Here is a 138,292-nt window from a genome sequence, read left to right on the forward strand (position 1 = left end):
CCTCTGTATCCAAGACGCACATTAAGTCAGGACTTTGGGAAGAACAATTTTGGGGATCCTTATTCCCTATGGTGGGTGTGGGTCTATTATATGATAAAGTTAATGCTTTAGCTGATGTACTTGATGATATGCTTAATCATACTACTGCTGCGATAAGGAAACTAAATGATGAACAAAGACAAATAAGAATGCTTGCCTTGCAGAATAGAATGGCATTAGATTATATATTAGCTTCAAAGGGAGGGGTTTGTGCGCTTCTAAAAGATAAATGTTGTGTTTACATTGCAGACAATAGTGTATCCATAGAAGATGATATGGAAAAGGTGAGCGAACTTCAGGAAAGACTTAGATCTAGGGAGACTACTTGGGATCCTTTTGGTCTGGGCGGACTATTTGGTTCACTTGGAGCAAAGCTGATGTCTGGTATGTTTTTGTTGCTTGTGGCTTTTGTATGTATCTATGTAATTGTTGTTTGTTGCAAAACACTAATACAAAAATGTCTCGGACCAACAAGAGCAATGCCACAGATACAGGAGGAGAAATATGATGATGACTTCCCACTTGATGAGTTTCCCCTAGAGACTTTGTACAGTGACATGTTTGAAGATCAATATGAGAAGGAGCAAGGTTCATGGAATTGGCCAATTTATAACTCCACTGGACTCTGAAGAAATTGATTCTTACAGTGAGTCCGTAAGAATAAAAAGGGGGGACTGTGGAAGTTGAAGAATTTTGCTGATTCTGGATGTCAGCACAATGATCTTTACCTCATTGCTTATTCTGCTGATAGCAGATAAGATAACACTACAATCACCTGTCTACCTCATTTCTTAGTTTACTTATGTCTTGTTTGTGTCTCGGAAGAATGTGTACATATGGTATGTTTTCGTATGTTTTCTTTGCTCTAAGTGCCTTGTTGCGAAAGAATCAGAGTCCGCCACGACAAAGGACAAGTTGTCCCTTTCTTGACCTTCTGTAAGTAAAGATTGCACATGTCTGGGGGGGGGGCTATTTTTTCTTCACCTCTTTAAACCGTGTGTGTCAGCAAATCAAAGTAAATATACCAACAGATGGCTAGACAATATGCTAATAACTGTTTGCGCTTCTTTGCCTATATATTGTTAGAAAATTAAGGAGGGGGAGAGAAGTCTGCGAACTGGACTCTCCCCTGTGCGCACTTGAATAAAGAAGCTCTTGCTTACTCAACTCATTGAACTGGTGTCGTCAGATTTCTTGCCGACATTCACACCTTGTTAAGATTTTCTTGGTTAAGGGAGACTAACATTTGTCTGCTGAGAGTAGATCCCGATAAAGCCACCAGTGAAGGGACAAACTGACACGGGCAGGTAACATAGTAACATAGTAACATAGTTCATAAGGTTGAAAAAAGACCAAAGTCCATCAAGTTCAACCTATATACATATTGTGTCCCTACTGTGTTGATCCAGAGGAAGGCAAAAAACCCTTATGAAGCAGATGCCAATTGCCCCATACCAGGGGGAAAATTCCTTCCCGACTCCAAATATGGCAATCAGAATAAATCCCTGGATCAACGTTCTGTCCCTATTAATCTAATATCCATAACTTGTAATATTATTGCTTTCAAGAAACACGTCCAGGCTCCTTTTGAACTCTTTTATTGAGTTTACCATCACCACTTCCTCTGGCAGAGAGTTCCATAATCTCACCGCTCTTACTGTAAAGAACACCCGTCTGTGCTGGTGTAGAAACCTTCTTTCCTCCAGCCGTAGAGGATTTCCCCTTGTTATAGATACAGTCCTGGGTATAAATAGGTCCTGGGAGTGATCTCTGTACTGTCCCCTTATATATTTATACATAGTTATTAAATCCCCCCTAAACCGTCTTTTTTCCAAACTAAATAACCCTAATTCTGATAATCTTTCTGGGTACTGTAGTCCTCCCATTCCCCTTATTACTCTGGTTGCCCGTCTTTGAACCCTCTCCAGCTCCACTATATCTTTCTTGTACACTGGTGCCCAGTACTGTACACAGTATTCCATGTGTGGTCTGACTAGTGACTTGTACAGGGATAGAATTATTTCCTTGTCGTGGGCATCTATGCCCCTTTTGATGCACCCCATGATTTTATTTGCCTTAGCAGCAGCTGCCTGACACTGGTCGCTACAGGTAAATTTACTGTTAACTAAAACTCCTAAGTCCTTTTCCATGTCAGTCGTCCCCAGTGTTTTCCCATTTAATACATATTCCCAGCCTGGATTTTTCTTCCCCATGTGCATAACCTTACATTTATCTGTGTTGAACCTCATCTGCCACATCCCAGCCCAAGCCTCCAACCTATGCAGATCCATTTGTAATCGTGCGCTGTCCTCTATTGTGTTAACCACGTTACAGAGCTTAGTATCGTCTGCAAAGATTGATACTTTACTATGCAATCCCTCTACAAGGTCATTAATAAATATATTAAAAAGAATAGGACCCAAAACTGACCCCTGTGGTACCCCACTAGCAACAGTCACCCACTCAGAGTATGTACCATTAATAACCACCCTCTGTTTCCTATCACTGAGCCAGTTACTTACCCACATACACACATTCTCCCTCAGCCCAAGCATTCTCATTTTATGTACGAGCCTTTTATGTGGCACCGTATCAAATGCTTTGGAAAAATCAAGATATACGACATCCAGCGATTCACCCCGATCCAGTCTTGAGCTCACCTCCTCATAAAAGCTGATCAGGTTAGTTTGACAGGACCGATCCCTTGTAAACCCATGCTGATATGGAGTCATACACTTATTTTCATTGAGATACTCCAAAATAGCATCTCTTAGGAAACCCTCAAACAGTTTACACACAACAGAAGTTAAACTAACAGGCCTATAATTCACTTTTTGTCCCCTTTTTGAATGTTGGCACAACATTTGCTATGCGCCAGTCCTGGGGAACAGACCCTGTCACTATAGAGTCCTTGAATATTAGAAATAGGGGTCTGTCTATTACATTACTTAACTCCCTTAGAACGCGGGGGTGAATGCCATCTGGACCTGGTGATTTGTCTATTTTGATTTTTTTTTTAGGCGGCACTGCACTTCTTCCTGCGTTAGACAGGCGACGTACTGGGGCATTTATCTCATCCTGCTGTATATTACCTGGCATTTCATTTTCCTCTGTGAATACAGCAGAGAAGAATCTATTTAATAGATTAGCTTTTTCCTGATCCCCGTCTATAACTTCTCCCTCATTACTTTTTAAGGGGCCAACGCTTTCATTGTTAACCTTTTTACTATTTATATAGTTAAAGAACATTTTGGGGTTTGTTTTACTCTCTTTGGCAATGAGTCTTTCTGTCTCCAATTTTGCTGCTTTTATCTGATTTTTACATATTTTATTTTTTTCCCGATAGCTTTTTAGTGCTTCCTCACTGCCTTCCTGTTTTAGTAGCTTAAATGCCTTTTTTTGCCATTTATTGCCCCCTTTACATTTTTATTTATCCACATTGGTTTTCTCTTGTTCCTGACTCTTTTATTCCCATACGGTATGTACCTTTCACAGTGAGAATTTAAGATATTCTTAAAAATCTCCCATTGAGCGTCTGTACTCTTGTTTTTGAGGACATTTTCCCAATTTACAGTGTTAAGGGCTTCTCTTAGTTGATCAAACTTTGCCCTCCTAAAGTGCATAGTTCTTGTGGCTCCTCTAAGAGTTCCCTTATTGAAGGACAAGTTATAATGCATCATATTGTGATCACTATTTCCTAGATGTCCCCTGACCTGCACATTAGTTACTCTGTCAGGTCTGTTGGTTAATATTAAGTCCAGTAGGGCGCCCCCTCTGGTCGGGTCCTGTACCATTTGGGACAGATAATTATCCTTACTTATAGTCAGAAACCGGTTTCCTTTATGAGATTCACAGGTCTCGGTTTCCCAGTTTATGTCGGGATAGTTAAAGTCCCCCATAATAACCACCTCGTTGTGATTTGCTGCCTTGTTTATTTGCTTTAATAATTGATCTTCTGCTGCTTCCATTATATTTGGTGGCTTATAGCAAACCCCGATCAGTATTTTATTATTTTTCTTTCCATATATTTCTACCCATAATGACTCCACATTATCATTTCCCTCACATATATTCTCCCGCAGTGTGGCCTTTAGGCTGGACTTTACATAAAGGCAAACTCCTCCCCCTTTTCGTTTTTTCCGATCCTTCCTGAATAGACTATACCCCTGTATGTTAACCGCCCAGTCATAGCTATCATCCAACCATGTCTCTGTTATACCCACTATGTCATAATTTTCTTCAGACATTATTAACTCCAGTTCGTCAGTTTTATTGGTCAGACTTCTGGCATTAGTAAGCATACAATTTAGAGGTGTATGGTTTTTTTCCCTATGAAGCCTATTCCTATTAACTATTCTAACCCCTCCCTCTGCTCCACCCCCAGGTACATTTATAAGCCCCAGCTCTCTATCTACACTATCTTCCCCTTCTATATTGTAGTTTCCCCCCCCCCTTTCCCTAGTTTAAACACTCCTCCACCCTTCTGACCATCTTCTCCCCAAGCACAGCTGCACCCTCCCCATTGAGGTGCAGCCCGTCCCTACCGTAGAGCCTGTATCCGACAGAGAAGTCGGCCCAGTTCTCCATGAACCCAAACCCCTCCTTCCTACACCAGCTTCTGAGCCACTTGTTTAGCTCCCTAATCTCCCGCTGCCTCTCTGGTGTGGCACGTGGTACAGGTAATATTTCAGAAAATACTACCTTGGAGGTCCTTGCCTTAAGCTTGCTACCTAAGTCCCTGAAATCATTTTTAAGGACACTCCGCCTCCCTCTCACTTTGTCATTGGTGCCAATGTGCACCATGACTGCTGGGTCTTCTCCAGCCCCTCCCAGTAATCTGTCAACCTGATCCGCGATGTGCCGAACTCGAGCGCCAGGCAGACAACACACTGTTCGGCGATCCCGGTCTTTGTGACAGATCGCCCTGTCTGTCCCCCTAATAATTGAGTCCCCCACTACCAGCACCTGTCTGGCCTGCCCTGCGCTCCTCCTTCCCTCCTTACTGGAGCAGACACCCCTCTGGTGGTCAGAGGCAGTGACTTGCTGCAGTACTGCTAACTCTGAACTAACATCCCCCTCATCTGCCAACCGGGCAAACTTGTTGGGGTGTGCTAGATCAGGACTAGCCTCCCTGGCGCTTTTCCCCCTACCCCGCCTTCTAACTGTAACCCAGCTAGCTGCCTGACTGTCCTGTACCTCCATCCCACTATCCTCCCCCACCTCTACCTGCGAGAGAGCTTGCTCAGTGAGCAGCAGACTCCTCTCCAAGTTGTCAATAGATCTCAGTGTTGCCAGTTGCTCCTCTAGACTCAGGATTTGTGCTTCCAAATGAGCAACCCGCACACATCTCGCACAGCAATATGCACCCTCGAAGCGCTGCTCAAGGATTGCATACATTGAGCAAGATGTACACCTGACCGCATTGTCAAACATGGAGGACATCTTGGCAATGGGGATAGCTCCAATAACTGGCAAAAACAGACAGTAAGGCGCAAAATATATATAAATATATTATATGCAATCACAAGGATTTATACTTTACCCTCCTTTTTGCTTTTTAACTCCTTCTTTGCTTGTAACTCCTCACTTAGAGATGTCACTTAGGAGATTCGCCCCAGCTCAGGATTCGCTTGTGTGTCCAAGCTAAATGCAACTGCAAAAGCCAAGCAGAACTCACAGAGAAGATGGACATCATGGTCTACAGAAGAACAAAACTTTTGTATCTTGACACCACCATACCCCTATGTGGAACCTACACCGTCTTATAAAACTATTTCATGAGAAAATTCAAAATCTAGACTAAGTATTAAAGTGTGTCTGTAAATATAGAGTCTCCAGTGCAGATGCTGACTGTCAGATTGGCCTTGAAGTCTAAGACAAGCTGTGATGAAAGCAAGCAACTTGGTGGATACTCTGGTTAATGTGAGACCAAAAGGAAAAACCTGAAACAGTGGATGATAAACCTCCTACTTCCATTGAATGGCCATCCTGATGGGCATGCAAAAATAATCATCCTTCAAAGCTGTAGATGCCATGAAGTCAAAAGTGCACACTGTCACTAGTGGATTTTACAATCTACATATTGAAACTGATATATACACTGATTAGTCATAACATTATGACTGCCTGCCTTATATTGTGAAGGCCCCCTTTTGCCACCAAAACAGCCCTGACCCTTCGGTGCATGGACTCCATTAGACTTCTGAAGGTGTGTTATGGTATCTGGCACCAGGAGGTTAGCAGATCCTTTAAGTTGCGAGGTGGGGCTTCCTGGTTCCATGTGTTTTCCAGGTAAGGGATGCACACACACCCACCCATCCACTTGATGTAAAAGAAAAATGTGATTCATCAAACCAGGCCACCTTCTTCCATTGCTCAGTGCTCCAGTTCTTATGCTCACATGCCCATTAGTAGGCACTTTCAGGAGCAGACAGCATGGCCTCCCTGACTGGTCTGTGGCTACACAGCCCCATACGCAACAAACTGCCATACACTGTTCTGACACCTTTCTATCAGAACCAGCAACTTTTTTCAGCAATTTGATCACACGGGCCAGCCTTTGGCCCCCATGTACATCAATGAGCTTTGGCCATCCATGGCCCTCTCGTCAGTTCACTGCTTTTCCTTCCTTGGACCAGGTTTCCTTCCTTAGACTACTTTTCCTTCCTTGACCACTGCAGACCAGGAAAACCCCACAAGAGCTGCAGTTTTGGAGATGCTCTTATATTAGACTAGTCAGGAACAAGCCAGGAGTGAGGAGCAAGGAGGGACATCAGGAAAAGCCGGATCATGCACAGGTAATCAGGAACACAGGATAATAAACAACAGAAACAACACAAGGGCAAGGAGGAAGTGAACCTTTGCTGTTTAAATAGCAAGAAGGGGCTGGCTGAGGACTGGATAATGGGCTAGTCGAAAGGAAAGTAGCCATGGTAACTAAGGAGGAGAAGTTACCAGACAGGTGATTAACCTTGACATGCTGTTAATTAGCCTTTGTAACTCTGGCAGTGAGCAGAAAAGCAGCCACACCAAAAGAGCGAGAAACCCATCCTGTCTGAGCCTACCGCTTTGTAGTGAAATGCCGAAACCTTAGGGCCTTGCTGTGTGTTTGGGAAGGAGAAGGGCTTAATTCTTCTTCTACCTCTGAAAGTTTACCCTCTGAAACCTATGTTTCAAGAGAACTGGAATATCTTGACTCAGAACCTCTAAGCAATAGGCTAAGAACCTCAATGGAAAAAAGGATATCTCATCCATACCCCTGATTTCTTCTGAGGCACCCAGTTCTGATCTCCTGTGGTTCATTCAGGCAGATCATCTAATTCTTCACCAGGCAAAAGGTGTTATAAAATGGAGTATTGAGAAGTCTGTTCTAAGATGCATTGTCAGTTGCCCAAGTTTTTAGCCACAGGGCTCTCCAGGCTGCGACATAGAGAACAAAGGCACTCGCAGACATACAAATAGATTCAGCTGAGGCCCCAAATGTCTGAACCTACATTTTCTCTCACACTCAGCAGGATTACTATAGCGACATCATCAGTAGGCAAAACTGACCTTGACACTTCTGTATCTTCATGTTTAGAGGGGATTCTGACTTAGAGGGGTTCTGGTGAAATCCCACAGATGGTAGCTTTGCCCTATTGGTCTACTGTCTGTTTTACTGTTGCGATAGTATAAAAATCTTCCCCCTTGAGGCTTTGGGAGCTAAATCCACTTCAATTTGATACAGCCAAGCCTTCATTGCTCTCCGAAAGTCTAAGGTTGAGGTCTTCAAGCTTTCTCTGTCAGCAGCTTCCGCTACATACATGGCTTACTGTAGAAATCAAGTTATCTACCTCTTCAACTGAAGAAAGGGGTAGTATATGTCAGGATCACCAACTTTACCCTCATCAGATGAGACCTCACTTATATCAGCATAATCAAAATTCAGAAACAGAGGAGAAAATGGGCCTAATGTCCAGCTTTACCTAACTGAGGCAGAAGAGAGTGTATAATCCTCAGAAGCAAGGACAGCCTGTTGCATAAACAAATCAAATGCAGACTACATCTTGTTCTTTAATCAGGAGAGGAATACTCTTCCACAGTGTTCTGAATCTGCAGCTTCCTGTAGGCATAAAAAACATAAACATTATAAATACATGGTTATAAAAACAGCTTATTAGGCACATCCTCAACAGAAGGTGCCTTAGCATAGTCAAGGGATGACATGCCTGCATAAAACCTAGAAATGTCATACAAAATGTAGCATAGATAAAATAGTGACAAGGAGATACCACTTACTTGATTAGGATGCAACAGCATCAAAAATACCACAGAAATCAGAAAAAAGCTTACTATTGCTAGAGCTGACCATCTAACCAGCATGCCAAACAAAAGCTGAAAGGAAACTCCAGACCTCCAGAACATCTAAGTCTACTTCTATGTACACAAAACAAGGCCTGGAAAGCACTTTACATCAGTATTGGTCACCAAATAAGGCCTCCAAAAGTGGGCTCAATGCTGCCAAAACCACCAAGATCAGAAAAAAAACAGGCGAAACCAGGCAGGCAAGTTCCCTGCTGAGAGACTAGGCAATGCCCCTGCTGACAAACCTGAGAATGGACTGCCGGGGAAGGGAAGTCACCGGCCTAACCAGGCCTTTAAGATGAGAGATCACCCCCCGCCTGGGGGCTTGGCCCATGGATCAAGCCTCACCCTAGAGCCGAAAGAAAAATAATGAACAGGCGATCTTCATGACAGAGACGCTCAACAACGTTGGCCTTCATTGTGCGTAGTGCCACCAGGGAGTTTAAATGTTTCTGTCCCACAAACTCCACCTATGATGAATGAACCCCACTGTTAACCTTTATCTAAGCAAATTGTCATCAACGTAAATCATGGAATAAGAAAACTCTAAACAAATGACTAATGCATGCCCTAGAAAACCCCAAACTGAATGAATATGTATTTACCAAAGGATGGAATGAAATGAGCAAAGTAAGTTCATATTTAACAATGATAAGCACAGATATCACGTAACAGTAATACAAATATTAGAATTCATCAAACTAAAGGTGAGGCTTTATTTATCAGCTACAGTAGATTACAGAAAGGAAGTGATTAAGCGAAGATTTCGCAGAGCCATGTATACAAATTGTTACTGGTATATAATGAATGTATGGACTGACAAAACCCTTAAAGAAGCTGGCAATGATATTTGCATCGTTGATTCCCTTCTTTTACTGAATTGCATCTTCTTTAGAGATGACACTTATTAAATTTTCCACCTTCCCCTGCCCATCAATTTGGAGTATTCTGTACATGGGTACACATTGCCTACCAGTGTTCTGTCCCTCTGCATCAGGGGTTCAGAACTTAAGCCTGCACATCAAGTGCAACAAACAGAATAGTTAGAAACCCTGTCTGGCTACGACTAGCTAAGTAACCTTTTCCCAATAAGGCTGAAGTGAAAAGGTAGCTTGTCAAACAGAAACCAGTATTATCGCTGGTCCATGTGCAGGTTATTGCTTTTTTTAAAAAAAAACCCTCCTGATCCACCCAGCACATTACATGATAAATCTCACTTTGAAAGGTGTGAAAGCTTTTACCAGGCAGAAGGCTGGAAGGGAGAAGGGAACTGGGCGAGCAGTGGGCATGGCTAAACACCACACACACCTGCCCCAGAGAAAGAGCAGCTTGAAGCAGCACTTTACCTGGAGAGTTTATAGGTATGCATTTATACCAATAAACAACAATATAGTCAACAGTCACAAATTGTAAAAAAAAAAAAAAGTTGTTTAGTTTTAGTATAGGCTTTTACATATTAACACCAAAAAATATTTTTTATGTGTGTTTCTATGGTTTCAAAAGAGAGCCCCAATTGTCCCCCAAAAATATATAATTTGTGTGGAGACACCAAAAATGGAATCTTGATTAAATCAACATATGGTAAAAATGCCAAAAATACAGTACTTAAGGTACTAAACACCCTCATTACTAAAGGGATTAATTCACTTTAGTGTTCCCTTTTACCAATTTAGGATTCAGGTTTTTAACCAATCACATGCATGGAAACCTTCCATAGACAGTCAATACTAAGCAGTGTTGCAGTTGTCTCTCTTCTCTGCCCCTTACTATTGTGAGCTGGAGAGGGACTGGAGAACATTATAGTGTTTAAACTTACTATTATATTTTTTCACAAAATGATGCTAATCATAGTGACCTCCTAACGGTTACATTTTGTACGCTTAAAGGTGAACATTTTTTATTTAATTTTATTTATTGCCATTAGAGTTATTTTGTGGGTAATTTTAGTGTTGGTTACTTTGTAAAAAGACCCCAAATTCAGGTTGACAGTAAAAAATCCCGTTTTGAGATTTAGAAACCATCCATTGTCATAACTGGTATTACGTCAGTAAAATTTTGGATAATGTACACCAAGTGTCTCAATAACAGCAACTAACGGTCTTCTGCACAACTGACACATTTTGTCTAAAGAGAGTTTAATGTTATGAGCAAGTCATAAAACTGGCGCTGTATCTTCCCAAAAAACTGTTATGAAAAGAGTTTAAAAGACGGTGTCCTAGTTGTGACATCTTTTAAGCTGGTCAGTTCAATTTATCCTTTATCAGACCATATCTGTCTGAAAATTAGACACCAAAGGGTATTGAAATATTCACGGGGCTTCTAGTTTTCAAAAATATATGGTTTGATGGCGTCAATTGAATTGGCCAGCTTCAAAATCAGCAGAGGGGACAGCGCTCCCATGTACTGCTCCAGCGCCGCCTTCCTCGGCGTGTTCAATCATGGGAAGCACGGAGGCGGGTCTGCAGGCACAAGGCATGACGTCACGCCTGAGATCCGTTCATGTCGGCGCTCAGATATTCTGAGACACTCTGTGTGGTACAGTGTGTTTCCAGCTCTGTGCTCCTGTTGCTTTGCTGACCCTTTTGTTCATTACCTGCCTACTGGCCCGGATTGCCTCTTAACCCTGCCTTTTGCTCGCTGCCTGCCTACTGGCCCGGATTGCCTCTTGACCCTGCCTTTTCCTCACTGCCTGCCTACTGACTCGGATTGCCTCTTGACCCTGCCTTTCGCTTGCTGCCTGCCTACTGACCCAGATTACCTCTTGACCCTGCCTTTTGCTCTGCCTACCTACTGACCCGGATTGCCTGCCTGTGGCCCTGGACTTCCTTTTCACCCCTGCATATAGGGCTCCTCTTCCTACTCTAGCTAACAGGTACCTTACCGTGCCTGACAATGCGTGGTATCACTGTACTCAGGAGATGTTGCTGAACACATATTGGAGGTTGTTCAGTAGTGACATATACCAGGACCGGTAAATTCATACCTGAAGCACCATGTGTGTAAGAAAAAAAAATGACTACCACAAAGTTCAACAAAGGCTGATAGTAGAATTAATGCATGGAAAGAGTTAAAATACTTGAATCTGAAATACCCTGGGGCGTCTAGTTTTCAAACATATATGGTGTGATGCGGCAAATTTAACTGACGGGCTTCAAAGATGTCAGAAATAGGACCTGGGCGCAGGATGACAAGATTTGAAAATATGTTTTTAAAATAGCATTTGCCCAAAAGGTTGAAAAAAATGCAAGAAAACATAAACTCATTGGGTATTTCTAAACTCAGGACAAATAATAGAATCCATTTAGCAGGTTTTTTATTAGCTTTTGTAAATGAGTTAGTTTTTTTTCCATTGTGTTTTCCAATTTTGACCATAATTTATTATTTTTTATAGTCACTTAGATGATATTGTCAAAATAATGGTATCTAAAGGAAGCCATTATTGTCCTGAAAAAAAATTCCAGCACTACAGAATTTGATGGCGCTATATAAAACAATAAATAATAATATTAAAATTAGCGCCATAAAAAGACAGCCATTGTCACAAAGAGGTTAATTAAAATCTTCTGTATATTAGTGCATTTGGATTTGTAGGAATTGCAAATTTAACAAAATTTGCTGATTTAGTGAATTTGTATGAATCTCCAAAGGCCTCCATCATCCCACAAAAGATGAAAAAGAAGAAAAAACCTAATAATTTTGCTCTGCAATCCGCAGGCTCTTTCACTTACACTCTCTTACACTTGCTGAATGTTTCCCTAGTTTCTCTGCCGACCATTTCCATGTCTCACAGATCCATTTCCGTGTCTCGCATCTTCTGGAGGATCAGGGTAGAGGACTTTACCAGAAGCTCCGCTATTTTGCCCTGAGATACCCCTTTTTAAACTTCTGCCTAAATGGCGGCGCTTCCCGGGATGTCCTGTTCCCCTGATTGACAATCGGGAGAGGATCTTACCGGAAGCTTTTCCTTTTTGCCCTCAGGTAACCTAGTCTGAATATGATGGAACCCTCCATCACTGGCGCCCCTGGAGGGGCCTGAGAGCCAGCCTCCTCCCTAGCGACTATGTTGTACTACATTTCCCATTCAGGGTCTCAAAACTGTAAATTTCAGCTGGACAGTCTGTTTTAGGAAGGATAATTATATTTCTGCTTCCCTAATTATGCTATGTTACAGTGCCAAAGAGAGGCCTGTATTTCCTGCTGTTGCCAACGCTATTTCCACCTGATGAAGTCTTGTATTCCTGGTGACTATGGGCAGAAGGTAGCAATGTCTGGTGGGTGTACCCCGTCGGGGCACAGGTCTTTTCCGTCACAGTGAACTTGCAGAGCTTCCAGTAAAGCCCTCTCCCTGATTTGAGAATCAGGGAGAAGACGTCAGTGTAAGCTCCACCATTGTTGCGGAAGTTTGCCAGGAAGTTATGTCCTGAATAATCACATAAACAAATAAATAAAGTATAACATTTGATAAACTCCAGGTGTTTAATTATTTGCTGCCATGCAGGGTTTCACTTGCTGGATACACTAACCAGTAATACATTATACAGGATCTTTTTTTGTTTGTTTGTTTTTTATGTGCATACCAGAGGTGGGAGCAACATCATTGAAAGCCCATTTATGCATGCCTTTTATATATAGCCTAATGTTTCAGCCCTTCTAGGAATATACTGTATGCTATAAAGGGGGTCCAGTTGCAACATTGGTATATGTTTTTGATAATTATAGATATAGTAACAAAGTCGATATCAAGAGGTCCTCCAGTTTTTGGTGTTTTTATAATCCTATAACCTTTTTCAGTCATACCAGGAGGATAAGCTCTACTAACCAAACATTCCTTAAGTTCACAAGCATATTTCTCATACAGGACCAAAGTTGCACAATTCCTTCAAAGTCTGATGAATTTGCTTACTTTAGCACCAAAGTTTGAGGGCTATGGGCCAGTTTGAGAAATCTGATCTCCCTCTAACCAGCCCCAAACAGAGGGAGCGCAACATCTGCTCCCTCCCACTATTGCTGAGTGCCAAAGTAACAAAAATATATCCCAACACAGATGTGTACGTGTGAGCATGGATGGGTATGTGTGTAAGTGCATGTGAGCATGGGTGTGTGTGTGTGTAAGCACAAATGGGCATGTATGTGTGTGTGAGCATAAATGTGTATTTGCAAGCTTGTTTAGGTGTAAGTGTGTGTGAGCAAGGGTGTGTGTGTATATAAATTTTAGATATTATGTGGGCATTGTAAGAGTTGTGTTTTGAAAGTGTATTTTAGTGCAAGTAAGTGTGAGCCATTGAGAGCAGAAAAGAACCAGGTCAAAAAAACTACCTAACAAGGTAATGGAATTTTATAAAGATGGAAAAGGATATAAAAAAGTATCCAAAGCCTTGAAAATGCCAGTCAGTACTGTTCATTCACTTATTAAGAATTGGAAATTCAAAAGACAAGGTCAGGTAGACCAAGAAAGATTTCAGCAACTACCTCCAGAAGAATTGTTCGGGATACAAAGGAAAACCTGAAGATACCCTCAGGAGAAATACCAGCTGTTCTGAAAACAGACGGTGTAGTTGTTTTCAAGTGCGAGTGTCCGGGTTTGTGTTAGTGGTAGTGCGCCTCCCGTGGTTGGGCTCTGGATCCGCCATTGCAGTATTATTACTTTGATCCACTAATAAATAATCCTTTGGATTTGGTCATTTATATATGTTGAATCACCATCAGTAGTATAAACCTTGGGAATCACCCATTCCCTTACTAATGGGGAGGCAGGAGGCCCCTGTGTGGTTAAAACATTCTCCTCCAGATCTTTCAGGGCCCCTTTAAAACTTTTACAAGAACCAACATTCACTGGCATAATAGGAACAACAGGATATAATATTCGTTCAGATTAAATTATCCCATCAGAGAACCTTCTCATCATTCTGATGGATACTAACATCTATAACTATACTCCACACCGTTAGACTCATCAGCTTATTAACATCAACTTACAGGTGAAAATGACAATCCTCTTCAATTTTAAGGTATTGAGAAAGTGAAAACTTTATTGAGATGTGGTGATTATCAAGCCCTCCTCAATAAGAGAGAGGCATATTGGATCTTTGAACGTGACGCCCGTCGGCCTAATGGTATCAATTCACAACAGGACTCTCAATACTATTTTTAGGTATCACTAGTTGATTTTTGACAGAATTCATAACAATGTTATATATTTAACATTTGCACAACTTGGCAACAGTGTACCTGTATCTATATTGGTACTTTATTAACCCTTTGGCAACAACTGACTTGCCAGGTACCTCACGAAAAAAAGACAATTGATGTGCCTGGCACGTCATGACTTTAGGGAAAAGAAAAAATGTTGGTGCGCTAAGCTAGTCACAGGCTCAAATAATACAAATGTATAATACGAGGCCTACCAAACAGGTGTAAGCATATACATATATAATATACTATATATATATATATATATATATATATATATATCCTATCCTCTGGAATGCCCTCCCCCGGCCTATCCGTCTTTCTCCCTTCCTTTATTCCTTCAAAAAATCCCTCAAGACCCACTTGCCTACCACATAGCACATTAACGCCCCTCATATTCCTTTAGCTCACCTTTCCTAGTCCCTCCCCCGCAATACTTACACTAGTGTGGCTGGTCCATCCCTAATATCGGCACTTTTACCTTTTACCTATTGTGTTATACACCCTAAATCCCTCTAGATTGTAAGCTCGTTTGAGCAGGGCCCTCCTCACCTGTTGTCTCTGTAAGTCAAATTGTTATGTCCTGTCCACCCATTGTACAGCACTTCGGAATTTTATGGTGCTATATAAAACAATAAATAATAATAATAATTGATATTATTTTTCACTTAAAAAAAAACCAACAAAACTTTCTTGGAACTGGATGGTGACATCGCTGGAGTCTATTATCAAATTTTACCAAGGCGAAGGGAGCAAGCTGTTTCCAGTAGCAGGGGGGCCGCCGTATCCAATTGATGATCACTTTCTAAGTTAATTTAACCCCACGTCAATGGTCACTAACTGCATGTTTTTCAATGACGTATCTGGCACATCAATTGCTAAGCACCGCTAAGCGAATAACACGCCTGAAGTTTCAATTCCCTATCTTGGGGGGTTTTCTGTCTCTCCTCTTTTGGATGTCATGTATGTATGCTATGTTGATTGAAGGATGGATCAATAGATAATTTATGCAGAAGTTATTTTTCTCCAAGTGTTTCCTGTGGTAAGGAGTTCAACTCATCTCCTACATATTTTTAACGCTTATGCATGGCTGGGATGCTGAGGGTTACTCCTGTTTCGGACTCGGAGTGCTGAGATATTGCAGTTTGGATGTTACATCTACTTTCTATTTGTCAGTGTCATGCTTCTTTAGGACTAACGAAGAGCAATGAACACGTGAAGCTATCTTAAACACTGTAATGTCATGAACATATAATAAACATGCTTTTTCGTTAACCTGTTCAGTTTTCATCTGTTCACATACTCTTCTAGTTTATTTACATTAACTTGGAAAATAAACTGATTTCTAGCCTTTGCTAAGTGAGTTCCCTTTAGTTTTTTTTTTCTTGTGTCTTACTATACAACTTACCTTTTGCAGTTTGAAGGTTAGGGTTTATGCAAGCTATGACTTTTAATGTGTTTGAATCTCAAATGTCAATGCTTTCAATTAATTATTTCTGGCTTAGTGTTTTTTATTCATGCTCAAAACTAGTATAGGATGCCAAGATGAACCAAGGTTAGATTACTTAAGTCTTTACAACACCCATGTTTCTCAGCCAACTGTTCACAATCAACATTGCTTGGGATTAAGAGAGCTATAGTTCAATGGAAGCAGACAAATCAGTCCAACTTACTATATAGATAATTATGGTTTAAGTACCAAGCTAACATTGATTGATATTATGATATTAATAATATTGGCAGAAAGGCACCACAGTTCTCTTGTAACGATTAACGATACAAGGCAAATGTTTTTAAAGCATGGGGTTTTTTTTTTTTTCTGAGAGATTTTGGTCCATAAGGACAAGATGGCATCACGTAGTTGCTGCAGATTTGTCGGCTGCACATCCATGATGTTCCACCATATCACAAAGGTGTTATATTGGATTGAGATCTGATGACTGTGGAGGCCATTGGAGTACAGTGAACTCATTGTCATGTTCAAGAAACTGGTTTTAGATGATGATGAACTTTGTGACATGCTGCATTATCCTGCTGGATGTAGCCGCCAGATGTACATTGTGGTCATAAATGGATGGACATGGTAAGCAACGATACTCAAGTTACTAAGAGGCCCAAAGTGTGCCAAGAAAATATCCCCTACACCATTACACCACCAGCAGCCTAAACCATTGATACAAGGCAGGATGGATCCATGCTTTCATGCTGCTTACGCCAAAGTCTGCTGTTTGAATGCCGCAGCTGGAATAGAGACTCATCAGACCAGGCAACGTTCTTCGCGTTCAGAGATGGCATTCTGCGTACCTTGGTAACGAGTGGTTATTTGAGTTACTGTTGTCATCTCGAACCAGTCTGCTTATTCTCCTCAGCCTGACCTCTGACATCAACAAGGCATTTTCGTCCAAATGACTGCTGCTTCACTACATATTCTCTCTTTTTCGGACCATTATCTGTAAACCCTAGAGATGGTTGTGCGTGAAAACCCCAGTAGATCAGCAGTTATTCAAATACTCAGACCAGCGTGTCTGGCACCAACAACCATGCCACATTCAAAGTCACTTAAATCCCCTTTCCGATGCTCTGTTTGAACTTCAGCAAGCTGTGTTGACCAGTCATGCATTGAGTTGCTGCCATGTGATTGGCTGATTGAACAGGTGTACCTAATAAAGTGGCCAGTGAATGTACAGTATATACTCGTATATTGCCAAGCCACTTTTCAAATGTTTGATTTGTCCAGTAAGAATGGCATTCTAGCATAGACTGGTTGCAGTGGCTCTAGTAACCTCATTTATTTCACAGGAGAGAGAACATTCAAATTTAGTTTAGTAGATTTAGTTTGCAGCAGTATTTTGTGTGTGTGTAGATTTTGCACCTCAAAAATAAATGTTCTGGACAGGCACCAACAATTATGTTACATCCAATCCCCAAGCAACCACCCAGAGCTCTGAATATTGGGGTTTCCTTCACTTCTGGTTTCCTAATAAAAGGGTTACTGTTACTGGACACAGAGGAAGGTGACCAGATGAGTTTCAGCTGGGTTTTAAACAATGCTAAATCTATGTGAGTGAAACATGTCGGGCTACGACACTGATAAAGAATGTATTATAATATATCCAGTTGCATCTTAAATATTCTTTATTTTTTCAGTTCTGCACATTGCGCTTTTACATATTACATCCAAACATTTAGCAAATGGATGTCTAATTGTTGTAAAATTCTATATTATTTTCATTGTCATTTTGTACAAAATTACAACATTAATTTTGATGCCAACGGGTGTGCGCATTAATGTGTATAAACATTAACCAAAGGTAAAATGGAAAGAGAAAAATTTGGTGGAGTCTTGAAAGAAAAACATTACAAGCCCAAAAGTTAAATCAACAAGTTGTGTAGTTAATCCTCTTCCCATAAGAAAACCGAATTAAGTAGGTGAAGTAGAGAAAGCAGGAAAATGATGGTCAATTTTAAATAAAGGGCCCAAATCAAGATATTTCAAAGACAGAAAAGGCGCAGTAGTCATTTTGATTGTTTCAGTGAAAGACAGAACTAGTTTATTTTAATTTGCCCCCGCTGTTGCCAACCAGGTGCTACAAAGAGGATTCCTGTGATCATGTAAGAGGCAGTATTTGTTAAATTTCTCTTTTAGATACTGTCTGAATTGTTGTCGGTTGCTGTAAAAAGACTTGTTGCTTGCCAGAAATGCCTGTATTTCATCTTGAGAAAGCCCATCTTCCTCTTCTGATGTACATTCTGATTCATCCTGCAAAGTAGCAAAGACATTTTAGTTTGTCTTGTGTACATAAACCTTTAAAACATAGTTGTGGCCAACCTTAAGTCTTCCCCTGTTTTAGGATAGTCCAGATTCCAGTGCAGGTTCGGAAACTTTCTTTAACCCCTTCGTGACAAAGGCTGATTTTACTTTTTGTACCCTTCGTGACAATGGCTGTTTTATCGTTTCTGCGGTGTTTGTGTTTAGCTGTAATTTTCTCTTAACCCATTTACTAAACCCACACAAGTTATATATTGTTTTTTTCAGGACAAGAAGGGCTTTCTTCAGACACAAATTTTTTTCATATGATGTAATTTCCTATAATAAAAATAATAAAATATGACGAAAAATTGAAAAAAAAACACATTTTCTCACTTTTATTTGAAAATTTTTTTATTCATCATAAAAAACTACTGAAAAAACCTGCTAAATAGATTCTACTATTTGTCCCGAGTTTAGAAATACCCAATGTTTTTATGTTTTTTTGCTTTCTTCTACACGTTATGGGGCAATAAGTACAAGTAGCGTTTTGCTAATTCAAAACCATTTTTCTCTGAATCTGGTAATTCTGTCTCTATGTGGTATTTGGGGCATCTTTGAAGCCAGCAAATTAAATTTACCCCACCAAACCATATATTTTTGAAAACTAGACACCCCAGGGTATTTTAGATGCTGATAGTTTAACCCTTTCCATGCACTAATCCTACCACCAACCCTTGTCAAAGTTTGGGATAGTAATTGTTTTTGGTGTTTTTTTCACATACTTTGTACTTCAGGTGTGAAATTACAGCTCCTGGTATATGTTGCTGTCACACAACACCCAGATATGTGTCCAGCAACATCTCCTGAGTACATTGATACCCCACATGCATGGGTTTGTCAGATTGTTTGGGGGCAAAAGGGCCACATTTGGAACATGAGCAATTCAAATTCAGTAGGAATTTTACATCTGGGTAAAGAAAAATGCTTGTACCCAACTATCAGTAGGGACAGGTTACAAGAAAGCCTGGCCTATCTCCAAGAAGGGATTTGATCTAGCACCTTAAGTGGTCCCTCATGCCACGGAATGGACACAGGGTTCACTTGACAGTGCAAATAAAAACGCTTAAAAATGGTGGAGCAAATAAAAGCTAAAAAACAGTAAATGTAACAAAAAATAAAAAAAAAAATACAAAAATGGAGCAGGAACAAAAAAAAAATTAAAAATGGGAAACTGTGTGATACAGCTTGAAGCAGTCACCGACACAGAGTGCAGGTTTTCCAGGGCAATCTGGACAGTAAAATGTGGTGTCCTTTCTTTGCCCCCTGCTGTAGCATACCCTGCATCTCTTTTGGGGATTCTGCTTCTTTGCTGTAGGGGGGATTTTAAAAATAAAATGGGTAGCCCCAATTCTGTTGGTTCCCATCACTACTTGGGGACCAGGTGCATCACGGTACAAGATACCTGAAATTACTTCGAGCTGAAACTGCAAAAAAGACAGCTTCAGCCCAGTGTCTGCTTTTTTGTGCAGCAAAAAAGCGTTATAGGTTGCAATTTGCATTAGATAAATTGCAACCTTCTTGTACCAGGCCTTTGTCTTCCTCATAATGAGGTAGGGCTGTAGGAGTTGATCTGACAGATCAACTCCACCCATGTGCTTGTTATAGGCCCTGATGCACACTGGCTTTGTAGTGACCCCAGCTCTGCCACGGACAGAAACCTCCACGGTTCTCTCATCGTGGATGGTGCTCAGCATGCACACCTCTTTTCTGTCCTTGAACTTCAATGCCAAAAGCTCCTCTTGGCGTAGAGCTGAGGTCTCCCCCTTTCCTAGCCGGGTTCGTACCAGGCGTTGTGGGAAACCCAAGCGGTTCTTTTTTATAGAACCGCAAGCTACCGTATCGAAACAATACAGCAGCTTGAACAAAGGGACGCTTGTATAGAAGTTATCTACATACAAGTGGTAGCCTTTGTTCATAAGGGGGAATATTAGGTCCCAAACAATCTTGGCACTGGTGCCCAGATGATCTGGGCAACCTGGAGGGTCAAGGTAGCTATCCTTACCCTCGTATACCCGGAAGGCATGAGTATATGCTGTCTCGCTCTCGCAGAGCTTATTCACCTTCACTCCATACCTGGAGCGCTTGGAAGGAATATACTGCTTGAATCCCAACCTTCCTTTATATTTCATTAGGGATTCATCCACGCAGATATTCTTTCCAGGTGTATAAACCTCTGGAAACCTGGCAGCGAGATGGGTAATCAGGGGGCGGATTTTGTACAGCCTATCAAACTGGGGGTCCTCCTTAGGGGGGCACAGGCTGTTGTCGCTAAAATGCATGAAACGAAGAATCATTTCATACCTTTGCCTAGTTATAGTTTGGGCAAAAATGGGGGTACTAAAGATGGGGCTGGTGCTCCAGTAGGAGCGGATGGAGGGCTTTTTTATAATGCCCATTAACATTGTGAGTGCCCAGAATTTAAGAAATTCTGGCACGTCAATGGGAGTCCATGGCTGTTTTGCCCAAAAAGAATTAGAGCTAGCAGCACGGTGCTGCTGGGCATAAATGTTTGTTTGTGTGACAATGTCTCCCAAGACATCGTCTCCCAAAAAAACCTGCACAAATTGCAGTGGAGTGAATCCTGTAACATCAATATTGATGCCAGGAATTCCAGAAAAAGGAGGGATAGCTGGCTTGTACCTATTAGGCGCTACCCATGCCTCTGGTGCACTGCCACGACTACGTGTGGTAGGCGTCCTAACAGCCACAGATACATCACTAGATGTATCTGTGAACTGACCAACGTCAAAATCTGACGCTGTATCAGTGGCCTCAGAATCTGTGGCCAAAAAGGCATACGCCTCCTCAGCCGTATACCGCTGCATGGTAAGAATTGCAGCAAAAATAGTGGGGAAGGAAAGGGTTAATGGCTATAATAAAAAATAAAAAAAACCTAAAAAAAAGTAAAAAAAACTAAAAAAAGATCACTATGCAAGATCACTGTTTATGCAGTGATCAATGGCAATGAAGGGGTTAATATTATATGGGTGGCTCTTATAAGAGCCTTTGGATCAATATATATATATTTTTATTAGGGAATACCTGAAATACCAGAACACACCGATCTGTCTCTCTTCCTCACTAGAAGCAAGTGAAGGAGGGGGGCAGATCCAATACTGATCAAAGGCAATGTTTAGAAAACATTGCCTTTGATTTATCAAATCATGATCACTCTTATGAGTGATCTGACCACTAGGGGTGTTATTCACTGGATGTCCATGACATCCAGCAACACCCTCCCGATGATGTCAGCAGGCTCCGCCCCCCGGCTTGATGGGCGCCGCCATCTTGAAACACCGCGTGTGTTTCGAAGACACCGGCACCGGGAAGGTAAGTTGAGCATTTAGGAAGCGATCGCGAGTCGCTTCCTTTGCTAAACAGGTGTTGCAAAGATGCCTCGATACTGAGGCATCTTAGCAACACCAGCTAAGCAAAGGAAGCGACTCGCGATCGCTTCCTAAACCCGTTTTTCGGCGGCGGGCGCCGCCATGTTTGAAAGACGTGCAGTCTTTCAAACATGTTTTTTTTTTGCTCCTAGGAGCGATCGGGGGGGGGGGGGGGGCGGGAATGTTTTTTTTGGTGTTGCTCAATGCCTCGATGTCGAGGCATTAGAGCAACACCGTTTGAGTGATAAAAATCGATCACGGATCGATTTTTTTCACCCGTTTAAAGACGTGCCGGTCCTGGCACGTCAATTGTCATAATCGTCACGATTTTCAGTGACGTGCCCGGACCGGCAATTGTCACGAAGGGGTTAAAAAAAAATAATTGTACAACTACTATAGGACAAGAAATACAAATCATCAAGGCTGATGCCGTGTACGCTTATAATAGTCATCTTTACATCTTTTATAACAAACACACTGTTTAAAAGCTACCTTTAGCTTGTACAATTCTGTTTTCTATAAATTAAATTGTTTTTCAGATATTTGCTTTAAAGATAACAACAAATGGTGAGAATAAACCATGCATCATGAAAACAGGCAGTTAAATTTGGCTGCTCCCATAGTATACATATGGAAAGGTGTTAATTAAACTAGAAAATCGAGACAAAAACTTACCAGAAGCTCTTTTAAACTCTTGGTTTCTTTTCTTCCATCAAATGTATATAAGAGTTCTACTGAGCCTGTGCACTTTAGCAATTCATTTCTGTGATCTACCCATTTCTGTCCAGTGCTTTCTGTGGCAGTACAGCAGCTATCGACCTTGCCATCTTTGGTCTGTTCACTGTGTGCAATGCCTGAGGTCTCTCTGTTACACGTTGGTTGCTTTGAAATCTATATACCAAAATAAATAAATAAAATAAAACATTAAGCATGAAACCAGAAAACAAACAGCTACACATTTTATTCATATCAAAAGAACATAACTGCTTGAGATTAGAAGGTGTATTCACCAGCCAGCATTATTTTGAAGTAGTATGAACACCATATGGTGTATGGGATTTATTACAGCATATAGGATTACAATTTTACATTTTATGGGTCCAAGTAAAAAAGATAATATGGAATAGTGTTTATCAAGACTGAGGGATGTCCCCTCAGTAGTACCTTCAATACTACATGGCTCTCAAGACATGAGGATTGCAGATTCAAAACAGATGGAGAGCTACTAGTTGGCTCACTCGAGTTTAGTACTGTATTTGTTTGATTAAAAAGACTACCCTTGGAAATTTGAATATTCATTTAGAAAAAAGAAAAACCCTGAATATAAGACTACCCTATAGGAAAAAAAGTTTTACTAGTAAATATCAATTCACATGTAAACCATTTTTTCCATATTTAATAAAAACTATGATTGAGAAAAAAGGCATTTCTTGTTTTTATTTGCCATCCTGAACTCCAGTTATGCACATCTGCTCCCCAGCTTGCCTTGCCACTCTGCACCCCAGATAAGCCTTATACCCCCCACCCCATATACGCCAGTCTGCCCCACAGAAATGTCTTATGCTCTCCCCCCCTATATGCCACTCTGCACTGCCCCCCAGGGCTTCCAATGCATGCCTAGACTTGCCCCCGTGCTCCAGACTCCTGGTGTATAGTCGGGCAGTGGGTGGTCGTCTGTGCAATGCACGTCCACAACCTCCGCTTCTGCTTGGCACTTCTGCCGGGGCTTCTATTAACCGAGCACAGGAAGGCCCTGTCACGCCAGCCCTCCATCATAGAAGCCCCGGGCAGAAGTAGAGGTTGTCCGCACGCATCGCAGAGATGTTGACCGGCTGCCAGATCCCCTGCAGCACTCTATTTTAGGTCCGATTATAAGACAACCTCGAATTTTCAGAGCATTTGGGAATTTGCAGAATTGTCTTACGTTTACCCAATGCATTGTTAAAATTTCCCCAATGCTTCAACAAATTATGCACATCTAGCTTATATTTTTGTAATTTATATTTCTATGTTAATGCACCTCTGACAACTTAGTTATTCCAAGTACAAAACAAAAAAGAAAACTAAATAGGTATTAAAAAAGGAACCGTCAAGAAAAATAAAAGTCTATAGTTTACTGGTCATGCCACTTACATTTTCACTTTCACATTTAAAAGGTTTGCTTTTTTTCTTCTTTTTCTTGTTTTTTCCCTTCAGGTTATCTCCTGCTGAATTGGCCCAACATTCTACGCAACTGTCACCTTCTTCCTCCTTGTCACAATTAACGCAGGAGTCCTCCCCTATAAAAAAAACAAGAAACAAAAATTAACAAAAAAAGTCAAGAGGCACTATTGTCTTGGATAACACACTTAAATATTAAACAGTACATACCAGCTTCATCATGGTTACAAATGCCTTCAGTGCAAGCCACATCTGAACCTTCCCGAGAGCCTGGTTCACTGCCCTCCATGCTAGATGAATAGCCACAATCACTACCATTTGAATGAGGCGTTAACCCTGATATATAAAAAGTAAAACACTATAGTTAGTAATAATAATAGTGATGATGATAATATTAATTTGGTTAGTGTATACAAAAAATGTCATTCATTAAAGTGCCAGTAAGTAGATGGACTGCTATTAAACATGCATAACACATTCCCCTGAAAGCAACATTGATTATATATAAAAATATATGGTCTTGGATAAATTAAATATTCAGACATAACTTTATAAAAAGAAATTTTAAAAATAATTTAAATTCATGTTGAATTTTAATAAAGAGCACTTTGTCAAAAATAGTCAGAAGAAAGACTCATCAGAAAAATTACCATGAGACTTAGGACGTGCACATTTCACCTATATATTTCTGTATCTAATACAAAAAGTACTGAAATGGGACTACTACTGGTGGGAAACTAGCAAGCACACGCCGACAGTGTCACTATTTTAAGTTTAATCGGTTGAAACATTCAGGGCCGGCCCGACAATGGAGCCAAGTGGGGCAACCGCTCCAGGCGGCACTTTTGAAGGCGCTCCAGGCGGAGAGAGAGAGGGTGCCGAGTGGTTTTATCTTACCAAGTTGTCAGTACCCGCTCGGCACCCCTCTCTCTCTCTCCTCTGCGAGCCCTCTACCTCGGTCTCGGAAGATTACGTCATTTCCGGCGCTCAGCATTACAAGCCGGCACCAAGACCAAGCAGGGAGACTCACTGCAGGACTGCTGAAAGGTAAGTACGGTGGGGGGGGGGGCATCAGGGAGAGGAAGGGTAGATAATGGGGGGGGGGGCGCGGCATTTTAAACTTTGCCCCAGGCGGCATTTTGTCTTGGGCCGGCCCTGGAAACATACTTACCCTTTTTCATTTTTGGTGAAGCCAGATGATCACCCCCACTTGGACAAGTACAAGAAGAACTTTCGTTTGTTACAATAACCTCCACACAAGTACCATTGTCTTCAGGTGTGTTGCAGTTCTTGCACCCATTTTCCATAAAAGCAAATGGTTCCTTAAAAAAAAAAAAAAGCATACATTGGGGGAAAACCTACAATGAAATTACAAAACTTAATTTTGATGCAAAAAATGCCTAGGAATTTTATTTTGCTAGATCAACCTGCACTTTTATTTGAAATATCAAAAACGACAGCATGTAAATGCATTTCATGAATCCATCTGTACAAGTATATAACCAATACAATCCCCCCCTCACACAAAGTGTGCTATTTTCTTCTTATATTTCATGATTTTGAATTACTGCTTCCACTGGCAGCCTCAAATATATACCTTACTGCAACGCAGGGCTCGACAAATCCCAGGCACCAGACTGCTATGGCAAATAGAAATAACTTTCTGGTGTATGGAAGGTGTCCCTGGTACTGGTTTACCAGGCCTGGCCAGGCCCCGCTTGTCTATACTGGAACACTAAAGCAGTCGCCCACGTTACCTGACCCCAGGAAGCAGGTGTGGACAGCTTGCACGCAGTGCAGACAGGTAAGAGGAAGAAAGATGGACAGGGGAGAGAGTTAGTGTATGTGTGTAGTGCCAGATTCAGTGTTTGTGAATATGTGTAGAGTCAGTGTGTTGGTTACCATATGGCACTATACATACTCACACACCCCAATTGAAATTATTCATACACAAAGCCAGCGTGTGTTAGTGTATGCATATGTATAAGGTACAATCTGATTTAGGGAACATATGGTGGTGAAGCATTACCTTAGAACAAATAAGGGAGAGGGGACATGTGAAAGTCTAAATATATGAAAATAAAAACTTGATTAGGCAAAAAAGCCTTGGCTACTACATTCTTTGGCTTTGAGATCAAGACTAAATTTGTTGACCCATGCTGTCATGATTTCTCTATTTCTAGCATGTATTCTGTAAATTGTTTTGCACAGTAGCTATTAGCTATTCTGCTTGAAATGTCAGCCTCTAGTACCCTATGTGAGATACAAGCTACGTTTACCTAGTTTAACTGGAGTGGGTACGGACAATGGTCTTCACAAACCCAGAGTGTTAATCATCTAGGTGTGAGTCGTTTACAGTGTGCATCAATGTGCTCATTAACTGTAAATTTATAAACTTTGGATCTTTCCCTTGCTGAAGTTCAGTAACCGATTACAAATTCAGAGAATGGTTTCCTTCTCTACCAATATGTCTGTGTTTATATTCTTGATATTTGTGAATTTTATCATCATTGATAAATTAGTACGCTCTAATTATGGAGTCTGCTGGCACACCATACACAAGAAGTAACATCATACATTTGTTTGCACGCGCACAAACACAATACCCTTAACTCTACGGTAACCAAAATGTCTTTTTAAAGTTAGAATATTTTTGCCAAGACTGTCTATTATGACAATCTTGTTTAATGTAAACTAATACTATTGACCTGTTTGCTACTTGTTTCTTTTCCCAGGAGTAGGGGCATCTCCCTGCTAATCCATTACTTTCCATGCTTTGGGGTGAATCTTACGTTTTGTGGAATGGTGACAGCCATTTCTGTGGTTTCTGGAGATACTGGATTGTCACAGGCACACTTGTTTTTTCTCCTGTTTTTCTTCTTTTGTCTTTTCTTTTCTTGTTTTAGTTCTTGGACTCTTTCTTCTTCCAAGAACTCCTCACAGAGCTGCTCCAAACGACTGATGCCTTGTACTTTTTCAACAGTCATCTATGTAACAGAGTTAATAATTCAGTGTGAAAAAAAAAGTTATACAAAAGGTCATAACTATTAAAGTCCTGGCATGCTATCTTTTTGATTGACATATAGAGCTCCAACAGGAAACATCTTCAGTCAACAAAGGATGAATAAAAACAGTATATTGTTTATCCTCACCTGTTGTCTCTGTAAATCAAATTGTTATGTAATACTAGGGCTGCAACTAACGATTATTTTAATAATCGATTAGTTGGCCGATTATTTTTTCGATTAATCGGATAAAAAAAACAATGCTAATTTTTCGTTTATTTAAAATAATTTAATGAACTGGATGTTAAAAAACAACTTAAAATTTACATTAACATTCTTATTTTGTTATGATGTAATAAAAAACAATATTTTCAAAGTACAAAAACCCAAACACTATTTATGAAACAAAATAACCCCAAACATTCTGAAAAGAGGTGGACTATTACTGTTCAAGAAACTTTGCCCCAGCCCTGGCACTTTGCACCCAGCACTTTGCCCCAGCCCTGGCACTTTGCACCCACCCCTGGCACTTTGCACCCAGCACTTTGCACCCAGCACTCAGTACTTTGCACCCAGCCCTGGCACTTTGCACCCAGCACTTTGCACCCACCCCTGGCACTTTGCACCCAGCCCTTTGCACTGTGCCCCTGCACCCAGTCTCCAACTCTGCCCTGCACCCAGCCCTGCCCCCACACTCACACCCTGCCCCCACACTCACACCCTGCCCCCACTCTGCCCTGCACCCACACTCACACCCTGCATCCCCACCCCCACTCTGCCCTGCACCCACACTCACACCCTGCATCCCCTGAAACCCCACCCCCGCGAACCGCTCTGTGCGAATGGAGCCACTCGCACAGAGCAAACCGCTCTGTGAGAATGGAGCCACTCGCACAGAGCGAACCGCTCTGTGAGAATGGAGCCACTCGCACAGAGCGAACCGCTCTGTGAGAATGGAGCCACTCGCACAGAGCGAACCGCTCTGTGAGAATGGAGCCACTCGCACAGAGCCACTCGCACAGAGCGAACCGCTCTGTGAGAATGGAGCCACTCGCACAGAGCGAACCGCTCTGTGAGAATGGAGCCACTCGCACAGAGCGAACCGCTCTGTGAGAATGGAGCCACTCGCACAGAGCCACTCGCACAGAGCGAACCGCTCTGTGAGAATGGAGCCACTCGCACAGAGCGAACCGCTCTGTGAGAATGGAGCCACTCGCACAGAGCTATTCGCACAGACATGAAGAATACTTACCTCCGGAACGCGTCACGTAACTAAAAGAAGGCGGAGACTGCAGAAGCGGGGAACGCTCGCGGAGGTAAGTAAACAACGAATCGATCACTCGATTAATCGATAACGGAAATCGTCGACAACGATTTCCGTTATCGATTATTATCGATTTTATCGATTCGTTGTTTCAGCCCTATGTAATACACTACTTGTTATGTCCTGTCCACCTATCGTACAGCGCTATGGAATTTGATGGCACTATATAAAACAAAAAAATTCCTCTGGCACCCATGACAGGAGAATCTTGCTAGGACAGGCATATTAACCCCTTCGTGACAAAGGCTGATTTTACTTTTTGTACCCTTCGTGACAATGGCCGTTTTAACATTTCTGCGCTGCTCGTGTTTAGCTGTAATTTTCTTCTTTCCCGTTTACTGAACCCACACACATTAGATATTGTTTTTTTCAGGACAAGAAGGGCTTTCTTTAGATGACATTGTTTTGATTGTATCGTATTATTTACTATTAAAAAAAGTATAAAATATGGTGAAAAATTTAGAAAAAAAATGACTGTTTCTAACTTTTAGTTGAAAAATCTTTTACTCATCTATAAAAGGTAATAAAAAAACCTGCTAAATAGATTCTACTATTTGTCCTGAGTTTAGAAATACCCAATGTTTTTATGTTTTTTTGCTTTTTTCTGCACGTTATGGAGCAATAAGTACAGGTAGCGTTTTGCTATTTCAAAGCCATTTTTTCCAAATCTGGTAATTCTTCCCCCCATGTGCCATTTCGGGTATCTTTGAAGCCGGCCCATGCAATTTACCCCATCAAGTCATATATTTTTGAAAACTAGACAGCCCAGGGTATTCCAAATGCTGGTATTTTAACCCTTTCCAAGCACTTATTCTACCATCAGCCTTTGTCAAACTTTATGGTAGTAATTTTTTTGCATTTGTTTTTTCACACACATTTTACTTCAGGTATGAATTAAAAAGTTCTCGTATATGTCACTATCACAAAACACCCCAATATGTGTTCAGCAACATCTCCTGAGCGCAGTGATACCCCACATGAATGATTTTGCCTGGCTGTTCGGGGGCAAAAGAGCCACATTTGGGGCATGCACATTTTTCAATGTTGAACTTTGGCATTTGGGGATCCACTGCCCGTGCCCTATTTGGTACATCTTTGAGCCGGGCCATTTCAGTATGCCCAACAAAACCATATATTTTTGAAAACTAGACACCCCAGGGTATTTTAAATGCTGGTATTTTAACTCTTTGCATGCACACATTTTACCACCAGCATTTTTTTTAAAGTTTGCAGTAGTATTTTTGTGTGTGTATTTTTCCCACACACACCTACTTTATGTATGAATTTACAGCTCCTGGTATATGCCGCTGTCACACGACACCCCAATATGTGTTCAGCAACATCTCCTGAGTACAGTGATACCCCACATGCATGGGTTTGTCATTTTTGGGGGGAACTAAAAGGCCACATTTGGTACGTGTGCATTTTTCTAATTGGAAATTAGATGTGTGGCCATCCTTCCCCCCGTGTTAATTGGGACCTTGTTGAACCCGGCCAATTCAATTTACCCCATCAAATCATACATTTTTTAAAAGTAGACACCCCATGGGCATTTAATATGCCAGTATTTTAACTCTTTCCATACGAGAATTGTTTTAAGCTAATATGCTAATTTTAGGACTTGCTCACAAAAATATATTTTTTATATATATATTTTTTTTTTTTTGCCTTTTTTTTTTATTTTTTTAACATTTTTTTTCAACTTGAAGGTTCCCCTGATAGTGACATCAGTGGGAAATTATTTTTACATTTTACTGTTTTTTTACTATTTTTTTTCTAATTATTATTAATTTTATTTTATTAATTTATTTTTTCTAATCACACTGTGATTAGAAAGCTAAGCTCCATTGACTTGCATGGTTGAATGCATTACCTATATTCAACCTGCAAGTGGAGCCAGAGTTCTCTAGAGGGTCTGGAGACCGTCTAGCGAACTTTTTAGACTTTATTGTTTCTTTATTGAATTTTCCCGGACCGCCGCCATCTTGCAGATGGCGAAGATCACCGGCAGCTGCGGCTGTGACCGCTCTCCGGAGCGGTCACAGCCCATCCAAAGGTAAGTGTTTGGTGTCGCTGGATGCCTCCTGATCGAGGCATTCCAGCGACACCATTTAAGTTTAGGAGGCGATCGTTGATCGCCTCCTAAACGCTTTTAAAACGGGCGTCCGCCGCCATACAAAGTATGGCGGATGTTGACGCCCCGGGGAGGGGCCAGAGATGGCCCCTTTGTGCCGATAATGGCGTTGCTGAATGCCTCGAGGTCGAGGCATTACAGCAACGCCGTTTCGGTGCAGAAAGCGAAAATAGATCGCTTTCTGCACCCGTTTAATGACGTGCCGGTCCTGGCACGTCATTTGTCGTTATCGACATGAATTTCCGTGACGTGCCCGGACCGGCAATTGTCATCAAGGGGTTAAAGAGACACAAATCAAGGATGTGAAAACGTTTACGTTCACTGTTTAGTGACTACAAAGTGAAACTGGCAAAGTCAGTATCTGTATCCCTAAAAATATTTAAAGCATAGTAAGATGTTGAAGTTTTAGTGGATGACGGATCGAGTATACTATTTTGAGGACCAGGACCCTACCAGAAGGACTGAGTAGTCTAGAGAGATCCAGAGTCCGGACTCTGCTGAGATATCTTACCACCCCACTCCCAACACTGGCTGATCACACAAATTGCTATCAGGAACTTAGGGATGCATTAACCCCTTCAGTCCCCTATGGACGTACCGGTACGTCCATAAACCGCATCTCAAGAATCCCCTACGGACGTACCGGTAGAGAGCACTGTGTATTTTTGTGCATTTGCAGTAGTGTCAAAAAGTGTCTACAATACCCACACAATACCCCCGAATACCTATTTTACCCCAATTAACCCTTCCCTCAGCGCAATCTAAAAAAAATTCAAATTTTTGCTATTTTTTACTAAAAATTTCTCATCCTACATTTTCAGCTAATTATCTAACTATAGCAGGGCTTGACAACTTTGTTGTGAATCTAGGCGCCAGGTAAAAAAGTTAGGAGCCAGGATTTTTTTAAACTAACAGTTGGTTAGGAGTGATCGGATCATCATCAGCCCACTTACTAAACTCACAGCGTTTGACCTGGAAGCACCCTGGACTTTCAGGTCAGTGCTGGTTTTTTTTTATTATTAATTATTATTTTTTTTAACTCTTTCGATGCTGATGTTCCATTGGAGCACAGCATTGACTGATATTTAGTCCCCACAAGCTTGTGGGGAAAAATGTTAACCCCTGCAATGCCACGAATGTGTCATACACAAGTGTGGCATTGAAGGGGTTAACGCTGTACTGTCGCTCTCAGGGAGCGATCAGGCAGCAGGGGAGGGTTGGGGCTGCTCTCCACACTCATGTGGAGACCAAAGAACCTTCTCCCCTGTCCCTGAAGCTGCCTCTGGCAGCTGGGACTCAATTGCTGGTCTGTAGACCAGCCATTGCAGGGAGGGGAGTCTTTGATGACTGCTGTAGGCTTCCATGCCTACAGGAATCATCAAAGGGCTTGTGGGGGCTCGTTTTTGCTGTTGCTGGTCTGCCTGGGCTTCCAGGCAGACCACCAGCAGCAGAGCCCCGTACAAAACGGGAATTAACCCCTAAATGCCGCGATCGCGGCATTGAAGGGGTTAACGCTGCACTGTCGCTCTCATGGAGCGATCAGGCAGCAGGGGGGTGTTGGGTCAGGTCCCCACACTTGTGTGGGGAACCAATCAACACACAACCCCCTTCCCTGAAGCTGCCTGTGGCAGCTGATAACACGATTGCTGGTTTTGCAGCAACCGCGGTTTCAGCCTACAGGATCACTCCGTGGGAGTGATCTCAGGCTCGGGCTCGGAGTAGCTGTGCTGTCTGCCCAGACTCCTGGGCAGACAGCAGCAGCAGGGCCCCCGTGTGGTTACTCAGCCTCTTACATCCACATTTTTTTATGGATGTAAGAGGCTGACAAAACCTAGGCGCCTGGGATTTGTCGAGCCCTGAACTATGGTATCAAAAGAAAGCCGTGTCTCTCCTTGAAAAAATAATATATGGTTTACATGGGTACACTATTCACAGGAAAAGGGAATAATCATTGAACCAACATACCACAAAAATGGCAAAATTGCTCCGGGACTTGAGGTAACAAAAACCCCTGGGACTGAAGGAGTTAAAGTGAGAATACTAAACAACTCAAAATTTACAAATAAACATTTGTAACATTCCAAAAAAAAATCAAAAAAAAAATATCAGTGAACAATATAGCCACCCTTCTTTTCAATAACAGCCTTCCATTCATGCAGTCTGTCAGTTCCTTGATCTGCCGACGATCAACTTTTTGTGCAACAGCAACCACAGCCTCCCAGACAATGTTCAGAGATGCGTGCCGTTTTCCTTCAGCGTAAATCTACCGTTTAAGAAGGGCCCACAAGTTCTCAATGGGGTTTAGGTCAGGTGAGGAAGAGGGGCATGTCATTATTTTTCATCTTTAAGGCCTTTACTGGCTAGCCACGTGGTGGAGTACTTGCGATGGAGCATTGTCATGCAAAGAAATCACGGTCTTCTTGAAAGATGCAGACCTTTTCCTGTATCACCGCTTGAAGAAAGTCTTCTAAAAACTGGCAGTAGGTTTGGGAGTTGAGTTTGAGTCCATCTTCCCATTGAAAAGATCCAACTATCTCATCTTTGATAATACCAGCCAATGCCAGTACCCCTCCTCCACCTTGCTGGCATCTGAGACGAAGTGGAGCACTGTGCCCGTTACCGATCCAGCCACAGGCCCATCCACCTGGAATGTCAAGAGTCACTCTTATCTCAGCAGTCGATAAAGCCTTCAGATATTTCTTGTCCCAGTTTTGACCATTCAACTTGTGTGTCTTCTTCAGTGGTGGTCGTGTTTCAGCCTTCCCTACCGTGGCCATGTCTCTGAGCACTTAACACCTTGTACTTCTGGACACTCCAGGTAGAGTGCAGTTCTGGAATATGACAGATATGACAAAGGGTTCCTGGTGGCTTCATGTTTGATTCTTCTCAAATCTCTGCCAGTTAATTTGCATCTTTTATTCTCAACAGTTGTCTTGCGACCCTGTTAACTATTTGCAACAAAATGTTTGATGGTTCTATGATCGCGCCCCAATATCTTAGCAATTTCAAAAGCGCTGCATCCATCTGAAAGACTTTTTACAATTTTTGACTTTTCAGGGTCAGCTAAATCTCTTTCTCTGCCCATTTTGCCTGAGAAAATGAAGCTGCCTAATAATTATGCACACCTTGACATAGGGTGTTCATCTCCTTAGGCCACACTCTTCCTCATTACACAAACACACATCACCTGATATGCATAAATCCAATAAACCAAAAATTCAAGTTTATACAGCTAGGAAGTTGGAAAATATGCATGAAAACGATATGGTCAAATATCGTTAGGACGATGCTAATAATGTTATTTACCTCAAAACTTTTGCGCAAGGCATCAACCCCAAGGTAGAAGAGCATCTGCCATGTTTGCTCCTCTGCTCGCAGTTTCTGCCAAATACGATGCAGTCTTTCATAGAGGTGAATGCCTAGGCACGTTAAAACTTCTTCTTGAGCAATGTCTATTGTCTTGGCATGCCGTTCCCTACGTCTAAATAGAAAGGCAAAGGTAGGGAATTATTTCCGATGAATAGTTTTGTATTATGAATTTTAATAAGCTGCTTTTAAAATAAAACATTAAAAAGTACATAAAAAATGCCAATAGGCCTGGTTTACATTATTTTTTACATGCCAGTATGTCTCCTTTCCCCACTCTTACTATTTTGGCCTAAACTAATCAATAGCAACTTAATATGATTGAATAATTATGCAAATTATGAGAAAAGTAAGTTAATATAGTTTTGTACATGATATACACATTAAATACAAGCGTATTAAGGATTTTAATCTATAAACTATTATATGGGTTTGACTAACATAGTATATGTATAGAACTATAAAATGTAGGATTCGTGAAACCTACAAGAACCACATAAAATATTATTGTTTACAAGTTATGCAAATGGTGGCTTATTTCAGGTTTACAGGTGATGAGCAAAGACCCATGCAGCTCAACAAACAACTCTACAAGCATGGCACAATGAAATCAGGTTCCACATAATATATAGTGTACATACATATATACAAATCCAAAAGTTTATATTACTACGATCAGAAAATAAGAAAAGTGCTAGAAAGCCCACTCTAGCAAGTTACATACTCATACCCTCCGGCAAACTCTGGCTCAGCTCGACCCAAAAGATGTGCAATAAAGTCTGTCTCACAACACACATGAATATGCCGTTCATGTGGACAGCAGCGAAGACCTTCATACAGTGCAGCACAGTAGCCCTTTTCTTTACTACAATCCAGCTCCCCGATTAAAATGTTGTATGCCCGAAGCACTTTATTTTTGCAGTCTGTACAAAACCTGGAATAGAGGAAAGAAGAAATTGTTTTTTTAACAATGTCTCACATTTATGAATGATTTCAAAAGAAAACATGAAAATTGCTCTGGCCCTGTATCATTAACCCCTTAATGACAAAGCCTGTACATGTACAGGCTCAAAATGCATTGTTTTCAATGGGTTTAGGGACCGCCCATTGTCCTCAAGGGGTTAAAAGATATTCTTGTTTAAACACCTTTATCTCACTGATCTTAAAACCTACCTGTGCTTTCGAAGATAATTTTCTAGGGTTTCCAAAAGACAACTTGAATCAATTAAAACAACTTCGTCCCTGCATTCTTGGGACATGACCTCCCAAATGTCCATCCAGTTACCCCTGTAAGAAGAATGAATTGTAAAATTATAAATCATGGTTTTGTATATGTTAGTGATTAAGTAAATGTTTTCAATATATATATATAGCAATTTACATTGACCTGGATGCCTATATTGTGTTTAATTTTGTACTTTTGAAAATTAACACTGTGTATGTGTGTAATATATATATATATATATATATAATTTTCTTACTGTTTTTCTATTATGTTTTGTTGCATATACATTTCACAATATGATGGATGGTTTGCATATCCCTTTATATTTGCATTTGGATTATGGTTCTGATGGTATATTTTTTTAATCAAGCAGTTTGTAAACAGTCAAAGTTTTGCTTGTACCCTCTAATTCCTATTTCGAGATGTCTTGTGACATCACATCACAAGTCATCATGGTGGATGCCATTAACATGATCACAAGATGAAGATGGACGATTGATAGCTAAGCTTAGATCATCTTTGAGAAAGGCATTGTGTCGAAACGTTGGGAGATCTCCACTGAACAGCTTTCCTGTACCTGCTTATTTTTCTGTTTCTTTGATATTTGGTACTTTGTCATTTTGTGCCAAAGTCAATTACAATGTATTATTTACTCAAACAGCTTAAGTGGCATCTTTGAACTTATTGAAAGCATCACTTCTTTCTGCAGTAGAACAAGTATGGTTAATATATGTGCTTACCGTTACTCTAATGGGGCTACAATTTTATTAGGTCTCCAAAATCTCAAGGCTTCACGGAAAATGCAAAAATCATAGATATTAGATATTAATACTGGTTTAAAGAAACATTTAAAGCTAAACAAACCTCTGTCCCCTAAATCAGCCTACCTGTGCCATTTCTGCCCCTGAACACTAACTTACTCACTAGTTACTCTAGTCATTCAATCACCCCCTAACTAACATTTATTCTAGGGCTGCAACTAACGAATATTTTAATAAATCGATTAGTTGGCCGATTATTTTTTCGATTAATCGATTAATCGGATAAAAAAAACAATATGCAAATTTTTTGTTTATTTAAAATAATTTAATGAACTGGATGTTAAAAAACAACTTAAAATTTACATTAACATTCTTATTTTGTTATGATGTAATAAAAAAAACAATATTTTCAAAGTACAAAAACCCAAACACAATATTTATGAAACAAAATAACCCCAAACATTCTTTAAAGAGGTGGACTATTACTGTTCAAGAAACTTTGCACCCAGCACTTTGCACCACCCCTGGCACTTTGCACCCGGCACTTTGCACCACCCCTGGCACTTTGCACCCGGCACTTTGCACCCGGCCCTGGCACTTTGCACCCAGAACTTTGCACCCAGCCCTGGCACTTTGCACCCAGCCCTGGCACTTTGCACTGTGCCCCTGCACCCAGTCTCCAACTCTGCCCTGCACCCAGCCCTGCCCCCACATTCTGCCCTGCCCCCACACTCACACCCTGCACCCACTCTGCTCTGCACCCACACTCACACTCTGCCCTGCACCCAGTCTCCAACTCTGCCCTGCACCCCCACTCTGCCCTGCACCCAGTCTCCTGCCCTGCCCCCACACTCACACCCTGCCCTGCATCCCCACCCCCACCCTGCACTCAGTCTCCTACCCTGGCCTGCCCCCCCACCCCCACTCTGCCCTGCATCCCCTGAAACCCCACCCCCGCGAATCGCTCTGTGCGAACGGAGCCACTCGCACAGAGCGAACCGCAACTAAAAGAAGGCGCGTGTAGCGGAAGCGGGGAACGCTCGCGGAGGTAAGTAAAAGGAGCCGAGTGCTCCAACAACGAATCGATCACTCGATTAATCGATAACGGAAATCGTCGACAACGATTTCCGTTATCGATTATTATCGATTCGTTGTTTCAGCCCTAATTTATTCACTCATCCATTCACTCTCCCGCAGCCCCTTACCTCTCTTGCAGATTTCACTGGTCCGGGGCCGGCCAAGCATCACTGGAGCGGCGTGCAGATGTCTATGCAGCCAAACTTACTGCTGTGGCGCCCACAGAGAGGAAACTCTAGTCCCACCCACGTTCCTGCTCTACCTGCGTGGGAAGTTTCCTCATACAGTGCGCGGGCACTACAGCAGTAAGCTGCGTGTTTGCGTTAGGCGGCCATTAGGCCACCGGGCAGCCCCTTGAGTTGCACTCAGGGTGGACAGCCCCCTCCCCCTTTAGGTACACTACTGCTTGGTCAAAAGTGCTGGCTGCCTGCTACACTTAGCAGCCCATAGCAGGGCTGGCCTAGACGCTTTTCTTTTGTTTAACCACCTCACAAGTAGGGCTGCAACAACGAATCGATAAAATCGATAATAATCGATTATGAAAATCGTTGTCAACGATTTTCATAATCGATTAGTTGAATCGATTTTTATCGATTTATAAAATTATGTTTTTCAGAGCAAACGCTCTGAAAAACTCCCGTCCTTCTATAATCCGATCTCAAATAGAGATCGGATTATAACTCTAGAATCCAGACCCCCCGCAGAGCTGCAGGAGACCTGGATCCTCTCTGCCACCCGGTGAGGGTCTGTGCAAAACGCGCAGACATCCTCCGCTTCTCCCCTTCCGCTTCTCCCCTCCACTTCCGCCGGGGCTTCTATTACTGAACCCGGCGTCACGTGACCTTCCGGTGCGGCTTCCATCATGGAAGCCCCAACGGAAGCGGAGGGGAGAAGCGGCTGTCTGCGCGCATCACACAGACCCCTACCGGCTGCCGGAGAGGATCCAGGTCCCGCTGCAGCGCCTGCTGGGGATTTGGATTTTAGTGCGCGATGTGCACTGTGTACTGCCACTTCCACCTGCCCCACCAGGGGTTAATATATCAACAGAAGAAAAACAGGACAAGTAAGCAGCACTGGGTAAGTATTATCTTTATTTTTATGCTCATTTGCCCTGTGTTTCTTCTGTTGATATATTAACCCCTGGTGGGGCAGGTAGAATTTTTGCGGGATCTATTAATTATGTGCATTTGGTTTTTTTTATGTCTAGAATATTTGATTTATTGTCCATATATTTATATATATTTATATTGTATTGTGTATTTTTTTTGTCTATATTTAATAAATATAAATATAAAAAAACAATTTTAGTGATGTCAGTTTTTCTTATATCGGGGGGGCATAAGACATATCAGGGGGCACAGTGGCATAAAGGGGCTATAAGGCATAGGGGGGACAGTGGCATAAAGGGGCTATAAGGTGTATCAGGGGGGACAGTGGCATAAAGGGGCTATAAGGCGTATCAGGGGGCACAGTGGCATGAAGGCGCTATAAGGCATATCAGGGGGCACAGTGGCATCTCAGTGGCATATAGGGGTAAAAGGCATATCGGGCATGGTGGCATATCAAGGGTAAAGGCATATAGGGGGCTATAAGGCATATCAGGAGGGCACAGTGGCATATCGGGGCACTGTGGCATATATATGGGGCTATAAGGCATATCAGGGGACAAAGTGGCATATCAGTGGCATATAGGGGGCTATAAGGCATATCAGGAGGGGTATAATGCATATCAGGGGGCACAGTGGCATATAGGAGGTATCCCCTTATACCTCCTATATGCCACTCTGTCCCCTGATATGCCTTATACCCCTCCTGATATGCATTTCTGGGACAGAGAGGCAAGCTGGGGGTGAGATGTGCATAACTGGGCAAAAATAGTTTACATGAATATTTACTAGTAAAGCTTTTTTTGGTATTTTTTGAGTTCTTGTTAAAATATAGCTTTAATTATTATTATTATTTTTTTTTTTTACCCGATTAATCGAAAAAATAATCGGCCAACTAATCGATTATGAAAATAATCGTTAGTTGCAGCCCTACTCACAAGAGTTGCAATTTTGGAGACGCTCTGACCCAGTTGTCTAGCCATCACAATTTGGCCCTTTTAAATCACTCCTTACGTTTTTCCTGCTTCTAACACATCAACTTTGAGGACGAAATGTTCACTTGCTGCCTAATAAATCCCATCCATTGACAGGTGCCATGATAAGATTATCAGTGTTATTCACTTCATCTGCCAGTGGTCATACTGTGACCTATGTATATGTGCATTATGCTTTCATGCATAATTAACATCAATGCAAGGTGGACCATGTATTTGGTAGCAATGGTGTTTCCAGAAGGTAAAGAACTATCTTACCTAAACAAAGTGTGGATCTTTAACTGACAGTCTACCCCACAAGGTTTATGAAAATATGACTCTAGTGGTCTTTTAATTTACTGAACAACTAGCTTGTATTTCACACACTCCCTGCCTTCCTTCCCCTGGTAATAATGCAAGTGCTGTGCATTTGTGCTTGTGTAGATACTTGGTGTTCTACTTCACTGCCATGTGGAGATAAGCTCGCTATAAATGACTAACAATTTGATTAATGAACATAAAATTGTCATAACTGCCCCATTAAGAGCTATTTTGAATTATGGCAAATCATTTTTATAAACCTGTCATATATGTTGTAGGAAATTGTTTTCTCCAATACAATACATACCCCAAAGGCTTTGGTTTGTGTGTATCCAGAGAATGTAGTTGACACCTCTTGTTCTTCTTGCTTTTTGGAATTGCATCTATCATATTACTCAGCTTAGTCCTGGAAAAAAAAACAAAATATTTTTTAAGGAACTATAAGGTTCCATGCTAAAGGTTACCTGAACTAATTTAAAATAGAAACTTACCCACGCACATAAAACAGAGTGTACAATTTTGTTGCATCGGTCATACAACTGTGTGACAATGTGAGGACTCCCTTAGCACCCACTGAAAGTGGGTCTAGGGCTGGGTTTCCAGATTCCACAAGCTGGGTGAAAAGGCGTTCCACACTTCGTCTGCAGCCGACACATGGAACCAGCTGAGAAAGAGCATTGAAAACCTCGCGTGATGTCACCATCATGGCAATCGTCAGATCTTGCTCCTTCAACATGCTGTGGCGCTACAAGTATGGAAATAAAACAATTACAATCAAAAATATTAGACTCCTCTAACTGTATAATCAAGAATTGTGTTCGCTATTATGATGTTCAAACACTGACAGTTTTTATATCAAGCCCTTAATGACAAGACTGTTTCTTACTCGTAGAACATTGCGGGACAATGGCTCTTTTCAAATGTTTCGGTGTTGCTGTAATTTTCTTCTCTCATTTTGTGCTCCTACACATTATATATTGTTTTTTTCAGGACAAAACAGGCGTTCTTTAGATACCATTATTTTTATCATATCTAATTTACTATATAAAAAAAAAAATATATATATATATATATATATATATATGTGAGTTTTTGTTGTACTTTTTCTCACTTTAAAAAAAAAAAAAAAACTTTTACTCATCTGCAAAAACTAATGAAAACACTAAACAGATTCTACTATTTGTCCTTAGTTTAGAAATAACCAACATTTTTATGTTTTTTTGCTTATTTCTGCACGTTACGGGGCGATAAGTACCAGTAACGGTTTGCTATTTCAAAACCATTTTTTTTTTCTCCCCACCCATGTTGTACTCCAGGTATACATTCTCCGCTCCTGGTATATGTCACTGCCAAACAACACCCCAATATGTGTTCAGTAACATCTCCTGAGCACAGTGATACCCCTCCATGCATGGGTTGGGTTATTTAGGAGGTAAAAGGCCACCCTTTGTGAGGTGTGTATTTTTTGCCATTTAGACATCTGGTCACTCTGTGCCCACGCCCAATATCTGGGACATCTTTGAAGCCGGCCAATTCAACTTACCCCATCAAATCATAATTTTTTTTTAAACTAGGTACCCTATGGGCATTTATAACGCCAATATTTAACTCTTTCAATGCAGGAACTTTTGTGAAGATACAGAATTGCAGGACTTGCTTATAAACAACATATATCTATCTATATACATACACACTTTTTTGGGGGACAGTGGGGAAATATTTTTACATGTTAGAATTTTTTTATTTTTTTTTTAAAACATGGTTGGATGAGTTCTGTGTGGAGCAATCTGAGTGACCTGCAAAGAGCCCTCACTTTAACCCCACTGAAGACCTTTGGGATTAATTGGAACAAAGATTGTGAGCCAGCCTTCTCATGCCCGACCACACAAACGCCCTTTTGGATGAACGGGCACAAATTCCTAGAGATACACCTCAAAATCTTGCTCAAAACTAATGCTCATGATTTTTCAATAGGTCGTCCAAGAAACTCATATAGTGGTCATATATATATATATATATATATATATATATATATATATCTCATAGGTACAGTAAACACAAAATAGGAAATTCATGTTAAACAATTAATCACAAATATATTTGTTTAAAATGCTCTTTTTGTGAAAGGATAAAAGACCACCACATTGTATTTCTTTCTGTTGTGCTCAGTGTTTTTTGTAAACATAGAGATCACCTCCTTGCATGTGACATATGTAATGCATACACTCATCCACTATAAACAGTTTGAAGTCTTACCTGAATAAATTGCTTGAGTTGTAATGTGTCTATTTGCTGTTTGTCAAGGCTTAACATGTTATCTGAAAATTCCATCACCATCTAAACAAATTTAAAAGAGAAAGGAAAAAAAATTAAACACGCATTACAGCTATACTGTCGTAAATAAGAATATATCCAATATATAATATTAATTCTATAAACTTCAATGGTGTCGCTGGAATGCCTCGATCAGGAGGCATCCAGCGACACCAAACACTTACCTCTTGATGGACTGTGACCGCTCCGGAGAGCGGTCACAGCCGCAGCTGCACGCAGTCTTCACCATCCGCAAGATGGCGGCGGTCCGGGAAAAAAATAATAAAGTTGAAAAAGTTCGCTAGACAGTCTCCTGACCTTCTAGAGAACTCTGGCTCCACTTGCTGGTTGAATACAGGTACTGCATTCAACCATACAAGTCAATGGAGGCCAGCTTTCTAATCACTATGTGATTAGTAAAATATTTAAAAAAAAAAGAAAAAAAATGTAAAAAAAAAGAAAAAAAGACATGGTAACATTTAAAAATTATTATGCTTTAGAGGAACTATCCAGTTCCAGCAAAATGTAAAAAAAAAGTCCAAAAAGAGTAAAATAAATAAAAAAATAAAGTTTATTATTATGAGCAAGTGCTAAAATTAGCGCTGTATCTTCCCAAAAATCCTGACGTGGAAAAATTTAAATAAAAGCATTTCAAATACCCAAGGGGTGTCTAATTTAAAAAAATGAATGGTTTGATGGGGTAAATTGGAGTGGCCGGGCTCAAAGATAGGGCATAGGCACAGACTGACCGAAATGGGGAAAAAAAAAAAGCGCACTTCCAAAATGTGGCATTTTAACCTCAAACACCAGACAAACCCATACATGTGGGGTATGAATGAACTCGGGAGATGTTCCTGAACACATATTAGGGTGTTGTTTGATAGTGACGTATACCTGGAGCTATAAATGTATACCCAAAGTACAATTTGTGTAAAAAAAAAATACCAAAAAAATACTAACACAAAGTGTGGCAAAGGCTGGTGGTAGAATCTTATGCATGGAAAGGGTTAAAATACTAGCATTTGAAATACCTTGGGGTGTCTAGTTTTCAAAAATATATGGTTTTATGAGGTAAATTGTAGTGGCCAGGCTCAAAGATAGGGCATAGGCACAGACTGACCAAAATAGGGGGAAAAAAGCGCACTTCCCAAATGTGGCCTTTTAACCCCAAACAGCAGTCAAACCCATGCATGGGTGGTATCACTGTACTCGAGAGATGTTATTGAACACATATTAGGGTGTTGTTTGATAGTGACGTATACCTGGAGCTATAAATGTATACCCAAAGTACAATTTGTGTAAAAAAAAATACCAAAAAAATACTAACACAAAGTGTGGCAAAGGCTGGTGGTAGAATCTTATGCATGGAAAGGGTTAAAATACTAGCATTTGAAATACCTTGGGGTGTCTAGTTTTCAAAAATATATGATTTGATGGGGTAAATTGCATTGGCCGGCTTCAAAGATACCCGAAATGGCACATGGGGGGAAGAATTACCAGATTTGGAAAAAATGGTTTTGAAATAGCAAAACGCTACCTGTACTTAATGCTCCATAACGTGCAGAAAAAAGCAAAAAAACATAAAAACATTGGGTATTTCTAAACTCAGGACAAATAGTAGAATATATTTAGTAGGTTTTTTCATTAGCTTTTTTGGATGAGTAAAAGATTTTTGGGGTAAAAGTCAGAAAATGTGGGTTTTTTTTACATTTTTCATCATATTTTATTATTTTTTTTATGGGAAATTAGATAATTAAAACAATGGTATCTGAAGAAAGCCCTTCTTGTCCTGAAAAAAACAACATATAATTTGTGTGGGTTCACTAAATGAGTGAAGAGAAAATTACATCTAAACACGAACACCGCAAAAGTATTAAAACAGCCTCGGTCCCAATGGTACAATAGGTAAAACACAGCCTGGTCCTTAAGGGGTTAATAAAGACTCATTCCATTGTTTACTACAGGAGCCTGTGTGCTTGCCGGGCAAAAACCTGAATACTTTAGAAAATATATTTGAATCTGATAATAGTAATAAAAAAACATTTGGATGTTCCTCTTTAATGCGATAACAAAGCAAAAAAACAATTAATATACATTTTTTGTCAAGGTATTTTTTAAAAAGCTGTTCTTAAAGATGAAATATCTTGATGAGCAGTAGCGTGCTGTACACAGTAACAGATTAGCAGAGAAAATGTGGTTTTCTTTCATTTAAGTCCAAGAAACTTCCTTTAACTGGGTGATATAGCCCTATGCAAGCAGTGCTTTATAGTTTTAACTATATTAGTAATAAAACAATAATAAAAAAAAAATTTAAAAAATGTCGTCCGCTCCCTAATAATTTACCACAAATATGACAAGGAAGGAACCATGAAAAACAAACCAATTCCGGAGCAAACTCCATAGTGGAATGCTTACGCAGATTGCTTCACATTATACTACTTTAAAAGTAGCATCTGCATGTGAAGATATACACTATGTAGAGAATGTTCGCCACTGTTTTTAACGTTGGAAGAATTCTCAGCTAGTTTATATCTTACCAGATGCATTAATTTATGTTGTAATGAATGTAAAGAAGCTGTATTCATTGGTCAGAGTTGTCCAGGACTGGTTTTAGGCCTCACCCATAGACTTTCTACTAAAAAAAAGGAGTTTTCTCAAACAGGTTCTGCAACTTTCTCATACCGGTTTATGTGGTAAAGCATAGTCTACACAGAGCTATAACTAGGCAAATGGTACTACACTTTCTGACTTGCCTTCCAAGAGCTCTTAAACGACCTACTGTTACATTTAAAGTGTTGGCAAACCACTAGTTCCTCGCTGAAGGATATCTCTTACAAGAGAAAAGTAAATTCATATTGAATCAAATTTTTTTGAAAAAGACGGGATGCAGCGAAATGAAAATTCTGAACCAAATTTTCAGGATTCACTTGGCGGAAACCGAAAATGCCCCCCCCCCCTCACAAAAATAACTCACCAAAATGGGACAAAAAAAATGCAGCAACAATATTAATATATATGATTGTTAACACTACAGCAATAACACTGCCATCATGCCCAGGCAATCAGTACATGCTAGAACCTGGGCATGATAGGAGTGTGATTTCAATAATAATATTACTTATATGATGTTAGCAGCAACTCCTATCATGCAAAGTCAGCCAGTACATGCTGGAATCTATGTATGCCTGGGCATGATTGCTGTTAATCATATAAATACTTTTTATTGCATTTTTTTTGTCCAATTTTGGTGTTACTTACTTTTAATAAAAATGGTTAACACCAAAAAAAAAAAGTATTTGTGTATATATACATATATAATAATGTCTAACAGCCATCACACTCCTATCATTCCCAGGCAGCCAGCACATGCTAGAACCTGGGCATGATAGGAGTGTGATTACAGGCTCCCTATGCCATACCATCCCCCCCACCACACACACATTTACAGATACATTCATTCCCTTAATCACACATACTTGCTCATACACCCTCCCCCACCCCTTTACCTGAACTGTAGATCTCAAATTCGCAGACTACTGCAGGGGCCCTGCTGCTTCCTCTTGAACACTTCTCTGGCCACGCCCCCAAGGGAAGAAGGAACGGAGCAGAGTCACGTGATGTGCATTCTAGGGCTGCAACAACTAATCGATAAAATCGATGATAATCGATAATGAAGTTCGTTGGCAACGAATTTCATTATCGATTAGTTGAATCGATTATCGATTATAAAATGAGGGTTTTTTCAGAGCAAATGCTCTGAAAAATACCCCTCGTGTTATAATCCGTTAGTGTGACTCACAGGAGTCACAGCAGCAGTTGCTACTTACAGTTCCTCCCTGCAGTCACTGCCGATTGGCCCGCCCACTTCCTTTTTCCAGTCCCTCCCTGCAATCGCTGCTGGAGGAAGAAAGGGGCGGAGCCAAACTGCCGATTGGCTCCGCCCATTTCTTTAGCATCGCCATGGCTGTGGCACTCATCTGAGTATAAAATTAATATTTGGGCTGCTGAAAGTTAGGGGAGGTGGGGGTTAATTTAGGGGCAGTTATAGTTAATGGGGTGTTTAGGGTTAACTTAGGGGCAGTTATAGTTAATGGGGTGTTTAGGGTTAACTTAGGGGCAGTTATAGTTAATGGGGTGTTTAGGATTAACTTAGGGGCAGCTATAGTTAATGGGGTGTTTAGGGTTAATTTAGGGGCAGTTATAGTTAATGGGGTGTTTAGGGTTAATTTAGGGGCAGTGGTGATTGATGGGGTGTTTAGGGTTAATTTAGGGGCAGTTATAGTTAATGGGTTAATTTAGGGGCAGTTGTGGTTGATGGGGTCTTCAGGGTTAATTTAGGGCAGTTTTGGTTAATGGGGTCTTCTCTTCAGGATTAATTTAATGCTGAGGACTGAGGGTTAATTTAATTTAATAAAGTTAACTTAAGGTGCAGTTAGAGGTAAAGGGGGGGGCAAACTGAGGGGAATCTAAATCCTGGGGGCAGTGAAGATTAATCCTGTATTTATTTATAAAAGTCTTGTGTCTGTGAACGAGTCTGCAAATCCTATGAGTGCACTATGGCATATCAGGGGGGTATACGGCATACCTGAGGAGGACGGAGTGACATATCTGGGGGTATAAGGCATATGTGGGGAGGGCAGTGTGGCATGTCGGGGAGGGCAGTGTGGCAAGCCTGGGCTCAAATATGCATAACTGGGGGGCAGGTTGGGGAAATAAAAACAAGAAAAAAAATTTATTCTGCCGTTTGTTTTTAACATCCTATGTTACTTTATTAAATAATTTAAAATAAATGAAAAATTTAAATTTTTTTATCCGATTAATCGAAAAAATAATCGGCCAACTAATCGATTATGAAAATAATCGTTAGTTGCAGCCCTAGTGCATTCACATGACTCTGCTGGGTTCCTGCTTTTCCTGGCCGAGAGGCTGCTCGCACACTGTGCGACCAACGCGCGGGTAAGCAGCCCAGCCCACGTGGACGATTTTTTTTTTATTTCGGCATTTTGCCGATAATGCATTTTGTGGCCGATATATTTCGGCCACCGATATGTCGGTGCATCCCTAGAAAACTTTTATTTCAATCTGTGCTATTAACTAAAATGATATCACATTGTTGGGTGCAGGTAGTTTGAGTAGTGTATTTTCCCAAACCAAGGGAATGAATGAAACATGTCAACAAACTGACTTCACTGTGGCAATGTGAATGGGCAACAAGGCAAGTTCATCATGCAGCAAAGACTAAGCTTTCCCTGCATAAAGCATAATCGATGTAGGAAGATTGTAAAGTCATCTCACGTAATTTACTATATTTTAAAGGAAGGTAAAGTCAGGGCCGGCCCGACAATTAAGCCGAGTGGGGCAACCACTTTGCCGCTTTTTTTTTTTAAGCGAAAGAGAGAGAGAAAGGGGCACCGAGTGGTTTTCGCTTACCAAGCTATCAGTACAGCGCCCTTCTCTCTCTTCTGCGGCGAGTCTCCATGTTCTCGGTGCCGGCTTGTAATGCTGAGTGCCGGAAGATTACCTCATTTCCGGCGCTCAGCATTACAAGCCGGCACCGAGACCGAACAGGAGACTCGCCGCAGGACTGCTTTAAGGTACGTACAGGGGGGGGTGTAAGGGTAGATAATAGGGAGGGAGGAAGGGTAGATAATGTGGAGGGGGGCGGCAGGGACGGAGGGAGAGGAAGGGTAGATAAGGGGGGGGGGTATTTTAAAATTCGCCCCAGGCGGCATTTTGTCTTGGGCCGGCCCTGGGTAAAGTCAACCCTTGCTTGAGAAGCTGACCAATGATGGCTCTTCATGATGCAGAAGTAAGCGAGCTAAAACATGAACAGGCTATCTGAGAGTAAATATTTTAATGGTTTACCATATTTTTATTTCTGGAAGTTAAGAATTGGAGTGTTTGTTACTTCCTTGGTCAGATACACTTGGATATTATTTCTGTATGGCAATTCACTTATAGAACACATCCACACCAAAGGAATCAGGTGGAGCTACCAAATGATCAATTGGCACAACAGTTTTAAGTAGTACCTTAGATGTGTATTCATTTTACAGGGATTTTTCCCGGGAAGCTGAAGAAGGACCAACATCATTGAACATTTCCCGCAAGAATGACTTTAAATTAACTATGCACAACTAACAGTCAGACAACCTCCCTAATGTCAGCCTTAGTAATATAGAATTATGAAACATTCACCTCACCTGAAAGCGTCTATGTACATGTATACATATCAGCATTACATAGAAAAGTCACCAACAGTATCACCTCTAACACAACGCATTGCAGGATTTGACAGGCACTGTTGTAACATTACAGGAGTGAGTCTAGAGTGTAAGCTTGTTTCTTTCAGTCGCATTATTATTATTTATTGTTTTATATAGCGCCATCAAATTCCGTAGCGCTGTGGGGTTATGTTATTTACTACTCATGTTTACCTACAGTACTGCAGAATATGATGGGGCTACATAAAAATAATAAGCTGCACAAACATTCACCATCAATCCATACAGCACTGAAGACATTACTCGGTTATTTCACGCACAGACATCTCAGAATCTCTGTTGGACAACCACCACTATGGATCAAGTCTCATCACTGTCAATGGACCCTGTATAAGAAGCCTGGCCAACCGCGATTGTTTATACCCATGAGCGTAAACGTTATTTACATAATTGGGACAACAACTATGCAAATCAAACTTACAGGATGTGACCACTGGTTTATTTGCAGGTGGTCTAGTCAGTTTCATTTTGGCATTCTGCTTTGGCAGCAAGTGCAAGTATCATTTTATAATTTCAATCTTGGGAAAGGTGAAATTCCCACAAAATAAAGATGTTGTATTCTTCATTCTAATAATATAACAGAAAACCACCCTCAGAAGTGTGATATATATATATATATATATATATATATATAAAATAAAATATATATATATTTTATATAGTCACTTAAGAGAAAATGGGACCTACAAAAACTCTTCACTTACTATCTAGGTGGGTCAAATAAAATGCATAAAACAAGCGTAATATTTGACCCATCTAGAAATTGAGTAACAATTAACACCAACAACAATGGCAGCCTTATGAGATAAAGTCAGGTTTTCGTCGATGCCACCCTACAGAATTGTATGCAGCACTGTATTTTATGCTCAAGGAGAAATATATATATTCCATGGACTTCCCCCTCACTTTGACACTAAACTCATACCTGCCTCCAGTGATTTACTTTCAGTGCATAGAAGGTTACATGGCATGTGAATGTGTAGCAATACAAATAAATTCAGATTAAATATGTAAACATAAGATATGTTAAAATGGAAATGCACATGAAAAAAATACATACGCACTTGCTGAGAAGTAAATTAACAGACGTATATCGGTCTATGGTTACCCTACCAGCACCTTGTTGACATTTTGAACACAGTAATCAGCAAACCGATATACTCTCCTTCCGTTAAGCCTCCTCGCCGCGTGAATTTTATCCGTCGAGCAGGGCTGCTACGGGCCTGGTTGCAAGACCGAGGCGAAGGCCTTGCATTTCCAACCTGCCCTCTGATCAAGAAGCCTCTGTGCTGATCTGACGTCCCCTCCTCTTTCCTCATACGTTTTGGACATAGCACAACTTTGCACGGAGAAGCGAGCACTCACCGTCAGAGTATCGTCGATGTACAGAGGTATCTGCCTCATGTCGAAAGGAAATTCTTCCTCCCCGTCTCTGCAAACTGCTACTAGACGCGCCATATCTGCTCCTGCCACTTCTCTCAGCTTCTGCCTGAAACACAGCAGCGCACACAGTGTCGTAAACAGCAGGCAAATCCTCCACCCTCTGTCTTCTCCCACAGTCTAGAATTTCAGCCCGGCAGATTCCTTTCTAGCTCCTCGCCATATACGGACCTAGGAGAGCTGGTCAGGCTTCACCAAATATAATCCGATTAAACATAGGTAACAACGGCATATCGTTATTTTTTTCTGTCCCTTAAACAGTGTAACATTTGTCACGTACTCACATACGAATCAGCAGCAGCAACCTAGTCGTAGCTTCGTTCTTGTTTTTTTTTTTATTTGAAAAACTTTATTAACGCCCTCTGAGACACAGACAGAAAGTTCCAGTACAGGCAACACATACTGGCATATCTGCACCACGTCACTGCTTCTATACGTGATACATAAGCGCATAAAGTTTCTGAAAAAATAATTTTCTAATGCGTACTTACTTTCAGATATGAATAATAAATTGTGATAATTTATACAACAGCCATTGACACAACCAGTAGGACCGTGCTCTCACCATCTACTCAGTTCCGTAGCAGATATAATCCTTTACTACGCAGCTGCACACTTCTGATTGATAGCAAGTGGATTTTAGGTCTGATTTTCATTCTCAGTCCACCTTGTTTAGGGCAAACTGTGCATTCCCTCACATGGTATAAAGGTAAAAAAACCCCAAAAAACTCATCAACTCCAAACCAAATTGTATAAACAATGAAAATTTAAGAAAAAAATCTGACCCTCAATAAATGATTTCAAATCTGTAAACAAATTGCACACTAGCCCATGCAGGTGACAATAAATAATATAACAAAAGTCTTGCACACATAAAAAAGGGATTATCCCATAATTCTGCCAGTAATACAAAATATAGTAATATATAAAATGTAGTTTGTCTTTTTTATGACCACTACTCTGAACTGTCTCGATGTCATGACTGATGGGTATTGTAATCCTAAAATGCCCATCAGTCTAATTTTTCAATAAATATATTTAAATAACTAAGTATGTCCTTTTGTGTTTAGTTTTCTTATTTTTTTTATTTTGTAGAACACGGTTTTAGAGTGGGGGGGGCTTGTGATGTTTAACACCTTCGTGAAAAAAATGACTGTTTCTAACTTTTAGTTGAAAAATCTTTTACTCATCTATAAAAGGTAATGAAAAAACCTGCTAAATAGATTCTACTATTTGTCCTGAGTTTAGAAATACCCAATGTTTTTATGTTTTTTTGCTTTTTTCTACACATTATGGGGCAAAAAGTACAGGTAGCGTTTTGCTATTTCAAAGCCATTTTTTCCAAATCTGATAATTCTTCCCCTCATGTGCCATTTCGGGTATCTTTGAAGCCGGCCAATGCAATTTACCCCATCAAGTCATATATTTTTGAAAACTAGACAGCCCAGGGTATTCCAAATGCTAGTATTTTAACCCTTTTCAAGCACTAATTCTACCATCAGCCTTTGTCAAACTTTATGGTAGTAATTTTTTTTGCATTTGTTTTTTCACACACATTTTACTTTAGTTATGAATAAACAGGTTCTGGTATATGTCACTATCATAAAACACCCCAATATGTGTTTAGCAACATCTCCTGAGTACAGCGATACCTCACATGAATGATTTTGCCTGGCTGTTTGGGGGCAAAAGGGCCACATTTGGGGCATGCGCATTTTTCAATGTTGAACTTTGGCATTTGGGGATCCACTGCCCATGCCCTATTTGGTACATCTTTGAGCCGGGCCATTTCAGTGTGCCCAATAAAGCCATATATTTTTGAAAACTAGACACCCCAGGGTATTTCAAATGCTAGTATTTTAACTCTTTCCATGCACCATATCTACCACCAGCCTTTGTCAAACTTTGTGGTAGTCATTTTTTTGCATGTTTTTCCACACACATTTTACTTCAGGTATGAATTAAAAGGTTCTGGTATATGTCACTATCACAAAACACCCCAATATGTGTTCAGCAACATCTCCTGAGTACAGCGATACCTCACATGAATGATTTTGCCTGGCTGTTTGGGGGCAAAAGGGCCACATTTGGGACATGCGCATTTTTCAATGTTGAACTTTGGCATTTGGGGATCCACTGCCCATGCCCTATTTGGTACATCTTTGAGCCGGGCCATTTTAGTATGGCCAATAAAGCCATATATTTTTGAAAACTAGACACCCCAGGGTATTTTAAATGTTGGTATTTTAACTCTTTGCATGCACACATTTTACCAGAATTTTTTCAAAGTTTGCAGTAGTATTTTTTTGTGTGTATTTTTCCCCCACACACCTATTTTATGCCGCTGTCACATGACACCCCAATATGTGTTCAGCAACATCTCCTGAGCGCAGTGATACCCCACATGCATGGGTTTGTCATTTTTTGGGGGAACTAAAAGGCCACATTTGGTACGCGTGCATTTTTCTAATTGGAAATTAGATGTGTGGCCATCCTTCCCCCCGTGTTATTTGGGACATTGTTGAACCCGGCCAATTCAATTTACCCCATCAAATCATACATTTTTTTAAAGTAGACACCCCATGGGCATTTAATATGGCAGTATTTTAACTCTTTCCATGGGAGAATTGTTTTAAGCTAATGTGCTAATTTTAGGACTTGACTCCTAAACGTTTTTAAAACGGGCGTCCGCCGCCATACAATGTATGGCGTTTGTTGACGCCCCGGGGAGGGGCCAGACATGGCCCCTGGTGCCGATCGTGGCGTTGCTGAATGCCTCGAGGTCGAGGCATTACAGCAACGCCGTTTGGGTGCAGAAAGCGAACGTAGATCGCGTTCTGCACCCGTTTAAAGGCGTGCCGGTTCTGGCACGTCATTTGTCATAATCGACTTGTTTTTCCATGCCGTGCCAGAACCGGCAATTGTCATTAAGGGGTTAAATGTTCTTTTAACTTTGGTAACCATAGTAGCAAGCAGATGTTCATCTCACCTTTGCTTTGAGAAGTTAATGATGAGTCTTTGCCCGATCTGCAGCTTTCGCATCTTCCCCTCAACTGAAAGACTTTCTTTAGGACGGAGTAAGATGGCTGCCTCATTGCTCAAGAACCAACTGGTAGCCTCTAATGTTTAGACTTATTTTTTTCCACACTAAATCCTAAAGGAGTGCTTTATGTGCAAGTGCGACAGGTTCTTGTTAGACCCCATGTAACTCCTGGTAAGTTATGGCTGTAACTAGCTGGCGGTAAGGGTGCATGCTGAACTCATCTCCTGTAAGCTTAGGAACTGAGGGGTTGGAGAGGAGGCAAAAGCACAAGGGATTCCTCTTGGACCAGACATTGTTCTTGCATGTATACAATATATCAGCTGACCAACGCAGATTGGTCACATTGGTCAGCAGCATCCTCACTTCCCCAGACAGAACATTAATGTTAAGTTTGAGGCATCCATCATTACAAATTATCCACTGCAAGAAGGTTCTATTAGTACAGACTGTGCTGGGGCTCAGATGGTCAGCTACTGTGATTAGTGAATCACAGCAGATGTGAAACAAAAAGTACGGTATACCATGGACTCTGCGGTCTAGAAAGATATGGCGCTATATGTCTGGTTTTTTTGGCCACAGATCTAGAGCTAGCAGGCGTATCAGCATGATATCACCAGGGGTACCCTCTACATAAGAGATCCTTGGGGTCCAAAAAGACCCAAAGGAAAACCTATTAACCTTGTACTGCACTCTGATACCACCGTGCCTCCTTCATGGGTACAGCAGGCTACTAGTTCATACATACAATAAATGGAGAATTGTGTCAGCAGGCTACTAGTTGGTGGCACTGCCGGATCCTGTGAGGAACCTAGCACCATGAGCAGTGAGGGGCTGGCACCTTCTGGCCCAGTGGGTAAGTAAAGTTGAGTGTCACTTCCAGTCCCTTGTGTACACCCCCCCCACACACACACACACTAAAACATATGCATTTACACACACACACTCATTCTAAAACACCCTCACTCATCACACCATCGCAATTCCTTAGAATTACATCATCTGGAGCTGTTTTCATTTTACAGCCCATCGCACACAGTGCAAGCAGCCACTCTATTACTGTAGGGTCAGGTAACATCACGTTCCTGCCTCTTCAAGTTTGCCGCTCCAACTTGGACCAGCTCTGTTTGAAGAATTTTGGACCGTACATAAAGCACTTTGCCCCCACAGTGGTCCAAAGCAGCCAATCAATGGCAGAAAAGCTCTCTCACTGAAATCAATCAAAGCACTTTCAGCTCATGAGTAATAGGAGGGAGGAGACACTCGCCAAGCCACTGCTGGGTCTGGCCACAGGGAAGAATGTGTAAAAACGTAAAGGGATCTCTCAGTTCACATATTAAAGTGTCCCTTTAAAATGTTGGCACATGAATAGAAAACCTGGGCTAATGGCCTGCACATTCCCCCTGCGAGCCCCCTGGCTAAGGGATTCTGTTGCTTAGTCCATAGGGTTGTGATCACAGAAGCAAACACAAGTTGCTCAATTAGATCTTTTTTCCAGAAACACGTCATGCTCCCTATTAACATTTATTTGCTTCTACTTAAATCTACTCAGCTGATATGGTATAAATCGCAATATAGTACTCGCGATAGTAAATGCGTACGTTTACCTCCTAGCCACGGAGCTGACAGGAAGTGGCTATACGGGCACCTGATCCCTACACCGTTTACAGTAAGGCGCTGTAACTTCAAACCCCGTGCGCCACATGACTTTAACCAACGACGCCAACCGCCTTATGCACGCATTCGCCCGCTGGCTCCCCACACGCGGGTTATATGAATTCCCAGACTAATTGTTCACATATACGGCACGTTAATGTGACGGGAGACATGTAATAGGGTATAGAAATGTATGACACGCATGCTGTGTTGTCACGGTGGGCGTGCCATTATATGTTGAAGTCTAGACTTATGCCATCCAAGGTATTATAATGTGAATATTATTAGCTATACGTTTGCAAAGTTCCTTTTTTTACACCAAACGTTAATTGCTTCTGTTAGAGCCTGTCAGCTATACGTTGCTTCTGCGTGAAATCTTTATTCTTGCTGCCTTACACATAATTACCTGCAAGCCTGTGAAAGGAACTGTACAGAAGCAACACAAGGTTCGCTGTTTCTTTCCCCTGTAGATTGCACTGGTAACCTATATTCTCCCATACAGCTTTACTCTCATTTTCTAACAAAAATAAAATTTGTGTACCAACTGGTATGATGACTCCATGCCAATTAACCCACCCATTAACATCGTTTTTCCATACATCCACCATTTTTTTTTATATTCTTAGTTTTATTTCTCCTTCAACAACCAAGTAGAAAGAATCTGCTGGTTATATATATACATAAATGTAATGTACTAGGAGTAGAAGGTATTTCGGCACCAATTTTTATAAACCCATAAGAGGTCACAAGAGGGTCTGGATATCCCACCTTGGAACTCTTTGACATTTAACTTTGTTTCTGGTGGTGTCTGCACTGACAACGCCGACAGAATACTTAAAGGCACGTTCAGACATTAGATGTTATTCTGGTGTTGGTGATGCCTATAGGATACCTTAGGCTCCCCAATGAAAACACCGCCTGTGCAAAACCAATATATTATTACATCCGAATGGTTAACTAAACCATTTTCTATAAAATGTAATAATATGTCGTGTCCTAAGGGTGTTAACCTCCTTAAGGACCGGCCTGTTTTTTTTCTTTTAGTACCATTCCTCACAAGGCTGTTTTAACACTTTTTCGGTGCTCTCTCTCAATTTCTTGTACACAAGTATGTACTTTTCTTTTTTTTTCATTTTAAATTGTTGTTTATTGGTTAGTAAAAAGGATAGCATAGTCATACATCACAGTAACCACAAACAGCCAATAGAGTCCTGGATGTGAGCAAATGTGAGATGTTACGGATATCTTAAGCGGATTATCTTGTACACAAGTAATACAAGCATACAATATCATATGATGTTTAAAAAATGTCAGGCACTATATGTTTTATTATCTTTCGTCAAAACCTTGGTAATGTCATATCCCTAAGTATTATGTTATATGCACATGTTTATTCACAGAATATTATTCAAATATTTTTTAGACTCCCATCTTCTTACTATTACTCTTTTTCTTTTGTAGGTTTGTGTGCCCACAACTGAAGAAGCCTTGTTGTCAAAACACCTCAGATTTCTGTACAGTTTTAAGAAACGTTTGTTAAATTGGTAGCACTTTGTATGCCCACTTGCATATTTGACACACACTCACAGTTATGATCAAAAGTTTGCATACCCTTGGAGAATTGGTAAAATATGTATGCATTTATTTCTTATGGGATTCATATTCAACTGTAGGTTATCACAGAATGGCACAATCATAAAACAAAACATGGCAACAAAGACAAAAATGAAATGGCCCCTGTTCAAAAGTATGCATACCCTTAGTTCTTAACCCCTTAAGGACCGGGCTCATTTTTTCTTTTTGTACCCTGTGGGACCGAGGCTGTTTTAACACTTTTGTGGTGCTTGTGTTCAGCTGTAATTTTCTCCTTACCCATTTAGTGTACCCACACAAGTTATATATTGTTTTTTTCAGGACAAGATGGGCTTTCTTCAGATACAATTATTTTGATCATATCATCTTATTTACTATAACAAAAATAAAAAAAAACATGGTGAAACATTTTATGACTTATTTGAAAAAAACTAGCTAATTAGATTCTACTACTTGTCCTGAGTTTAGAAATACCCAATAAGTACAAGCAGCGTTTTATGATTTCCAAACCTTTTTTAACAAATCTGGTCAGTCTGCTTCCATCTCCTCTTTGGAACATCTTTGAATATTTTTGAAAACTAGACACCCCAGGGTATTTCAAGTGCTGTTATTTTAACCCTTTCCATGCACCAATTATACAACCACACTTTGTCAAACTTTGTAATAGTAATTCTTTTTATTTATTTTTTCCACACAAATTGTAATTTAGTTATAAATATACAGGTCCTGGTATATGTCACTGTCAAACAACCCCCCAATATGTGTTCAGAAACATCTCCTGAGTACAGCGATACCCCACATGCATGGGTTTGTCAGATTGTTTGGCTAGTAAAAGGCTACTTTTGGGGCATGCGTAATTCAGGTTTTCAACACAGACTTTTAGCATCTGGTCATTCTGCCTCCATCTCCTCTTTGGAATATCTTTGAAGCCGGTTAACTCAATTTAACCCATTCAAACCATATATTTTTGAAAACTAGGCATCCCAGGGTATTTCAAATGCTGTTATTTTAACCCTTTCCATGCAACAATTATACAACCACACTTTGTCAAACTTTGTAATAGTAATTTTTTTTTTCACACAAATTGTACTTTAGTTATAGATATACAGATTCTGGTATATTTCACTGTCAAACAACACCCCAATGTGTGTTCAGGAACATCTCCTGAGTACATAGATACCCCACATGCATGGGTTTGCCAGATTGTTTGGCTGGTAAAAGGCTACTTTTGGGGCATGCGTAATTCAGGTGGTCATTTGGTCATTGTGCCTCCATCTCTTCTTTGGAATATCTTTGAAGCCGGTTAACTCAATTTAACCCATTCAAACCATATATTTTTGAAAACTAGACACCCCAGGGTATTCCAAATGCTGTTTATTTAACCCTTTCCATGCACCAATTATACAACTACACTTTGTCAAACTTTGTAATAGTAATTTTTAACATTTTTTTCCACACAAATTGTAATTTAGTTATAGATATACAGGTCCTGGTATATGTCACTGTCAAACAACACCCCAATGTGTTCTCAGGAACATCTCCTGAGTACAGCGATACCCCACAGGTTTGTCAGATTGTTTGGCTGGTAAAAGGCTACTTTTGAGGCAACACAGACCTTCAGCATCTGGTCATTCTGCCTCCATCTCCTCTTTGGAATATCTTTGAAGCCGGTTAACTCAATTTAACCCATTCAAACCATATATTTTTGAAAACTAGACACCACAGGGTATTTCAAATGCTGTTATTTTAACCCTTTCAATGCACCAATTATACAACCACACTTTGCCAAACTTTGTAATAGTAAATTTTTTTTAATTTTTTTTCACACAAATTGTACTTTAGTTATAGATATACAGGTTCTGGTATATGTCACTGTCAAACAACACCCCAATGTGCAGTGATACCCCACATACATGGGTTTGTCGTGTTGAGATTTAAAATGCCACATTTGGGAAGTGCGCTTTTTTTCTCCATTTTGGTCAGTCTGTACCTATGTCCTATCTTTGAGCTCGGCCACTTAAATTTACCCCATCAAGCCATTTTTTTTATATTAGACACCCCTTGGGTATTTGAAGTGCTTTTATTTTAACTCTTTCTATGTTGAGATTTTTGAGAAATTTTAGCACTTGCTCAAAATGATAAACTTTTTTTATTTTTTATTATATATTTTTTTAAATTTTTTTTTACACATTTTTGCTGGTACTGGATGGTTCCTCTGGTGACATCACTGCATAATTATTTTTAAATGTTAGCACATTTTTTTTTAAAACAAAAATTTCCATTTTTTTTTTATTATTTTTTGAATATTTTACTAATCACATTGTGATTAGAAAGCTGGGCTCCAGTGACTTGCATGGTTGAATGCAGTACCTGTATTCAACCTGCAAGTGGAGCCAGAGTTCTCTAGAGGGTCTGGAGACCATCTAGCGAACTTTGTCAACTTGATTGTTTTTTTTACAGGGTGGCCGCCATCTTGCTGATGGTGAAGATCACCGGCAGTGGCGGCTGTGACCGCTCTCCGGAGCGCTCACAGCCCGTCCTGGGGTAAGTGTTTGGTGTCCCTGAATGCCTCCTGATCGAGGCATTCCAGCGACACCATTTAAGTTTAGGAGGTGATCGTTGATCGCCTCCTAAACACTTTTAAAACGGGCGTCCCCCGCCGCCATACAATGTATGGCGGATGTTGACGCCCCGGGGAGGGGCCAGACATGGCCCCCGATGCCGATCTCAGCGTTACTGAATGCCTCGACATCGAGGCATTACAGCAACCCCGTTTAAGCGAAGAAGCTTTCTCACTTTCTAAGCTTATTTAATTTAGTGACGGTTCAGGACCGTCAAAGGTCGTTAAGTGACCGTTTTTGCGTGACGGTCCTGAACCGGCAAAGGTCGCGAAGGGGTTAATACTGTGTATTGCACCCTTTAGAATCAATGACAGCGTGTAGTCTTTTGTAATAGTTGTCCATGAGGACCCAAATTCTTGCAGGTGGTATTCGTCATGGCAAAATGCCTCCAGATCATGCAAAGTCTTTGGTGGTCTTGCATGAACCACACGTTTGAGATCGTCCCAGAGTGGCTCGTTGATATTAAGATCAGGAGACTGACTGTAAGCCACCACCATGCTTTACAGCGGGGATGGTATTCTGTTCACTATAGGCCTTGTTGACCCCTCTCCAAACATAGCACTTAAAGTTGTGACCATAAAGCTCTTTTTTGTTCTCATCAATTAAAATTACAGTGTGCTAGAAGCTATGAGACATGTCAAGGTGTTGTTGGGCATATCGCAACTGGGCTTTTTGAGACATTGGCGCAGCAAAGGCTTCATTCTGGCAACGCGACCATGCAGCTCACACCGTCTTTATTATAGAGCAGCCTATATTTCTCCTGAGGTTACCTATGGGTTTTTTTCTTTGTATCCTGAACAATTCTTCTGGCATTTGTGGCTGAAATCTTTCTTGGTCTACCTGACATTGGCTTGTAATAAAGAGATTCCTTGCATTTTCCACTTAATAAGTGATTGAACAGTACTGATTGGAATTTTCAAAGCTTTGGATATCTTTTTATATCCTTTTCCATTTCTTCTCATGGCTCAGTATCACCACACACACACACTTTAAAACTGCATCGCTTCAATCGTTAGGCAAACATTGATGGGGTACAGCATAACACCTATCACCATATACTGAGGCAGACGGTGGTACAGCATAACTTATTATATACTAAGGCGGTAGGTACAGCGAAATCCCTATCGCTAGATATTGACAATAATGTGAGTTCCTGCGGGAACAGGACCCTTCATTCCTCTTGTATCTATGTCAATTGCTGCATTGTACCTGTCTTTATCTGTCTCATTTTCTTCTTTGTACAGCGCTGCAGAATCTGTATATCTGTATACATATACGATTGTTAACAGCAATCACAACCTTATCATGCCCAGGCAGTGAGCACGGAAGGCGGTGGGCGTGGCTTCAGTGTTGTGCATCGGGATATCACAGCAAATCCCGATGCACAGCATCAGTTGCCGCACGCATTGCAAGGGAGCAGGATCGGAGGTCTGCATTAACAGACCTCCCGCTCCCTAGATTGACTTTAAGCCGGTTAGAGGGAGATCCTTGATCTCCCCAACCGAGCCTGCTCCTCTATTATCATAATTATCGTTATCATTATGATTTAAAAAAGAGTCAAACAGTTATGTGATAATAAATGGCTTTATATGATCACTAGCCTCCTAATTTGCAAAACAAATGCCAAGATTTCACAATTTCTGCCAGTGTATGCAAAGTTTTGAGCACAAATGTAAACATTATAACCACTTCAGCTCTTGTTGTGTGCTCCTGGTATGCAGGGGTCAGTACCTGTCTAAAGTGGTCCAAGGAAAGAAAAGCGTTGAACCAGCAACAGGGTCACAGATGGCCAAGGCTCATTGATGCACGTAAGGGTCAAAGGCTGGCCTGTATCGTCAAATCCAACAGACAAGCTACTGTAGCTCAAAATGCTGAAAAAGTAAATGCTGGTTCTGATAGTAAGGTGTCAGAACACAGTGCATTGCAGTTTGTTGCATATGGTGCTGCGTAACCCCTCTCTCTCCTCCGCTAAAAAGAAAAAGACGCTTGGGGCGGCTCTTCAAAAGTGCCGCCTGGGGCAATTGCCCCACTCTGCTCCATGGCAGGGCCGGCCCTGTACTTTGGTATTCAGAGGAGTCCGTGGTTGACTCAATGACTGTAAGGTTCCCATGTCCTGTGGCTGCAAAACAAGCACAAATCACCCTCCACCACAGTGCTTGACAATTGGTATGAGGTGTTTGTGCTGATATGCTGTGTTGTGTTTTTGCCAAACATCACCATTTTGGTCTTGTCTGTCCAAAGGACATTGTTCCACAATTCTTGTGGTTTGTTCAGGTGCAACTTTGCAAACCTAAGCTGTGTTGCCATGTTTTTTTTTTTAGAGAGAAGATGCTCTCTCTCTGCAACCCAACCAAAGAAACCATATTTGTTCAGTCTTTTTCTAATTGTACTGTCATAAACGTTAACATGCTAACTGAAGTCTGTAGAGTCTGAGATGTAATTCTTGGGTTTTTTGCAATTACTCCAAGCATTGACCTTTGGGTGAATTTGTGGGACGTTCGCCCCTGGGAATATTGGCAACTGCCTTAGATGTCAACAAAAATGGACAGCGCTAAATAGAAACATACACACACATATATTTTATATGTGAAGAGACAATAATATAAAGTAAAAAATACAAACACTGAATTAGGAAAAATATATGTAAATTTATTGATTAAACAAATTAAACATAAGGAAATAAAAAAAAAAAAAGACAAGCAACATACCGGTATATGTTAGGTATATTCAAGTGATGTGGTAGAAAAACATGCATTATATATGCCACGAAATGCAGTTTATATGGAATCTATACCACTGAAGGAAATGTTACCAGATGTAAAAAAATAAATATGTACTTAAAAAAAACCAAGAGAATAAGATGTATGTGCCTTAATACAAACATACTATCTGCACAATAGCGTACTCGGCCAGGAAAACACAAAAACTGAGGTGCTGCTTTAAAAGCAACGCGTTTCGGGTAGCCCTTCTTCAAGCCTCAGAGCTACCTCAGTATGTCTGGATGCCTTAAATGTTTTCTACTATTGAATAATTTTTCTCAGTGTATGATGAAAAAATTGTTTGGAAATGGCCTTATAACCCTTCCCAGCTTAATGGGCAGCAACAATTGCTTCTTTAAGATCTTTGCTGATGTTTTCCCCCCCTTGGCATTGTGTTACCACACACCTGAATGCTCCAGAGTCCAGACCAACAAACTGCTAAAGCTCCAGCTTTTATAGAGGCGGTCACACTTGCTGATGATCAATTAATCAGAGGCATTTGATTAGCAGTACCTGTCTGCTACTTAGCATCTTAATTCCTGTGGAAGCAGTATGGGTGTACTTAGTTTTTCACATATGGCTTCTCCATTTTGTTAAATAAGTCACGACACAGTGTAATATGTCGCGTCTTTCATCCGAGACATTTTAGACTGGCTAAGGATTGCCTTAAAAATATGATGGGCTACTTGTTAATCACACACACACTCTAAAGTTGATAAAAATAGAATTAAGCAGGATTTCATTAAAATTTCCAGGAAGAATCAGCAAAGCACAGACTTTACAAGGGAATTTTATTTGATCAAAATGAAATATAACCAAGTTCTCTTCAATGTTCCAACTGTATACAGTACTGTATTTAAGGCTTACAGAAAATATAGATCTTTATTTCACCCTTACCAACACTTAAGAGTGACATTCTTGATATGAAGAAAATATATAATGATACAGTTTGTAAACATGTATAAAAGAAGTACAGTTAAAGAAATGGCACCACTGCTGTGCAATGTGTCAAACATCATATTGACTAGGCCAGTCATGATATTTGATAGTAAAAAGAAGAGTAACTGATTTCTTCCTACAGCATCAATTAAACAGAAACCATTTTCGTGTTTACTATCTTTAAGAGATGACTCATGCTTTTTATTGAAGTATGATGACTTACATAATTTCCAAGTACTTGGAACTTTGCTTCCAATGACCACGTACTGTGCAAATGCCAATATCAGGTCACATATTATTATCGAACACAACCAAAAAAGATACTGTGTAACAATCCAGATGCAAAATGTAAGGTTTGCTAATCTACGAGAGGCAGGTTCTAAATATAGGTTGAACACATAGAAAACCATAAACATGAGAAGGCAGGTAAGCATCAAGTCGCATATAAGTTTCATCCACTCTTTAATAAGTGTTCTTTTCTTAAGGATATATAAGCCAACCTGCACCCCAGCCATATAAATTGCTAAGTATCCAACAGCAGAGAATAATCCTTCTCTGTTAGCATTCAAGAAACCAACACGTGTTCCCTTTCTATCACTGCCATGTAAAATAAAATTCTTTAGATCAACAATTTCCAGAAGAAACTGGTAACAGAAAACAACAATTGTTGCTGCTATCCAGCTTTTTTGTGCCGGAACGAAGGCCAACAGCAATGATGCCAACGTTTTAACTATTGCTAGGGTGAAAAAAAAATTCCAGTGGAGTCCATACTCTGACACATGCTCATGATAGTTTATTGACTTGACACTAATCAGCCTTCCAAATCCAAGTACAATTAGTGGCCACACAGACAACAATTGTTTTCTTAGTGTGGACAATTTAGAGCGTGGCTCCCCATTCTGTAATCTGGCTTCAGGGGAAACTAAGGCATTCCCAAATATAAAGCCTCCTACTCCTAAATCCATGACTCCTGTCCCATAGGTTTCGGTTTTTGCGTAGCGTCTTGGAAATATGGGAAAATCTACCGCTAAAATAGAGATTGCAGTCAACAAATTAATAAAAACACGTAGAGTTGTAACAGAGGGCACAGTCTGGTTTTCCAACTTCACTTTTATGAAATATTTGCATATACTGTCCAGTGATGTACCTGTATGGTTATTTCTTGTTCTGTATACAGTGATGAAGAATACAATACAAATAACAGCAATAACCAGCGGCACAAGAATCAAATAGTCGGAAAGAACTGTGCAGGACAGGACATGTGGAAGCACCAGTAGAAAGAAGTCAAGGATGAGATGAAATTTCCACGAAAAGCATTTCTCACCATGTATCTGATGATAAAAAACAAACACCAGACCTCTACAAAGTATACAGAGAGGAGTCACAGTTAATCCCATGGAGATTTCTGTAATGGTGGTACCATTCAGGTTACTTATGAATGCTTCCTTAAGTTTATTTTCAGCCATTTTCTGTAAACTGTGGAAAATAGAGAAAAAGGGATCGAGCCATTTAGTCAGTCATTCTTTTTGTAATGTGGCAGCATTTTCACTTTTGTGGGTAACACTGTCTGCAAATCATCACCAACTGTAATGTTGTAGACCTAAATTTGTTTTCACTTTATAGGCTAATCAGTTTGCTTTGTACATTTATTAATTTTATCAACATGTCACTCCATTTTTATAAAAGAGCTGCAAATATATTTGTTGGGTATCAATTCAAATTCATTTATTAATTAAACTTAGTTTCTAGGTGAGCTGCATCATTTAATATCAGCACCCTCATAATGCATTATACACTGCCCGTATGGAGGATTGGAATTTAACTATATAAATGTACAGGGACAGTCCAGTACTTCACATTATTATTTATTTGTTTTCTATAGCGCAATCATATCTGCAGCACTGTACAATGGGCAAACAGGACATAAGTAGTATATACGGTATAACAACAATTCGACAAAGAAAATCTGGTCACCCAGGGCTCATGTCCTATTTGGGACATGTTTATAAAGTCGACCAAATAAATTTACCCCATCAAATCATCACCCAAGGTTATTTCAATTGCTGGTATTTTAACTATTTTCATACACTAATTCTACCACGCCTTTGTGTATGTACCACGCTTCCAATGTGTCACTTCCACAAAACACACCAATATGTGTTCAGCAAAATCTCCTGAGTACAGTGATACCCACCCATGCATGATTTTTTTTTTTGAAGGGTAACAGGCCCCATTTGCGACATGTGTATTTAAGTTTTTCCAACTTTGAGTTTGGCATCTGGTCATGCTACCCTCATTTGTTATTTGGGACATCTTTGAAGCTGGCCAATTTAATTTACCCCATTAAATCATGTTTTTGAAAACTAGACACTGCAGGGTATTTCAAATGCTGGTATTTTAGCTATTTCCATGCAGTATTTTTTGTGACATCCAGTCAGTCAGTGTCCATGTCCTATTTTTGGGACATCTTTGAACCTAGCCAATTCAATTTTCCCCTATCAATTCATAATTGTTTTTAAAACTAGGCACCCCATGGGCATTTAAAACACCAGTATTTACCTGTTTCCATGTGAGAAACATATAGCGCTAATTTTAGGACTTGTTAAAAGAAAAATATATATTTTATGAGCATCTTGTTGGAAATGGATGGTTCCCAGTAGCATAGGAGATGGCTCTGCCTATCTGAATAGGGCAGGAAAGAATAAACCCCCCAAAACCTCTTTCCCCCAGTGTTCTTTCCTGCCCTATTCCAAGTAGGTGCAGTCATCCCCAGTTTGTTTTTTCTATGAGCTTGTGGGAGAGATTATTTGGGTAGCAGGGGAGCTTTAGTCCCCCCTGCTCCTGTTGATCCCTGGGAGGATCGCAAATTCACGAGGGAAAGGGGTTATTTTTGGTCACGGTCCCTGAGTGGACCCCGGTTGTCTCATCTCGATGGCCCTTGGGTGGGCTAGACTGTTCCGACACCAGGACTCTGGCTTCTCTACCAACGGTTGCGGTAGGTTCCTTACTATGACCTGTTTCCGATTCTTGTCTCAGACTCCCAGCAGCAAGAAGCAGCTCTCATGTCAGAGGATTTTTTTTTGGAGGTTTCTGGATCGTTTTTTCCCCCCAGAGTTTTCAGTAAAATAGTTCTATTTATTTGACTTGGTAAGCCCAAATCCTCTTATCCTGATCCTCTACCTAGGTTCAGGTCAGGATCCTGGTTCTTCGGGCTGAGAGAAGGACTGGCACCTAGAGGAACCTGCCACTCCTGAAGAGGAGGAACTGGTTACTTTCAAAGAGGAACACCTTAGACACAAAACAGACCAGTTTTTTCAAGGTTCTTTCCAGTTCATGAAGCCTTAAAATCTATGTCACTGAACAGTGGAAGACTACAGAGACAAACTGTCCAAAAGAGTTTCCAGTTTGTTTCCTTTCCCGGATGATTTCTCTGAGCTCTGTTTAGCTCCCAAAATAGATGCTCCAGGGGCCAGGGCCACCAAAAGGCCTGCTATCCCCTTGGAAGGTCTCCTTTTCCAGATACTATGGCCCGGAAAGCAGAAGTGGGAACCAAGAGATCATTTGACGTCTCGGCAGCTATTTTCAAGCCAGGCATTGCGGTTTATGGCTCCAACAAATTAAGGATATCTTGGGTAGTGCAGGAGAAGAGAATATTCTCCGTAGCATTTCTGATGCTATTGTTTTGTACGATTCGGCTAAGGAATCCATCCGTATGGCTGCTAGGGCATCCGCCCTATCGGTAATCTCAAAAAAGGGTCTGCAGACTCAGCCTTCAAACATAATTTGTGTGGTATCCCCTTCTCTGGGAAAGATCTGCTGGGGAAGGTACTTGAAGTCCTGCTGGAAAAGGCTACTGGCGACAAGTAATTTTTGCTGAAACGCCATCCCTTCTTTGAGAGATTCTTCACTTCCAGCTCCAGGCCATTCCCTTTGCAGTAAGCTCTCCAGGTCTTTTAACCCAGCAGATTCACAGGACAATATGCCTACTTCAGGATTTGGGGTGAATCAACCTGCGGATCTCCCGTCTGCTTCCCACCAGAACAATTTCCTTTCTAGGATTGGTCCTAGAGACCTTCTTTCTGCTGGGAGACAAGGTTCAAAATATCACCAGTCTTACTTGTCTGATTCTATTCAGCCTGAAGCTCCTCGTGCATCTTCTTGGGATGGTGGTGTCTACAAGACCAGCTCTGGCATGTGCTCTTCTTCATATTCGTCCTTTACAGAGTTTCATCCTGGGGGCATGGGATTGATACATTCTGGCTCTCTCAAGAAAATATGCTATCCCAGCCAGTGTTCGCTTTTCCCTCAGGCAGTGGCTTCGGGGGCCACGCTGAAAGAAGAATACAGACAAGGCCTTCGGTCAACCCAGGAATTACTCCTTTCTTGGCAGTACAGGTTACGAGGGAAAGCAGTGAGGATCTTATCAGAAAATTGCACTGTGGCGGCTTTCCTGAACAGGGAGGCACAAGGAGCCTCCAATTGAGGAGTCTTCTTCCGGTATGATAAAATCTGGAGGACCTTCTGGTCCTGGTGTTCTAGCAGGCAGCTTCAGTTGGATGGTGTTGCTATTAGCAATCTTAGACTTCCTGCAGTCAGGTTTTTGTAAGGGTCTATCTCCAGCCACCCTGAAAGTTCATGTGGCAGCTCTTAGCTCTCTATTGAACGAGCAGCTAGCTGAGCATCCTTGGGTCTCGTTTTATGAAAGCTATCTCTAGACTTTGTCCCTTCAAGAGACCTCTAGTACCCTCCTGGGACCTTAATTTAGTCCTAGCTAGTCTGGCTTCACCTACTTCTGAGCCCCTCCAAGGCATTCCGGTCAAATTTCTCACCTGGAAAACTTTCCTATTGGTGTCTTTAACATCTGCTAGAAGAACAGCTGAGATCCAGTCTCTCTATTTTGAGTCCTTACCTTCAGTTAGGTAGTTTCCCCTCCTGAGTTTCTTCCTAAAGTTGTCTCACCATTTCATTTACAGAAAGATATTATTCTGCCAGGTTGTTTTTTTTACCCTAAACCTAGTAATGACAGAGAGCGCCTGCTCTGTTTGGATGTACACAGATGCTTGGATGCCCAATGTAACACTTGCCAGGAGATGCATCACTTAAAAGGTGCTGCCAGAAAAAAAATGTAATCCTCACAATAACAATTCTTGGTACAATATACATAAACTCATATGTGCAAATGTTAATTAAGAGTTACTAAAACCATTTAGCACATTTTTAGTATAGATTATTTATGCAAAATGTTTTAAACATCACACAAATGTATTCTACTGGAGAAGAGAGGTCTGCATCCATCTCACACAGGCCATAAACTCCTAGAAGAGTTAATATGTTAATTTATTTGCACTATCCCACTGCATACAACATTTATTCATAGATTGTTATTGACTAAGCTATTTCCGAAACAGAATAGACAAATGATACATGTTAATGTTTTGCTGACACTGGCAGCTTTGTTTTTCATCCAGCTGTGTTGAAGGAAACCATAAGGAGGAAAAAACAAAATACAAATTGTGTTGTTGTTTGAATAATTTGCTTATTAACTCACTCATTCAATCACTAATTCTATCAGTTACTCTGTAATTTGCTCATCTAATTCACACATTTACTCACTAAATCATTCACTAATTCTTCACCACTTCACTCAATTACTCACAAATTTACTTGGTCACTGATTTAGTCTCATTCTCTCACATACTAATTCACTCACTAATTCACTAATGCATTCATTTATCCAGTCAATCATTCTTTGTTGTGCATTACGACTCCTGAATAAATGTTAGATTTTCTGTTAATTCACACTTCTATACTCTACTAATACTGTACAGTTAATATTTTCACATGGAAACAATTATAATATAATAATCTTTCCAGCACAGTTGTATCACATAATTAGCTTATATCAAAAATTCCACAAGTGCAGAATAAATTGTGTTATTCAATAATTGTGTTGCTGGATAAATGATAAGAGATCCTTTGTATTGTAGTTGAAGGACATGCACAGTGTTTGCCCCAAACACATGATTTCTCTGCTTGAACTCTGAATGACTAGACTAGAAATGATTATGTCTGTGGACAGATCTTTGTGTATTTTAATTCTTTATTGGCCATTATTTCAAAGGGCTCTTGACAGAAGTTCCCTAAATTGGGAACTGATATGAGAGGACTAAACGTAACTACCTTTTGGTTCGGCGTCAGTTCTACGAATTCGGGGACAAACCTGGCAGGCTCCTGGCACGGGCGTTGAGGGCGAAGAGGGCGCAAACGTATATCCCTCGTATTCGGGACCAGGCGGGTCGGCTTTGCTTTCGTTCGGAGGAGGTTGCCGAATGTTTCCGAAAGTATTATACTTCCTTGTACAATTTGCCGCGCCCGGGTACTCTCCCCTCTGAGTCAGATGAGGCTCTTTCGGCTTATCTCTCGGAATTTCTCACTAAAACCTTGCCTCCCGACGCCGGGGCTCTCCTCGACAAGCCGATCTCCTTAGCTGAGGTGGCTGAGGCCGTGAAATCCTCTCCGGCCGGCAAGAGTCCCGGCCCGGATGGCTTCACCATCGCCTATTATAAGAAATTCCTCTCCGTCCTTGGCCCTCACATGGTCACGTTTTTTAATGCCATCGCCCAAGGTGCCCCCTTTTCCCCGCAGGCCCTGTCTGCGCACATTGCAGTCATCCCTAAACCAGATAAAAACTTGGATTTATGTAGTAGTTTTCGTCCGATCTCTCTGATCAATGTCGATTTGAAGCTTTTCTCAAAAATTTTAGCGAATCGTTTGTTGCCCTTTCTGCCCCATCTCATACATTCGGATCAGGTGGGGTTCGTCACCGGGCGCGAGGCTAGGGACAACACTATCAAGGTAGTCAACATAATCGCACATGCCCAGTCTTGTCACCTTCCGTTGATCGTGGCCTCAATGGACGCCGAGAAGGCGTTTGACCGCGTGTCCTGGTCTTTCCTATTTGGGGTGCTCTCGAGAATTGGTGTTGGCCTTCGCTTCATGTCCTGTGTCAGGGCTTTGTATGAATCTCCGACCGCGCGGGTGGCTGTTAATGGTCTTTTGTCTGATCCTTTCACGCTGGCGAATGGTACGCGACAGGGCTGCCCCCTTTCCCCCCTTTTGTTTCTTTTGGTTCTCGAACCCTTTGCGAATGCGCTCCGGGCCCACCCGGATATCGCGGGGGTCCGGATTGGTCCCCGTTCTTACGCCCTCTCGTTGTTCGCGGACGACATTCTTTTGACTCTTACTGACCCTGTTCGGTCTCTCTCGACCGTCCTGTCGGAGCTAGCCAGGTTTCAGGTGTTGTCCAATTATAAAATTAACTTATCCAAATCGGAGATCCTGGGGTTTCACATCCCGGAGCACCTTCGTGAATACATTCGGTCTGGGTTTCCTTTCAAATGGAGGGATGACTATATCAAGTATTTGGGTTTACTTATCCCCATGGATTTCTCGATGTTGCGTTCTCTTAACTTTGAGCCCTTGTTAACTACTTTGGAATCAGACCTACGTAAATGGGCGTATCCTCATATTTCCTGGTTTGGGAGGGTGGGGGTCATAAAGATGAACCTTCTTCCCAGATTCCTCTACCTCTTCCAGACGCTGCCCATAGCTCTCCCGCGGTCTTTTTTCCAGAGGTGTCGGAGGGCCTTTTTGCGATATGTCTGGAGAGGCAGACCGTCGCGCTTAGCGTTCTCCTATCTGATTCGGCCGCGTTTGCAGGGGGGGGTTGGTCTCCCGAGTTTGGAGCTTTATTGGCAGGCGTCTCACTTACGTCGTGTTATCGAATGGTCCATAGACTCGACTAAGCAATGGGTGTCCGTGGAGGGGTCCTTCCTGACGTGCCCGGTTTCCTCGCTACCGTGGACTCGTGACCCCGTGAGTTGTGTCACTCTCTCTGCCCACCCTTTCCTTATCCCTACCTTGCGGGTCTTTCGTAGATTGTTGCGCGAAGGTTCGGTTGCAAGGATCCCCGGCCCACTGACTCCCTTGGTGGGGAACCCGGACTTCCCTCCGGGTCGCTCAGGTAGTGGCTTGCAGGCTTTCCTCCCGCCGGGAGTACGCACCTTACGCCTATGCCATGTGGTTTCTGGGACAGCTCTGAAGCCCTTGGAGGCCTTGTTTGGCCCGGGAGCCTGCCCCTTTTCCCTCCAGTTCCTCTACCATCAACTTCGGCATTTTGCGTCTTCTTTAGCGGTCTTGCCGCATATGGAACGACCGCTTTCACAATTGGAGAGGTTATGCCTTGAACTGCAGGAGCCGCCCCATCTCTTGTCTAAATTATATGCGCTGTTGCTTTCCCCTGAGCCGGTCGCCAAGCCATATTATTTTAGCCTCTGGGAGAGGGACCTGGCGTGCTTGTTTGAACCGGAGGATTGGTCTAAGATCCTCTCTATCGTCCACAAGGGGTCGGTGTCTAGTCGAGTGCAGGAGACGTCTTTCAAGATTCTAACCAGATGGTACAGGGTTCCCCTGGACATTCATAGGTTCGCCCCTCAGGTACTTCCGACCTGCTGGAGGTGTGGTACCCACCCTGGTTCCCTGTTGCATATTTGGTGGTCCTGTCCTGATATTAGGCCCTTTTGGGATTCCGTCGCGACAGTGATCCGTGATGTTGCTGACCCTGATTTCCAGGCTTCTCCTGAAGCCATTCTGCTACATCATACGCAGTCTTCTTTCTCTGGCTATAAGCGGTCCTTAAGGTTCCACTTGATTAACGCGGCCAATGCAGTCCTCCCCCGCCACTGGAAATCAGCCACTCCTCCCTCCTTCATGGCTTGGGTTAACCAGGTCAAATTCATTTATCAGATGGAAGTTCTGGTGTGGTCGGCTAGGGGTGCGGGTCATAAAGTTGAACTTAAATGGTTTCATTGGAGGTCGTTTATTACGTCTCTGGAACATCGCCCCTTACCTGGCTCCCTCTAGGGGACCGCTGCTGTTCTTTTGGGTGTACGCCCTCTTTTCGCGCCTCTTCTTGTTTGTTTTTACTTTGTATGTACTGTAGGTTGTAATGGCTCTGTGTCGGAGCTACCCATTGGACCCTGGGACAGATATGTTATACATTGTTTTCTGTTTCTTTTTGTTTTATTTCTTGTTTACCAGCACTGTACTATTGGGTACCCCACTGCTTGCCAGCCTGGTGTTGGCCCCCTTTATAGGGGTAGCTTTACTATTTTTTGTACCCGATTTGCTCCAGTATATGCTCTCGATGTCTCATGTTTTCTCGACCACTCCGGTACGTGTGCTGTCTCCTCTTATGCTGTGTGTGTATATGCTCTGCTGTTTACTTACGTACCCGGTATTATGTACCATGTATTTGTTACCATACGTGCAATAAACTGAGAATTGAGAAAAAAATAAATTGTGAACTGATCAATCCTAATCATCACTATGTATTTCCAATTTGCCTGAAGGTTTGTACCTTCAAAGAAAGCATTGTGATTATCTGTCACTTTGGAATCAACCATCCTGTCTTCTTAATTTAAATAGCATGTTGTCTATTCTACAGAATCTCCAAAATGTGGCAAGCACGTGTTGGCATTGGATGGAACCCGGGCATAGATCCCCACAACAATGTTCTACACTGAGTAACAGGAAACCTTCCAGGGAGCATATCATAACACATTGATGACCTGAATGTGTCAATTTATATGACAGACCTGCATTCATTCTTAACAATGAAGAACAGAAAGTTGGCACAAAGCCACATAACTCTTTGGATACACTGTGCCCATATCTCTTCACTTGAACCAGATTGTGTGGTTTACATTACTCGTCTTCTCTGGCATACTCATGTGCGTCCTGTGAAACTCCAATTTGTGTTTCCTGGTCTTTAACAATGATTGAAAGAAAAATGTCTATGAAGTTAGAGAAATGAGCATCTGTTGCATTTTTGTCTGAGGGAAACAAAGTGTTTCCTTTTTCAACAAATGTAGGGGATGTAAGGCCAAATCTTCCAAGCATGACTAAGACTGAAGCATTTGCATCAATGAGTGGCAAGCTATAAAATGTGTAAATGATGTGTATGTTTGTAAAAAAAAAAAAAAAAAGTAAATGAGTTACCTTGACTGACTGAGGTATTTACATTTAGTCAATTTCTATTAACATTATTGTACTTATGACAGAATAGGTTATAAACCTATTCTATTTATTTTATAAGCTCACTTAGTTACATTCATCCAATTATAATATGGCTGTGGCTCATTGCATTGTGGGTCAAATTTGCAAACCACTCAGTTGTGGGATGAATATTTTCAGTAAAGGATGACAGTATTGTGGCCATGTTACAGATGGACCCAGAAATATAGAGGTCACACATTTTGGAATGGAATTCATGCCAGGAAGTAATAGGTTCAATATGTAGAGAACAGCGACAGAAGAAAGCCAGTAGCCATACTAACATCAAGAAAAGGGAAACACAGAGAAAAAAGTGTCACATACTGAAGCTGGCTAGTTTCTGTAAATAAGATACAATTTAGAAAATGAGCCAATATGATTAATTCTGGTTTACAAATAGTCCCATTTTACAGTCTACCCTAGTCATTTTTTAAATGCTATGGTTTCTTGGAGTTTAAATCTTTCCAGGTAGAGCTAATCTAGTGATAGCCTATGATTAACTGCCATCTGCCATTGTCAATAAATTACTATGGAATAAAGCTCATTTTAGCTGAACAAACAGTCTTATGCTATTTTGGATTAGGTATGAGGATGGCGTTACTTTTTTTTTGGATTTTCTCGTTGCCTTTTAACCCTCTAAATGGCACTGTGCCCCCTGATATGCCTTTTGACCCCCTAAATGCCACTGTGCCCCCTGATATGCCACTCTGGTATTTAGGGGGTTTAAAGGCATATTATGGGGCAGAGTGGCATATAGGGAGGTATAAGGCATTTCAGGAGGCAGAGTGGCGTATAGATGGTTAAAAGGCATTTCTGGAGGCAGAGTGGCATTAAGGGGGTTAAAAGGCATTTCATAGAGCACTCTGCCTACAGAAATTTAACACTCCCTCCCTCCTCCAAACTTACCGGAGCTTCTGAGTCCCCGGTGCGTAGTCTGGGCAGTGTGTAGAGCTTTACGCGATTCGCGTTGACAACTTCCGCTGCAGCCGGGAGGAGGTGCGGTTAGCGGCGGGGTTGTCTGCGTCCATCGCGCAGACCTTCCCCGGCTGTCAGAGATCACGGGGAACTCTGATCTCTGACAGCCGGCGAAGTTTTTTTATTCTGCTGTTTGTTTTTAACCTCATTTGCTTATTAAATTATTTTAAATAAATGAAAAATTTACATTCATTTTTTTAATCCGATTAATCGAAAAAATAATCGGCCAACTAATCGATTATTATCGAAAATAATCATTAGTTGCAGCCCTAATCCCCTGCACAGGACACATGGAGCATTCTTGTAGTGATCTACACAGTTTTCTGGCACATATTTTTATGGCGGCATGAAGGTTCCAAGGGTTTAAAAACCATCATAAATTCATAAAGCACCTACTAAATGCAAAATGCTTCTAGATGCAAAATTGATAAGAGTACAGTGTAAGCATAAAGCCTTACTATCCAATACTCCTCATTGAACCGGTTCATTCATAACTACAGTAAGGGATCTAGTAACTGAAAAGCTGCTTGGTTCTCACTCGTGCATGGACAACAAACTACATTTAATTGGCTTTCCTGAAAAAATGGCCATGACTTCCTCTAAAAGTTTTAGTTCAATCATCATTTAACTTCAAATGAAAAATGTCAACCCATCATGAGGTAAAAATGAATACATACATACAGTTTTCACCAACAGCTCGGTGCCCTTCTGTTTCCTCCGCTCCCTGCCACCACCTGCCTCGGTGCTGCCCTGACTGCAAGACTTCAGAGTAAGTGAACGCCAAATGAAGGGGTAGATAGTGAGATGGGGATAGTAAAAATATTGAAATAAATGAGTGAGAATGAATAATTAATGTGTGGATAATTTGTGTGAACGAGTGACTATGAATTCATGTGTATATGATTTGTGTGAATGACGGAGAATTAATGATTGTGTGAATGAATGAGTGAGTTGATGAGTTCATTGTACCGAAAAAAACTCCTCTCCATGTTTAATATGCAGTGTTGGCACATTGAGGTCTGCAACTTGGTTTGATGCAGAAAACTGAGCTCCTGTCTCCCATAACTGAGGAACATTTTTGTGACTACTCTTGCTATTTGAGAAAGCACACAACGATTTGCTCCTTTCCACTTAAAAGAGAACTAGGATATGGTGGTGAGCTGCACTGTAGTGCCACTAGAGGGTGCAGAGAGTCGAACAGACAAAAGGGGGACCTTGTTAGAAAAACACAGATTCTGTAACATCCTAGATTGAAATCTGGTTTAGGGTGATCCAGAAATACATAAGATCTGCAGTGCTTAAAGCACTGTATAGGAAATAAGTCTTTGTACAAGACTACATCTAGACAGTCTATACTAGCATAGAGTTGGACTGTAAAGTGAATTAGTTCCCATTGGCAAGATTGTAAACTTGAGAGCAGGGCCCTCTTCTCCTTTTGTACCAGTTTGTGATTTTAAATTTATCCTACTGACATTGTAAAGCGCAATCTGCTGGACCTATATAAATAAATGTATGTAACCTTATAATTTGTACTGCTGCCAAAGATCTATGTACTCCCACAAAGGCCAATAGGTGGTTGCACACCTAACAATTCCTAGTAGTGGGAAGTAGGGGCATTTGGTCAATTACAACTACTAGGCTGCAGATCACTCAAGCAACCATAATAAAAATATTATGAATTAAGGTGACAGTCAACTGCCTCAGACAACCTCACTAATAATGAATGCCTTTAAAAGTACTTTGGTTTTTTTTTCAGTTTTGATTGCTAGAGAGAAGCTTTTTTTTTTTCATATGTGCAGAGATTCTCAAACAACCCAGTGAGAACAGGCAGTGAGTTCAATGGAACATATCCAAGACATGCATACATTTTAATAAAATATGTAACGTTTTGATTCCTTCAAATTGTTACTTGGGCTTCCTTATGCACAGAACGGGATTGACAATTTATGGGCCTGAGGTGCACTAGAGGAGAGATTTATCATTCTTTTTGATTGTTTTATATAGCGCCATCAAATTCCATAACGCTGTGCTATGGGCAAATGGGACACAACAAGTTGTATATAGCATAACAGAAACAGGTTTATGTCCTCTTGGCACATGAGAAGAGTATATTTCCGTCTTGTGCCAAACAAAAGAATCTTACAGTTAACTTTTTGCAATCCGCACCTCTAAACTGTCGAAGTTACCTTTGATGACTTTGGGAACCGTCAAATTCTTCCGCTTATTCAGACCCCTTGATTTATTGTGTGATAAAATTCGGTCCCCGTGTAAAGCACGGTTTTCGTCCGCAGTCTCGGGACAGCACCCCTTTCAAAAACTACTTTACAGAGAACATGTAAGCCGCGATGAGTTCGCATATTAAGAAATAACTAAACGCCCTGTTCTGGTGTATATTCTTCATACTCAAACACACGACCAGAAAGGGTTAAAGCTAAAGGCTGCATCTACTTTGAACCCGCAAGTGTTGCATACCGACGACCCTGCGATCCAGCTATAAGCATCCTCATGGCATTCTCACAGTACTTCCGGGTTCGAGTACGCACGGTCTGCGTCCCTAGCCTTTGGAATGCAGTGACGTCTTCCCGCTTTGCGAACCAATCACAGCCCAGGACTCGTGTGATCTGGCTGGCGGCGGGCTGGGTTTGATAGTGTCTGCTGCACGGTTCCTCCTCTTGTCCTTCAAGCGCTGAGGAGGCGCTGTAACAGTCCTGTAATCTATTAGAACGTGCTCCGGTGGACACGGCTGGCGTGGTTGGGGGGGGCTCGAAAGGCGGGGACCAAAGCAAATATGAACGCCTCATACAGCATGAATCGATCAAACGGAAACCTTCAGGTAACTCCACAGACCACCCATCCCTTGCCGGTACCGAGGTCACCTTCACCACCAATGAGAATAGAGCTGGTACTATTGTTTAAATACAAAACGAACATTATGTAGTTTACAGCATGATTTCATAAATACATTCTTTTTATTAATGTTTATTATTGCGCAATATGCTTTTATATTCTGTGCTGTGATTAAGGTGCTGGTCTAACATGCATAAGGGTGTAGTTTTTGCCTGGGGCGCTCATTGTACCCAAACGAGCCTTTTTTAACTTGATCCTTTACCAGCATGTATTGGGTGACTTGTAAGTGAAGGTCACGTTTGTCCTCACAGGTAGCATTCTTTTAAGGCTTGTTGGGTATAAATGTAGGACGCCCCAAGATCTTATAAGACTCTCCTCTCGTAATGATGCAAATGTTAATAGGGCTGCTGCTTTAAGCTCGCTCCTCGTTCATTATATTTCCTTCACCCGTTTTATTGGGCCGTTTTGTGGTTGGAAAAGTATCTGTTGTCAATCTTGGGATGGACAAGGATGGCTTCTGGTGGGATTGTCTACGATCTAAATGTTTCACGAATGCTTGTGTGGAATTGGTTTCCTATGATTTCCTTTTCAGTTTTTCCTGGAAGAAAGGTAATGTGTAAACTTTTCCAGACTCTGAGGATGACGCATTGGCACATTTCTCATTCTTACTTTAGCAAAGACTTGGATATGTTTACATGGCAAGACATAGACCCCCCCCCCCCCCCGATTCAAAGATCATTAAATAAAAGACACCTGCTTACGAGGGACAAAGGAAGGTGTAGAAAATGTGCCACATGCAGTAAATAACGATTTTTTTGGGGGGGGGGACCTCCTGACCCTGCAATGTTCCCTCCTTTGCGAGGAAGAGCTGTTTGGGGCAATTTCCCCCAGATGACATGTAAAGTTTTACATGGCTTTACAAACCCTTGGAGCCGTGACTTCTGTAATGTTTGTGCTGCTATCTCTGGAGTCCTGGACAGGGGAGGGCCAGCATGTTTTGGCCCAGGAGGAAAGTACAGTCCTACCCTCATGCGTTCTATTTTACATATGCACATACACTTTTACCTGGCTTCTCTTCTGTTGGCACAGAATAAGGGCTTCCTTGATACCATGCCATCACGATAGTCATGTGTAATGTCATGGTACATGATCCCTTCTAGAGCTGGTCAGAATTTGGACTAGCCAGTTACCCACTTCTGCCTTTCTGCTTAAAAAAAAAATCACCTTGGAAAATAGATCTTGAAGTGGTGTGTGTGTGTATGTTGGAGTGGTGAAACACTGGGACAGTCCAGCTGTCATCCCCCTTGACACTGGCAGGCTTGCATACAATTTAGAAACCAGATAACTGTAGCAAATATGTGTGATTATCTACAGGGGAATCATCTGAGAAGCAGTAGGGTATCACAGGAAGACTGGACCATTTCAATGTAGTGGTGCTCAGTTAAAGAGAACTATTACACTAACTCTCCAGCCTATTCTAGGTGATGGAACAAAGACCAGGCTTGATTAAAGTTACTCGAGGACAGAACATACATACATCAAAGGCATGACGTGACACGTTCCAGAATACAAAAAATAACCGCTTCACCACATATATATAGGCAAAACCAATGCAAGTCAACAATGAAACAACCAATACTATTAGCAAGTAAAGCTGAAAGTCTGCATTTATTGGCAGGGTAGATGTGCAAGCTTTCAAAACCACTGAAGTGTGTAAAAGTGATACAGGTATCACACAACTCTACCTGTTTCCCATATTTCCATGGCTAAAGTGGTACCATTTTGCTCCTGTATTGGAAGGGAGATCTGCCCGCAGATATAAAATAGCTCCAAAATAGTGAAATTATGTTAACTAAGTGATGGCAGGTTTTAATTGTGGATATTCAGTCATCAAGAAGTCAACAACCCACCTTTATACAGGACAGTACAAAAGTTTGGTGTCACTTAACGTCCTTGTGTTTTGGCAATTTGAATAACATCAAATAGATCAGAAATACACTGTAGACATTGTTAATGGTGTAAATGACTATTGCAGCTCTAAACAATTTTTTACAGAGGTCCTATATCAGTAACCATCACTCCTGTTGTGTTGGCTAATTCAAGTTTAAGTCCAAAAAGTGACCTTTTTCTCGGGATCTGCATAATAAATCCTCCTTAATAACTTAATGTCAAATGCTGGAAAATAACTAGTCCCATACAGTCCAAAAAGAGCTTGTTGGAGTTTGCCTGTTCTTCCTCAGTAACTCTTACAATCACAGCATAGTTAAAGTCGTATATTAAAACGTCTTTTAGTGCTTAAAATTGGTTTAAACTTTAAGCAGTTTTTGTTTATTTTAATTAATGTAAAATCCCATCCCATCCAAGCCACCCTTTGGGCATAACTTCTAATTGCCCGTGATTTCCATCATGTGGTCTCCTTTCTTATCCGCTTCTGCACATCCTGTTGAGGAAATTCACACTTCCAGTGGCTGCACAAACTATATGTTTCATACCAAACGATCATCGAGTGCAACAAACCACTTAGTATGTGGGACTTCGAGATGAGGTACAAAGGCACCCAGGACCACCACTGTCATGCTGCCATCTTCCCCGTTCCTCTTGTTCTGACACCCAATGAATTGGAAGAAAATAAAGTCTTTAAGATTTCAAATTCCAGGTACGCAAAATTTCTGTCTGCACTTAATGTAATCATTTTCTTAACTCATTAAATACATTTTTAGTTCGTTTTTTTTTTTTTTTTATTTCATTTTTTTACTGTTTCTTTGTATGCACATTTATCTAAACAAAGGTACTTAACTATATGTATCATCTTTAGAAAAGTTGGTTGTTTTGGTAGTCGCATTGTAAATACCTGTGTGCTTAACCACGCCTCGAACAAAAATGTTGTGACATTTCTGCTTTTTGTTGTAATGATTTACAGTGTGCTATACTGAAAAAGGAAAATAGCTGTGACTTGCTGGTGCATGTTTTTTTTTCATTCTCGTTAAAACTAGTTTTATATCCTATGCATCTATCTCCAACACTGGAAAAGCTAGCAAAAAATAAATAAATAAATAAAATTTTAAAAAAATAATAATAATAATAAAAAAATATATATATATTTGTGACGGAACCCTCCGTCACTGGGACCACTGAAGAGGCCCGACTGCCAGCCTCCTCCCTATTGACTATGGGCCCTGGGTTTGTAAAGACTTCTGTGGCTACCCCCAGCAGTATCGAGATGATACTGGCTGAGGGGATTATCTCCAGCAGACAGCCAGGATCTGCCACCAGGGAGTGACCACCATTCTTTCAGTTTAATGTTGTATAAATCAGTCTCCCCCCCACCACCTATTGTATTGTTAATCCCGTTACTGCCCCTGTTGTCTCTGGAAGGCAGATTAAGGGGGCGGTTTGTGTCCCAATATCTTGTTTTTATGTTAATGTGTGGTTTGCTGGATATATCCAGCCCTGTGTGTGAGAAATAAATCAGTCTTCGTTTGGTTTTACCCTACACTGAGTCTCGGCTAGTGACTGGGGAACCGGGGAAAGTGTGTTGTCCCAGGCTAAGGGAGCACAAGACAGCAGAGGTAGTCGGTCGGACTAGCCAGCTCCATGACTATATATATATAATATGTCACGGAGCTGGCTAGTCCGACCGACTACCTCTGCTGTCTTGTGCTCCCTTAGCCTGGGACAACACACTTTATATATATACCGTATTTGCTCGATTATAAGACAAGGTTTTTTCCAGAGAAAATGCTCTGAAAAATACCCCTCGTCTTATAATCGAGGTCGTCTTCTAATCAGACCTCATTCTGCTGGGGCCATGCTGCTTACCGGTGCTTTGGTCGCGAGCAGCGTCTCTGCTATTAGCGGCAGGAGAACAGGAAGCTAGCAGCGTCCTCGCATAACTGTACCTCCCCCCTCCTTCCTCTGGGGGCGGGGCCAGAGAAGTTGCTCGCACAGCCGGGCCCCTGCAGAAGTCTTCGAGTGAGAGATCTGCAGTTCAGGTAAGGGGGTGGGGGAGGGTTTTTGGGTAAGTATGTGTGATTAATGGAATGAATGAGTATTTAAATGTTTGTGAATGAGTGTGTGATAGCATGGATGTGTCTGCCCCATGTTATGCCTTTTAACCCCCTATATGCCACTCTGCCCCATGTTATGCCTTTTAACCCCCTATATGCCACTCTGACACACTTACATAACCCAGACACTTACCTACCCACTCTGACACTTAGATACCCAGACACTAACATACCCACTCAAGCACTTCACTCACCACGATGCCTCAGCAGGCGCTTGCTGCAGCTCCCACGGGATTACGGCATGATGCTGTGTGGCTCCCTAGATATGCCACCCCCCCCCCCCCGATTTACCAGTGCACCCCCAGACTCCCTGGTGCCTAGCGGGGCCGGCTGGTGAACATCTGTGCGATCCACGTAGACAACCTCTTCTGCCAGCACTTCCGTTGGGGCTTCTATGGTGCCCCATGTCCTGTTTGGGTTCTTTGAAGTCGGCCAATTGAATTGACCCCCATCAAACCATATATGTTTCAAAACTAGACACCCCAGGGTATTTCAAATGCTGGTATTTTAACACTTTCCATGCCAGGAATTTGGGGAAAATACAGTGCCAATTTTAGGACTTGCTCATAAAAATAACTTTTTGTATTTTTATTTTTTAGACATATTTTCTTTGAACTGGATGATTCCCCTTATGCTGCCATGGTAACATCACTGGGGTCTTTATTTTAAAATTCTATTACATTTTTATTTTATATTTTTTAATTTTATTTCACTGAATCCCATGGCGTGCCAGGCACGTCACTGGTTAAGAGGATGTTGTTATTGTGGAATGCTGTGTTAGCTTTACGCCAGATGTAACAGTACCCATGTCTTTCAAAAAGTTCCACATTCGACTTATCAGTCCACAGAATATTTATCCCAAAAGTCTTGGGAATCATTAAAATGTCTTTAAGAAATGTGAGGTTCATCAGTGGTTGCAACTCTCCAGTGGATGCCATTTTTACACAATATTTCTAATTGTGGAATCATGAATACCAAGCCTTAACTGAGGTAAGCGAGGCTTGCAGTTCTTTACATGTTAGCCTGGGTGCTTCTGTGACCCCATAGGTAAGTAGCCAGTGCGCTCTTGAAGGAAATTTGGTAGGCCGGCCAATTTTGGGAAGGTTCACCACTGTTACAAGTTTTCTCCATTTCTAGATATGGGCTCTCACATTGATTCCCTGGATTCATAGGACCTGATATATGATAATTACTTTGTTTCTCTTCTGTTCTTTTATGTATTTGGATCACAGCATCATGTGCTGCTTTTTGAGACCTTATTCACTGCATAAGTCAGATTTTATTTAAGTGATGTTTAGATTCAGCTAGAGCTAGAATCTCTTGTGGTTGTGGCAGCACCATGAGATGTCTGAGGGAAACTGAGGTGAGTGTTTAATAATGCTTCTACTACCCCCTTAATTTTAAGTGGAAGGGTTTTCCATCACCTTTACCCACCATAACTTATGTAATGGTATTTATTGACCCAATTATCAATTTAATGTAATAGGTCTGTATAGGCTCATTGAGGTTTATTCTTTAAAGGGAAAGTTGGCCAGGAGAGTTTGGTTTCAAATTCCCCCACTTCTCTATTCATTATAAAAGGCCAATATCGGCACGTTTCTCCAGTAAGAAGGGCTAGGGTAGTGTTCTATAATGCATAGTTCAATGAGTGAAGAGACTGAAGAGGTCTTAAAGATTTGGCACTGCATTATAAATAGCCAGTCAAGCTTTTCCTGCAGAAGAGGATCCCTGGAGTTGGCCTTTCATAATGTATAATGATGTCAAAGCTTTGACGCTAACTTGCATCTATTTTGCAACTATTGTATATGTTATTAGTTTGATTGTAAAATCATAAAACAATTTGAGCATGAAGGAAAACTACTTGCTATGGTACTCTGAGTTTGGTATGTATTTACCTGCTTACTTTCTGGCTTTTCTTACATTTGATAAGATTGCAAAAGCACAGTGGGTATTTACCTTTTGCTGATAAAGGGACACTGCAATGGGTTGACTCCTTTACAGATTTAGACTTTGTCAATGCTGACCTTCAGCAAGACAGATGGGAAGAGTTAGAACCAGGCAGTTCTGCATATCAAAACCTATTTTTTTTTTAAACCTGTTCATGTAAACTTAAAAGAAAAAGGTAAAGTTAATCTGAGATGTTGGTTACATACAGTATGTAAATATTCTGCATATAAGAGTATGTGGACATAATAGTGATGCTTATTTATATATGGGTTATCTTCAGACATTTTAGGTTAATACTAAATTATGGTCTTGGGCTTCATTTGCCTTTCCTTTACCCCCCCCCCTTATGTCTTTCATGACATCATTCCACTTGTGCTCATACTATTCTATTTTATGTGTTTCTTATTTTACCTCTGTGTCTGTCTGTTTCTGTCTCCCTTATGTTCTTCCCTTGTGGCCCAACCATCCATGACTCCATATCCTCAACTGGTCATCCACTGTCCATGGTATGAGTGCTGTGCCAAGGAACATTCATCTTGAATTATCATGTGCTACTAGAAAACATTTGCCTGAAGTGGTTGGGTCCCATACCTGATTGTGTTCCTGGTTGATAGATTGTATTTAAAATTGATTAGTTCCCTAACATTTGTGTTTACTTTTATTTAGCATATGAACGGAGTTTCGAAGAAAACATCCGCTCAAGTAACTCTTGATGAATCATTTGATGAGGAGGTGAACGCATTTTTAGTTGATGAAGGCCATCTTCACTTGTATGATGACCTAACTAAAGTAAACCCTGTAACCACTAAAACAGGTAATATTTTTCAAAGGTTTGCACTCTTAATATGGAACCTTTCAGACAATATAACTTTCTATGTCTGTCTGCTCACTGAGACAGGTTTTTCTGCATAAAATATTTTGGCTTTGCCTAAGCCAAACTGCACTACATTGACTGGCCTTCCTTCTTTTTTTGGCTGTGTTGCTATCTGTGTCGGAATGAATGACACAGGGAAAACATGTTTCAACCAATTTTTGCAGTATGTTAACAAACAGAAGCAGCAGAGGCTATCAAAGGAATACCAGAGTCTCTAATTAAAGATGATTGTCTGTCTATTTTTTGCAATTCAGCAAATCACTATGTTTAACATTAGAGTATGGGATTTAAGAAATTAATGTGGGCGGCTATGAAACGGCAGCATATAATCCTCCTATAAAAACTAACAACATGAGGATTGTCTGGGGATGTTGAGTTTGCTTAATCTGTAGGCTGTTCTGTCTAAATCCTCGTGAACCAAACCAAGTGTGTATATAAATAATTATGTATACACACAGATTTATTAATTAATTTGTACATAAAGGAACTGCAATACATTTTCTATTCTCCATCTTATTTTTATATATATATATATATATATATATATATATATATATATATATATATATATAATATATATATATAAAAATGAACCAAGGTGAAAAAACTCAAGCTATGTGTAGTTTTGACATATGAATCTATTCTAATCGTTGAGAAGGTTTTCCCTTAAGTGTCTTGTCAAAGCTTTGTCCAATTGGGTTGCTGACTTGTATATCCAGACATGAATTGTTTTTGCTCGGCAATTTAGAAAAGTCTATGCATGTGTTCCATGATCATGGTGATATTTTACCAAGCTTGTATATGTATAATGATAACTTTCCAAATGAATATTTATTTCTGTCACCAGTTCTGAAATGCCTTCAAGCAAGATATGATGCAGAGTTGTTCTATACAAATGCTGGGTGCACAGTGGTTGCTGTCAATCCATTCCAGCCAGTGTATAAACTATACGGTCCTGAAATTATGAAGCAATACCACTCTGCTCCTCATCCTCAGGTAAAAGGCTCAATTATTTTTTCTCAAGGTTTTTTTTATTTTATTATATATATAATGCCCCCCTCACTTTTGTCTAAATGAATGTGTCGTGTGTCTACCTTGCTTGTGTAGATTAGTTTATTTAAAAGCCAGGGGCAACTTAGTACACGTTCACCTGAGCCGTGTGGGTTATTCTACACTTCTAGAAAACTACAGTTTGGGTCACATATTTCAAGGTGCTGTTCTTCCTAGGGAGGCCTCTTAAAATATTGTCATATAAGTGCTGCATCATGTAGAGAGACATAAAAGAAAAGCTGCTATTTTTTCCTTAATGCTCCCTGTCACTTAAAAGCTATGTTTATGGGCACAGCGTCCTTTTATTTCTCCAAGACACTCCTCTACCTATATCTATGTATCAAAGCAGTCTGGCCACCTACAGTCACTACCACCTGCCATTTCATAGTCACGTACGTCAAACAGCTATACAGACCCTAATACACAGTGATGGGGAGTCAGTTATGTGTGGTTGAGTGATGGCCCCTTTATTCTAGAAGACCTAAAAGGTCTGCCCACACAGAAGTATAGGTTTTATTTTATGTATGATCATTTATATTAGTAATATTTTATTTCTATCTCAATTTCAGGAGTATAAACCCCATATCTTTACTGTGGCAGAACAAGCCTACAGAAATGTACAGAGCCAGATATACCCAGTAAACCAATCTATTATTGTTAGTGGAGAAAGTGGTGCTGGAAAGGTAATGACCACCTGAAAATGCATGTTTTTGTAAAAAAAAAAAAAAATTGTACATTTTGCAATGTAATACTTCACATGGTTCTTTGGGGATGCTGTTTCTTATAGACATGGACGTCTCGGTGCCTTATGAAGTTCTATGCCACAGTTGCTGCTCTTTCGAGTTCTAATATGGCTAATGAGACAGTGGAAAGAACCGAGAGCAGAGTTCTTGACTCTAATCCTGTAATGGAAGCATTTGGTAAATATATACATTTATATATATTAAATGCAAAAGTAAAAAATTTTATGGAAAAGCTTATATTTCTATTCTTTTCCCTTAGGAAATGCATGTACACTCCGGAACAGCAACAGCAGCCGATTTGGGAAATATATCCAGCTCCAATTAAACAGGTAATTTTACCATTCTTTACTAAATCTTGGGTCAGAACTATAGAGAGGGATACGTGTGATGTATGTCCAACTATCTTTCCAGGTAAAGGTTATTTTGTGTCATATGGAATGTATATTTTAGATTAGGGCTGAACCAACTAATCGATAAAATCGATAATAATCGATTTTTATCGATTATAAAAAGTTTTTTTCAGAGCAAATGCTCTGAAAAACTCCTCTCCTTTATATAATCCGACCTCAAACAGAGATCGGATTATAACACTAGAATCCAGATCCCCCGCCTGCAGGGGACCTGGATTCCCCTCACTGTCGGCCGGTCTCTCACTTCCGTCTCTCTCCCCCCTCCCATACACCCTTCTGACTCCTCCCCCCTCCCATACACCGCTCTGCCTCTCTCCCGACTCTCTGGTATTTTGTGAACCTCCGTTGCTGACAGGCACTTTCACTGTAGCTTCATAGAAGCCTCAGCGTAAGTGAAGGTGAGTAACGGAGGCTGTCTGTGCGAATCGCGCAGACCCCCACCGGCTGACAGAGAATTGAGGTCTCCTGCAGAGGATCATCCTCTCTGTCAGCTGGTGGGGGTCTGCATCGCACAGACAGCCTCCGTTACTGCCCTTCACTTACGCTGAGGCTTCTATGAAGCTGCAGTGAAAGTGCCTGTCAGCAACGGAGGTTCACAAAATACCAGGGAGTCTGGAGAGAGGCAGAGTGGTGTATGGGAGGGGGGAGGAGTCAGAGGGGTGTATGGGAGCCACTCTCCCATACACCACTCTAGCTCCTCCCCCTCCCATTCGCCACTCTGCCTCTCTACCCGGCTCCCTGGTGTCTTGTGAACCTCCGTTGCTGACAGGAGGCAGAGTGGTGTATGGGAGGGGGAGGAGGCAGAGTGGTGTATGGGAGGGGGAGGAGCCAGAGTGGTGTATGGGAGGGGGAGGAGCCAGAGTGGTGTATGGGAGGGGGGAGGAGCCAGAGTGGTGTATGGGAGGGGGGAGGAGGCAGAGTGGTGTATGGGTGAGTTATAGTGGTGTATGGGGGGTATAATGAATTCCAGGGAGGCAGAATGGCATATCTGGGGGAGGCAGAGTGGTGAATCAGGGAGTATAATGAATTTCAGGGTGGTGCAGGGCATTTATGGGGAGCGGAGTGGCATATCAGGGTGCACAGTGGCATATAGGGAGGTATAAGGCATAAATGGGGGCGAGTGGCATATTAGAAGTTATAAGGCATATAGGGGGTATAAGGCATATCGATATTAGGCATATCAGGGGGGCATAAGACATATTTGGGGGTAAAAGGTATATCAGGAGGCTCAGTTGCATATCACTGGCATATAAGGAGTATAAGGCATATCGGGGGCACAGTGGCATATCAGGGGGCACAGTGGAATCTCTGGCATATAGGAGGTATAAGGCATATATGGGGGCAGAGTGGCAAGCTGGGGGTCAGATGTGCATAACTGGGGGCAGTTTGGTAAATAAAAGAAAATATAAGCAAGGCTTTTTTCTCATAGTTTTTATTAAATATGAAAAATAGTTAACATATGAATTCATATTTACTAATAACTTTGTATTAAAACCTAGTTTGAGAAACACTGTGTTTGGGTTCTTGTAGCTTTTATTATTATGTCAGTAAAATAAGAAGGTGAATAGAGAGAGAGAGGCCATTACAATAAAGAGATGAAAGTGTAAATTGTACATTTTTTATGACATTATTTAAAATTTGAAAAAATTGCATTTTTTATCCGATTAATGGAAAAAATAATCGGCCAACTAATCTATTGTTAAAATAATCGTTAGTTGCAGCCCTATTTTAGATGTTTTTCTTTTCCTGTCAAGAGCTGCTCTATGAAGATTTCTTCATAACAACATATCAAATAAAAATATTCTAAAGAATGATATACTCCAATGAGCTACGCTGTACTTTAGTCACATACACTGCCCTTATATACACCTGCCTTTATATACACATACACTGCCTTTTTACACCAGCTTACAAATACCTATACTGTTCTTACACACACCTGCCCATACACACACACACACACGCTTACAAACACACAAATATATATATACACATACACTACCCCTTTCTCCCTATCTCTTACCTCTTCCTCCGTTCTCCATCCTCCATCCTGTGGTAGGAGGTGCGAGGTCCGTCGCTTCACTAAGCAGCGGCTATTAATGCAGAGTGCGGGGGTACAACGTCATATCCCCGCACTCGGCATCATTTGCTGGCGCGTAGTGATTTGGGAGCGTGGAAACCAAGGTCTGAAGTGAAAGACCTCGCACTCCCTAATGGTGAGCCAACTAGAGGGAGATTGTGATCTCCCCAACCAGTCCTGCAGGCTGCAGCTGCTGATCGGGCAGCTGTGCTCCCCCTCGCAGCTGCACCTGAGGTGAGTACCGCTCTCGCCTCACCCTTCCTCCGCCCCTGCAAAAAAGGACAGAGGTAGGGATAGGCAGGACAGAGTCCCAAAATCGGGACTGTCCTGCCCAAACCAGAACAGTTGGGGGGGGCATGCCTTAGCTAGTAGGTTATTGTACAATGCCTACAAAAACAACAAAACAAAGGCACGTGTAATGTGCAGTTTTTGTTTTTACCTTTCATTAAATTAGAGACATTTATAACATGCATTACATAGTCTGTCAATTCTATTTGTATGGTTTAAAAATACTCTTTATCATTTAAGGTTTTATAATTTATACAATTTGAGTCATATACAATGGGAATGCATACAGATTTCTTGAATTAAAGAGAAAAATGTTTCTTTATTTGACAATCTACAAATGAGTGCATTGTTAGTAACATCTTACAAGTAAAACAAAGTTTAATTTTGGGTTCAGTGTGCTTACTCTTAGTATTATTGTTATAACATAATATTCTATGAAGTCCAATAAGCATTATATAGACAATGGTAGAAAAGTATTTTTTCAATTTTTTTTTCTTCTCTACGTATGCCGTAATGTATTTTGATGTTTGTGTTTTCCTTAGAGCCCAGCAGATCACTGGTGCTTCTATCCAGACTTACCTCTTGGAGAAGACTAGGGTGGCTCACCAGGCACCTTCAGAAAGGAACTTCCACATTTTTTACCAGGTCTGCTTACTATCAGCTGCTTATAACATGAATAAAGCATGCCAGATCTGGTTTCATTCCTTTTGTACAATTAAAACCTGTGTAATAATTTTAAGGGATTTTCCCCTCTCCACCTAATGGTGTTTTATACACAGCACACACCTACTGATATAAAATATGTTATTATTTGTGTGTTCAGATTTTTAAAGGTGCCACTCAGCATGAAAGGAAAGACTGGGATCTCCCAGAAGGAACAAAATTCTCCTGGCTGCCTAATTTTGAAAATAATCTTGAAGGTAAAATATTTTTGAAAATAGTTTAAAATTGGTCTTTATCTAATTCAGCTTTATATTATATATTTATCATGCAGGTGAAAGGATATATTATGTGGCACTTTGAACAATTACTGCAAGTTACATATAGCAGCTGCATAACACTAATGAAAGTACTGTCTAAGGAATGTGTATTTTTTAGTAAGATGGAATGTAGTATTTTATTCACTACTTAAACTGACATAAACTAATAGGGAAACGTGAATGAACCTAAAATTACGTGCTATGTGCTGAAATAAATAAAATTAATCGATAAAAAAGGGTAAATACAAATAATACTTCCCAAATAGGACCGCAGCTGCCCAAAAAAGACACTCTTCCTCAGGGTGTAGAAATTCAAACCAACCAAAAAATTATGGGGCGCAGATATATATATAAGGGAAAAAAAACAATATAGTGTAGAGTGTAAGATCAATTTTATGTGTAGGTGAAGTGTTGCACTCACAAGTGGAATAGATGATTCAGACCCATCCAAGTGGAATGCAATAATATCTTTAATAATCTTCGTGTTGAATCTAAAAAATAAACTTAAATAGTGCAATATCTGGGCACTCACATTTAGTCCGTGCACCCAAAGTGCATAAAGCGTGTGTGGAAAATCCACCGATTGTGGAATATAGAATAGTCCAAATAGATCCTTCCAAACACGTTTCGCCGACTTGGCTTCTTCAGTAGAAGTATAATCAATCCGGTAAGTAGTCTTGTTCCGTTTTTGTACTTTTTTTATAGCTGTTACCGTGTGTACGTCATCCCACGTCGTCCGTTTCTCGTCTGTTGATGTTGTCGTGTGTCGTGTGTCGTGTGTCGTGTGTCGTGTGCATCATCACGCGCTGTCCGCTTCTCCTCTGTTGATATTGCTGCGTTTCATGTGTCTCCAACCCTCCGTGTACATGTCGATAAAGTTGTATTGAAAACATAGGCGGTTCAGATTTTGTTTAGGGAGATCATAACACGATCCTCCCAGGGGTGGGGGTAAAAAGACATGCGGTTAGGAGTAATCAAGAAGGTAAGTGAAAATTCATTCGGCTTCCATACCCAGAGACGAAAGATAGACGGAAAGAAGACGGAGAAAAGACAAAGAAGAAGAAGAATCCACCAAAAAGCATTATAAGTTCTAACTTGTGTATCTATCTGTGTATGCTTGTATTAGATATATAATCGTTCATTTTGCCATTTTAATGATTTTTACCTGGAGTTCATTGTTCAATATAAATATCTATATATTTAATTGTGACAGTGATTTTAAATAAAAGATGAAGTATTTAAAATTAAATAATTGTTTAATTTATTATAGTGAAATATAGTGAGATGTGATGTGGATATCACAGAAATCAATATGTCTGCTATTCAGTGTGTGAATTAAAATAAATAAATGTGATTTGTTATGTGATGATGTGACATATAGAAATATTATAAATGAAGTATAGTATAGATATTATAGGGATCAGGATGTCTACTATCACTTAAATGAAATCAATATAAATATTGAAGGATTAGAAAATGCTATTGTTCATTATATAAAATCAATAAAGGAAGTATCTCCATAAATATAGTATAAAAAATATAGGGATATATAGAGATTATATATTATGAGTGCTATTGTGTGTTATATTGAAATAAATTATTATAAGATATATATAAAAATTATGTATTTTAGATATTTTGAAAATCATGATATTTGAATGAATCCTTATGAGATTAATAGGTTACAAGATGTATAAAATTGTAAAGAGTGAATGGAAAAGAATAAGATAATTTAAAAGATTTTAAAATATAGGGATGTTATGTAAAATGTAAATATAAATATAAGATTATTTAATTTACTTATTTTAATTCACACACTGAATAGCAGACAAATTGATTTCTGTGATATCCACATCACATTTCACTATATTTCACTATAATAAATTAAACAATTATTTAATTTTAAATACTTCATCTTTTATTTAAAATCACTGTCACAATTAAATATATAGATATTTATATTGAACAATGAACTCCAGATAAAAATCATTAAAATGGCAAAATGAACGATTATATATCTAATACAAGCATAAACGGATAGATACACAAGTTAGAACTTATAATGCTTTTTGGTGGATTCTTCTTCTTTGTCTTTTCTCCGTCTTCTTTCCGTCTATCTTTCGTCTCTGGGTATGGAAGCCGAATGTATTTTCACTTACCTGCTTGATTACTCCTAACCGCATGTCTTTTTACCCCCACCCCTGGGAGGATCGTATTATGATCTCCCTAAACAAAAGCTGAACCGCCTATGTTTTCAATACAACTTTATCGACATGTACACGGAGGGTTGGAGACACATGAAACGCGGCAATATCAACAGAGGAGAAGCGGACAGCGCGTGATGACGCACACGATACGCGACAACATCAGCAGACGAGAAACGGACGACGTGGGATGACGTACACACGGTAACAGCTATAAAAAAAAAATAAAAAGTACATAAAGTAATAGTAATAGTAAAAGCATGCTGGAGGACATAGCTGCTCTTCACTACACTACTACTCTAGTAGTGTCTTCAGTTAAATAACCAACTGTGCTTCTTAAAGGCACACTCCAATCATATGCACGTTAATGCTTATGATAGGTGCTTGGGTCCCTTTAAATCTTCAAATGCTCCAGGAATACTCTGATTTCATAGGAAGCACTTTTCTGCCATTGACTGCTTAAGCAGCCAATCAGTGGCAAGAAATATTGGATCATGGAGGAAGAAGGACAATTCTGTATCCCAAGGTATTTCAAATGCTACTATGATAACTCTTTCCATGCGCTAATTCAACCAGATCCCCCCCCCACAGACATTGTACTTTAGGTATTAATATACAGCTCTGTCACTGTAAAACATCCCAATATGTAACCCCCCACCCCCGAGTACAGTGGCCCAAGGCCTATTTGGGACATCTTTGAACCTGGCCAATTCAATTGACCCCATCAAACCATAATTTATTTTTTTTTAAACTGGACACTCTTGTATTTTAACTCATTCCATGCCAGGATTTTTGGTAACATACAGTGCTAATTTTAGCATTCATAAAAATAAACTTTTCTTTCTTTTGAAAAAAAAATATTTTAGGATTTTTAATTTTTTTTTACATCGTGTTGGAACTGGATGGTTCCCTGTATGGGGACATTACTGGATAATTATTTTTACATGTTTTTAGCACTTTTTTTTTTTAAATGTTTTAGTTATACATGTTTTACTAATCACGTTGTGATTAGAAAGCTGGGTTCCATTGACTTGCCCAGAGTTCTCGAGAGGGTCTGGAGAAGACCTTCTTGGAAACTTGTTTTGTTTTCTTGTGCAACGCCGTCTTGTAAGTAGCTTTTCAGATAATCATAGATTCATTTTTTCCAATGGCCACTGAGAATTTTATGAAGTCCAGTCCTAACAATTTCCTGTTGTTGTTGTTTTTTTGTGTTGTATACTTTGTGATTTCTTTTTTTTCCATATTGTCATTACATAATTTAATATTTTTTTCTTATGTCTAGAGGATTGCTTTGAAGTGACCAGGGAAGCCATGTTACACTTGGGTATTCAGCATGCACTTCAGAATAATATATTTAAGGTAATTGACAGACATTCCTTATTGTTCATCTTCTTTGCATTGAGATATTTAAGTCACAGATCTATAAAATAATACCCAATACACAAGTCATAACCCATTGCTTACAAAATAATGGCTCAGGTCTTTTTTTATACATATAACTGTTCTATTGTGTTAATTGTAACGAAACACGTTAACAAAAAACAAAAAAGCTAATAAACAGAAACGACTTTTTTTAATAAAAATATACTCATGTGCCCATTTAAAATAAATACACTGATCAACCATAAAATTATGACAACCTGCACAATAGTTGAGGCATGGACTCAACTAGACCCCTGAAGGTGTGCAGTGGTGTCTGGCACCAAGATGTTAGCAGCAGATCCTTTATGTCCTGTAAGTTGCGTGGTGGGGCCTTCATGGATGTATCCTGGTGTCATGTGTTCTTCAAGTAAGTGACACACACGACCCGGCCATCCGTGTGAAGTAAAATAAAATGTAATTCGTCTGACCAGGCCACCTTCTTCCATTACTCCGTGGTCCAGTTCTTATGCTCACGTGGTCTTTGTAGAAGCTTTTGGCAGTGGACAGGGGTCAGCATGGGCACCTTGACTGTTCTGCGGCTATGCAGCGCCATATGCAGCAAACTGTGATGCACTGTGCATTCTGACACCTTTCTATCAGAACCAGCATAAACTGTTTCAGCAATTTGAGCTACAGTAGCTCGTCTGTTGGATTTGACCACACGGGCTAGCCTTGGCCACCCATGACCCTGTCGCCGGTTTATCGCGTTTCCTTTCTTGGACCATTTTTTATAGGTACTGACCACTGCAGACTGTGAACAATCCACAGGAGCTGGAGTTTTGAAGATGCTCTGGCCCAGTCGTCCAGCCATTGCCATTTGGTGCTTGTCAAAGTCTCAGATCCTTACGCTTGCCCATTTTTAAAAACCCATGGTTTTCATCTGACCATAGAACCTGTTCCCATTTGAAGTTCCAGTAGTGTCTGGCAAACTGAAAACAATTGAGTTTGTTTTTGGATGAGAGTAGAGTATTTAAAAAAAAAAAAAAAAAAAAAAAAAAATGTTTAAAGACTTTCTTACCCCAAGACGCAGCTAACGTCTGCAATTCTCCAGCTGTGATCATTGGAGATTTTTTGGCCACTCGAACCATCCTCTTCACAGTGTGTGAGACAGTATAGATACACATCCTTTTCCAGGCTGATTCATAACATTTCCAGTTGACTGAAACCTCTTTATTATTGCCCTGATGGTAGAAATAGGATTTTCAATGCTTTTGCTATTGTCTTATAGCCACTTTTCTGAAGCTCAACAATCTTTTGCCGCACATCATAGCTATGTTCCTTGGTCCTATCCACTGTGATAAATGACTAAAGGAATTTGGATTATGCGTTGCCTAATATTTATACACCTGTGAAATAGGAAGTCAAAGTTGAACAATTTCACCCAGGCGTACTAAAAACAATAAATTATCAATATACTTCAAATATATTTTTCTCATGAATTTATAGGGGTGCCAATAATGGTACCACACACACTCTTAATAAACCTGTGTTGTGTTTGCAATTGTTTACTCTGCTTTCATACATATCACTTTTGTGTATTTGTTTTGTTGTAAAGAAAAGGCCAAAGGGTTAACAATTTTACACAGCATTCTTTGCTCATATTTACCAAGGGTGCCAAGTCTATTTGCATATGAATGTTTTTTTTCTTTTTCTTTTACTCATTACCTTGAAGATTCTATCAGGACTCTTGCATCTTGGGAATATTCATTTCTCTGACTCTTCAGATGAAAGCCAGCCCTGTGACCCACTTATTGAATCCGAAGGTAGGAAGGTACCTGCAAAACAAGACTCATAATATGTTTAAAAGCCCTTTAGTATTTTTTTAAATAGTTGATGACGTAATGCTGATCAGAAGTTGTTCTTCTGCCGAGGAGTACCTTTACTAATTCAACAACAGATGCCCACAACCTCACACCAATAAAAGTGGAGGTAATACATCAGGAATTAAATCCTAATTGATATTATGTTTGATATAACTCTTAAGAACTATTCTTTATTAAAATTCAATTAAAAGTATAGCATGTGATGGGTAGGAAATACAGCAGTGCTTAAGGGAAAAATATCTTAAAATTGTTGAGAATGTTAAAGAATGTACGTGATAGATAAATAATGCAATTAACGATTAATAGATACACTACCGATCTGTCAATGGATGCAGCAAGTTAGTAAGAACATTGGTCACATCAGACAGATAATCACAATCAGGTAGATTCCTTTTTTATGAATGGGGATTCTGATGGGATGTAGAATGCTTATCTATTCAGATAATTAGTTTAGCAGCTTTAGTAAGTGACACTTAAGGAATTTATGTTGCAGGATACAATGTATCAGGCTCAGGGCCGGCCTTAGGGGTGCAGGTAGCAGGGGCGCCTGCCCGGGACTTAACTTTAAAACATCTGGGTTGTTTTTTTTTTGTTTTAACTTTATTTAACATCATTCATGTTAAATAAAGTTAAAAAAAAAAAACCAAAAAACCCCCGATGCTTTAATCTAAGTCCCGGGCAGGGGCGCCGAGCGGTTGCTCGTGAAGTTCTCAGCAACCGATCGGCGCCCCTTACTCTCCGTGACTATTCCGGCACTCAACATGAAATGCCGGCACCGCGGCAGAGCGAGAAGACAGATGCTTCCCGCTCTCACCGCAGGACTCCGGCAACAAGGTAAGTGTGGGGGGTGTAGTTTGAAGGGGCAGAAGGGGGGGTAGCCTGAAGGGGCAGAAGGGGGGATAGCCTGAAGGGGCAGGGGGTGTTAGTTTGAAGGGGCAGGGGGTAGTTTGAAGGGGCAGAGGGGAGGGGTAGTTTGAGGGGGGGTAGTTTGAAGGGGCAGAGAGGGGGGTAGTGAGGGGGGGCGCCAGAGGAGTAGTCCGCACAGGGCGCCACAACGCCTAAGGCCGGCTCTGATCAGGCTTGAGTTGCTACAATTATGTGTGTTCCGTCTTATTGGAGAGTCTGAGCAATCATTGGACAGTGGAATCACATGTGTCATCGGGGTCGAGCCCACAGAGACACCAATAGAATGCTGTTGTATCTACAATTTCACTATATCTGTGAAGATATTTTCTGTATCCCCGATTTAAGGCATTCAGCCGCTGTAGATTACACCTTAGCAATGTTTATTGTAGGGTCTTTGTCAGGAGTATTAATAGGAAGAGTTACGATTTCCTACCTGGCTGGTCTCTTGAGGGAATTAGGGGTATACCCTTTGTATGACTATATAGGTATATATTGTGTTTGTATTCCATGCAATACCAGGACAGTCCTGTAGGTCAAGAAGTTTTCCCCTGCTGTATTTCTTAACTGTATTTATTTGACCTACCCATCAAAAAGTGAATTGATCTTTAATAGAGAATAGTTATTAACAGTTATTTTTGAATCTAGCACTTACCAGATTTTTAACAGCAAAACTTTACAAAACAAATATAAAAATAACTTACCAGATATATTTGGTTGTATTTGGAATGTGAGATTGTATCATAAGGAGCTACAAAAAGTTTTGGAAAATGGTGCAGTGATAGGCCTTATGAGCTGCAGTGAACTGTTACTACATAGTGGAGGAAGAAAGCTGGTGGCAGCCATGGATGACATAACATCAGTATTATCTGCATTTATTACTTAGCTGAATAAAGCTACATAAAGTTCAACAAAACTAATGCTAAATGTTTTAATAGTTACTCATTCTTTGACTCTTCTCAGAATTCATCATCGCCACTGCAAATTTGCTGAAGATTCCTGCAAGCAGCCTGTTGGACATGTTGCGTATCCGAACCATTACAGCTGGAAAACAACAAATCTTTAAAAAGCCGTGCAAGAAATCTGAATGTGACACTAGGAGGGACTGTTTGGCTAAAACTATTTATGCTAGGTGAGTTCCTAACAGATAGGAAGAAGCAGAAAGGTGAAAAATATAAAATAAAGGGAGCACACCCAACCTTAGCACGCAGAAGAAAATGTTATGTAATAATGTTTATACACCATCCATATAGGCAGGGGAGCGGATTATAGGCATTGTCAACAACATGTTCAAATAAGATCTTATCTTTATATTCTAGTGTTTATATTCTACATGATTTTTCTCCATTAAGGTGTCTCCCCTACTGTTAAGTTGCTGGCTACAGACAGACTTTGTAAAGGTGGAGCGAGTAGAACGGAGATAGCTTCAGGATTGGGAATCGATTACATAGTTCTAGTTTTGCCTCATTGGCATGCCCGTCTAATTTTAAACTAAAATTGTCCAAAATAGTCACACTGATTGCGAAACAAAAAATGCAAAAGCTAGGTAACAATTCCTTTTTAATTATGAATGGATAGCGAAAGAAACGCACCTATATCCACCATATATTTTTTGATTTTCAGAAAATCTTGTGCTTGTGAATGTTATTAGTTATCAAATCGACACCTTAGAATATTTCCCTAGTTAGGTATTTTCTATGTAATATACATAGTAGAACAATTTTTGTGTTAATAATGCTCTTCTATATAAAACTAAATAAAGTTATAATAAAAATGTATACTAAAATGATCCACTTCCCATTGATTACTCTGGCATCTTACTTTAGTAATGAAACAAGTTCTGACACTTTCAACTTTTTGTTGAATTACGGAAACCCTGACTAGGTCTTGAATATTCGAAAGTTGAGTGAGTATTGGTAAAGTTGACATTTAATCATTTACTAGTTTGTTTTGGGAAATGCCATACGAAAAAGTAACATGACCTTAGTTTCTTTTGTGTGTGTTGGCTCACGTTTTGGCTTATGATTAAATTAATAATTTTGTGTTTGTTCTGAACCAAGTCTGTGCACTTTTTCCACAGATTGTTTGACTGGCTGGTGACAGTCATCAATGAAAGCATTTGTGCAGATTCCTCCAGATGGAGTAACTTCATTGGTATGTGTTTTTTAATGAACGATATGTGATGATTACCAGTATTGCCTATTGTAACGCTTAGAAATGTTAACATTTTACAAAGCAAGTCGTTTTTAAACGTCCGCGTTTAATCATGTACCAACAGAGATTAATTTTAGTAACAGATTTGTATAATCTGGATTACTTTTAAAGTGGAATTATCAGAGCCCACAATATCACTGATGTTTATTATTTTCCCTTTCACATATTTAGTACTATAAAAGTTTCCATTATAATGTGTGTGGGAGATGGCATGTTTTGTTCACCCAAGTTACCTCGTCTAGAGTCTGCTAAAAGAAGTGATAAAGGAAATGTCCAGGAGGTGTTTTACAACTTACTTTTTAGGCTAACAGTAGGATTTCAAAAACAATCTTTATGGAAGATTGAAGGAAATTACGTAGATATTGCATGACATTATACATTCAAGTAAAACTGAACAGAATATTGACAACAGCAGCAAACGTGATTCCTTGGTTTCAGTCCTGGATTAAATAATGGTTTTATCTCCAACTAACAAAACAAAACAAAAACAGATGTCCATAATGTTTTTAACATATAAAATACATGTTGAATATTGTGTTAAAAGACTAATGACATGAATGATGCACATGACCGGCTTGTTAATGAAAATACAATATTTTCTAAATAATATATCAGTAGCTGTTTAGGAGGGTTTGTTGATGAAGGGGTTTTAATAAGATCTGTGCTTTTTAGATTTGTTAAATTGAAATTTTTTTGTATTTCATTCATATAGGGCTTTTGGATGTCTACGGGTTTGAGTCCTTTCCCCAAAATAATCTGGAGCAGCTGTGTATCAATTATGCCAATGAGAAGCTTCAGCAGCATTTTGTGACTCACTATCTAAAAGCTCAGCAGGTACTGGATCCATAGTCTGCTTCTTACCACTGGAAGATCCTACTAGTAAACTGTACACAAATAAGTTAAACTCTGTGTAGAAGTATTTCCTGACATTACTGTAAATGCAATATGTTCAAAGTGGCAAAAACATTTGTTCTTGAGTTTTGATTATTGGTTTTAAGTAACAAAACGCTACAGTTTAGCCTTATTTCATGATGCATGTAAGCTGCTATACTACAATTGAACCTTTACTTTGAGAAGTTCAAAACCATAATCTACAATCCGTGTTTTGGTGAATAGAATGGAGGTGAGGTTTTGTTTAGTGTGAATCCTGTCAAAAATATTTTAATGATATATAACATTTGCTATGAAGTAAAACTCTGTGGTAGCAAAATATGGTGCTAAACTGTAAACAACATGTCTGCAACAAGTTGTAAATCCTATGCATAGGTGGAATTTTCCAAATCAGAACAAGTAAATTATTGTACTTAGGGTAATTTTCTTGTAGAAATTATTATACACAAAAATGGAAACATGTTTATTTTTCACATTTCTTCCGTTTTATTGGTTTGTTTTTTTGCTTCCCACATTTAAATGATAGGCTTCACATCACACCATTTTTTCAGAGGGAAAAAACACAATATAAAGTGTGTGGACACTGCATTATAAATAGGTTAAAATTCGAACAACAAAAAACCACAGTGGTTTTGAGGTACAAAAGGCTTTTTTTTTATATAGTATTGTTGCCGAGTTACAAAGCTGGCTGTTAACAATGTCCCAGAAAAAAAATAACAATGCTAGTCTTCTTATATATGTCACTTTCTAACTTGGTAGGAGGAATATGCAGCAGAAGGACTTGAATGGTCTTTTATCAGCTATCAAGATAATCAGAGCTGTGTGCATATCATTGAGGGAAGTCCTGTCAGTGTATTCTCATTGCTCAATGAGGTGGGTAACTAATAAACTTGGTTCTTCTTTGGGAATACTGCACTGTATTTTGGCCGATACATCAGACTAATTTGTCATGTATTGTTTAGTCAATGTATATCATCAGAACAGTCATTGGTACATTTTGTGTGTGTGTGTGTGTGTACATGTAGCTTCCAGACAAATTGAGATTCCTTATCTGTGGCATGTCTTATAGTTATACATGGTATAAACAGATAGGAGGCACTATGTGCTTCTGCAGTATTTGCTTGTATAAAGCTGCACAGATCAGCAGTTACATATAGTGGTGTCCTTGCTGTGTCAGCAGTTGAGTTCTGGCTGATTTGAAACCTCGAAAACAAAACAAATCTTAGACAAATTTGGAATTTTTCTTGAACGTTAATGCTCAAATCAGAAAATTAAGTTTTACAGAGCACTACCTTTTGTATGCATACAACTTCTGCCTCAAAGCAAGCTTTTGTGTGTTTTTTTTTTTTTTTTATGTAACCAAAAAAGTGAACAAATTAGTTCAGTTTTTGTGAAGCAGTAACACGGTAACAATGTAATATTTCTTTTTATGCCACTTCTTAGGAATGTCGACTAAACCGCTCTTCAGATGCCACCCTGCTCCAGTCTCGACTTGAAAAAGCACTTTCTCACAACAAATGTTTAGGGAGAGACAAGTTCAGCCAGAAGCCTAATTTTATTTTATCCCACTATGCTGGCAAAGTGAGATACCAGATAGAAGATATGGCAGAAAAAAACAAGGTGCTATTTCTACTATTGCTAGACTCTGCTTTATGTAATTAACAATTGAAATGTTTCACTGGATAATGGTGAATGTTTAGGAGCATTTCCCACGTATCTTACAGATAAGGATTATGTATAAAAAGTGGTTCCAGTGCACTAGAAAGGTCCAATTGGCAGAAATGTTTCATTGGTTACTATGATTCAAGTGGCCAATTTTTACACCTAATCGTCAATATATTAGTCTTATAAATGTTTATATAACATGGCCTAAAATAAAACATCTCATGTAATTTCAGAAGAACAAAGAGGTTTTTTAACGGTCATGGGAATATGGTGATAAAACATTTGGGATTGGGAAAGAAAGGGATTGGTTCTATACAAGTTATCCCAACCATAGTTACAGAACATATCACCATGTGCCTGTCACAAGTTATTGTTTTGCACAAATCTTGGAAATACAACAATCTACGTTACAATAACAAATACTTTATGAGTTAACGTTACCCCCTACCCCATGTGCTTTGCTGCGGACACTGTGCTGGACCACTGTGCTGTAATGGCCACACTAGTGGCGTTGCAAATACACTTGATACTTTAGTTTTACATTTAACCTAGAATAACTTTCACTAAGTTTTTACCCTCAGCATTTACAGGGATTGCCAATATGACATAGAATCTAACATTTCAGAAAATTTCACAGCTGAAATAAATAAATAAAAAATAATATGAGAAAACATTTAAATAATGCATGAATTTATATGTGGAAAAGACGTTTTTATTTTATTTAGTTTTTCCTAAATTTATTTTCTAATAATTATAACTTCTCATTATATGTTCCTTGTCTGGCTACATTTGTCTACTGAAATAGGACCCTGTTCCTCCTGAACTTCTACAGTTGCTTCGGGAATCAGAGGACAACCTACTTCAAAAGCTATTTCCAGCAGAAAACAGCATACCAGTTGATGTCAACACTCCTAACAGGGCAGCAGTGGTGACAGTAGTTTCCAAATTCAAGGTTGGTTTTACCATAGAATTTATCTATTAATTCTGATATGTTGAGTTAGAATTATTATAGCATTTTATCAACAAGTTTTATGTCTTAAAAGCAACACAACTTTAGTCTTATAAGTGGATATTGGTGGGCACACAATACTGGAGGAACATCTGAGCTTAATCATCGCCTACCTTTTTATTTGATATCTTATTCACATGTTATTTTTCTTATTTTCTTTGTCTTTAAAGGGCTCTCTTGAAAGTTTAATGCAAATTTTGCACAGCACAACACCACACTATATTCGATGTATCAAGCCAAACATGGAATGCAAAGCTATGATCTTTAAAAATGAAGAGGTAAGAGCTTGTGAGAAATAAGTTTTTCATTTATCATATAACTCTTTGAAGAGGGTGGAGTAACTTCTTGTTTAAAGATGAAAACACAATAATGTTTAAGTATATAATATTAATATCAATACATTTTCAGCATTGCAATAGGGATGCACCGATATATCTATGGCCGAAATATATCTGCAGAAAAGGGCATTATCGGCAAAAAAATAATCGTCCGCAGGGGCCAGGCTACTTACCTTTCCGAGCAACATCTCTTGTACCGGCCAGGAAAAGCAGGAGCCCAGCGGAGTCACGTGAATACACGTCACATAACTCTGCTCCGTTCCTTCTTCCCCTGGGGGCTGTTAGCAATCACACTCCTATCATGCTAAGTCAGCCAGTACATGTTGGATTCTGGGTATGTCTGGGCATGATAGGAGTGTGATTGCTGTTAACAATAATATATACACAGTATCTCACAAAAGTGAGTACACCCCTCACATTTTTGTAAATATTTTATTATATCTTTTCATGTGACAACACTGAAGAAATGACACTCTGCTACAATGTAAAGTACTGAGTGTACAGCCTGTATAACAGTGTAAATTTGCTGTCCCATCAAAACACTGCCATTAATGTCTAAGTGGAAATGTCCAAATTGGGCCTAAAGTGTCTATTTTGTGTGGCCATCATTATTTTCCAGCACTGCCCTCTTGGGCATGGAGTTCACCAGGGCTTCACAGGTTGCCACTGGAGTCCTCTTCCATTCCTCCATGACGACATCACGGAGCTGGTGGATGTTAGAGACAATGGGCTCCCCCACCTTCCGTTTGAGGATGCCCCACAGATGCTCAATAGGGTTTAGGTCTGGAGACATGCTTGGCCAGTCCATCACCTTTACCCTCAGCTTCTTTAGCAAGGCAGTGGTCATCTTGGAGGTGTGTTTGGGGTTGTTATAATGCTGGAATACTGCCCTGCAGCCCAGTCTCTGAAGGGAGGGATCATGCTCTGTTTCCGTATGTCACAGTACGTGTTGGCATTCATGGTTCCCTCAATCAACTTTAGCTCCCCAGTGCCGGAAGCACTCATGCAGGCTCAGACCATGAAACTCCCACCACCATGCTTGACTGTAGGCAAGACACACTTGTCTTTTTACTCCTCACCTGGTTGCGGCCACACACGCTTGACACCATCTGAACCAAATAAGTTTATCTTGGTCTCATTGGACCACAGGACGTGGTTCCAGTAATCCATGTCCTTAGTCTGCTTGTCTTCAGCAAACTGCATCTTGTGCGTCGTCTTTAGAAAAGGCTTCCTTCTGGGACGACAGCCATGCAGACCAATTTGATGCAGTGCATGGCATATGTTCTGAGCGCTGAAAGGCTGACCCCCCCCACCCCTTCAACCTCTGCAGCAATACTGGCCGCACTCATACGTCTATTTCCCAAAGACAACCTCTGGATTTGACCCTAAGCATGTGCACTCAACTTCTTTCCATGGCGAGACCTGTCCTGAGTGGACTCTGTCCTGTGAAACCGCTGTATGGTTTTGCCTACAATGCTGCGGCTCAGTTTCAGGGTCTTGGCAATCTTATAGCCTAGGCCATCTTTATGTAGAGCAACAATTCTTTGCCATGAGGTGCTATGTTAAAGTTCCAGTGACCAGTATGAGAGAGTGTGAGAGTGATAACACCAAATTTAACACACCCTTCACACCTGAGACACTAATGAGTCACATGAGTCAAATGGCTAATTAGGCCCAATTTGGACATTTCCACTTAGGGGTGTATTCACTTTTGTTGCCAAGGTTTAGACATTAATGGCTGTGTGTTGAGTTATTTTGAGGGGACAGCAAATGTACACTGTTAAACAGGCTGTACGTTCACTACTTTACATTGTAGCAGAGTGTCATTTCTTCAGTGTTGTCACATGAAAAGATATAATAAAATATTTACACAAATGTGAGGGGTGTACTCACTTTTGTGAGATACTGGATATATTAATATTGCATTCTTTGTCCAATTTTGGTGTGTTACTCACTTTTAATAAAAGTGTGGTTTATTTTTTAAGGAGGGGTTTTCGGTTTTGGCCAAGTGAATCCTGAATTTTCGGTTTCTGTCCCAAATTTTCATTTCGGTGCATCTCTACAATATTGTGTTTAGAGGATGGCCATGTTAGATTTTTTTCTGGGACATATACATTTCACATATTGATGCCCAATACATAAAGAATGCTGCCCTGTGATATGGGGATGTATAACAGAGTGATAGGCTTTATTCTGTGTGTTTGTACATCCCATTTACTGCTGGACAATACTTTAAAGATGCTAACATGAAATATACATGTGTTGGGGGAAAAAAAGACACTACATTGGGTCACATAATATCAAGACAAAAGGTTAAATGCCATATTTATATAAAACAGTTCTGTTAATCGGGCAGCTACAACACATATGGGCGGCTGTAATAGCAAAGAAACTAAAAGCACAAAATTGACACATTAATCACTTCATGTTTCTCAACCTTAACAATATATTTTTTAACCATCTTTCTTTTGATACCATTTTTGTGGGTACTGTCCATTTTGTGTGAATATTAAAAGAAAGAGAAAATCCCGCTTTTTTGCAATATTGAGAAGACAACGTAATTAATATTCAGAATAATCCCAACATATTGACATATTTGACATGGCAAAGTATTGAATATAAACTGATTGTCACCATTGAAACCATTGTTTCTTCTAACACAATATTTAACAGTTTTGACACAGAACATTTCTGTATAAATGCATATCTGTTATTTAGAGGATTATGAAGCTGAAATAAGTTTAGCTAAATTTCATAATATGCAAACTGTTGGTTTAATGTAATTGCGTTTCTATTATAATTTTTAACTTGGTTACAAATGTGAAATTACCCTAAAGCAAAGTATTTTTTTTCCTTTCCCTTAGGTACTCAGTCAGTTGGAGGCATGTGGTATTGTGGAGACTATTAATATAAGTGCTGCAGGTTTCCCAATCAGGTATGTAAAAAATATATCCTACAATGAAAGACGCTTAAACAGCAGGATCTATCCATCAGGCCCTCATGTGAAGAAAGATCATAATCGAAATATATCTAAAATGGGTTGATAAATATTGGGCTGACATTTCTTTTTCATTGGTAGTTAGATGGAAATACAAAAATTTCCTTGGCAGGGACTCTATAAAAACAAACAAAAAAAGGAACCTCCCCTAATCCCCAGTTTAGTTTCCTGCCTCGCTCAGGAAGGAGCTAAGGGACTGCGCTCTTACCCTTTTTATTTGTTTTATGGGTACCCCGGCAGGGTACCGTATGTAACAGGAAGCCTCCGTACACTCGGCTACCCTGGCAGGTAAAGCGAATGCTGACAAGGCACTTCAACAGGAACAGACCAGTGACCAATGCTAGAGGTTTGCAAAGATGGGAGGAATCCCTTACCGTATCGCTTACTCCGCTGCACCACCTAGGAGAATTGGAGTGGAGAGAGGCAGTAATGGGTCTCAGCTCCGGAATGGCGCCGGCAGCGCATGTGACTTCCGGCGTGTCACTACCGACGTAGCAGCAATTCCCATGGGCGCACTTCCGGTTTCAATCACCAGGAAACCCGTTAAGCCTAAACGCTGAAGGCATTTAAAGACCGATGCAGGAGTTAAAGGTAAGTTTGTTATATGAGCTGCGTACCGGGCAATTGCTGTGTCCCTGCAAGATGACAGATAAAACTCCTGATACGCTGACCCTTCTCCAAGGAATACCTTAAGAAAAACCAAACATAAAGCTTGTGCCTCATGCCATAAAACCCTGCATGATGCTTCTGCTACACTTTGTGGGTCCTGTACTAGAGCAAGCCAATCTTCCACATCTGAACTAACCGCCTGGCTGAAAAGCGAATTGCAGTCAACATTTGATTATTTTAAATCATTGGCCAGTACCCATCAAGCCGAAGCACAGATATTTGGACCAACCAGCAATTATCCTTCCCTCACGGGGCATATACCAGAGGCTGAGGAAGACTCAAATTCAGATCCAGAAACCTTTCTCCCTCCCTTTCGTCCTCCAATGAAGAGAGGGAGATAAGGAAGTAAATTACTTTTTTCCCAGTGGAAGAAAAAGGACGGCTAATATCTGCAGCCACTACTAAGGTGGACCCATTTCAGGACCATATTAAAAAAACAAAAACATTGCCGGTTCATGACTCCCTAATGGCTATTATAACAGACCAGTGGAAACATATAGACAGCGTCACGGTGGTATCGTATATCGACAAACAAGGGGGAACAAGAAGGCACTTACATCCTAGATATCTTTATGGGCCGAACACAATCAAACACAATTGTCAGAAGTTCACATCAAGGGTACAACAAACCAACAAGCAGACAACCCATTCTCCATGGAGCCTGCACAAGGATGTTTTTCAGATGATCATGGAGAAATGGGGATTACCTGAAAGAGATCTGATGGCATCCAACGCCAACAAGCAGGTCAAGAACAACTTCTCCCTCTCCCCCATAGGGCATCCAAGAGGACTAGAGGCTCTGTCACAGGCATGGAATTACATGCTGAAAATTAAGAGAAGGTTCTCACCCAGTCATGCTCATTGCTCTGTACTGCCCAAAGAGGGCTTGGTTCACCGATCTCATCCAACTGGCCTGTGACAGCTCTTTCCATCTTTCCATCCAAAGGCTTGTCCCCAACAGTAATCAAAACCTTGATTTCCTGCAGAAAGTTTTCCACCTCCATAAAATATAAGATCTGGAGGACCATCCTCTCTTGGTGCAAAGCCAACATATCTTCGCTTTCAGGCATCTACTCTGTCTTAGTTTTCCTGCAGCTTGGGTTTGATGGCGGTCTACAACCAACCACCTTGAAAGTACAAATAGCTGCACTCGGCACCTTCCTAGATTTTCATCTAGCCGAACATCCCTGGATCAAGAGGTTTTGCAAAGGAATCTGTAGGCTATGGCCACAACGTCAACCTATGATTCCCCTTGGGATCTTAATCTTGTGTTACAACAACTGACCTCTTCCCACTTTGAACCTCTTATGGTAGTACTCTTAGTGGCCTTCACTTCTGCACAAAGGATTGGGGAACTTCAAGCAATGTCAATGAAACAACCCTTCCTGAATTTATTCCAAAAGTGTTTTCTCATTTTCATAGAAACCAAGAAATTGTCCTGCCATCTTTCTGTCCAGAGCCAAAAAATCCAAGGAACAACTGCTCCACGCGTTAGACCTAGGGAGAAGCATTCAGATATACCTTTCCAGAATAGAACCTTGGAGGAAATCCAGTTCCTTGTTTATTCCCTTCTCTCGAGTTAGAAGAGGAGAGAACTGCTGCAGAACCAATCAAAAGTGGGCTGATGATCAGATCACTCCTGGCCAATAGGAATTTGTGTTACATTAGGGTACAGGATGCTTCATGGCATGTGAATCCCAAAGCACAAAAGGAAAAAAAAATTAGATTAAAATAGATTTTCTATTAATTTTGCATTTTATTTCCTTTTGCACTTGGGGGTTCACGTGCACATGTGCTCCTATGGAGGAGCCTCCACTGCCTACTGAGGTCTAGTGCAGTCCATGCCTCAATGGGTCAGGGCTGTTTTAGCAACAGAAGGGGGACCTACACAATATTAGGCAGGTGGTCATAAAGTTATGGCTGATTTGGTGTATATATGTAAGCAGTACCAGGAGTATAAAGAGTTTACTAATTCTTAATGGATTTTATATAAACATAGAAAGTGACGGCAGATAAGAACCAGTAGGCCCATCCAGTCTGCCCAACCTCTGATTATTTTCCTTTAGTACTTGCCCTTATCCTATATCTAGCTTGGCCTTATGCCTATCCCATGCTTGCTTAAATGACTTTACTGTATTAACATCTACCACTTCTGCTGGGAGGCTATTCCATGCGTCCACTACCCTTTCCGTAAAGTAATATTTTCTGATGTTACCATTAAACCTTTGCCCCTCTAGTTTATGCTTGTGTCCTCTTGTTGTGGTAGTACTTCTCCTTTTAAATAAACTCTCTTCCTTTACCTTGTTGATTCCCTTTAAGTATTTAAATGTTTCTATCATATCCCCCCTGTCCCGTCTTTTTTCCAGGCTATATAGGTTAAGATCCTTTAACCTGTCCTGGTAAGGTTTATCTTGTAATCCATAAACCATTTTAGTAGCCCTTCTGTGCACTTTCTCCAACATTTCTATATCCTTCAGGAGATATGGTCTCCAGTACTGTACACAATACTAGGGCTGCAACAACGAATCGATAAAATCGATAATAATCGATTATGAAAATCGTTGTCAACGATTTTCATAATCGATTAGTTGAATCGATTTTTATCGATTTATAAAATTATGTTTTTCAGAGCAAACGCTCTGAAAAACTCCCGTCCTTCTATAATCCGATCTCAAATAGAGATCGGATTATAACTGTAGAATCCAGACCCCCCCGCAAAGCTGCAGGAGACCTGGATCCTCTCTGCCACCCGGTGAGGGTCTGTGCAAAACACACAGACATCCTCCGCTTCTCCCCTCCACTTCCGCCGGGGCTTCTATTACTGAACCCGGCGTCACGTGACCTTCCGGTGCGGCTTCCATCATGGAAGCCCCAACGGAAGCGGAGGGGAGAAGCGGCTGTCTTCGCGCATCACACAGACCCCTACCGGCTGCCGGAGAGGATCCAGGTCCCGCTGCAGCGCCTGCTGGGGATTTGGATTTTAGTGCGCGATGTGCGCAACCTCGCTACTTCATCTCACTGCCACTTCCACCTGCCCCACCAGGGGTTAATATATCAACAGAAGAAAAACAGGACAAGTAAGCAGCACTGGGTAAGTATTATCTTTATTTTTATGCTCATTTGCCCTGTGTTTCTTCTGTTGATATATTAACCCCTGGTGGGGCAGGTAGAATTTTTGCGGGATCTATTAATTATGTGCATTTGTGGTTTTTTTTTTTTTATGTCTATAATATTTGATTTATTGTCCATATATTTATATATATTTATATTGTATTGTGTATTTTTTTTTGTCTATATTTAATAAATATAAATATAAAAAAACAATTTTAGTGATGTCAGTTTTTCTTATATCGGGGGGGCATAAGACATATCAGGGGGCACAGTGGCATAAAGGGGCTATAAGGCATATCAGGGGGGACAGTGGCATAAAGGGGCTATAAGGCATATCAGGGGGGACAGTGGCATAAAGGGGCTATAAGGTGTATCAGGGGGGACAGTGGCATAAAGGGGCTATAAGGTGTATCAGGGGGACAGTGGCATAAAGGCGCTATAAGGCATATCAGGGGGCACAGTGGCATCTCAGTGGCATATAGGGGTAAAAGGCATATCGGGGCATGGTGGCAATATCTGCAATATCACTAATAAAAATATTAAAGAGAATGGGTCCAAGTACAGATCCCTGAGGTATCCCACTGGTAACAAGACCTTCTTCTGAATATACGCCATTCGCTACAACCCTCTGTTGTCTGTCCCTCAGCCACTCCTTAATCCATTCAACAACATTGGGATCTAAACCCAGAGATTGCAGTTTATTTATAAGTCTTCTATGTGGGACAGTGTCAAAGGCCTTACTGAAATCCAGATACGCAATGTCTTCTGCACCACCTTGATCAATTACTTAAGTCACCCAATCAAAAAAATCAATAAGATTTGTTTGGCAAGATCTTCCTGAGGAAAACCCATGTTGTTTTTGATCTTGAAACCCATGTGACTTCAGATGTTCAACAATCCTTTCCTTTAACATTGTTTCCATTAATTTCCCCACTACAGATATAAGACTAACTGGCCTGTAGTTGCCCGACTCCTCCCTACTGCCTTTTTTGTGAATGGGCACAACATTCGCTACTTTCCAATCCCCAGGGACAACTCCCGTTACCAATGATTTGTTAAATATATCAGTTAATGGTTTTGCTAGTACACCCCCAAGCTCTTTTAATAACTTGGGGTGTATCCCATCAGGCCCCATCGACTTATTTGTCTCTACCTTAGACAACTGAAGTAGAACCTCCGCCTCGATAAACTCACATATTTCAAGTGATTCAGTCTTTTTTCCCAGCTGAGGTCCCATTCCATCATTTTCATCTGTAAAATCTGAACAGAAATATTCATTGAGGCAGTCAGCTAAACCTTTATCCTCTTCTACATATATTCCTTTTGTTTTTAGTCCAACTAATCCTTGTTTAACTTTCCTTTTCTCATTTATATATCTAAAAAATGTTTTATCTCCGTTTTTTACTGAGAGGGCAATTCGTTCTTCTGCATGTGATTTGGCAGATCTTATAACTTTCTTTGCCTCTTTCTGCCTAATTTTATAGATCTGTCTATCTTCCTCACTTTGGGTATTTTTGTATCTACTAAAGGCTAACTTCTTGTCTTTCACGATTTTGTCCACTTCTGCAGAGTACCACAGCGGTTTCCTTAATTTTTTACTCTTACTGACCAGCCTAATACAATTTTCTGTTATCTTCAATAAAACAGCTTTTACAAATTTCTCCTGAACGCCATTTAAATTGTGCCAGTCTGATAATGACTCCTCTATACGTTTTCTCATTTTAGAAAAGTCAGTTTTTCTAAAATCTAAAACTTTTGTTTTTGTGTGGTGTGACTCAGTCACTGTTCGTATATTAAACCACACAGACTGATGATCACTAGATCCCAAACTTTCACCTACAGAAATATCTGTTAACAAATCTCCATTTGTGAACACTAAATCCAATATGGCCTCCTTACCAGTTGGTTCCTCAACTACCTGTTTTAAAGATAATCCCAGTAAGTAGTTTAGAATATCCGCACTCCTGGTACAACCAGCTACTTTCGTTTTCCAGTTTACATCAGGGAGATTAAAGTCACCCATGATTATAACATCCCCTTTCACTGTCATTCTAGCTATTTCCTCCACTAATAGATTTTCTAGTTCTTCTACTTGTCCTGGGGGTCTATAAATCACACCTATGCGAGTTACTTTACTTTTGCCAAATTGTACTGTAACCCAAACCGACTCTAAGTTCTCCTCACCAACTTGTATTAAGTTAGATTTTATGTTATTTTTCACATATAGGGCCACCCCTCCCCTTTCTTGCCCTTTCTGTCTTTTCTATATAAAGAGTACCCCGGTATTGATATGTCCCAGTCATTTTTCTCATTATACCATGTCTCAGTAACAGCCACTATATCAACATTCTCAGTTGCCACAACTGTTACAAGTTCATGGATCTTATTCCCTAAACTGTGAGCATTTGTAGACATGACCTTTAGCTTGTCATTTAACACCGATGCTGCAATCGCTTTCTGTCCTTGCTTTGGGGGGCAAAATATATGCTTCTCCCTATTATCTGTATAGACCAAGCCCCCAGATCCACCCACCTGGTTACTAAGTAAATCGCCTTCCCTTTCTATACTGTCTAGCCCGGTATTTATTCCCTCCCCCCCATTCCTAGTTTAAAATCTCCTCCAACCGTCTAGCCATTCTCTCCCCAAGCACATTGGACCCTCTTGCATTTAGGTGCAATCCATCACGACTTTGTACCCCAAAGCAAAATCAGCCCAGTGCTCTAAAAACCCAAAGCCCTCCTTCTTACACCAAGACTTCAGCCAAGCATTTAGCTGCCTAATCTCCCGCTGCCTTTCTGGTGTAGCGCATGGCACAGGTAGTATCTCTGAGAATACTACCTTGGAGGTCCTTTTCTTAATCTTACTACCTAAGTCCCTAAAATTACCTTTTAGGACACTCCATCTTCCTCTTACTATGTCATTGGTGCCAATGTGCACCAAGACAGCTGGATCCTCACCAGCCCCTCCCAATAATCTATCCACTCTGTCCGCAACATTACGAACCTGGGCACCCGGGAGACAGCAAACCATTCGGTTGCTGCGATCAGAGCTACAGATTACCCTGTCTGTTTTCCTGATTATTGAAACCCCTACCACCACAACCTGCCTGGGCTTTCCTTCCTTTCGGATCCCCTGCACATTGGATGATATAGATTTTAAAGTAGTAATACAGAGCATTGGTTAAATGTAGAATACAACAGTGAACATTGATAAGCTTCTTTTTCTCTGTAGGATTTCGTTTCAAAGCTTTGTGGAAAGGTACGGGGTGATTGCCCCTGCAAACTTTAGACATAGAATGGAAAACCATATGAAAGGCATCTCACCAGCCAAGAAGAAAAAAGGTATTTCAGATTTAGATTCAATTTACTATAAATCTGCTAAGATTAAGGTTCAATGTATTTACTAAATGACACACTGCCATCTTCTGGGCAGCATCAGTCCATTTGACACTGTTTTGTTGATGAACAGCTTGAGAGTTTAATTTAGAAAGTTCATATTAACCCCTTCAGTCCCAGGGGTTTTTGGCACCTAAAAGCCCGGAGCAATTTTGCCATGTGTCGGTTCAGCGATTATTCTCCTTTCCTGTGAATAGTGTACCAATGTAAACTATATATTGTTCTTTCAAGGAGAGGTAGAGCTTTCGTTTGATACCATAGTTAGATCATTAGCTGAAAATTAAGGATGAGAAATTTACTAAAATCTAGCAAAAATTTGAAAAACCCTAATTTTTTTTATATATTTTCCCTCTGAATCCTCAAATTAGGTCAAGTGATGGAAAATCCTATCCCAAGTTTATCTAATCGGGTGTCCTGATTTCAGAAATACTTAATTTTATATAGGTTTTTCACTCTCCCTGCACCGATCACACAGACTTGCATAGAGATCAGTGTCTGTGCCTCATCTGAGCGATCGTGTATTTCAAAAATGTAACAGTTTTCCGGCGTTTGTGCTGGAAACTGTTACATGAGATTGGGCAGCAGAAAGCCAGCGATGCTGGCTTCTGCTGTCAGGGGGGAGTCCAGGCTGTCAAACAGCCTGATCTCCCGTGTAGCGACAGGGGTGTGTTCCTGCCGCTGCAAGAAGGGCAGGACGTACCGGTACGTCCAAAGGGGATTATTGGGATGCGGTTTTTGGACGTAACGGTATGTCCATAGAGGACCGAAGGGGTTAATGAAACTGAAAACAGTGCGTGAAAGGATGTTAACCTGCTCTTGGTTCATAAAAAAGATGTTTAGATCAGTAGACACCAGGAAGCTCTATGATAGCAGGCTGTTGAAGGTTGGATTAGAGATAATAAGAGTTATATTTCCACAACTCCATGTGAACAACCTGAGATCAAAAAAAGAATGGATCAGGGAATTGATTTCTGATAAAAGTACAAATATGTATAAATTGTAGGGCTGCAACTAACGATTATTTTAATAATCGATTAGTTGGCCGATTATTTTTTCGATCGATTAATCGGATAAAAAAAACAATATGCAAATTTTTTGTTTATTTAAAATAATTTAATGAACTGGATGTTAAAAAAACAACTTCAAATTTACATTAACATTCTTATTTTGTTATGATGTAATAAAAAAACAATATTTTCAAAGTACAAAAACCCAAACACAATATTTATGAAACAAAATAACCCCAAACATTCTGAAAATAGGTGGACTATTACTGTTCAAGAAACTTTGCCCCAGCCCTGGCACTTTGCACCCAGCACTTTGCACCCAGCACTTTGCACCCAGCACTTTGCACCCAGCACTTTGCACCCAGCACTTTGCACCCAGCCCTGGCACTTTGCCCCACCCCTGGCACTTTACACCCAGCACTTTGCACCCAGCCCTGGCACTTTGCACCCAGCACTTTGCCCTGGCACTTTGCACCCAGCACTTTGCACCCAGAACTTTGCACCCAGCCCTGGCACTCTGCACCCAGCCCTTTGCCCCAGCCCTGGCACTTTGCACCCAGCACTTTGCACCCAGCACTTTGCACTGTGCCCCTGCACCCAGTCTCCAACTCTGCCCTGCACCCAGCCCTGCCCCCACACTCACACCCTGCCCCCACACTCACACCCTGCACCCACACTCACACCCACTCTGCCCTACACTCACACCCTGCCCTGCATCCCCACCCCCACTCTGCCCTGCACCCAGTCTCCCACTCTGCCCTGCACCCAGTCTCCTGCCCTGCCCCCACACTCACACCCTGCCCTGCATCCCCACCCCCACTCTGCCCTGCATCCCCTGGAACCCCACCCCCGCGAATCGCTCTGTGCGAACGGAGCCACTCGCACAGAGCGGTTCGCTCTGTGCGAACGGAGCCACTCGCACAGAGCGGTTCGCTCTGTGCGAACGGAGCCACTCGCACAGAGCGGTTCGCTCTGTGCGAACGGAGCCACTCGCACAGAGCGGTTCGCTCTGTGCGAACGGAGCCACTCGCACAGAGCGGTTCGCTCTGTGCGAACGGAGCCACTCGCACAGAGCGGTTCGCACAGACATGAAGAATACTTACCTCCGGAACGCGTCACATCCGTCACGCAACTAAAAGAAGGCGGAGAGTGCAGAGCGTGTAGCGGAAGCGGGGAACGCTCGCGGAGGTAAGTAAAAGGAGCCGAGTGCTCCAACAACGAATCGATCACTCGATTAATCGATTTCCGTTATCGATTATCGATTCGTTGTTTCAGCCCTAATAAATTGCTTTATATGTTTTAAGCATTCAGTACGTCAAAAACAATTTGCATAGGTTCTGTTGTCAGCTCACGGCCTATTGCCTTTTAACTTCATGATGAATAGTTAATGAACTATGTAAATATTCACTGGGCAATATTGTAGGACACATGCCTTCCTACTTTTCCTATGTTTTTACATTTCTTTTTTTCTGTCTTCTCAGTTTCTAACAAGCATTATGGATTTCTGCATCTACTTTTATCTCTTCTTTTCACTGTTCTATTTTTCATATGATTGGATCAAGTTCTCACTAAACTTTATTCTTGAGGTAAATCTTTTGCCTGCATAAATTGTCATATAGTTAAAGCCTCAAAATATTTCTTCTGGTGGTTTTAATGTAAGATACTAACTATAAAATAGAGCCTTCATTGTGATTGACCCTCTCTGCAATCTCATCATGCTTCATGAAAAACAGCGGTATCTTAGGCAGAGGTCACAAAAACCAAAAAGGGGCATAATCTGTGTGAAATGTCTTGGCTGTGCCCATAATAGCTGGAGATATGATGTCACCGCATGTAAATTAATCACCGCGAAACATGTTGAGACTTTATCTGCAATGATTTCCTCTGGTCACCTTGTCAAACATAACTTGTCTGTGTGCAGTTATGAATACAAATGTTTGGGGGGTTTTTTTGTTTGTTTTTTTTAAGAAACATAGTACCGGTACTTTAATTTGTATTTTTCTATAGTGGGGGGTTCTATGGTTTTAAGGTTCTATGAACAATAACTACTTTGATTTTAAAGTATACGGTATGCTTATGAACTTGATTAGTAATAGCTACAATTTGTGTTTGCAGACCATATGTCTCTAGAGGAGAAAAATGAAATAACGTGTATGGTTCAGAACATTCTTCACCTTGTCCTGTCAAAGGGGCAAAAACCATCTACACCAAATAATACACTTGTACACTGTGGCACCACCAAGGTGTTTCTGACTCATGCAACGGTAAGACCTGTGTGCTTGGCTGCCTCTTACCTGTGTAATTCAAAGGGGCCGGTAATAAGTTACAAATTGATGTCTGGATAAATTGAGTTTGATCTTTAACACATCTTACCTCCAGCAGTGGACAGTGTTTTTGTTTTGTTTAAAATATGCTAATAAGATAGGAGTTGTAACACATAACGGTTTCCCCATCTCTTAATAGATAGAGCTACTTGAAGAGAGACGCACAGTGTCACTTTCAGAAAAGGCATTTTGTATTCAGTGTTGCTGGAGGAGGTATAAACAAAGAAAGCAAGCAAAGCAGAAAAGGGCAGCAACAACTATCCAAGCAGGTAATGTGACAGGGCCAGCAAACCTCCGATCTTCCAGCTTTTGCAAACTCTGTTTTACTGCATCTTGAGCAGTTCATATCTGTTTCACCTTATAGACTGGTTGTTTCCACACAAAGCATTTTCTTCAATCTAATTTCATATGTTGCCTGAACATTTTTGGAATAATGCTACATTTTTAAAGAACAGTTGATCACTTTGCAGAGACATGCTAATTATAAAGCCAGGTGGTTTTATTTTTATTTAAGAAAACTTCCATTTTGTGGGTTGATCAGATAAATTAAAAGCCTTCCATATGTGATGTTAGAAAAATTTAAATAGTCCTGTTTGTGCAAAGCAATAGATGCCTACATACATTCCAGTGCTGATGTATACATTTCTTTTCTTAGCTGTTAGACGCTGGCTTACAAAGAAGAACATTGAAAGAATGCACAAGGCTGCAACTGTTATAAAAAGAATATGGAAGAAATGGAAAGTAAGACTATTTTTGTTTTCCTAAGTAAACAAAAAGTGCCCTATACTTGCAATATTTGTTTCTCTCATTTAACCCCTTCAATCCCGTATAGACGTACCGGGACGTCCAAAAAACGGCCACTAAAACCCCTATGGACGTCCCGGTACGTCCAGCCCTTCAGGGAGACCAGGGTGTCGTTTCACAGCCTGGACTCCCCACTGACAGCAGAAGCTGGCTTTCCGATCGCCTGTAACAGCTTCCGGCATGAAAGCCGGCAAGCTGTTACACGTAAACTGTTGCGTCACTGCGGAGATATCCTGCCCTCTGATGAGTCACAGAGACGCTGCATAGAGATCACAGTGTGATCGGTGCAGGGGGATCGCGGGGAGGGGAGTGAGAAACCATCTCTCTCACTCCCCCCTCCCGTCCTGTAACAGAAAAGCTGGAAAAAAAAAAAACGGTTAGTCATTTAAAAATAAATAAATCATTAAAATAATATAAATACTAAAAAAATTGTGAGCTGTGATGTCACTGTGACATCACTGGCATGTTCAGGAGGTCCCTAGGAGGACCTCTAACCATTACTGTGTAAAAAAAAAATATATATATATATATATATATATATAAAAAAATAAAAAAAAAATAAAATAAAAAAAAATATATAAAAATAAAGAAAAAATTCTTAAAAAAACCTTACATCCCATTGCCCTAGCATAACATCTAGCCAGTATAACCCTCCTGCCCCCGTTCACAACCCCCAAACCCGTTAAGCCATAGGCATAAAAATTATACAAAATTGTACACCTAATAGTATGCTCCCTGGTGCTGGGAAAGTCTGGAAAATCTATATAAATGAGGTATTTCTGAAATCAGGACACCTGAATTCATAAACTTGGAGGGGATTTTCCATCACTTTACCTAATTTTGTGAGGATTCAGAGGGAAAATGTAAAAAAATGAGTATTTTTCTAATCTTGGCTAGTTTTTACTAAATTTCTCATTCTAAATCTTCAGCTAATCATCCAACTATGGTATCAAACGAAAGCTCTATCTCTCCTTGATAAAACAATATATAGTTTACATGGTGTGACAGAAAGCAGGGGATGATAATGGAGGGAGTATATATATCCCCTTATATTTTGAAGGGTGGTTACCCACAATAGTTTTACTAGCCCCAGGGAGATGCACTGTTAATATTGGAATTATTAACGTCTGTTGCTGTTATTTGTGTGTTTTGGGTCCCTGGGGTGGAGCATTTGGAGAGTAGGGCGGGCCAGTGCTCCACTCCACAGTTTATGAGCAGCCGAAGACCAGCAGGTGGGAATCCAGTCCGGAGATTATCGGATACTCTCCTAGTACTCACCTGGTTCCACTAATTAATGGGAGAGGCAGTTAAGTAGCCTCCTGGTCTCAGGGCAAAAGAGAGATCATTTGGCTCCCTGAGAGAGAGAGCTGCCAAAAACACTGACTGCTGCAATTATTGCATATATTGTGTTATTTTGTTTTGTTGGAACGGATAAGCCGTCCAACTGCAGTTAGGTTGGAGTAACTTGTATTAGTTAGTGCTCACAAGAGCGAGGCTTTTTGTTTTGATTTATTTATTTTCTGTTATGCCTGTGACGAAAAATAAAAACAGGCCCAGCCTTTTATTTTACCCTCCTCGTGTCTGAGCCGTCTCTGCAGCCTTGAAGACTGTGTGTAAGTAAAGATTCCCGGACAGAGTACCAAAGTGAAGGGGTATTCTGTCACAATGGGTACACTATTCACAAGAAAAGAGAATCGCTAAACCGACATACCGCAAAAATGGCAAAATTGCTCTGGGCTTTGAGGTACCAAAAAAACCCTTGGGATTGAAGGGGTTAAGGTGACTTCTGCTCCATGTATTCAAAGGTTCAACTGCTGTTAAGTGTCATGTCAAAGTGCTTTCACACATAAGTTAATGGGCCCCCTTAACTGAACTGCAGATCTTCTGCAGAAGCCCTGCTGCTTCCCTCTGCATTGCTTCTTTTTGTGCTGCCCAGGGGAAGCAGGAACTGAGTAGGGTCATGTGACGTGAGATAAATTCACTTAACTCTGCCGGGTTCCTGCTTCCCGAGCGGTACAAGAGACGCTGCTCGCACACTGGGTGAGCAACAGTGAGGTAAGAAGCAGGGCCCCTGCGGACGATTATTTTCAGACTTTTTTTTTTTTATTTCAGCATTTTGCAGATAATGCCATTTTCAGCCACCGGTATATCGGTCCATCCCTAATTGCAACACATTTGTTTTCATTTTTAATTTAATTTTAATTGAACTTCTTAAACTGTTCATAAAAAATGGGGATATTTAATAATATATATATATATATATATATATTATTAAGCCTGGTTTGCTTTCAGATTTGTGGATTTAGTAACCAGGGAACTCACCCATGAGATGTTAATATGATTTATTGAGGTTACCATAGCTTCTGTTTACGTCTTGGGGAATAAAAGAAAATATATATATACAAAACACATTGTGTCTATGAAACTCACAAGCTGTTTTTGTTTTTTTCTTCAAGGAAAAAATGGAAGCATTGGCTGCTATGGAACTGGACAATACTACAGAAGACATGGAAATCGGACACATCCCCTTGCCTGCCTCTTCAGTTAGATTGGCTACTTCATCCAACACCAATTGTCTGCAGAACAAACATTTGGCTCAAAATGTAGTCTTTCAGACCTGGATCCTTGGTTTGGTTTTATCTAGGGCACCACCCCTGAGGAAGAATATTGTAGCTGATGTTTTTAACAGACACCTCTATGTTTTTGCATGCTTGAACGTGCTAAAAAGAAATAATAATGGCTACAGGGTGGAAGCTAATCGGTCAGAACCTGGCATCACTTCAATAAGAGCTCTACCACAGGTAAAGTTCAGTAGTTGTTAAATAGTACAAGACTTTTACATAGGCTTGGTTAAGATGCAAGATGTATGGGGCCTTTTCAAAATGTCATGCGGAAGTAGCATTTGGTAAGCTTGGCCTTGAACATATCAAGGAACTGGTGCTAAATCTGAAATATGGTCCCTTTACCATAGACATAAAATGGAAACATCTTCTGATTTTACCATTTCTTTATTTTTACCCCTTAAGGACAATGGCTGGTCCCTAAACCCATTGAAAACAATGTATTTTGAGCCCGTACATGTACGGGCTTTGTCATTAAAGGGGTTGATGTCTGGCTTCTGCTAAGATATCAGAAGATATGCGAGGTGATGTAGCTTTCATTTGAGGTTTTTGCTTCACATTGCCATATCTTAACATGTTCCCATTATAGACCGGTGAAACATTATCCCCAGCATTATATAACAACCGTATAGATTAAATTTTTATATACCACCTGCATACATAAACAACGGGTAAGGTGAACTTATCTCTGTATCAGTGAAATAGGTGCTACAGAATATTAACTTATTATTGTTTCCTTAGGGATCGGTCAAGTTTCACTACAAGAGATCTCCACTACATTATGCAAACACCTGCCCAGAGGCCCTAAGCAGTGGGATAAATGGATTCAATGAGATTTTGTTGGAAAAGACACAATGAGGACTTCTTCTGTAATGAATCATCTTAAATCTGACTTGTAAATTCCACACTTCCATGTTTGTTCTAAAGAAATCTTAAAGATCTACTTGTACCACCAGAAGACTCTAAAGATCAATATTTTACACAATACTTTGCAAGCAGCTGGTCGCAGTACAATGCTGCCAACCAATTCTGTATGTGGTTGCACATGGTCAGCAGCTTCACATATCACACTGCATTTAGCCTGGGACCTAATGAACTACAGTACTATGACTTAAGAAGAGGCTGACACACTGACTGTTGCTGAAATTATATACAATAAAACTCCCCCAGTTTTCAGAATTTTTTTCTCCCTAATTTAAAGAAATTGCACTAACAAAATCACTGTAAAGTACATGAAGATTGATGCATTTTAAATATGTAAACACTATACTACACTAAAGATAATGTTTGTACTTATATATATATATATATATATATGGTATGAATAATGATTGTCTGTATAAATGCAGCATTGTGTCAGGTTTTTTTTTCTGTACCTTTTGCTTGTGGACATACTCTTTTCCTGTGTGGTACCACACTTCCAATACTTGACCATTTAGAGAATTACAAGGATGACAAAGCAGAGAAACGTTGGCTTTGTTTCACACAGATAAGCTTGATTCCAAAGACGAATATATATTTATTGTTTGAAGAAAATATGTCCATTACATCTAAAAGCCAGTGGGATTGTCTGTATTGTCTATATAAGAAAAGGCTCTTATTGATCTAATTCTGGAGATCTGTTTTCCTTCTCGTCTGGTTCTATAATGCTCAGACATCTATCAGCAAACTCTACAAACAGCGGCTCTTGCATACATTCATTCACTGTCACGTCTTTTTTCGCAGCGTGATCAAGGTTAACGAGAAGCTTCCTGAGGTGTGGATTTAATAGTAAATACTTCAGTTCTTCTGATTCCCCTGTAAAACACAACAAATGTCAGCTACACTAATATGTGAATTACTACACATCTGCCGTCTTGCACAAATCACCCTCTAGATAAGAGGAGGATATTTGAAATAGAACTCTATTATAAATACCTCAGTAATTGAATAAACCCCCACCGGCTTGTTAAAAGAATACGCAGCACGGGTACAAAAGTTGCTACAAATAGTTACAATATAATCTACAAAAAATAGTTTACTTAAAGCTTGTGTTATCTGTGCCTCTTACCAATTATTCTTCTGTGTCTGCAGGGAGGTGGAGGTCTAGTTGTGATTTGGGGAGATAACGTATTGGCCCGAATATAGGCTGCACCCCCCCACACACTTTAGGTCTTTAAAGTGGGGGTGCGGCCTATATTCGGGGTTTAGCGTAGGGATGCGCAGTACGTTTCGCCCGGGACATGGGCGCAGGGTGGGTGCTTTTTCTTTTTCATCTAGCCCTGCTGCGGGTAAGCAGCAGGGTTAGGATCCAGATCCCCCGCAGCACTGCAGGGGACCTGGATCCTCCTCTCCGGCAGCCGTGGACATCTGTGCGATACGCGTAGACAACCTCCGCTGCCGGAACTTCCGGCAAGGCTTCTATGGTGGAGCACCAGCTGACGTAACCTTCCAGTGCTCCACCATAGTAGTGCCGGCAGCGGAGGTTGCCTCCGTGTATCGCGCAATCAACGGCTGCAGCAATGCGCGTAGAAAGCCTCCGCTGCCGCCGTGGAGGTTGTCTGCGTGCATCGCGCAAATGTTGGCCAACTAGACACCAGGGAGTCTGGGGGTGCAGAGTGGCATATCTGAAGCAGATATTGGTTTTGCATAACCTCACCATCTAACTGCCCAAGTGTTTCAGCTAGCTAAATAGATGTTGCTGAGTCAATATCGGTGCAAACTGGAACTAGGTTTTCTGTCTGTATATAACATATGCTGACAAACTGATGGATACCAAAAATGATAAAATATATGTATGCCTGTTCATTAGACAAAATACTGTTTTACCATTCCACTGTGTATTTTTTCTTTAAAAATATATATATTTTTTTTTACAATAGCACCAAACTTTAAGGGTGCGGCCTATTCGAGCCTGCTTCTGCTGGCCCATCCAGTTTCTTTTATTAACACCCATCACTCCCAATTGCAGCAGACCAAAAAGGAGCAGAAGAGAAACTGTGCCAGCAGTGAAAGAGATTTCATATACACTGCACAAAATAATAAAGGGAACACTAAGATTACACATCCTAGATCTGAATGAATGACTTAATCGTATGACATACTTTCGTCTTTACATAGTTGAATGTGCTGACAACAAAATCACACAAAAATTCTCAATGGAAATCAAATTTATCAACCCATGGAGGTCTGGATATGGAGTCACACTCAAAATCAAAATGGAAAACCACGCTACAGGCTGATCCAACTTTGATGTAATGTCCTTAAAACAAGTCAAAATGAGGCTCAGTAGTGTGTGTGGCCTCCACGTGCCCGTACAATGCCTGGGCATGCTCTTGATGAGGTTGCGGATGGTCTCCTGAGGGATGTCCTCCCAGACCTGGACTAAAGCATCCGCCAACTCCTGGACAGTCTGTGGTGCAACATGGTGTTGGTGGATGGAGCGAGACGATGTCCCAGATGTGCTCAAGCGGATTCAGGTCTGGTGAACGGGCGGGCCAGTCCATAGCATCAATGCCTTCCTCTTGCAGGAACTGCTGACACACTCCAGCCACATGAGGTCTAGCATTGTCTTGCATTAGGAGGAACCCAGGGCCAACCGCACCAGCATACGGTCTCACAAGAGGTTTGAGGATCTCATCTCGGTACCTAATGGCAGTCAGGCTACCTCTGGCAAGCACATGGAGGGCTATGCGGGCCCCCCCAAAGAAATGCCACCCCACACCAAACCGGTTATGCTGGAGGATGTTGTAGGCAGCAGAACGTTCTCCACGGCGTCTCCAGACTCGTCTGTCACATGTGCTCAGTGTGAACCTGCCTTCATCTGTGAAGAGCACAGGGCGCCAGTGGCGAATATACCAATCCTGGTGTTCTCTGGCAAATGCCAAACGTCCTGCACGGTGTTGGGCTGTAAGCACAACCCCCCACCTGTGGATGTCGGGCCCTCATACCACCCTCATGGAGTCTGTTTCTGACCGTTTGAATGGACACATGCACATTTGTGGCCTGCTGGAGGTCATTTTGCAGGGCTCTGGCAGTGCTCCTCCTGCCCCTCCTTGCACAAAGACGGAGGTAGCGGTCCTGCTGCTGGGTTGTTGCCCTCCTACGGCCTCCTCCACGTCTCCTGATGTACTGGCCTGTCTCCTGGTAGCGCCTCCATGCTCTGGCCACTACGCTGACAGACACAGCAAACCTTCTTGCCACAGCTCGCATTGATGTGCCATCCTGGATGAGCTGCAATACCTGAGCCACTTGTGTGGGTTGGAGAGTGAGAGCACCGCCAGCATTCAAAAGTGACCAAAACATCAGCTGGGAAGCATAGGAACTGAGAAGTGGTCTGTGGTCACCACCTGCAGAACCACTCCTTTATTGGGGGTGTCTTGCTAATTGCCTATAATGTCCACTTGTTGTCTGTTCCATTTGCACAACAGCATGTGAAATTGATTGTCCATCAGTGTTGCTTCCTGAGTGGACAGTGTGATTTCACAGAAGTGTGATTGACTTCGAGTTACATTGCGTTGTTTAAGTGTTCCCTTTATTATTTTGAGCAGTGTACTTTAGTCCACCATGAATCCACCAAATAAAGAGATCACATGGAAGACAAAAGTGGCCCCTAGAGTTACACCATGCTTCTGGTGTTTATTTGGAGACAACGCCACCATTGGTCTCCCTATGTGGATGTTAGAATCAGATGAGTAATATGGACAAAATAAATAATGGCCGATTAAAAAAAATTGGTTTTGCGTAACCTCACCATCTAACTGCCCTAGTGTTTCAGCTAGCTAGTTGGCGAGTCAATATCAGTGCATATGGAACTAGGTTTATCAACATGGATGGCTTTCTTCTACATGACTTCCTTATAGAACAGCATAATAAACTCTGGTCACCCTTACAATCGTGGTATTTACAGTTGTATAACCTTACCCAAAAGCTTCAATCTGTCCTCAGAAATTCTGTCAGACTCGTCATCCTCATCAAGCAAATGACCTGAATACACATTAAGCCACAATCTTAAAATCTTAAAAATACCAGATTGCACTGAGTTTAAAAGCAACCCTGCCCCCTAAAAAATGATAAAGCCACAATTCTTTTTTGGCAGATGATTAGACAACAGGTAAATAGTACAAAAATGTTAACACATGCAAAGTATCCTGTTAAGACCAAAGAATGGAAGAAAAGCATAGTGTTTGCAGAGAAACTTTCATAGTAGCTGCTATGCAAAGAGCACTCGCAACACTCAAGACAAAGGCCCCCCCCAAAAAGATAATGAAACATTTTAACATACCTTTGTATTTTAAAGATTCTGCTCTTCTTACCGGAGGTGAAGAAGAGACATCTGTGACTCCTTCAGTTGCTTTACCAATGCATTGTTCTATTAAGAACAAAAACAGGTCACACAGAAATGTTAACTATGAATCTGATGCATTGATTAATGTCATGCACAAAAATATCATATTTGCTCGAATACGGTATTTTGCAATACATTTTGCAAATGCCCTGAAAATTTATCATCGTCTTATATTCAAGGTTGTCTTCTAATCAGACACCAAATAGAGGTCTGACTAAAGATTAAGATCCAGATCCCCCGCAGCGCTGCAGGGGACATGGATCCTTCTCTCTGGCAGCCGGTGGATGTCTGTGTGGATCGCAGACAACCTCCGCTACTGCCAGCACTTCTGCCAGGGCTTCTATGACGAAGCGCCGGCGTTGCGTGACCTTCTGGTGCATTCATGGAAGCCCCGGTGGAAGTGCCAGCTGCAGCGGAGGTTGTCTACGCTAATAGCGCAGACCTTCACCGGCTGCCACCACTACACACCAAGGAATCTGAAGCACGGGGAGAAATCTGGTAAGTGTAAGAGTGGCATATGGGGCGTATAAGGGCTTTCGGGAGGCAGAGTGGCATATAGGGGGTTAAAAAGAATACCAGGGAGGCAGAGTGGCATATAAGTGGGTATAAGGCATATCTGGGGGGCAGATGTGCATAACTTTGTGTAGGTTGGCAAATAAAAAGGAAACAAAAACATGCATTTTTTTTTAATTAAATATGAAATACAGTTTACATGTGAATATTTACTAGTAAAACTTTTTTCTTATACGGTAGTCTTACATTCAGGCTTTTTTCCCCCCTAAATTCATATTCAAGTTTTGGGGGGTCATCTTATAATCAAGCAAATACGGTACATGAAAAACCACATGCAGAGAATTTTGCACAGAAAGAGTGTAGGTAGGTCCCACAATTTGTAAAATCGCAGTCTACACATTTTGAAACAGTTAAAGTTAAAAATGTATTGGCTCAAAAGCTCAATTTGGAAAAGGAGCATGGAAAGTCCTTTTTTTTTGTGTATGTATTAATCACCATCTCCTGTATCCTCAGAGTTTGGAAACTCAACACACAAGCTTGGCTCACAGGAAACTTGTGGCACATGAGGTGCTGCGGAAGTGCCTTTAGTTGGCATAACTCACAAAAATGTCCCAGTTTCTCAGTGCTACTTGCAGGGGCCAAACTACTTCAGACCATGGAAAGGGTCAATGTTATCATTGATATTATTGTCAGTTTTCAATGTTACTGTTAAGTTGCACTCTCCCATATGGTAATGGCATGCAGAATCTGCTTGTACACTATAAAATGTAATGTACAATGAGCACACAGTCAACTGCTCTTGTTCTGCTGTCATGCAAATATATCGTTCTTTTACAAGATCAAGACCAAAACGCTTTCTAGTAACGCTTATAGTACCTTTGTGTGTCTTGCAACAGGAAACGGAACAGCTGTAATAAAAGGGGGAAAGGGTATTTAGTACATTCAAAGTGAAATAAAAGCATAAGGACTACGACTTATGATATTGGCATGCCATTGGCACACACATATGCTTAGACTTCTCCATCTGCACCAGTATGACTTAACACGTTAATCTTATTGTCAAATTGAAGGTTATCGTTAATTTCCACTGTGCCCCTATTGTAATAATTGCACTACTAGCACTCTATAAATACATGTAAATGAATCCTGGCGCAAAAGGAACAAAGCATTGGGCTCTTAGTAACGCATGCATTCAACCCTTGCCTGTGCGGGCATACTGTATGCAGACCCGACAATGCTCCTTGACATTAGGTAGGCAGTAGTCTTAACACTTATCGAGTATTTTTCTGTGTTAAAAACCTTTGCTTTGGGTTACAAAAGAACATCCAGGTTGCTTCGCTGAGAATGTTTTGGACATTACTGCCTCTTACAATAATATATTGGCTATTCTTGCTTAATTTGCTCTCTATGCTCAAAAAGTTACCCAGTATAGACAAAATACAGCCAGTTAGCTTAATGCAAACATCAAGGTAAAGCCTAGGGGGTTATTTATGTAACTAATATTGACTGCATGCTGATATTATTCTAAAGTTGCTTTTGCACACAAAAAACATGCGTAGCAACGCTTGGTTTCATCACGACTATAGTTTTGGATTTATTTTTTTTTATTTTTTTTTTACACACAGTAACCTTAGTGACATCATTATACTCTTTCGATATTCAACTGAGGAAAAGAGCATCACCAGATGAATCGAATGCAAATGAGAAAAAACAAGGCAGACACTCCTCACAGTACTTACTATCTATCCCTGCAACCAGGGCAGCGATACTTTGGTGACCCAGACGAACACACGCAGCATTCCTGCATTGCACCCAGCCCTGATTTGTCCTTCGTAAATTATTCCGAGTTAAATGTTGCCGTGCCCAGAGATACCGCTCAAATGTAGACGTAGAACCATAGAAAAAAACACGTGCGCACCTCACATCCGGATTGCTCAGACAAAACTAATCCATCCACGACACTTGGATCGGAAAATCGAATGCAGCCAATAGACGCTCTGCTAGGAGTACCAAGTTTGTGATTATTAGGAGATATACGTGGCTGTGCTGCTTCTCCGACTAATTTCTCTAAAGATGTGGATAATTTAGTTAATTTAAACATTCAAAGATAGAAACCTTATTGACTGATAACAAGCTTTATACTTTAAAGGTAGAAATAATTTATATTGGTCGTGGCCTTACCTTTTTATATTGCAAGTCACCCATCATTATTAGGCACATATATTTCGATGAACGAGGTGGACAGACAATTGTATTAGGAGGGTGATTTAAAGGCAGTTATTCCAAGACTGAGTGAGGCATTTAGAACAATAACAAATGTTATTTACACAGTATAGTTTATAAACCGATTTCCTGCTGTTTATATAAATATTACTGGTTAGTGTTACAGAAAACCGTGAAGCATTGGTAGCAAGCAAACATTCCCAGCTCCTAGAAAAGGAGGAAAGATGTTTATTCCACCAATCACACTATTGCAATGTTTTTCCTGTCTTCCAAAGATTCATAAAAAATTTATGACGATTAATGTTTTACTCAAAATACCAGCATATATTTGGAAACATTGTTAAGACCACTTGTAGAAACGAATTCTTGTGTACAGGACACGAACCAGGCAATTAAGAAAACTTTCAATCGGAACATCTGAGGATTACCTTGTGAGCACAGGTGTTGATATAAATAACTCATCATATTGGTATTATGGCCTGTGAATATGTCTTGGAGAAACCTGGATATTTTACATAAGACCATGTTTAATTTATTTTAAAATTGCTTGAATTTGTCCTTTGCCACATTGTTTTCTTATTAATGGTATATTATATCATCAAATTAGGGGCACAGCAAATGCACTGGAACAGCTATCATCCCGTGTCTTTTGCAGCACAGCATTCCAACTGGCCAGTGTCAATATCTATATCTATTTTATATTTTTCAGAGCAAATGCTTATATTTGAGGTCGTCTTATAATCAGACTTCAAATAGAGGTCTGATTATGAGACTAAGACCCAGATCTCTAGCAGCGCTGAAGGGGACCTGGAATCTCCTCTCTGGCAGCCGGTGGACGTCTACATGATGCACACAGACAACCTCCGCTGCTGCCGGCACTTCTGCCAGGGCTTCTATCACGGAGCGCCGGTGTGAGATGACCTTCCGGTGCTCCACCATAGAAGCCCCAGCGGAAGTACTGCCCAGCAGCAGAGGAGGTTGTCTACTCGCATCGCGCAGATGTTCACGAGCTGTCAGAAAGGAGGATCACCCGCAGCAGGATACCTGGACCCTCCTCTCTAGCAGCTGGTGAACGTCTGAGCGCGCTCCGCTGCTACCCGGCAATTCCGCTGGTGCTTCCGGTGACGTAGGCTTCCGCTGCTCAGTCATAGAAGTCCCAGGTAGCAGTGGAGGTTGTCTGCGTACAGACATCTGCTGGCTGCCCCCACTTGACACCAGGGAGTATGGAGCACGGTGGGACAAATCTAGGGTAGCATAGGTAAGTCGGGGGGCATACAGGGGGGTATAAGGCCTATCTGGGGGACAGATTGGCAAATGGGGATAAGGCACATCATAGGCAGAGTGGTATATGGTGTATAAGGCATATTAGGGAGGCAGAGTGGTAAATACACTCAGTGATGGTTACAGAGAGGGAGCTTGTGAACGCTGGTTTTATTACCAATGTTTAAGACAAGGGTTTGCCCAGCTGCGGCTATGGAACTCTGGCCCGTCTACCGCACAGACTATTCCCGGGGAAGTTTCCGACGCTGACGCTCAGGATCTTTGGACCCTGAGCTCTCCATTGGTAACCCAAGAATTGACGCCACTCCCTCAGGATCACACCGAAATAGTGACTCTTTGTCGAGAGGCCATTGCTGGCCATAGAACTGTATGGCAGAGCCAGGCTGTCTGGTGGTTGATGAGTTTATACTCCTAATCCTATCATGTTTTGTGTATAAATACCGTATTGGCTTGATTGTAGGCCGCACCCTTAAAGTTGCTATTTTAAATAAAAATAATTTTTTAAAGGCAAAATACAAATTAGTGGTATGGTAAAACAGTATTTTACCTAATGAACAGGAATATCGGGAATTTTAACAATTTTGGTATCTATCTAACAGGAATATGGAAAAACAAACGCTCCCCCTAATTCATAATGCACCTTACTAATAGATATGCCACTCTGCCCCCTAGATATGCTTTATGCCCCTGTAGATATGACACTCTGCCCCCGATATGCTTTATGCTCCCTAGATATGCCAATCTTCCCCTCCGCGACTTACCAATGTATCCTCAGACTCTCTGGTGTCTAGCGGAGGGTTGGCGTCTGCGTGATGCGCGTAGACAACCTCTGCTGCTGCTGGCCACTTTAGTCGGGACTTCTAAGCAGGCTCTCTCTTTTGTTTTGTTTGTTATCACCACTTGTCTTCTACCTTTTACCTTTTACAGTAATTTTTGTATCATTAGGAGATTGAAACTAAGAAGTTTCCTTTAGGCTTACTACTATTACGTAGGTGGTTAGGCCAGTTTTTTTATTTTTTATTAGATATTTTGTGTTTTCCCCACTTTGTACTAGTATTACTTATTAATATAGAAATAAAATACAGGTTTTTTTTTTATTTGGCTATTCCAGCTATTTCCTAGAAGAGAAGGACCTCAGGGTGTTGGATGAATTCGGAATTTAGGTGACTGTCCCTAATTAATAGGGATATGTGGAGACATGCTATATTACATTAACCCCTTAAGGACCAGGCTGTGTTTTACCTTTTGTACCATTGGGACCGAGGCTGTTTTAACACTTTTGCGGTGTTCGTGTTTAGATGTCATTTTCTCTTTACTCATTTAGTGAACCCACACAAATTATATGTTGTTTTTTTCAGGACAAGAAGGGCTTTCTTCAGATACCATTGTTTTAATCATATTATCTAATTTCCCATAAAAAAAATAATAAAATATGAAAAATGTAAAAAAACCCCATATTTTCTGACTTTTACCCCAAAAATCTTTTACTCATCCAAAAAAGCTAATGAAAAAACCTACTAAATATATTCTATTTGTCTATTTGTCCTGAGTTTAGAAATACCCAATGTTTTTATGTTTTTTTGCTTTTTTCTGCACGTTATGGAGCATTAAGTACAAGTAGCGTTTTGCTATTTCAAAACCATTTTTTCCAAATCTGGTAATTCTTCCCCCCATGTGCCATTTCAGGTATCTTTGAAGCCGGCCAATGCAATTTACCCCATCAAATCATATATTTTTGAAAACTAGACACCCCAAGGTATTTCAAATGCTAGAATTTTAACTCTTTCCATGCACTAATTCTACCAACAGTCTTTGTCAAATTTTGTGGCAGTAATTTATTTTGTGTTTTTTATCGCTAAAATTGCTCTTCAGGTATGGATTTACAGCTCCTGGTATACATCACTTTCAAACAACACCCCAATATGTGTTCAGCAACATCTCCCGAGTACAGTCATACCCCCCATGCATGGGTTTGTCGGGTTGTTTGGGAGGTAAAACGCCACATTTAGGAAGTGCACATTTTTTAACTTGGAACTTTTACATCTGGTCATTCTGCCCCCATGTCCTAATAGGACCATCTTTGAAGCCGGCTAATTCAATTTACCCCATCAAACCATATATTTTTGAAAACTAGACACCCCAAGGTATTTCAAATGCTAGTATTTTAACCCTTTCCATGCATGAGATTCTACCACCAGCCTTTGCCACACTTTGTGTTAGTATTTTTTTGGTATTTTTTTTTTACACAAATTGTACTTTGGGTATACATTTTTAGCTCCAGGTATACGTCACTATCAAACAACACCCTAATATGTGTTCAACAACATCTCTCGAGTACAGTGATACCACCCGTGCATGGGTTTGACTGCTGTTTGGAGTTAAAAGGCCACATTTGGGAAGTGCGTTTTTTTCCCCCTATTTTGGTCAGTCTGTGCCTATGCCCTATCTTTGAGCCTGGCCACTACAATTTACCTCATAAAACCATATATTTTTGAAAACTAGACAACCCAAGGTACTTAAAATGGTAGTATTTAACCCTTTCCATGCATCAGATTCTACCACCAGCCTTTGCCAGACTTTGTGGTAGTATTTTTTTCACACAAATTGTACATTGGGTATAAATTTATAGCTCCAGGTATACGTCACTATCAAACAACACCCTAAGGCTAGGTTTCCACTTGGTTTTTTTTAGCTAAAAACGCTCATAAAAACGCCAATAGCGCCACCTGGCGTTTTTTTAGTGGAAAAACGCAGCAGCCAGATGTTAGCTGTTTTTCAATAGGAAATCGCAAAATGCCATTTCCACTTGGCGTTTTTCTGTCTGGCGTTTTTTCAGTCCTCTTTGGCGTTTTTCTGATTTTTTGGGCTCTGTGGCAGTTTTTCAAAATCGCAGCATGTTCACACTCTGGCGTTTTTTCAAGGAAATCTTGGCGTTTTTCTCCAATAGAAGTCTATGGGAGAGAAAAAACGCCATGAAAAAGCCATGTGGGTTTATTGCCTTGGCGTTTTTTATGGCGTTTTTTCCACAGTTACAATGCAGAGGATGGACCCAGTATCTGTGTGTCCTACGAGAAATAGGCTGAAAACAAACAGTTTCACACAAAACAAAGTCCTGGACTGGTTCATATTGAATTTTACACCATTTGGAACAAACATGCCATTACAAACAAACATACCCGACGCATCAACTGGATCCTGCGTGCCAAAAGCAACAGCAAACAATTTGCACCATCATTTGGGGCCAATCTTCCTAGAGGAGCAGACATTCGGAATAAAGCATGCCTTACAAACCACAGAAAAGAGACAAAGGGGTCTACCAAGTAAATGACATCGGGGGCAGATACTTGCCATTTATCCTAATCCCTTTTAGCTGGGTGAAACTGCTAACTTGTAAAGGCTGGAAAAACTGCCTAAGGTCAAAAAAAGCAATTTCCACAGAAAGGCTAAAACGCCAGAAAAAACTCCAGAAATAAACGCCAAAACGCAGGAAAATGCAGTGGCAGTTTTCTTGGCGGTTTTCATCAAGAAAAAAAACGCAGGACAAAAACCCAAGTGGAAACCTAGCCTTATACAGGGGTGTCCAAGTTTTTTCTGCAGTGGGCCACTTAATCAGAATTGTATACGTGCGAGGGCCCCACTCATTTTTCACTGTGAAAAAATATGGCCTTTTATGCAGATGAAAATAAAGTAAATGACACAAAACCTTTTACTTTTCCTCTCACTGATTTCTGGGCCTACAAAGTTTTGTGACTACAAATTCAGGATTCTGGATAAATAAAAATGAAATAGTTCTATTTATTTTAGGGATGCACTAAAATGAAAATTCTGGACCAAAACTGAAAATTCAGGGTTCACTAAAACGAAAATGACCCCCCCCTCACCTTTAAAAATAATAAAAAAAATCCCACACTTTTAATAAAAGTAAGTTACACACCAAAATTGTACAAAAAAGTTATATATTATGATTTTTAACAGCAATACCCAGATTCCAGCATGTACTGGTTGGCTGGGCATGATAGGAGTGCTGTCAACAATCATATATAAATTAATAGTTATTGTATTTTTTGTCCAACACACCACAATTGCGCTTTTTTTCCCCCGCATTTCGGTCAGTCTGTGCCTATGCCCTATCTTTGAGCCCGGCCACTCCAATTTACCCCATCAAACCATTTTTTTTAAATTAGACACCCCTTGGGTATTTGAAATGCTTTTATTTACATTTTTCCACGTCAGGATTTTTGGGAAGATAAAGCGCTAATTTTAGCACTTGCTCATAATAATAAACTTTATTTTTTTATTTTATTTATTTTACTCTTTTTGGACTTTTTTTTTTTACATTTTGCTGGAACTGGATAGTTCCTCTAAAGCATAATAATTTTTAAATGTTACCATGTTTTTTTTAAGCTTTTAGAAAGCTGGGCTCCATTGACTTGTATGGTTGCATGCAGTACCTGTATTCAACCTGCAAGTGGAGCCAGAGTTCTCTAGAGGGTCTGGAGACCGTCTAGCGAACTTTTTCAACTTTATTTTTTTTTTTCCCGGGCCGCCGCAATCTTGCGGATGGCGAAGACTGCGTGCAGCTGCGGCTGTGACCACTCTCCGGAGCGGTCACAGCCCGCCCTGGGGTAAGTATTTGGTGTCGCTGGATGCCTCCTGATCGAGGCATTCCAGCGACACCATTGAAGTTTAGGAGGTGATAGTTGATCGCCTCCTAAACGCTTTTAAAACGGGCGTCCGCCGCCATACAATGTATGGCGGTTGTTGACGCCCCAGGGAGGGGCCAGACATGGCCCCTGGTGCCGATCGTGGCGTTGCTGAATGCCTCGACATCGAGGCATTACAGCAACACCGTTTAAGCTTAGAAAGTGATCGTTGATCACTTTTTAAGCTTGTTTAAGTCTGATGACGTGTCAGGCACGTCATAGGTCGTTAAGTGACCGTTTTGCATGACGTGCCTGACCCGGCAATGGACGTTAAGGGGTTAATACGGAAATTAAGTCTTTAGTTTAGGTCAATAGCTGTTATTGGGCCAATGTAGAAAAAAAGATGTAAAGTTACAAAAGCTCTCAGGACCTTTGTGGTCTTTTATTCAGATGGAAATATTACCGTATATTTCTGTGTTGGCCCAATTAAAAAAAAAGTGTTAGTTTCAACTAGAGACTCCATCTCCATATAAGACTTGGGCTAAAGTGGATATGTATACAGTTTTCTGTTTTAAACTTAAAACGTAACTTATTTTGTCTTTTTCCACTCTTTTAACCCCAAATGCCTGTTTTCCACTTTGAACAATCTTCTTTGTCTACCAGCACTTTTCAACTTCTCTGCCTAATACAGCGCCAAACATCTTACAATTAAAATAGAAATGAGCAAGAATGTTAGCCCTGATTCTAATACTTATAAGACACTTCAACCCTTCTTTTTGAACTGGATTGAGTCAGCCTTATATAAGGAAATACACACTAAAGCCTTCTTTACACACTGGTGCCCCTATATTAATACCTTGGATCATCCTACCCAAGCTATACTACTTTGGACATTTCCATATACACAATGGTTTATAATCCAACAACTGAAGGGACTGCACCCCATCCCGGCCCTTTAGTGGACCTTCTGAAGCTCTCTGACTCCAGACCGTTGTAGTTCACCTTGGAGGGGAGGGGTCTTGTCGTTACTTAATGGGGAAAAAGGGGAACACGGTGACAAAGAAAAAAAAAGACAATTGATACAGGGGACCTGGATCCTCCTGTCCCCCCCCCCCCACGTAACACCACCCCCACACACTTACCGGTGCTTCCTGCTGTATTGCCGGGGCAGCGGGTTGACGTCTACGCGATCCGCGTAGACAACGTCCGCTGCAGCTGGAAGGAGGTGTGGCTAGCAGTGGGGGTTGTCTGCGTCCGTCACGCATACCTTCCCCGACTGTCAGAGATCAGAGTTCCCCGCACCGGTGCGGGGAACTCTGATCTCTGACAGCCGGGGAAGGTATGCGCGACGGACGCAGACAAACCCCTGCTGCCAACTCCACCTCCTTCCGACTGCAGCGGAAGGAGACGTCAACCCGCTGCCCCGGCAATACAGCAGGAAGTTGGAAGCACGTGTGTGTGTTAAATGGGGGCATAGGGCATTTCTGGAATGCCTTATACCCCTATATGCCACTCTGGCACTTAGGGGGTTAAAAGGCATATTATGGGGCAGAGTGGCATATAGGGAGGTATAAGGCATTTCAGGAGGCAGAGTGGCGTTAAGGGGGCATTTAATAGAGCACTCTGCCTCCTGAAATGCCTTATACTTCCCTATATGCCACTCTTCCCCATAATATGCCTTTTAACCCCCTAAATGCCAGAGTGGCATATAGGGGTATAAGGCATTTCTGGAGGCAGAGTGCTCTATACAATGCCTTTAAACTCCCTTAATGCCACTCTGCCTCCTGGAATGCCTTATACCTCCCTATATGCCACTCTGCCCCATAATATGCATTTTAACCCCCTAAATGCCAGAATGGGATATAGGAGTATAAGGCATTTCTGGAGGCAGAGTGGCACATAGGGGGTCAAAAGGCATATCATGGGCCGCAGTGCCATATTGGTGTGGCAAGCCTGGGGGCAGATGTGCATAACTGGGGGACAGGTTGGAAAATACAAGGAAATAAAAACAAAAAAAATATTTTTCTCAATCATAGCTTTTATTTAAAAAAATAGTTTACATGAATTAACATTTACTGGTAAAACTTTTTAGGGTCGTCTTATATTCAGGCTTTTTCTTTTTTTCCTAAGTTAATATTCAGATTTTGGGGGGTCGTCTTATAATCAGGGTCGTCTTATAATCGAGCAAATACGGTATATAAAGAAAAATATACAAACAACAGCTTTCTTAAATTAACTTTACATAATTTTATTAACAGTATTTCAAAGCAATTATGTAATAGTTTTGACAATATTCCTATAAAATATACAAATAAACATATACCATTTGCATAACATGAATTACTGAGAAGTATAACTTACCAATCTAACTCCTACAAGGAGAGCATTTGGTAAATTTCAGTGGATGCATTAGTCACTAGAATTTTCATTCACTTTTTTTTGTAACTTACGGTCAATCTTTAGATAAGTTGGGGCATGTTATTGTGGCTATACACTATCATACAGGAAAGAGAACAATTAACAAATGTCTTTATTGGCAAACCTCAATTATATATACAAGATGCCTTTTGCACAAGAAGAGGTATGTTCATCAATACATTCACATCTTTAGTTATACATAAATGATACCATAGAGAAGTTCATTAGTTTGCTAGAGAGTTGTGTGAACTTTACCTGAAAGACTGAACAACTTAGCTGGTTCTGAATAATGCAGTTTTAATGCTAGGGAAATATTTGAAAGTTAAATGACCAGCTCAGCCTTTCTTGCAGGTGAAGCTCACTTGGGTGTCCTTTTATAATGTATAGTAAAGTGAGGGAGATTAAATGTCAACGGCCCCTTCCTTGAATAGACCACAGCTTATATGGCATTATGGCAATACCAACATTGAGAATTGTTTAACCCCTTAATGACAATTTCTGGTTCTGGCACGGCACGGAAAAACAAGTCGATTATGACAAATGACGTGCCAGAACCGGCACGCCTTTAAACGGGTGCAGAAAGCGATCTACGTTCGCTTTCTGCACCCAAACGGCGTTGCTGTAATGCCTCGACCTCGAGGCATTCAGCAATGCCACGATCGGCACCAGGGGCCATGTCTGGCCCCTCCCCGGGGCGTCAACAACCGCCATACATTGTATGGCGGCGGACGCCCGTTTTAAAAGCGTTTAGGAGGCGATCAACGATCACCTCCTAAACTTAAATGGTGTCGCTGGAATGCCTCGATCAGGAGGCATCCAGCGACACCAAACACTTACCTTTGGATGGGCTGTGACCGCTCCGGCGGCCCGGGAAAAAAAACAATAAAGGTGAAAAAGTTCACTAGACGGTCTCCTGACCCTCTAGAGAACTCTGGCTCCACTTGCAGGTTGAATACAGGTACTGCATTCAACCATGTAAGTCAATGGAGGCCAGCTTTCTAATCACAGTGTGATTAGTAAAAATAAATTAAAAAATAAAATAAAATTAATAATAATTAGAAAAAAATAGTAAAAAAAACAGTAAAATGTAAAAATAATTTCCCACTGATGTCACTATCAGAGGAACCTTCAAGTTGAAAATTTTTTTTACATTTTTTTAAAAAAAGGCAAAAAAAATAAAATATATATATAAAAAAATATATTTTTGTGAGCAAGTCCTAAAATTAGCACATTAGCTTAAAACAATTCTCGCATGGAAAGAGTTAAAATACTGGCATATTAAATGCCCATGGGGTGTCTACTTTTAAAAAATGTATGATTTGATGGGGTAAATTGAATTGGCCGGGTTCAACAATGTCCCAAATAACACGGGGGGAAGGATGGCCACACATCTAATTTCCAATTAGAAAAATGCACACGTACCAAATGTGGCCTTTTAGTTCCCTCCAAAAATGACAAACCCATGCATGTGGGGTATCACTGCGCTCAGGAGATGTTGCTAAACACATATTGGGGTGTTTATGATAGTGACATATACCAGAACCTGTTTATTCATACCTTAAGTAAAATGTGTGTGAAAAAACAAATGCAAAAAAAATTACTACCATAAAGTTTGACAAAGGCTGATGGTAGAATTAGTGCTTGAAAAGGGTTAAAATACTAGCATTTGGAATACCCTGGGCTGTCTAGTTTTCAAAAATATATGACTTGATGGGGTAAATTGCATTGGCCGGCTTCAAAGATACCCGAAATGGCACATGAGGGGAAGAATTACCAGATTTGGAAAAAATGGCTTTGAAATAGCAAAACGCTACCTGTACTTTTTGCCCTATGTAGAAAAAAGCAAAAAAACATAAAAACATTGGGTATTTCTAAACTCAGGACAAATAGTAGAATCTATTTAGCAGGTTTTTTCATTACCTTTTATAGATGAGTAAAAGATTTTTCAACTAAAAGTTAGAAACAGTAATTTTTTCTAAATTTTTCACCATATTTTATACTTTTTTTAATAGTAAATAATATGATACAATCAAAACAATGTCATCGAAAGAAAGCCCTTCTTGTCCTGAAAAAAACAATATATAATGTGTGTGCGTTCAGTAAACGGGAAAGAAGAAAATTACAGCTAAACACGAGCAGCGCAGAAATGTTAAAACGGCCATTGTCACGAAGGGTACAAAAAGTAAAATCAGCCTTTGTCACGAAGGGGTTAAAGGGACACACAAGCCATCCTACGCACCTTAATGCATATAGTAGCCTAATGCCCCCAGTTAAATGACCATATTGTCCTCTTGCAAATACATGGGAAGATTCTTCATAATCTTCCCTATGCATCTGTATTCCCCGCTCCCCAGCTCCAAGGGTTGCAGGAGATGTATTCAGCTGAACACATCTCCTGCTTGCTAATGTGCAAGTCTCTTGTAATCACCGCCAGCCTGCTCCAGCTTGTGCTCAAGGACTTTAATGACAAAGCCTTCTTTTCTGTATTTTTCTGATTTTAGTAGCCAAAACTAGCGCAATGACAGATAATCATTCAGCACATGCAGTCTACGTTACTCAGTCTTTGGTCTACTCTTAGGATTTAGGATAGCTTTATTCCTATCCCATGGACGTTTAAATTCTATCACTTCTGCTGGCAGGCTGTTCCACAGAAAGGATAGCGCTACAGCTTCTTCTAAAGACTTTGTGTCTATTTTTAATCTTTTTTATCACTATATATTGGCAGGCATGCCTGCAAATTGAATATATACACAATTTGTACTAGAATCACATAGGTCTACCATTGGGCACAAACAAAATAAAATAGAAAATTGCCAATTTTTTAAACAATACTGTGTATTATTATTTATAGAGCTCCAGCAGTTATTAAATACAGCAGGGTTTCAATACAGTGAACATCACTTGAAATAAATGTAAAGATGGCCCTCCTATATAACGTATCATATAACATGCTATCCAGTAACAGAGTCAAGCCTCGATGATCAATGTCCTAAAAATTGAAAGAATAATAAATAGCACATTCTGGCTGGTGCTTCACAACTTGATGATATTCACTGTACTCAAGTGAAAATATCTGAAAGCTTGGTATCTTTATGAATCACAAGAACACATTAAAATGGTACATGAGTAGACCACATAACCGCTTTTCAGTGTGTATATTTAGTATTTGTGTTATTGAATTTCATTTTTTTTAAATCCCGTTTACACAAGTGTAACGACTTCATACATGTATCTCCTGTTTGTATGCTTTTTCATCTCCACCAAGCCAAACTTATTTTGTCTCTGTCACCTCTTTTAACCCCAAATACCTGTGCCCCCACTTTGAACACCCTTCTTTGTCTCCCAGCCTGTTCCAACTTTGCTGCCTAATACATTGCCTAAAATAGAAAGAATCAGGGCTAGCATTCTTGCTCATAATACTTTGATATAATTTACTGAACATATGGGTTATATTATCATAATAGAATTATATTCATTTAAATTAATTCATGTGTGCCTGTCTGAGGCATGCATGACCCAGTAGATTGTTCTTGATAACACATTACCTGGCTGAACTTAGCACAGACCCCAACATAAAGATGGGTCATTTGGCAGGGCTGCTGGAAGAACCAAGTCAGGGGTCAGACCACCAAGCTGTCTACCAGCCTAACCACACTCTCCATGACTGGGGCCCAAAGAACAAAGCAGAGAGGAAGCTTCAGCTAGCTCATGTTCCTCCATTCATGATGAACCAGGCTGAGCCAAGCATAAGGGCAACTTATTTTTATGTCACTGGACGGCAGGAACCGGTTCTACTTCAAGGAATTAAATGCGAATGGAGACCATTCCCAACTAGGATAACCACACTGGCAGTTTCTTCCAGGATACCTATAGATTTTTAAATGTTGTTGACATGCAACGTTCTTCCCTACAGTCTTATTATTAACCTTTATTAAAAAGTAAATATATTCAGCAGTGCTATGCAATTTCAATATAGAGTGTATACACAAATGTATAGATACAACAGCAGTTGAAGTCTTTGGCCATAAGCTTAGAATCAAGTCTTATGACATTTTTGTCTTGAAAGAACTTAAAAGGCTTATGGGGGTCTTGCTTGTGAATTCACATTCTAAAGCAATTGTTACTCCATTACACAACACATTGCAAAGCAACATTTTATATGTGCAGATCAACATGTGAAATGCATGTGTGTGGAAAATATGGTTGATTATTTCTGACATTAAGTTTTCACTGGTGATTCAAGTTCATCT

At 40.6% G+C, this 138,292-nt stretch overlaps 3 protein-coding genes and 1 non-coding gene across 4 annotated transcripts; 1 reads left to right on the forward strand and 3 right to left on the reverse strand.

Annotated features, from left to right (window-relative positions):
* Positions 1–8,091: 8,091 nt before the first annotated feature.
* Positions 8,092–49,276, reverse strand: LOC149287892 (gametogenetin-binding protein 2-like). The gene is made up of 14 exons (XM_089492263.1): positions 49,184–49,276; positions 41,478–41,558; positions 39,713–39,966; positions 39,529–39,627; positions 34,931–35,044; positions 34,482–34,691; positions 33,698–33,872; positions 26,721–26,915; positions 25,100–25,250; positions 24,139–24,264; positions 23,902–24,047; positions 22,444–22,659; positions 18,222–18,331; positions 8,092–8,140 (listed from the first exon to the last, which is right to left on the reverse strand). Exons 1-14 carry the CDS (start codon positions 49,274–49,276, stop codon positions 8,092–8,094), a joined length of 2,019 nt encoding a protein of 672 aa, XP_089348389.1.
* On the reverse strand, positions 19,306–19,435 carry LOC149287893 (small nucleolar RNA SNORA35). Its single transcript, XR_016277432.1, has one exon. It is a non-coding gene; the product is annotated as a small nucleolar RNA SNORA35 (small nucleolar RNA).
* A 12,544-nt stretch (positions 49,277–61,820) lies between the features above and the next one.
* On the reverse strand, positions 61,821–63,332 carry LOC149287894 (glucosaminyl-phosphatidylinositol-acyltransferase PIGW-like). The gene has a single exon (XM_089492226.1). The coding sequence runs from the start codon at positions 63,330–63,332 to the stop codon at positions 61,821–61,823; it is 1,512 nt and encodes a 503-aa protein (XP_089348352.1).
* A 2,058-nt stretch (positions 63,333–65,390) lies between these two features.
* On the forward strand, positions 65,391–118,496 carry LOC149287895 (unconventional myosin-XIX-like). The gene is made up of 25 exons (XM_089492264.1): positions 65,391–65,498; positions 68,065–70,683; positions 82,482–82,629; positions 83,537–83,685; positions 84,309–84,422; positions 84,527–84,659; positions 84,742–84,811; positions 87,803–87,905; positions 88,084–88,180; positions 91,727–91,803; positions 93,539–93,629; positions 95,556–95,724; positions 96,673–96,746; positions 97,519–97,640; positions 98,457–98,570; positions 99,141–99,317; positions 100,168–100,314; positions 100,542–100,649; positions 103,574–103,644; positions 110,719–110,828; positions 114,005–114,153; positions 114,353–114,482; positions 114,869–114,954; positions 117,474–117,818; positions 118,380–118,496. The coding sequence occupies exons 1-25, from the start codon at positions 65,391–65,393 to the stop codon at positions 118,494–118,496; spliced, it is 5,628 nt and encodes a 1,875-aa protein (XP_089348390.1).
* The last annotated feature ends 19,796 nt before the right edge of the window (positions 118,497–138,292 follow it).

Source organism: Sceloporus occidentalis, unplaced genomic scaffold (assembly GCF_023333645.1).
Source record: "Sceloporus occidentalis isolate IW3139 unplaced genomic scaffold, rSceOcc1.0.p SCAF_55, whole genome shotgun sequence".
NCBI lineage: Eukaryota > Metazoa > Chordata > Lepidosauria > Squamata > Phrynosomatidae > Sceloporus > Sceloporus occidentalis.

Bases quoted from the DNA above. Each gene is read 5' to 3' on its own strand.
- LOC149287892 (XM_089492263.1), bottom strand. From the start codon at position 49,276: ATGGCGCGTCTAGTAGCAGTTTGCAGAGACGGGGAGGAAGAATTTCCT. The intron at 41,559-49,183 runs GTGAGTGCTCGC...AAATTTGTTTAG, and splicing joins ACATCGACGATACTCTGACG to ATGGTGATGGAATTTTCAGA. The intron at 24,048-24,138 runs GTATGTACTGTT...TTTTTTTTATAG, and splicing joins TTGTAACCATGATGAAGCTG to GGGAGGACTCCTGCGTTAAT.
- LOC149287894 (XM_089492226.1), bottom strand. From the start codon at position 63,332: ATGGCTGAAAATAAACTTAAGGAAGCATTCATAAGTAACCTGAATGGT.
- LOC149287895 (XM_089492264.1), top strand. From the start codon at position 65,391: ATGGCCCGGAAAGCAGAAGTGGGAACCAAGAGATCATTTGACGTCTCG. The intron at 114,154-114,352 runs GTAAGACCTGTG...ATCTCTTAATAG, and splicing joins TGTTTCTGACTCATGCAACG to ATAGAGCTACTTGAAGAGAG. The intron at 114,955-117,473 runs GTAAGACTATTT...TTTTTCTTCAAG, and splicing joins GAATATGGAAGAAATGGAAA to GAAAAAATGGAAGCATTGGC.